Source organism: Ranitomeya variabilis, chromosome 6 (genome assembly GCF_051348905.1).
Source record: "Ranitomeya variabilis isolate aRanVar5 chromosome 6, aRanVar5.hap1, whole genome shotgun sequence".
NCBI classification, from domain to species: domain Eukaryota; kingdom Metazoa; phylum Chordata; class Amphibia; order Anura; family Dendrobatidae; genus Ranitomeya; species Ranitomeya variabilis.
Genome location: NC_135237.1, coordinates 582889609 through 583009383, shown reverse-complemented (window position 1 = coordinate 583009383; position 119775 = coordinate 582889609). Strand labels below are relative to the sequence as shown.

At 54.0% G+C, this 119775-nt stretch overlaps 1 protein-coding gene across 4 annotated transcripts; it reads right to left on the bottom strand.

Moving 5' to 3' along the window:
- Window positions 1-9153: 9153 nt before the first annotated feature.
- SLC33A2 (solute carrier family 33 member 2) lies at window positions 9154-110412 on the bottom strand. Of its 4 annotated transcripts, none has more exons than XM_077271599.1 (5): window positions 109734-110412; window positions 37028-37175; window positions 33100-33206; window positions 25112-25221; window positions 9154-9672 (listed from the first exon to the last, which is right to left on the bottom strand). In XM_077271599.1, the coding sequence occupies exons 1-5, from the start codon at window positions 110410-110412 to the stop codon at window positions 9586-9588; spliced, it is 1131 nt and encodes a 376-aa protein (XP_077127714.1). In that variant the 3' UTR covers window positions 9154-9585. The 4 variants fall into 4 exon arrangements, 3 of the variants coding, with proteins under 3 accessions (XP_077127714.1, XP_077127715.1, XP_077127713.1); XM_077271600.1 differs by having other exon boundaries at window positions 9638-9770; XM_077271598.1 differs by lacking the exon at window positions 9154-9672 and adding an exon at window positions 11326-15393.
- Window positions 110413-119775: the final 9363 nt, after the last annotated feature.

Sequence of the window (119775 nt, the reverse complement as noted above, 5' to 3'; positions counted from 1 at the left end):
ACAAGTGGTACTGTGTGAGTGCTGCCTTTGGGCTCCCTCTGGTGGCCCTTTGTGTCTTTCTGCAGGTCTGAGGCTGGATCAGCTGTCTCGTTATCTGTTAGCTGGTTTCCTATTTAGCTCACCTGGACTATTAGTTGTGGCCTGCTGTCAATGTATTCAGTGCTATTTTGGAGCTCTCCTGCAGTCCTTCGTTTTCAGTCTCTCCAAGAGAAGCTAAGTTTTCTGTTTGGTTTTTTTTTGCTCATCAGTGTTCAATATGTTTTTTTGGTTATTTACTTGTCCTTGTCCAGCTTGCTAATATGTGATTTCCTTGCTTGCTGGTAGCTCTAGGGGGCTGAGTTTCTCCCCTCACACCGTTAGTTGGTGTGGGGGTTCTTGTATTCTCAGCGTGGATATTTTGGTAGGGTTTTTTACTGACCGCACAGTTCCCTGTCTGTCTTCTGCTATCTAGTATTAGCGGGCCTCATTTGCTGAATCTGTTTTCATTTCTACGTTTTGTATTTTCCCCTTACCTCACCGTTATTATTTGTTGGGGGCTTCCTATATCTTTGGGGTCATTTCTCTGAGGCAAGTGAGGTCTTACTTTCTCTATAGGGGTAGCAAGTTTCTCAGGCTGCGTCGAGACGTCCAGGAATTTAGGCACGTTCACCGGCTACCTTTAGTGTGTTGGTTAGGATCAGGTTTGCGGTCAGTCCAGTTACCACCTCCCTAGAGCTCGTGTCTATGTTCATAAACTTAGCTAGTCCGTTTTGTGATCCTCAGCCACTAGGATCATAACAGTACAGCAGGCCAAAAAAGTGTTTAATGCATCGCAGAAGTGGGATAAGAGAAGCCCTGAGTACAATTTTTTTTTTTTTTTCCTCTCCCTTTACTGCAGTGTCCAGCTTCTCTCATCCCCTTAATCTCTGGGTGGTTTTGTGTTCAGCTGCAGACATGGATATTCAGAGTCTGACTTCTAGTGTGGATCATCTTGCTGCAAGGGTGCAAAGCATTCAGGATTTTGTTGTTCACAGTCCTATGTCAGAGCCAAAAGTACCTATTCCTGAGTTGTTTTCTAGAGATAGATCTAGGTTTCTGAATTTTAAGAATAATTGTAAATTATTTTTTTCTTTGAGACCTCGTTCCTCTGGTGATTCCGCTCAGCAAGTTAGAATTGTTATCTCCCTGTTACGTGGCGACCCTCAAGATTGGGCTTTCTCCCTGGCGCCAGGAGATCCTGCATTGCTGAATGTGGATGCGTTTTTTCTGGCGCTTGGACTGCTTTATGAGGAACCTAATCTTGAGAACCAGGCAGAAAAGGCCTTGCTGGCTCTTTCTCAGGGCCAGGATGAAGCTGAGGTGTATTGTCAAAAATTTCGGAAATGGTCGGTGCTTACTCAATGGAATGAGTGTGCCCTGGCTGCAAATTTCAGAGAAGGTCTTTCTGAAGCCATTAAGAATGTTATGGTGGGGTTCCCCACGCCTGCAAGTCTGAATGACTCAATGGCTTTGGCCATTCAGATTGATCGGCGTTTGCGGGAGCGCAAATCTGCGCACCATCTGGCGGTGTTTTCTGAACAGAGACCTGAGTCTGTGCAATGTGACCGAATTCTGACCAGAATTGAGCGGCAAAATCATAGACGTCAAAATGGGTTGTGCTTTTACTGTGGTGATTCTACTCATGTTATCTCAGCATGCTCTAAACGCTTAAAAAAAAATCGCTAAATCTGTCACCGTTGGTACTATACAGCCTAAATTCATTTTGTCTGTTACTTTAATTTGTTCTTTGTCATCCTACTCGGTTATGGCTTTTGTGGATTCAGGTGCTGCCCTGAACCTGATGGATTTGTCATTTGCCAGGCGCTGTGGTTTTGTTCTGGAGCCTTTGGAATTCCCTATTCCACTGAGGGGAATTGATGCTACACCATTGGCTGAGAATAAGCCTCAGTATTGGACTCAAGTGACCATGTGCATGACTCCCGTACATCAGGAGGTGATTCGCTTTCTTGTGCTGCATAATTTGCATGATGTTGTCGTTTTGGGTCTGCCATGGCTGCAGGCCCATAATCCAGTTCTGGATTGGAAAGCTATGTCTGTTTCAAGTTGGGGTTGCCAGGGGATTCATGGCGATGCTCCTTTGGTGTCAATTGCTTCTTCCACTCCTTCTGAGGTCCCTGAGTTTTTGTCGGACTACCAGGATGTATTTGATGAGCCCAGATCCGGTGCCCTGCCTCCTCACAGGGATTGTGATTGTGCTATAAATTTGATTCCTGGTAGTAAGTTCCCTAAGGGACGACTTTTTAATTTGTCTGTACCAGAACATGCCGCGATGCGGAGTTATATAAAGGAGTCTTTAGAGAAGGGACATATTCGCCCGTCCTCCTCCCCTCTTGGTGCGGGGTTCTTTTTTGTGGCCAAGAAGGATGGTTCTCTGAGACCTTGTATAGATTATCGTCTTCTAAATAAAATCACGGTGAAATTTCAGTATCCTTTGCCATTATTATCTGATCTGTTTGCTCGGATTAAGGGGTCCAGTTGGTTCACCAAGATAGATCTTCGTGGTGCGTATAACCTTGTGCGTATTAAGCAGGGGGATGAATGGAAAACAGCATTTAATACGCCCGAAGGCCATTTTGAGTACTTGGTGATGCCTTTTGGACTCTCTAATGCTCCTTCTGTGTTCCAGTCCTTCATGCATGACATCTTCCGAGAATATCTGGACAAATTTATGATTGTGTATCTGGATGACATTTTGGTCTTTTCTGAGGACTGGGAGTCCCATGTGAAGCAGGTCAGGATGGTATTTCAGGTCCTGCGTGCTAATGCCTTATTTGTGAAGGGCTCAAAATGTCTCTTCGGAGTACAGAAGGTTTCCTTTTTGGGTTTTATTTTTTCTCCTTCTACTATTGAGATGGACCCAGTCAAGGTCCAGGCTATTCATGACTGGACTCAGCCTACGTCTGTTAAGAGTCTTCAGAAGTTCTTGGGTTTTGCTAATTTTTACCGTCGCTTCATTGCTAATTTTTCTGGTGTGGTTAAACCCTTGACGGATTTGACCAAGAAGGGTTCCGATGTGACTAATTGGTCTCCTGCGGCCGTGGAAGCCTTTCGGGAGCTGAAGCGCCGGATTTCTTCGGCTCCAGTTTTGTGTCAGCCTGATGTCTCTCTTCCTTTTCAGGTCGAGGTTGATGCTTCTGAGATTGGAGCAGGGGCTGTTTTGTCGCAGAGAAGCTCTGATTGCTCTGTGATGAAACCTTGTGCTTTCTTTTCAAGAAAGTTCTCGTCTGCCGAGCGGAATTATGATGTTGGTAATCGGGAGTTGTTGGCTATGAAGTGGGCATTTGAGGAGTGGCGACATTGGCTTGAGGGTGCTAAGCATCGTGTGGTGGTCTTGACTGATCACAAAAATCTGATTTATCTCGAGTCTGCCAAGCGGCTGAATCCTAGACAGGCTCGTTGGTCGTTGTTTTTCTCCCGTTTCGATTTCGTGGTCTCGTACCTGCCTGGTTCGAAGAACGTGAAGGCTGATGCTCTTTCTAGGAGTTTTGTGCCTGACTCTCCGGGAGTTTCAGAGCCGGCTGGTATCCTCAGAGAGGGAGTGATTTTGTCTGCCATTTCCCCAGATTTACGACGAGTGCTGCAGAAATTTCAGGCGGATAGACCTGACCGTTGCCCACCAGAGAGACTGTTTGTCCCAGATAGATGGACCAGCAGAGTTATTTCCGAGGTTCATTCTTCGGTGTTGGCAGGCCATCCTGGGATTTTTGGTACCAGAGATTTGGTGGCTAGGTCCTTCTGGTGGCCTTCCTTGTCGCGGGATGTGCGTTCCCTTGTGCAGTCCTGTGGGATTTGTGCTCGGGCTAAGCCTTGCTGTTCTCGTGCCAGCGGTTTGCTTTTGCCTTTGCCTGTCCCGAAGAGGCCTTGGACGCACATTTCCATGGATTTTATTTCGGATCTTCCAGTCTCTCAGAGAATGTCTGTCATCTGGGTGGTGTGTGATCGTTTTTCCAAAATGGTCCATTTGGTGCCCTTGCCTAAGTTGCCTTCCTCCTCCGATTTTGGTTCCTCTATTTTTTCAGAATGTGGTTCGCTTGCACGGCATCCCTGAAAATATTGTGTCTGACAGAGGATCCCAGTTTGTGTCCAGATTTTGGCGCATCTTTTGTGCTTGATGGGCATTGATTTGTCTTTTTCGTCGGCTTTCCATCCTCAGACGAATGGCCAAACCGAGCAAACTAATCAGACCTTGGAAACTTATTTAAGATGTTTTGTTTCTGCTGATCAGGATGATTGGGTGACTTTTTTGCCACTGGCCGAGTTTGCCCTTAATAATCGGGCTAGTTCTGCTACTTTGGTTTCGCCGTTTTTCTGCAATTCTGGTTTTCATCCTCGTTTTTCCTCGGGTCAGGTTTAGCCTTCTGACTGTCCTGGGGTGGATTCTGTGGTGGATAGGTTGCATCAGATTTGGAACCATGTGGTGGACAATTTGAAGTTGTCACAGGAGAAGGCTCAGCGCTTTGCCAACCGCCGTCGCGGTGTGGGTCCCCGACTTCGTGTTGGGGATTTGGTATGGCTGTCTTCTCGGTATGTTCCTATGAAGGTCTCCTCTCCTAAATTCAAGCCTCGCTTCATCGGTCCTTATAAGATTTTGGAAATCCTTAACCCGGTGTCATTTCGTTTGGACCTCCCAGCGTCGTTTCCCATTCATAACGTGTTCCATAGGTCTTTGTTGCGGAGGTATGTGGTGCCTGTGGTTCCTTCTGTTGAGCCCCCTGCCCCGGTGCTGGTTGAGGGCGAATTGGAGTACGTGGTGAAGATCTTGGATTCTCGTATTTCTAGACGGAGGCTTCAGTATTTGGTTAAGTGGAAGGGCTATGGTCAGGAGGATAATTCCTGGGTTGTTGCCTCTGATGTTCATGTGGCCGATTTGGTTCATGCCTTCCATGTGGCTCATCCTGATCGCCCTGGGGGTTTTGATGAGGGTTCGGTGACCCCTCCTCAAGGGGGGGGTACTGTTGCGAACTCTGTTTTTGGGCTCCCTCTTGTGGTCACAAGTGGTACTGTGTGAGTGCTGTCTTTGGGCTCCCTCTTGTGGCTCTTTGTGTCATTCTGCAGGACTGAGGCTGGATCAGCTGTCTCGTTATCTGTTAGATGGTTTCCTATTTAGCTCACCTGGACTTTCAGTGTTTGCCTGCTGTCGATGTATTCAGTGCTATTTTGATCTCTCCTGAATTCCTTCGCTATCAGTCTCTCCAAGAGAAGCTAAGTTTTCTGTTTGGTTATTTTTTGCTCATCAGTGTTCAATATGTTTTTTTGGTTATTTACTTGTCCTTGTCCAGCTTGCTAATATGTGATTTCCTTGCTTGCTGGTAGCTCTAGGGGGCTGAGTTTCTCCCCTCACACCGTTAGTTGGTGTGGGGGTTCTTGAATTCTCAGCGTGGATATTTTGTATGGGGTTTTTTACTGACCGCACAGTTCCCTGCCTGTCTTCTGCTATCTAGTATTAGTGGGCCTCATTTGCTGAATCTGTTTTCATTTCTACGTTTTGTATTTTCCCCTTACCTCACCGTTATTATTTGTTGGGGGCTTCCTATATCTTTGGGGTCATTTCTCTGAGGCAAGTGAGGTCTTATTTTCTCTATAGGGGTAGCAAGTTTCTCAGGCTGCGTCGAGACGTCCAGGAATTTAGGCACGTTTACCGGCTACCTTTAGTGTGTTGGTTAGGATCAGGTTGCGGTCAGTCCAGTTACCACCTCCCTAGAGCTTGTTCTATGTTCAGTAACTTAGCTAGTCCATTCTGTGATCCTCAGCCACTAAGGATCATAACACGGGGGACACTGAGGGGGGATCAGGGACACTGAGGGGGGAATCGAGGACACTGGGGGCGGATCGGGGGACACTGAGGGGGGATCGGGGGACACTGAGGGGGGGATTGGAGGACACTGGGGGATCGGGGACACTGAGGGGGGGATCGAGGACACTGGGGGGATCGGGGGACACGGGATCGGGGACACTGAGGGGGGATCGGAGGACACGGGGGATCAGGGACACTGAGGGGGGATCGGGGACACTGAGGGGGGATCGTGGGACACTGAGGGGGATCGTGGGACACTGATGGGGGATCGGGGACACTGAGGGGGTATCGAGGACACTAAGGGGGGATCGGGGACACTGAGGGGCGAATGGTGACACTGAGGGGGGATCGGAGGACACTGGTGGGATCGGGGACACTGAGGGGAGATCGGGGACATTGAGGGGGGATCGGAGGACACGGGGGGATTGGGGACACTGAGGGGGGATCGGGGACACTGGGGGAGGATCGGGGACACTGAGGGGCGATCGGGGACACTGAGGGGCGATCGGGGACACTGAGGGGCGATCGGGACACTGAGGGGGGATCGGAGGACACTGGTGGGATCGGGGACACTGGTGGGAGATCGGGGACATTGAGGGGGGATCGGAGGACACTGGGGGGGATTGGGGACACTGAGGGGGGATCGGGGACACTGGGGGGATCGGGGGACACTTAGGGGGGATCAGGAAACACTGAGGGGGGATCAGAGGACACCGAGGGGGGATCGGAGGACACCGAGGGGGGATCGGGGGACACCGAGGGGGGATCGGGGGACACTGAGGGGGGATCGGGGGACACTGAGGGGGGATCGGGGCACACTGAGGGGGGATCGGGGGACACTGAGGGGGGATCGGGGGACACTGAGGGGGATAGGGGACACTGAGGGAGGGATCGGAGGACACTGGGAGGATCAGGGACACGGGGATCGGGGACACTGGGGGAGGATCGTTGGACACGGGGGATCGGGGGACACTGGGGGGATCGGGGACACTAAGGGGGGATCGGGGACACTGAGGGGGGGATCGGAGGACACTGGGGGGGATTGGAGGACACGGGGGATTGGGGACACTGAGGGGGGATTGGGGACACTGAGGGGGGGATCGGAGGACACTGGGGGGGATTGGAGGACACGGGGGATTGGGGACACTGAGGGGGGATCGGAGGACACTGGGGGGGATCGGAGGACACGGGGGATCGGGGACACTGAGGGGGGATCGGAGGACACGGGGGATCGGGGACACTGAGGGGGCATTGCGGACACTGGGGGGATCGGAGGACACTGGGGGGATCGGGGACACTGAGGGGGGAACAGGGGACACTGAGGAGGGATCGGGGGACACTGAGGGGGGATCGGGGACACTGAGGGGGGATCGGGGACACTGAGGGGGATCGGGGACACTAAGGGGGATCAGGGACACTGGGGGGGATCGGGGACACTAAGGGGATTGGGGACACTGAGGGGGGATCGGAGGACACGGGGGATCGGGGACACTGAGGGGGCATTTCGGACACTGGGGGATCGGAGGACACGGGGGATCGGGGACACAGGGGGATCGGGGACACAGGGGGATCGGGGGACACTGAGGGGGGATAGGGGACACTAAGGGGGATCAGGGACACTGGGGGGTCAGGGACACTGAGGGGGATCGGGGACACTAGGGGGATCGGGGACACTGGGGGGATCGGGGAGACTGAGGGGGGATCGGGGACACTGAGGGGGGATCGGGGGACACAGGGGGGATCGGGGACACATTGGGGGGGATCGGGGACACTGAGGGGGGATCGGGGACACTGGGGGCATTTCGGACACTGGGGGGATCGGGGACACTGAGGGGAACGGGGGACACTGAGGGGGGATCGGGGGACACTGAGGGGGGATCGGGGACACTGAGGGGGGATAGGGGACACTGGGGGGGTCGGGGACACTGAGGGGGATCGGGGACACTGAGGGGGATCGGGGACACTGAGGGGGGATCGGGGGACACTGGGGGGGATCGGGGACACTAAGGGGATTGGGGACACTGAGGGGGATCGGAGGACACGGGGGATCGGGGACACTGAGGGGGCATTTCGGACACTGGGGGATCGGAGGACACGGGGGATCGGGGACACAGGGGGATCGGGGGACACTGAGGGGGGATAGGGGACACTAAGGGGGATCAGGGACACTGGGGGGTCAGGGACACTGGGGGATCGGGGACACTGGGGGGATCGGGGACACTGAGGGGGGATCGGGGACACTGAGGGGGGATCGGGGGACACGGGGGATCGGGGACACATTGGGGGGGATCGGGGACACTGAGGGGGGATCGGGGACACTGGGGGCATTTCGGACACTGGGGGGATCGGGGACACTGAGGGGGGAACGGGGGACACTGAGGGGGGATCGGGGGACACTGAGGGGGGATCGGGGACACTGAGGGGGGATAGGGGACACTGGGGGGGTCGGGGACACTGAGGGGGATCGGGGACACTGGGGGGATCGGGGACACTGAGGGGGGATCGGGGGACACTGAGGGGGGATCGGGGACACTGAGGGGGGATCGGGGACACTGAGGAGGCATTTCGGACACTGGGGGGATCGGAGGACACTGGGGGGATCGGGGACACTGAGGGGGGATCGGGGGACACTGAGGGGGGATCGGGGGACACTGAGGGGGGATAGGGGACACTAAGGGGGATCAGGGACACTGGGGGGATCGGGGGACACTGGGGGGGATCGGGGGACACTGAGGGGGGATCGGGGGACACTGAGGGGGGATCGGGGACACTGAGGGGGGATAGGGGACACTGGGGGGGTGGGGGACACGGAGGGGGGATCGGGGGACACTGAGGGGAGATCAGGAACCCTATAAATCTCTGATGTGCGATCACATCAGAGGAGAGAGAAATTATATGGCAAATCGGACTTTTTCTGTGGTCACCATTATATGGTTAATAGCGGCGGTTGAAGCCCCGGGGTTTGTAAATACCGACCCGAATCATGGTCTCTGCTGCCCCCAGTAGCCAAGACCCTGGAGATATTCTGACTCTGGGGGGCGCTATACACTTTTTCCTCAGCGCTGTTAATTAACGGTGCTGTGGTTTCAGTATCCTTAACTACCGTCGTTAAAAGGCATATCAGCGGTCGTAAAAGGGTTAAGAAGAAAGAGGTTGTAAAGATATCTGAGATTCCAGGCTGGGAGCAGGCTCCCGACCGTGTGTCGGCCAATGAGTGGTCACAAGGTGTCGGACTGAGTGGATCATGGGATAAGTGTATGGAAGAGGCTGAGGTGGTGAAGGGACTGGATGCAGGAGAGGTTGTTACCTGCTTACAGGAAGCAGCAGGAAGAACGGGCTCAGCTGTGGCCACAAATGCATTAGAACAGGGACAGTGGCCCGATGCCCGAACAGGCCGCTTATGGGTAAATGTGATGGGCACCAACATGCTGCAGAACAGGCGGCCATGCGAGAAGCACAGGACAAATATAAACAGACGAGGGAACTGAATAAGAAAAAGGGAGCTGTGGCCATAGCTGGGGTCAGTGGGATCCCGACCAATGGGATGGGGATGTGCCGGGTTCCACCGATTCAGACCCTGATCAGGATGAGTACTTCACTGAGGAGATTGACCCCCCACTAACCTTAGTGAAAGCGCACCCCAGATATCGCAGGCCGATCATAGATCCCACTGCAGGCGCACAACAGAGGTGTGATGGAGGATTACACTCAGCAACAACTTCATGATCTTCATCATCGTTCTTCTCAAAAAGTCACTGAATCACTGTGGGAGATCGGGGTCCATGGAGTACGAGCGGATGCGGTAGATGGCCCCAAGTTTGTGCACCCGAGTCATGAACCTGCAGTGAAGGAAGCAGATTCAGTCGCCACGTTGGACTTGCTGGATGTCGTGGCTTTGGCATTGGAGCATAAATAGCCATCTGCAGCAGATCGGCCCCTAATGAGAAGCCATGGAGGATAAAGGAAGAGGTCATGAACAATGCGATTTCTGCAGGGATCTATGGCTACATGGCAGTCCTTGTTAGTCTGTCAGAAATCCCACCATCAGGCCTGCTCCCCCTGCTCGTAAGCCCGTAATGATGACCCTGTTGGTAAACTACACTGGGAAGTCTATCTCCAACACCCTAGAGGCAATTGGAAGACTTGAGAGATTGGGGTCCCAGGAATAGGGGTCATTTCGTTTCCGGAGAGCAGCATAGAGAGTTTAAAAACAATAATAATGACTCCCACATATCGCGCAAGGATTTGTTTATTGCCTTGTGGAAAGATGGGGGTCCTAAAGAGGAAATTGAAGGGATTGGTACTGATGAAATGTGGAAATGATACCAAAAGTGAGGGCTTCATAAGAAATCTGGAAGTTCACAAAATAAAAAGGTGACCATGGAAGATCCTGGATCCCCCCAGCGTGGGCGTAGTAGGGCACGGAGGTAGTGAGGGCCCACTCCCTCTTCATCCCCAGTGGAACCCACCGCCCCGGGGATTGAGGATCTTTATGCTGAAGTAAAATCTCTGTTGCAGGAGGTTAAAAAGTGACAGGGGCTGACCTGTTCTCCCACAGAGGTTCCCCAGAGGGAGACATGAGTGACCGACTTCCTGGCCAAGCCCTCCATGTGGATAGACGCCCTGATTAACGACCAAACTTACATGAGGTCATCTATCCACATGGAGGGCTTGCCATTATTATTGTCTCTACGCTGCTCTCCGGAAACAAAATGACCACTATTCCTGAAACAGGACAAGAAAAGTGGGAACATGTTCCAGCAGACAGGTGCGATCTCAGAGAATAATAAGTATGTTCTTTCTTTTACTGTCTAGTTCCAATTTGGAGATGGTGGCTGACCGGTGTTACAGGCATGGTCCTTTAGGTCTTTGTCATTCCCAACATTTGTATCAACAAAGAGAAGACATACTAGTCAGAGACAATATGGCATTGTGGAAAATTAAACAGAACCTATGGAGTTGTTTGGCATAATTGATGAACTTGAGCCATTTTTGTATTACAATGACTGCTACCGCTACCAATATACTAGAAACTTGTAGCTGTCACGATTCCCGGGGAGGATACCCTTATCATCCCCACCACTCACACCAATTTGTCACAAACCGGGGTTGTTTGGTTGCCCCTGGTTCTTTTTTCAGGGATTTATCTATATCCCACTTCCGGTTTGGAACTTGCAGCTCTCTGGCGCCCCCCTTACCCTCAGGTCAGACTAGGTACTGCACCTAGGATAATTAGTCAACAGAAAGGCTGCCTTACTTTGTACTGGCTATTGGGCACGCTGCAACGAGGTCGATATAACTACTCCCACTCAGGCGGGAACAATAATTATCAACGCCGTCCGTCGCTACAAAGCCTCCCAAATGCACAGGACAAATCCGCTGCCACCAGCTCTGATTTCTTAATTAATAACGGGTCCGGAGCCAACCCACATTAGTAGCGTAATTCACTTCAGAGGACATGACCGTACGTTATAGAGCAAGGAGAGACAAGCTAGTAATTTTATAGTTTACTCCAAAAAAAAGGTAGGCAGTGTTTACAAAGTATAAAAAGAGGTTATAAAGACAATTATCGTATGTACAATATAATTACAAATAAAATGGGATTAAAGTTGATAAAACACATTTTGTTATGTCATATCATTTCATGGCTGACCATGTGCTGTGGGGGAAGGACGAGCATATATCCAGATGCTTCACCCTTGTCTCTCAGCAGGACCCTGGACCAAAGACACGTGAAGAGACTGCTTCACTCACTTATTTCCTAGCCTAAAACCAAGCCACTCCCCCTGTGGTGACCTCACTCAGAGACTGGATACTCCCGTCTTAGCAGTATGAAAAACCATCATCCCACATATCTTGGTGTAGGAACCTCGTAGAAAGACGACACCCGTGTCGTTATGCTCAGCATGCCATAGAGATTTGTTTAAGTATAGGCATGGGGTAGCTGGGTGACTCAGTTCTGTAGTAATCCGTTTCTCAATTGTCCTGGTTCTGGAACCTAGAAAACTCACTGGCTGATAGTTCTCCTGAAGCCCATGTCAAAAATGTATTTGTCCCACTTCGATCATTAATCAGTGCTATGATATTTACATTAGCAAAGACAAAGAAACCTGGGTTTTTTCCATGTGCTTCTACTTGTACTTTCACTTTGAAGCCATAAAAATTCCTCAGCGGAGTTGGCAGCTAGTTTTACATTACCACCATATACCAGGGGGAGGGAGAAGGAGTGGCTTAGAATTCCAGCCTTATGTTGGCAGGCAGAGGAAACTGCAGCTGAGAGCCCTGTATGTGTAATGGAAGTCATAAGGACTCCTTCCTATTTCCTGACAGTAGCTATACCGACCCCGTAACGACTGTGGACAAAATTGATAGGGTGGGTTTGTCCAAGATAAGGAGATTGAATAAGAAGATGTGATCCAGAATTATACATACAATCCATATTATGCCTGTATAAACTGTACTGAGAGGATTTTCTTACTGAAGACATAACTATAAAGACTCACAATATTGCATCTGCTGAGTTATGTTATCAAATGACTTGTAGTCAAAATAAAATATGTAAATGTCAGCAAATAATTATAGAAGGTAAAAAAAAGGACAATGAAGATAATATCGTGCGGTTCACGGGAGGGAAAAACCATGAAGTGTAAGGCTATGTGCACACATTCAGGTTTTTCGCGTTTTTTTTGCGATAAAAACTCATTAAAAATGCATACATTATGCATCCTATCATTTAGAATGCATTCTGCATGTTTTGGGAACATGGTGCGTTTTTTTTCTGCGAAAAAAACGCATCGCGGTAAAAAAAAGAAGCATGTTCATTAATTTTACGGATTTTCTGCGTTTTTCCCGCTGTTCTATGCATTGGGAAAAAATGCACAAAAAACGCACACAAAAAAACGAGTCAAAAATGCAAAAAAAACCGCATGCGGATTTCTGGCAGAAATGTCCGTTTTTTTGTCAGGAAAATTTCTGCAAGAAATCCTGACGTGTGCACATACCCTAACAAAACAGTAATTCCTCCCTCACATACACAACATGTAAAATTGCCCAAGGGGTGGATGGGTATACCACTTATATATTCCAGCTAGTAGAACAGGGGGGCCATGTGTTACTTCTAGATTAGGCCTAATGATGTATCGTTTCCATCCCATAAAGCTAAACGTCCAAAAAGGGGAAAATTAGCTGAAAATTGTAATTCTAATATTAGAATCAGAAATTCGAGGGTTATCCCTTACGATTGTAGCCGCATGTGCTGCCAAGGCTGTAGGAAGATGATCTCCTCGTGTGGCTAGATCAATAAATACTACAGTAGAGCCTTAGAAGATATATTATTAGATATATAAAGTTACCAAAAAGCTTTCTTACAGAATAGAGCAACTATAGGTTATTTGTTATTAATTCACCACCATGGATGTCAAGAATTTGAAGGTATGTACTGTTTTAACTTGTCAGATCATAGCCAGGATTTGCAGTCTCAGACCGGTTACATGATGACGTTGATCACATCACACAAAGTAATGGGAAATGGTGGGACTGGTTATTTTCCTGGTTGCCCGTTTTTGGTTATTTATGCTATATTTTCGGAGTAATTTTTGCTATAACCTGTGCTTGTATTGCTTTATGCTGCTGTATACAATGTATTCCTTCTCGCATATCAATGTGCCGTTCATCTGCTGAAGCTATTCCCTTGGGATATGGAATTGCATATAAATGATATATGGTTTCCAGATGGCCAAGGGTGGATGGTAGTACTAAGATGTTAATGGCCATCAGGAATCCATATTGGAGGCCTGTCTTTAAGGAACCTTTAAGATATTAGGCAGTAACAGTTCCGCCTAGGTTAGCCTTGTATTTTCTGTAACTACCCCAACACCTGGACTGCACAGCTCCTTTATCAATCTTTAGTGGGAAAGCGTATCTTTATAGCAATTACTGCATAGTTTCACTATCCATGTTTAGTGAGAAATGTCGTGTTTATAGTATGGTAAAACATTTGGTACCAGGAGAACCTTTGGCATGTTTTATCCGGTGATGTATTTGTTCGATGTTGATTGACATCTGAAGCGCTGGCCACTCAGACAGAGGGATACTATATCTGACAAATAGAACTTGGTAGGGCTTGTGTAATACTTGGATACGCAAGCATTTGTTTCTAAACAAGATATAAGTTGGGGAAGACTTCAGCTAAGACACAAGCCCTGTTAACCTGTGGATTAAAAAAGGGACGCCCGTGACGCCACAGTGTGGATCCCAGGAATTTCTGTCTTCGCTGTTCTGCTTCTCACAGCTGAAGTTCCCGGACAGATGATGTGCTACTCCTGGTGAACATTTTCTTCCTGTGTAGTGTGCTATGTAAGTACTTTACCTTTCTGAATTATATAATGCAAAAGTGTACGTAATATCACACTATTTCCTATTTTCTGTAATCATTTAATTATAATAAATTGAATCGCCTTCTTTAAAGCCGTATCCGACCCCTTTGAATACTTGGCAAAACGTCATCACAGGTAGAGATCTGGTGGTGACTTCATCACAGATAGAGGACTGGTGGTGACGTCATCATAGGTAGAGGACTGGTGGTGATGTCGTCACAGGTAGAGGACTGGTGGTGATGTCATCACAGGTAGAGGACTGGTGGTGATGTCATCACAGGTAGAGGACTGGTGGTGATGTCATCACAGGTAGAGGACTGGTGGTGATGTCATCACAGGTAGAGGACTGGTGGTGATGTCATCACAGGTAGAGGACTGGTGGTGATGTCATCACAGGTAGAGGACTGGTGGTGATGTCATCCCAGGTAGAGGACTGGTGGTGATGTCATCACAGGTAGAGGACTGGTGGTGATGTCATCACAGGTAGAGGACTGGTGGTGATGTCATCCCAGGTAGAGGACTGGTGGTGATGTCATCACAGGTAGAGATCTGGTGGTGACTTCATCACAGATAGAGGACTGGTGGTGACGTCATCACAGGTAGAGGACTGGTGGTGATGTCATCACAGGTAGAGGACTGGTGGTGATGTCATCCCAGGTAGAGATCTGGTGGTGATGTCATCCCAGGTAGAGATCTGGTGGTGATGTCATTACAGGTGGAGATCTGGTGGTGATGTCATTACAGGTGGAGATCTGGTGGTGATGTCATCACAGGTAGAGGACTGGTGGTGATGTGATTACAGGTGGAGATTGGTGGTGATGTCATCACAGCTAGCGATCTGGTGGTGATGTCATTACAGGTAGAGATCTGGTGGTGATGTCATCACAGGTAGACCTGGTGATGTCATTACAGGTAGAGATCTGGTGGTGATGGCATTACAGGTAGAGATCTGGTGGTGGTATCATCTAGCTATTCACAGGAGGGTCTGTGAGGTCATCACAAGTAGAGGGCTCAGTGTAGGTTGGGTGGGAGTCTCTGGAGGTGCAGGAGTGGCAGGAAGGAGAGAACAATAAACAGAGAGAAGGATGCAGAGACACCAAGAGAGTCCACCAGGAGTCCTGAGACCGCACTGAAAACCACTTTACCAAGAACCTCCAGAGAAGACAGAAGACTGTAGTGACTGGCCTGCAGACGAGAAGATCGTGAGCAAAGTATGGTGTAACAATGTAATGCCTATATTACTGCCGTCACCCCGCTATACTGCAGTGTTGCAATATTACTGCCTTCACCCCCGTACAAGATCCCTGATCTCTCATGTCCTCCCTAAGTGTAAGATCTCTGATCTCTCATGTCCTCCCCTGTATGGGATTCTTGATCTCCCATGTCCTTCCTGTATAAAATTTCTGATCTCTCATATCCTCTTCTTTATGGGATCCTGAATCTCTTGTGTCCTCCCCTGTATAACATCCCTGATTTCTCATGTCAGCCCCTGTATAACATCCCTGATTTCTCATGTCAGCCCCTGTATGGGATCCCTGATTTCTCATGTCAGCCCCTGTATGGGATCCCTGATTTCTCGTGTCCGCTCCTGTATGGGATCCCTGATTTCTCGTGTCCGCTCCTGTATGGGATCCCTGATTTCTCGTGTCTGCTCCTGTATGGGATCCCTGATTTCTCGTGTCCTCCCCTGTATGGGATCCCTGATTTCTCATGTCAGCCCCTGTATGGGATCCCTGATGTCATGATGGTATGAAATATCATAAGTTTAGTTCTCTTGCTAGCATGCTGTGGGCTAAGCCCCCCTCCTTGGAGTGATTCAGCAACAGCTCGTAGCTGCAAGTTCCTGACTTTCCTTCTCAGAGAGTGTGGGGGTTATGAGAGCCAAGGTATTTACGACCGGCATTTCCTGCCGTGTAAGCTCTTGTCCAGCTATAACTGGACCAGGGTGGATAAAAATCAATGTTTTTTTAAAAAAATCAAAAAAATCGGATTTTTTTGATTTAAATCGGATTTTTTTGATTTAAATCGGATTTTTTTCAATAAACTGCTTTTTGAGGAAAATATTTTACCATCCAAAGGTTCTTCCATCATGAGATAAAGCTGAGTTGTTTAACTCAGTAGAATAAAGGCTGTATATGTGTAACATTCACAATGCCATGCTCTTCCAGAGGTTTCTGTAGGATGCTGACTATCCAACAAGTTTGGGCATGTCAACTGAATGGAAAAAGAAACTAAACCAAAAGTGAAACCAAGCTAGAAGTGTGGAATTAAAGGGGCAGTATGAACAAAATGTGGAGGCTATTAATAGTTTATACAATTAAGACATGCTGCTTTTAAACACCTACCTATTGCCATATAGTAAAACAAAAAAGATTTTTACTTACTTTGGGGTCCCCCCCTCACCCTGGCGTTAGATCGTTGCCCCTAGTTTCGTCCGTGTAACTATGGGTGCACATGCGCACTGCTCTCACTTCTCATTTTAATCGTGATTTATATTAAAAAAAACCTTTTGATTTAAATCAGTGATTTAAATCATGATTAAAATCATGATTTAAATCGATCCGATTTAAATAGAAAAAAATCTTTTGATTTAAATCGTGATTTAAATCATGATTTAAATCGGCGTGATTTAAATCAATCCACCCTGAACTGGACTAGAAACTTCTAGAATCCATGAAAGTTCTTTGTTTGTTTTTTGTAAGATATTACGCAAACCGTTTAAGTTAAGACCACGAAAACATATATTTGTAATCTCCATCGAAGGATCTACCCATCACTCTAAACATGAGCTTTTAACTCCATCAGGTGAAGAAGTAGGGATTTCTCTGTAAATATACATCCCAAATAGGACATATTTGATCTCACTAGAATGCCAGCGATAACACGAGATGAATGTTGGGTATGGTACGATTATGACATGTTCTGTAGCGAAGTTACGGGCATCAGATATATTTAATGCCCAGTTAGTGAAACCGAAAAGTAGGAGGGTTTGGAAAAGCCAGCCCTTTCTGTGAGGTCACAGGCTGTAGGTTTTAAGTGCTGGCCGGCGTCCAAGAGAGAGATTTGAGTTTTTACCTGAAAAGCCCAGAGTGCACGCCCTGATGCACTGGGATAGATGGAAAGTTCCCCTAGCCTGTTGCCTGCAATGCTTTGAACAACTGTAAGTGTTATTTCTCATGTTATTCCGTTTTTTTTATAATCACCTTGTACATATTTTGCAATTGTCTCATTTGTAACATCTTTGTAAAATATTTTGATAAAGCACTGCCTACATTTTGTGGGGTATATTATTTCATGCCAGTTCTTTCTCCATGCTCTAAAAACGTACCCTAAGTCTTCTGAAGGGAATTTACGCTACAGTTTTGGGTTAGCTTCGGACCCGTTTAATCGAAGCTGGTGGCAGTAATACCGTGTACTGTGCAGGCCTTTGGGTGTCACTGTAGCGACTGCGGCTTGATAATTATTGTTCCTGCCTGAGCGGGAGTAGTATCGCATCGCTGCAGCGTGCCCAATAGCCAGTACAAAGCAGGCAGCCTTTCTGGCGACTAATTACCCTAGGTGCAGTACCTAATCTGACCTGACATAAAAGGGGGGTGCCAGAGAGCTGCAAGGATTAAGTGGAACTGTAAGCGGGATACACAAAAATCCCTGCAGTTCGTGGTATATTGAAGAGCAGTGGGATACCTAAAATAAGCCCCTGCTGTAAACTAAGAGGTCAATAGCCTTGTGTGTGTTTTTTTATCACATTGTAGCAGTGGAGGGATAACTAAGATAAGCCCCCCTGCACATGTGATAGCCGTCTGTTGGTCTAAAGTCACCTCAATCCGTGACATATTGGTGGCAGTGGTCAGGAATCGCTGGGGATTTTGTGACAAACTGCTGGCTGTGGATAAGGGATCGTGAAAATTGGTGGCAAGGCGGTGGGATATTAGAGCATTAGTGATTTGGTTTGAGCAATCATTCCTCTTACTAAAAACTTGCAGAAGGTTCTTGCGAGGACTGCGCAAATAAGTTTGGAGAACGAACTCAGTGTTTATTAGACTTGAGACAATTGTGTACTGGTAATTATCCCCTCCCTTTCTCTTCGTTTTTCTATCCTATCTTTTATTTGGCAACCATGGCCACAAAAGGAGAAGCCTGATACACCCAGCAGAAGAAGGACACTCTTGCTGGGATATGCACGTACCATGGCCTGAACCATGACAGTTACAGTGATGTGGTGCATGGACTGGGGACCCACTTTGACCAGTGGACCCAAGGACTGTCAGTGACCACCTTTGCACAGCTGTGAGACCTGATGATCAAAGACCAGTTTTTCCATCTTTGCCTAGCTGAGGTGCGACAGTTCGTGATGGACAGAGAACCCAAAGATGTGACGAAAGCAGCGCAGATTACCGATGCCTATGAGGCCAACCGTAGATCGGAAGTGCGGAAGCCAGTGACCACCAGCTGGAGAGGGGGTAAGCCTGCATCCAACGCCAGTACCCCTGCCAGCCAACACACCAGAGGTCCTGTCCCCGTGGCCAACAGCAGCAGACCTACCACCGAACTTCGCCAGTGTTACCACTGCAGGCAGCCTGGTCATATCAGTACCTTCTGTTCAAACAAGCAGAAGAACCTCCCAGCCAAGGCCCCAGGGCCTAATGCAGCAGTTCTTTTGGTGGGTGGTGTGGTTGGGAGGGTGTGTGACAACGTACAGCACGTCACCGTGGGAGGTCATGTTGCTACAGGCCTCAAGACACCGGGGCTGAACGAACCCTCATCCGACCCGAACTGGCAGCCCCTGAAGAAATCATTCCGGGGAAAACCCTAACTGTCACTGGGACATCAGCTGTACCTTGCCAATGGCCCGGGTTTATATTGATTGGGGTGCTGGGAGCGGGGTGAAGGAAGTGGGGCTGTCTGATAATTTACCCACTGATGTTTTGTTGGGGACTGATTTGGGGAGGTTGGTTGCATACTACGTCATTGACACCCCTCCCCAACCTACTAATGAGGGTAACGTTAACCCTGATGATGATGATGATGATGATGGGAAATCGCATGTGTTACCTGACCATGCTTTATCTTGTAATGATGCATCTGATAACCATTTTTTCCCTAGGATTGATGGTGAAAATGTTGTACCTGTGCCAACTGAACCTGATAATGATGTTTCTGTGAAAGTTGATGTGTCCATAGGTACAGGAGTGCTCAGCCACGTCGCTCTGCGGAGTGAGACGGAACCCCTAGCAGGGGCAAGTGTCTGTGCTACCGGAAATGGGGAGATACATGGGAACCGCGAGGAAGGTAACTGGCCCATAAGTAGCAATGCTCCTGAGGTAATGGGGGTGGATGGGGAGGTAGAGCCCATAGCAGCTTCGGCTGATGGGTCTGTAGAAACCCCCGGGGAGACAGCCTACGTAGCTGCTGTCACCCGCAGTCAGAGTGCCCGGAACACAGATAACTGTCTGCCTCCCGGACCCTCCCCAGTCATCAGTTGACTGAACCAGAGGTGGACCCAGAGCAGGTCCCAGAGGGCTCCTGTGGGGAAGGGACCCTGACGTCGCTTCTGGCTTCCCCTAGCCAGGAGTTTCAGGCCGCTCTGCACACAGATGCGAGCCTAGAGAGTTTGAGACAACTCGCCGGGAGGCGCTTCTCCAAGACTGATAAGGAGAAGGTGTTCTGGGAAGGAGGAAGGTTGTACCAGGAGACAGTACCCGGAAAATCGCAAAACTAAGGCCCGGCTGTCTCAACACTTCTATTGGCCTAAGATGTGGTCAGATGTGTCAAACTACTGCCGCTCCTGTGTCACCTGTCAGAGTGGGGAAGGCGGGGCCTGCTCTTAAGGCTCCCCTGATCCCTTTGCCAGTGATAGAGGAGCCTTTCCAGAGGATTGCGGTGGACATTGTGGGCCCACTGGCCGTCTCCAGCAGCTCTGGAAAGCGATATATCCTTACTGTGGTAGACTACGCTACCCGGTACCCAGAGGCAGTAGCTCTGTCGTCAACTAGGGCAGATAAGGTGGCGGATGCCCTGTTGGCCATCTTTTCACGTGTAGGATTTCCCAGGGAAATGCTTACTGATCAAGGGACCCAATTTATGTCTCACCTAATGGAGGCTCTCTGTAAGAAAATGCAGGTGAAGCACCTGGTATCGAGTGCATATCACCCACAGACCAATGGCTTGTGTGAACGCTTCAATGGTACCCTCAAACAGATGCTACGCATGCTGGATGAGACACAAGGGCGCGACTGGGAGCGGTACCTCCCACACCTGCTATTCGCTTACCGAGAGGTTCCGCAGGCCTCGACGGGGTTCTCCCCCTTCGAGCTCCTGTACGGCAGGTGAGTCCGGGGACCCCTTGGGTTGGTAAGAGAATCCTGGGAAGAGGAGCCGAACCCTTCTGAAGTGTCCATAGTGGAGTATGTCATGCGCTTCCGTGACAAGATGCAGACCTTGACGCAGTTGGTGCATGACAACATGACGCAGGCTCAGGCTGATCAGAAGCACTGGTACAACCAGAACGCCCGGGAGCGGACCTACCACGTGGGTCAAAAGGTGTGGGTGCTGGTCCCCGTACCAACGGATAAGCTTCAGGCAGCCTGGGAGGGCCCGTATGTCATCCACCAACAGCTCAACCCGGTCACCTACGTGGTCACGCTTGACCACGCTCGGGGAAGGCGAAAGGCCTTTCACGTCAACATGATGAAGGCTCATCACAAACGTGAACCTTTCGTCCTACCGGTCTGCAGCTTGCCCGAAGACGGGGAGGAAGACACCCTCCTGGACATGCTGGCCCAAGCCAAGGCCGGTGGGTCCATCGAGGACATGGAGGTAAGCGCCTCGCTAGATGAACTACAGCGGTTGCAGTTGCAAACCACACTGGAACCCTTCCGGGTCGTGTTCTCCAACCGGCCTGGAAGGACTGAGTTAGCCGTCCACGAGGTGGACACCGGGAATCACGCCCCACTACGGCAAAAACCCTATCGAATCTCTGACCAGGTGCAGCAGATTATGCGCCAGGAGATCGATGATGTTACAGCTGGGGGTGATTCGACGGTCAAAGAGCGCGTGGGCCTCACCTGTAGTTCTCGTGCCAAAGAAGGACCGGACCACCCGGTTCTGCGTGGACTACAGGGGGCTCAACGCCATTAGAGCCTCTGACGCGCACCCAATGCCGCGCATTGAGGAGCTGCTTGAGAAGTTAGCTGGCGCAAAATACCTGACAATAATGGATCTAAGTCGCGGATACTGGCAGATTCCCCTGAGCCCCGAGGCACAGGAGAAGTCCGCCTTTATCACACCCTTTGGACTGTACGAGTCCACGGTCATGCCCTTCGGCATGAAGAATGCCCCTGCCACTTTCCAGCGGATGGTCAACCGCCTGCTTCAGGGACTGGAGAAGTACGCAGTGGCGTACTTGGATGACATTGCCATGTTCAGTCCCTCCTGGGGGGAACACCTGCAGCATCTCGAGGAGGTGCTCAGGTGAATTCACCGAGCAGGACTGACTATCAAGCCGGGAAAGTGCCAGATGGGCATGAGGGAGGTCCACTACCTGGGGCACCGGGTAGGCGGAGGCACCCTGAAGACAGAGCCTGAGAAAGTGGGCGCGATCGTGAACTTGCCCACTCATGGGACCAAGAAACAGGTGATGTCCTTCCTGGGCACTGCAGGGTACTATAGGCGCTTTGTGCAGCACTATAGTAGCCTGGCAAAACCTTTGACGGACCTCACATCGTCAACTGGACAGATGGCTGTGAGGGGGCCTTCCAGGCGTTGAAAACCGCACTGTGCAACGCCCCAGTGTTGAAAGCAGTCGACCGGTCCTGGTACAGACTGATGCCAGCGAGTTTGGCCTCGGTGCTGTGCTCAGCCAGGTTGACTCGGAGGACCAAGAGCACCCCGTGTTGTACCTGAGCCGGAAACTTTTGCCGAGGGAAGTGGCCTACTCCACCATTGAGAAGGAGTACCTGGCCATAGTCTGGGCCCTGCAGCGCTTGCAGCCCTACTTGTACGGTCACACCTTCACTGTGGTGACCGACCACAACCCTCTGCGCTGCCTAAGCACCATGTGTGGAACCAACGGCAGGTTGCTACGCTGGAGCCTTGCCTTTCAGCAATTTGACTTCACCATTGAACACAAAGCGGGCAGGGAGCATGGGAATGCAGATGGACTGTCCCGCCAGGGTGAACCTACTGAGGTGCGCATGGAGGCATACCGTGGGGTTCTACCTCCCTAGCGCACTCCAAAGGGGGGAGGTGTCACGATGGTATGAAATATCATAAGTTTAGTTCTCTTGCTAGCATGCTGTGGGCTAAGCCCCCCTCCTTGGAGTGATTCAGCAACAGCTCGTAGCTGCAAGTTCCTGACTTTCCTTCTCAGAGAGTGTGGGGGTTATGAGAGCCAAGGTATTTACGACCGGCATTTCCTGCCGTGTAAGCTCTTGTCCAGCTATAACTGGACTAGAAACCTCTAGAATCCATGAAAGTTCTTTGTTTGGTTTTTGTAAGATATTACGCAAACCATTTAAGTTAAGACCACGAAAACATATATTTGTAATCTCCATCGAAGGATCTACCCATCACTCTAAACATGAGCTTTTAACTCCATCAGGTGAAGAAGTAGGGATTTCTCTGTAAATATACATCCCAAATAGGACATATTTGATCTCACTAGAATGCCAGCGATAACACGAGATGAATGCTGGGTATGGTACGATTATGACATGTTCTGTAGCGAAGTTACAGGCATCAGATATATTTAATGCCCAGTTAGTGAAACCGAAGAGTAGGAGGGTTTGGAAAAGCTAGCCCTTTCTGTGAGGTCACAGGCTGTAGGTTTTAAGTGCTGGCCGGCGTCCAAGAGAGGGAGATTCGAGTTTTTACCTGAAGAGCCCAGAGTGCACGCCCTGATGCACTGGGATAGATGGAAAGTTCCCCTAGCCTGTTGCCTGCAATGCTTTGAACAACTGTAAGTGTTATTTCTCATGTTATTCCCTGTTTTTTTTTATAATTACCTTGTACATATTTGCAATTGTCTCATTTGTAACATCTTTGTAAAATATTTTGATAAAGCACTGCCTACATTTTGTGGGGTCTATTATTTCATGCCAGTTCTTTCTCCATGCTCTAAAAACGTACCCTAAGTCTTCTGAAGGGAATTTACGCTACTGTTTTGGGTTAGCTTCGGACCCGTTTAATCGAAGCTGGTGGCAGTAATACCGTGTACTGTGCAGGCCTTTGGGTGTCACTGTAGCGACTGCGGCTTGATAATTATTGTTCCTGCCTGAGCGGGAGTAGTATCGCGTCGCTGCAGCGTGCCCAATAGCCAGTACATAGCAGGCAGCCTTTCTGGCGACTACCCTAGGTGCAGTACCTAATCTGACCTGACAGTAAAGGGGGCGCCAGAGAGCTGCAAGGTTTAAGCGGAACTGTAAGCGGGATATACACAAATCCCTGCAGTTCATGGTATATTGACGAGCAGTGGGATACCTAAAATAAGCCCCTGCTGTAAACTAAGAGGTCAATAGCCTTGTGTGTGTTTTTTTATCACATTGTAGCAGTGGAGGGATAACTAAGATAAGCCCCCTGCACATGTGATAGCCGTCTGCTGGTCTAAAGTCACCCCAATCTGTGACATATTGGTGGCAGTGGTCAGGAATCCCTGGGGATTTTGTGACAAACTGCTGGCTGCGGATAAGGGATCGTGACACCTGATTTCTCATGTCCGTTCCTGTATGGGATCCCTGATTTCTCGTGTCCACCCCTGTATGGGATCCCTGATTTATCGTGTCCTCCCCTGTATGGGATCCCTGATTTCTCGTGTCCTCCCCTGTATGGGATCCCTGATTTCTCGTGTCCTCCCCTGTATGGGATCCCTGATTTCTCGTGTCCGCCCCTGTATGGGATCCCTGATTTCTCGTGTCCGCCCCTGTATGGGATCCCTGATTTCTCGTGTCCGCCCCTGTATGGGATCCCTGATTTCTCGTGTCCTCCCCTGTATGGGATCCCTGATTTCTCATGTCCGCCCCCATATGAGATCCCTGATTTCTCATGTCCGCCCCTGTATAGGATCCCTGACTTCTCATGTCCACCCCTGTATAACATCCATGATCTCTCGTCCTCCTCTGTTTGGGATCCCTGATTTCTCATGTCCGCCCCTGTATGGGATCCCTGATTTCTCGTGTCCGCCCCTGTATGGGATCCCTTATTTCTCGTGTCCGCCCCTGTATGGGATCCCTGATTTCTCATGTCCGCCCCCATGAGATCCCTGATTTCTCATGTCCGCCCCTGTATAGGATCCCTGATTGCTCATGCCCACCCCTGTATAACATCCCTGATCTCTCGTCCTCCTCTGTATGGGATCCCTGATTTCTCATGTCCTCCCCTGTATGAGATCCCTGATTTCTCATGTCCACCCCTGTATAACATCCCTGATCTCTTGTCCTCCTCTGTATGGGATCCCTGATTTTTCATGTCTGCCCCTGTATAGGATCCCTGATTTCTCGTGTCCTCCGCTGTATAACATCCCTGATCTCTCGTCCTCCTCTGTATGGGATCCCTGATTTTTCATGTCTGCCCCTGTATAGGATCCCTGATTTCTCATGTCCTCCTCTGTATGGGATCCTTGATTTCTCATGTCTGCCCCGTATGAGATCCCTGATTTCTCATGTCTGCCCCTGTATAGGATCCCTGATTTCTCGTGTCCTCCGCTGTATAACATCCCTGATCTCTCGTCCTCCTCTGTATGGGATCCCTGATTTCTCATGTCCGCCCCTGTATGGGATCCCTGATTTCTCATGTCCACCCCTGTATAACATCCCTGATCTCTCGTCCTCCTCTGTATGGGATCCCTGATTTCTCATGTCCTCCCCCGTATGGGATCCCTGATCTCTCATCCTCCCGTGCAGATCCGTACCTGTACGTTCTTGTGAGCGGCCCGGGTGCAGTGCATCATTAGGGTGAAGGTTGCAGTAGTAATCACACCAGCCAGGAAGTTTTGCAGCAGCAGAGTGAGGAGCAGACAATCTGAGGAACACGGAGGTGAAAACGACCAGTGTCAGAGCTCGTGTACATGGTGGAACGTGTGCGGTCACTAGTGGAGCCGTACGCAGCACAATGAGGCCCTGTTCACACTACGTTTCTGCCACGTGAGTGTGGCTCCCTGAAGATTGGTGTCCGAGTCCCTGGAAAATGCAATTGAAATCTATGTGATCCAGATCAGAGCATGGGCACCCAGTAGTATTACACAGGTAATGATCAGCATAAATGAGTACACCTCCCGTGAAAACCAACAGTTAACCAATGTCTCACTGAATACAACAAGTTCCACATTCTGACAGTTCTCGGTTTCATCCTGATAGTGAGATTATGATATAAACTCTCATTACAAAAGCTTCAGTTTACTCAAATTAGTTGATGCAAAAATGAGTACAGCCCCCTATCAATAATTCCTCCTGTGGTATTGTGTGTGGTCTCCAGGATGTGAGGAGGCACCGAGTCTTCTAGGCCTGGAAGGACCAAGGAGGCGACATTACAGCGACCATCTTTCTCCAGATCTAGAGCCTGGATGCCGGATGGAGAGTGGTGACAACTCGTCTCCAGAACTCCCCATAGGGGTTCGGTTGTCAGGAGACACTTGGCCACTGAGTCACCATCACCTGTCCTACAGCAATGCAGCTGAAGTGAGATTTGTAAAAGCGGCATCTTCTCTGTCACTTTAATGCAGCACATCTGTGGCTTTTTGATATCATCAATGATATGTCGCTCCCGACACCAGCAGCTCGTGTCTCCCCCCCCCACACCAGTTCATGTCCCCCCCGACACCAGCAGCTCATGTTTCCCCCCCGACAGCAGCAGCTCGTGTCCCCCCCCCCCGACACCAGTTCATGTCCTCCCCGACACCAGCAGCTCAAGTGTCCCCCCCGATAGCAGCAGCTCATGTGTCCCCCCCGACACCAGCAGCTCATGTGTCCCCCCGACACGAGCAGCTCATGTGTCCCCCCGACACCAGCAGCTCATGTGTCCCCAACACCAGCTCATGTGCCTCCCCCGACACCAGCAGCTCATGTGTCCCCCCACCAGCAGCTCATGTGTCCCCCCCGACACCAGCAGCTCATGTGTCCCCCCTGACACCAGCAGCTCATGTGCCTCCCCCCACCCCCCCGCTCATGTGTCCCCCCCCAGCAGCTCATGTGCCTCCCCCTCACCAGCAGCTCATGTGCCTCCCCCCGACACCAGCAGCTCATGTGCCTCCCCCCGACACCAGCAGCTCATGTGTCCCCCCCTCAACAGCAGCTCATGTGCCTCCCCCTCACCAGGTCTCACCAGAGGCACCCGACATCTAGAAAAATTAATTTAGAAAACTACATGGTGCTTACAGCGAAATGTGGTGGTCATGTTCTTATGTGGGGGCACATGAGCTGCCGGTGCCTGTATAAATACAGTCTAAGTTCAGAGGAGAGCTGCCAGGATGGTGAGCGGACTGCGAAGTATGTCCTACGAGGAATGGTTAAAGGATCTGGGAATGTTTAGCTGCAAAAAAAAGAAGGCGGAGAAGAGACTTAATCGCTGTTGTGAGGCATTGAGGGTGATCATAGTCAAGGGTCGGTATGTGTCCCCCAGGATGCTTTTAGAGACATACTAAAACCACTGGAGCGCACTATGATTACAAGGCAGAGGAAAAGGGGGTGTGGATTTGGTCAAAGTAGGTGACCAAGTCAGATTTTAGGAAAACCCCACATGGGCTTTTATTTTTGGAAGGATTTGCAGGTTGGGTAGTGGGGCGAATCCCTCCCTCTACTTTGGGTTTTGGCAGTGGCTTTGTGTCCAATTCCCATTTATACTCTCAGTTTTGTCTTGGGCGAGTTAGTTTTTGTTTTGCAAGCTGCAGAGCAGGAGGCTCTGTGCAATGCAGGCCTGTGTGAGGTTAATGCAGAGCAACGTTTCTGACGCACCCAAGAGATACGGCGGGGCAGTTGTCCACAGGAACAGGGCTGGATACGAATTGTTTTGAGGACATGGCTGCAGACCGGAGTATATCACTTACCTGTTTTTGTGGGTTTTCTGGAATAAAGACATTTTATGTTGAACTTTCTGTGGTTCCTGCCTATCTGTCGCACAGTGTGAAGACCGCTGCACTACACTGTCTACAAATATCTGAAGGGCTGTCACAGTGTAGAGGAATCATCATTCTCATTTGCACATGGAAATACGAGAAGCAATGGGATGAAACTGAATGGGAGAAGATACAGATTAGATATTAGAAAAAAGTTTTTGACACTGAGGGAGATCAATGAGTGGAACAGGCGGGTAAGTGGTGGTGAGTTCTCCTTCAATGGAAGTCTTCTCACAGAGGCTAGACAGACATCTGTCTTAGACGGTTTAGTGACTCCTGCATTGAGAAGAGGGCTGGACACGATGACTCTGGAGGTACCTTCCAACTCTAACATACTAGGATTCTATGAAAGGACTGGTGATTGATAATGATTTATCAATTGCTGGTTGTTTAGTGCCGACCGTGTAAGGAGGAAGACCAGGCTGCGGGTACCTGCGTCATGCCGGGTCCGGAATGGTCGAGGCTGCATCCAGTGTTGCCGGGGGGAAAGAATGGGGACATGATAGGTCCATGACCTGGGTAGATGGGGCATGGCTAAGCCAGGCCGTGTACAGGAAACACGGGAAAGAGCGGTCAGTTTCCCGCCAGCAGTGACAGCGGAGGAAGTTGTGCGGCGTGTTCCGCAGCGAGAGGGGCAGCGCGTAGTCGTGCCCCGGCAGAACTAGAGTGGATGCTCCTTTGAGGCAGGGTGTGTGCAGTGCTCTGTGCCCCCGGCTAGACGGAGTCCAGTGCTCGCACAGAGGAGCGGGTGCAAGATGCAGAGGTGCGTTCATCATCACTGACAGACGTGCAGCAGCACACGTGGTGGACAGAGACGCCTGCAGAGCTCCCCACTTCTTTTGCACAGATTTACGGACTAGGGGCTCAGCGGGCAAAACCGATGACCACCCGTTGCGGCCAGCAGCTGGACCGCGATTTGCTAGACTTCGCTTGAGGACACCACGCCGGCCGTTGCCGGTACCGCAACTCCCATCGGACTATATGTGGATGAGGACCAGAGAAGACTACAATAAGTGCCTATCAGACTGTTGCATTAACCCTTTACTCCCCTTGTTGATAGTGATCAGTAAACAAACTCCCTGCGAGGAGGTCATTGTTATCCAATTAGATAATATTGTTAGGCTGGGTTTACATTACGTTACTGGCGTCCGTTAGACGGACTACGTTACACCGCGGCATAATGCAGTGTAACACAGTCCGTTAACGCCGCCATTGAGTCCAATGTCGGACACATCGGGCGTGCGCTAGCGATGTGCCATCATTGAGTGACGGACTCTGGGACGCGGGCTGCAGCGTTTCCGGGTCCGTCACCGCTAGCGCAGATAGAGCATCTGCTAGCTCTATCTGCGCTAGCATGTCGGCACTTGTGTTAACAGCAGCCCGTTACCGTTATATGTTGAACGGGCTGCTGTTAACGCAATGTGAACCTGGCCTTATACAGCGTTGTTCTTCAATCCCTGCACTACTGCATTCCTGCACCTACTTACATTAGAATACCCCAATACAGTATCCTATACATTATGCTATACAGTCACAGCAGTACCCCTATAGATACCCCATACAACATCCTATGCAGTACCCTAGGCCCTGTAGTTGGTACAGAAGCACAATGCCCCAGCTGGCTTTGGCACGAACACTATGGGACTTCTGGACTCTTCCATAAATCCCAGATTCAGTATCCACTTCACTTTTTTCGAGATCACCTCTCACCGGGCATCTGGGATCCGATAGGGCTTCAGGTTGACTTAAACCTGATGTGACGCTAGTCACTTCTCACGGCTACGCTGTGAGTCCGAGTGGTCAGGGGGTCCAAAGTCAGAAGCCAGGAGGGTACGTCATAAACAGAAGGAAGAGACAAAAGTGTAGTCAGGTAACGTTCCAAGGTCAGAAACCAGGAGGGTAACGGATCAGAACTGAAAGGGTTAAACAAGCAGATGGTCAGAACACAGTCAGGCAACAGATCAAGCAGAAGTCAAGGTACAGGGAGCACAATGCACAAACCTCACAAGATGAATGTAGGTCTGGCAGTGGTCTGGGAGAAGCTTCTCAGTAAGGTAGGCATGGAATTACCCGGGATAGTGAACACCTGAGACAGCCGACACCTCCCAGTCACAGATTGGCTAGTCGGGCTGTCAATAAACACACCGACAACTCAGCACGCCCCTGAACCAGACTGGACGGTCATGCTGTCAATCAAAGTACTGACAGCTCCAGCACGCCCCTGTACCAGATTGGACGGCCAAACTATCAGTAACTGCATCCCAGACACCGAGGGGTGGAACCGTGACACATGAGGCTCCGTGAGAACCTCATGCTCTATGACCTTAAATCTGATAATTCAGAAAAGAGGTTTCTATTTCAGTGCAACTACTCCCAGCACAGTTTCTTTTGGGGGCATGACAAAGTCTCAGCCACCTCGATATCTTCCATGTTGACTTCTGACTTGGCCAGCAAACGAGCTGACAAAGCTTGATTAGGTTATAAGGTGCACTATGTCCCGGAACACAGCGAAGTACTTCCGGGACATAGTGCGCCGGCGCATGCGAACTAATGCTTTTCAGCTTTGCCCTCAGTTGGGCAAACCATACTGCGCATGCGCAAGACAAGATTGCCTTGCGCACGCGTGTTCTACGGAGGAAAGCAAATCAACTTCAAGACAATATTGAGGCCAGCGTGCGTCCAGCGGGAAAGGAAGGAGTGAATAAAAGACCCGAAAACACCGCCCATCGGACCGAAAAAAGGGCCCGCCAAATTCAGGTGACAGGTTCCCTTTAACATGGTAAGGTTTCCTTTGCCGTGGTTGGTGTTCTTTGTAGTTGACTTCACCAATCTTCTCCACTTCTGCAAGGGGACTGACAGTTGGCCAGAAAGTAGCTTACCTCCTGCATTCCATCTGGGTCACATGCTCCATCATGCTTCTGTAGGGTGTGGGCTATGCTTCCAAAAACTTTTTTGCCACGTCCAGGAGTCCACGGGGGCTGTCTGCCATACAGCAGTTTAAATCAGGAGAAGCTTGTAGAAATAGGCTGATGGAGAACAACAGATAGGGAAGTACACAATCTCAGACCCGGCTGTACTTCTCTACCACCATCTTCAACATTGCCTAGTGGGCATGGCCAAAAGGGCCACGGCCTCTCTCAATACAAGTGTTTACTGGAAGGGAGCATGTATGTACTCATAGATACCCTCCAGTCCTGATTCAGAAACCGGTGAATCCCCGCAGCACACAGTGTGTGCGCTGGGGGTATTCATAAGTTTGCAGTCACACAGAGTAACTGCAGACTTATCGGTTTGGACCGGACAACCCCTTTAAGTCATAAAAGGCTTTTTGTAGTCTCGAGTCAAATATGGTGCCAGCACCTCAGCCTACTGTTCCGTAGGTAATTTCTCCCAGTCCAGCACCCCCGAATCACTGTTATGACACCATCACATGTAGTAATCTTTGCAACACGTCTCTTACCATCTTTCTCACCCGTGTCTCTTCACTTCGATTTGGAAGGGATGTGGTTTCCCTGACCAGGAGCATCTTTGCCAAGAGAGTCATCTGCTGCTGCTGTACTTGTTGCACTAAGGCTACTTTCACACTAGCGTTTTCAATACGTTGCAATGCGTCGCTTTGGCAAAAAAACGCATCCTGCAAAAGTGCTTGCAGGATGCGTTTTTTTCCCCATTGACTAACATTAGCGACGCATTGACACACGTCGCAACTGTCGTGCGACGGTTGCACCGTGTTGTGGCGGACCGTCGGCTGCAAAAAACGTTACATGTAACGTTTTTTGCTGCCGATGGTCCGCTTTTTCCGACCACGCATGCGCGGCCGGAACTCCGCCCCCACCTCCCCGCACCTCACAATGGGGCAACGGATGCGCTGGAAAAATGCATCCGCGGCCCCCGTTGTGCGGCGTATACAACGCTAGCGTCGGTAACCTCGGCCCGACGCTCTGCGACGGGCCGAGTACGAAGCTAGTGTGAAAGTAGCCTTACAGTTTATTAATCTTCTGCTGCGCTTGCTGTTGCATGTTGGCCTGGACAGCTGCTTGATTAGCTCCTCCATGGGTTCAGACCATGCTTTACCAGCCGAGGCTGCCTTCACCCAGAACATACAGTCTTTCCAGCAATTACCTGTGCTCCTTGGTATTCATTGCCCGTATTCTCCACCAGTTGTAGGAATTCAGTCATTTTTTACATAAGCACTGTTCACAAAAGCTTGCGGTATCTTTGTCCAAACCAGCAGATTCGTAAAAGTTTATAAGTCTTCACCAAAAGCAAATGTACAGCCTCTTCCAGCACAAAACAGAAACAGTCCATGCAGAAATTTAGCTCCACCGTTTAAGGTACCTTCACACTAAGCGACTTTGCAGCGATAACGATAGCGATCCGTGACGTTGCAGCATCCTGGCTAGCGATCTCGTTGTGTTTGACACGCAGCAGCGATCAGGATCCTGCTGTGATATCGCTGGTCGTTGCTGAAAGTCCAGAACTTTATTTGGTCGTCAGATCGTCGTGTTTGACAGCAAAAGCAACGATGCCAGCAATGTTTTACAATGGTAACCAGGGTAAATATCGGGTTACTAAGCACAGGGCCGCGCTTAGTAACCCGATATTTACCCTGGTTACCATTGTAAAAGTAAAAAAAACACAGTACATACTCACCCTCTGATGTCTGTCACGTCCCCCGGCGTCCGCGCTGCTGCTCAGAGCTTCCTGCACTGAATGTGTCAGTGCCGGCCGGAAAGCAAAGCACAGCGGTGACGTCACCGCTGTGCTCTGCTGCCGGCGCTTACACAGTGCAGGGAAGAGGACGCCGGGGGACGCGACTGACACGGCAATGTAAGTATGTAGTGTTTGGTTTTTTTTACTTTTACAATGGTAACCAGGGTAAATATCGGATTACTAAGCGCGGCCCTGCGCTTAGTAACCCGATGTTTACCCTGGTTACCCGGGGCCTTCGGCATCGTTGGTCGCTGGAGAGCTGTCTGTGTGACAGCTCTCCAGCGACCACACAGCGACGCTGCAGCGATCGGCATCGTTGTCGATATCGCTGCAGCGTCGCTTAATGTGACGGTACCTTAAGATATCACAGGGCTTAGTCTGATGAGGAGTGACCAGCACAACAGGTCTTTCCACTTCTCCACACAGACCTGTATGTTGCAGTTCTGCTGTCCTTTTACACCAGGTGCACCTCCTGGATCTGAGGATGGGCACAACCAGTCCCAACCAACTCTTCCAGTCGTTCCAAAATCTAGGCCCATTAAAAACACCTCTCAGAACTATACGTGCTGTGCCTGCCTCTTCAGGTTTCACATCATCATGCCTAGGCACCTCGGTGACACATGCCCTCCATCCAGGACCTGTCCAGCTGCTTTCTTACAATATATAATGTAGTGATAATCGAGGCGGTGTACTCATCTATGCTGTGCACTGTGTGTAGTCACTCTTAAGGCCTGATTACACTGATGTACTCACATAACTGTACTCAGAGCCCGATTATATTGTTGTACTTGCATATCTGCAATCACTATTGCATAGAGTGGAGCATTATTATTCGGTGGTGGCCGGATCAGGACAGTCCGAGCATCTCTGGCACCTGAATGCTGGCATCCTGGCCGCCTCTTGTCACCACCTGATGTGGTGGAGCCTTGTACAAGTCAGGGGCGATGCTGGAGCACGACGTGTGATCACGGTCAGATCATGTGCGCGTGATCTGCATGTGTGATCACAGTCATGGCTTCTCTCATCGCATGATGGGGACTTCAGGACTTATTTACATGGATGATCTTGTGACTCACCTTTTACAACACTGGAGTCCTCACCCAAGGAAGCGAGGAGTAAAGTCTGAAGAACAAGACAGGAGAGCCGGAGTATGAACAGCATCCTAAGCAGCGCAGGCACCGACCTGAGAATGAGAAGAGATGAAAACATTCCAAAATACAGATTCAAAAACATAGAAAAATATTCTCAGCCAGAAGCATTGCTATGCCTACTTCTCCATCAGTAATATTGAAAGAATCAAGATAGTGGACAAATATACCATACCACCAAAAGATGAGTACAAAGTACTCACAGACCACTATGACACCGACAATATAAAATCAATAAAGTTTATTGAAAATACGTCTAAAAGATGTTTTAGACGTATTTTCAATAAACTTTATTGATTTTATATTGTCAGTGTCATAGTGGTCTGTGAATACTTTGTACTCATCTTTTGGTGGTATAGAGATGAAAACATTGCAGCCTGCTCCACCCAGAGATGTCATCTCCACACGGCAAAGGTTGCTCCACCAACGCAGACCCCGGCGTATGTGTGATAATTCACCGTGTTGTTTCACTCGGCTGAGGGATCTGGTGGGTCACACTGCCGTTGTAGTTACGGATCGGCAGGACGCCATAAATGTATGCGTAACAATCTTTTGCTTTTCTGATCTTGGCTTATATCATGCGGCTTACCCCTCCGGAGCTGGAGTGCAAAGTCTTACATCTACCCCCTCCAGAGCTGGAGTCCCAAGTCTTACCTCTACCCCCTCCAGAGCTGGAGTCCCAAGTCTTACCTCTACCCCCTCCGGAGCTAGACCCAAGTCTTACCTCTACCCCCTCCGGAGCTGGAGTCCCAAGTCTTACCTCTACCCCCTCCAGAGCTGGAGTCCCAAGTCTTACCTCTACCCCCTCCAGAGCTGGAGTCCCAAGTCTTACCTCTACCCCCTCCGGAGCTAGACCCAAGTCTTACCTCTACCCCCTCCGGAGCTGGAGTCCCAAGTCTTACCTCTACTCCCTCCGGAGCTGGAGTCCCAAGTCTTCCCTCTACCCCCTCCGGAGCTGGAGTCCCAAGTCTTACCTCTACCCCCTCCGGGGCTGGAGTCCCAAGTCTTACCTCTACCCCTCTCCGGAGCTGGAGTCCCAAGTCTTAGCTCTACCCCCTCCGGAGCTGGAGTCCCAAGTCTTCCCTCTACCCCCTCCGGAGCTGGAGTCCCAAGTCTTCCCTCTACCCCCTCCGGAGCTGGAGTCCCAAGTCTTACCTCTACCCCCTTCGGAGCTGGAGTCCCAAGTCTTACCTCTACTCCCTCCGGAGCTGGAGTCCCAAGTCCTACCTCTACCCCCTCCGGAGCTGGAGTCCCAAGTCTTCCCTCTACCCCCTCCGGAGCTGGAGTCCCAAGTCTTCCCTCTACCCCCTCCAGAGCTGGAGTCCCAAGTCTTCCCTCTACCCCCTCCAGAGCTGGAGTCCCAAGTCTTACCTCTACCCCCTCCGGGGCTGGAGTCCCAAGTCTTACCTCTACCCCCTCCGGAGCTGGAGTCCCAAGTCTTAGCTCTACCCCCTCCGGAGCTGGAGTCCCAAGTCTTACCTCTACTCCCTCCGGAGCTGGAGTCCCAAGTCCTACCTCTACCCCCTCCGGAGCTGGAGTCCCAAGTCTTCCCTCTACCCCCTCCGGAGCTGGAGTCCCAAGTCTTCCCTCTACCCCCTCCAGAGCTGGAGTCCCAAGTCTTACCTCTACCCCCTCCGGAGCTGGAGTCCCAAGTCTTCCCTCTACCCCCTCCAGAGCTGGAGTCCCAAGTCTTACCTCTACCCCCTCCGGAGCTGGAGTCCCAAGTCTTACCTCTACCCCCTCCGGAGCTGGAGTCCCAAGTCTTCCCTCTACCCCCTCCGGAGCTGGAGTCCCAAGTCTTCCCTCTACCCCCTCCAGAGCTGGAGTCCCAAGTCTTCCCTCTACCCCCTCCGGAGCTGGAGTCCCAAGTCTTCCCTCTACCCCCTCCGGAGCTGGAGTCCCAAGTCTTCCCTCTACCCCCTCCGGAGCTGGAGTCCCAAGTCTTACCTCTACCCCCTCCGGAGCTGGAGTCCCAAGTCTTACCTCTACCCCCTCCGGAGCTGGAGTCCCAAGTCTTACCTCTACTCCCTCCGGAGCTGGAGTCCCAAGTCTTCCCTCTACCCCCTCCGGAGCTGGAGTCCCAAGTCTTACCTCTACCCCCTCTGGGGCTGGAGTCCCAAGTCTTACCTCTACCCCCTCCGGAGCTGGAGTGCAAAGTCTTACATCTACCCCCTCCAGAGCTGGAGTCCCAAGTCTTACCTCTACCCCCTCCAGAGCTGGAGTCCCAAGTCTTACCTCTACCCCCTCCGGAGCTGGAGTCACAAGTCTTACCTCTACCCCCTCCGGAGCTGGAGTCCCAAGTCTTCCCTCTACCCCCTCCAGAGCTGGAGTCCCAAGTCTTACCTCTACCCCCTCCGGAGCTGGAGTCCCAAGTCTTACCTCTACCCCCTCCGGAGCTGGAGTCCCAAGTCTTACCTCTACTCCCTCCGGAGCTGGAGTCCCAAGTCTTACCTCTACCCCCTCCGGAGCTGGAGTCCCAAGTCTTACCTCTACCCCCTCCGGAGCTGGAGTCCCAAGTCTTACCTCTACCCCCTCCGGAGCTGGAGTCCCAAGTCTTACCTCTACCCCCTCCGGAGCTGGAGTCCCAAGTCTTACCTCTACCCCCTCCGGAGCTGGAGTCCCAAGTCTTACCTCTACCCCCTCCGGAGCTGGAGTCCCAAGTCTTACCTCTACTCCCTCCGGAGCTGGAGTCCCAAGTCTTCCCTCTACCCCCTCCGGAGCTGGAGTCCCAAGTCTTACCTCTACCCCCTCCGGGGCTGGAGTCCTAAGTCTTACCTCTACCCCCTCCGGAGCTGGAGTGCAAAGTCTTACATCTACCCCCTCCAGAGCTGGAGTCCCAAGTCTTACCTCTACCCCCTCCGGAGCTGGAGTCCCAAGTCTTCCCTCTACCCCCTCCGGAGCTGGAGTCCCAAGTCTTACCTCTACCCCCTCCGGGTCTGGAGTCCCAAGTCTTACCTCTACCCCCTCCAGAGCTGGAGTCCCAAGTCTTACCTCTACCCCCTCCGGAGCTGGAGTCCCAAGTCTTACCTCTACTCCCTCCGGAGCTGGAGTCCCAAGTCTTCCCTCTACCCCCTCCGGAGCTGGAGTCCCAAGTCTTACCTCTACCCCCTCCGGGGCTGGAGTCCCAAGTCTTACCTCTACCCCCTCTGGAGCTGGAGTCCCAAGTCTTAGCTCTACCCCCTCCGGAGCTGGAGTCCCAAGTCTTCCCTCTACCCCCTCCGGAGCTGGAGTCCCAAGTCTTCCCTCTACCCCCTCCGGAGCTGGAGTCCCAAGTCCTACCTCTACCCCCTTCGGAGCTGGAGTCCCAAGTCTTACCTCTACTCCCTCCGGAGCTGGAGTCCCAAGTCCTACCTCTACCCCCTCTGGAGCTGGAGTCCCAAGTCTTACCTCTACCCCCTCCGGAGCTGGAGTCCCAAGTCTTCCCTCTACCCCCTCCAGAGCTGGAGTCCCAAGTCTTACCTCTACCCCCTCCGGAGCTGGAGTCCCAAGTCTTGCCTCTACCCCCTCCGGAGCTGGAGTCCCAAGTCTTACCTCTACCCCCTCTGGAGCTGGAGTCCCAAGTCTTACCTGTACTCCCTCCGGAGCTGGAGTCCCAAGTCCTACCTCTACCCCCTCCGGAGCTGGAGTCCCAAGTCTTCCCTCTACCCCCTCCGGAGCTGGAGTCCCAAGTCTTCCCTCTACCCCCTCCGGAGCTGGAGTCCCAAGTCTTATCAATGTCGTGCAGCAGAGAGGGATCAGCACATGACAGAGGACAGTGTCTAGATACCGCTAGATCAGCACTACACCGGGTTACTGAATAAAAGCACTTATCCTAGAGGGTCATATGCCATCTAACCCTAAGGTCTCAGCCACTTACCTGCCCTTCCTCAGGATAGCACCACCACCAGCAGATCCAGCAATGGAAAACCCCAAGGACAGAATCCCGCTCCAAAATCCCAACTCAGCTGGAGAGACGCCCTGATCCAAGAGTAACAGGGGGACCATGGAGAGGGAGCCCTGCTCACCTGCAAGAAGAGCAACCTGCATGTCTGAGGGTCACACAAGGACAACTCCCATCATGTCACCTCTGATGTCCGAGCAGAAGCTATACACCGTGGAGAGGAGGCGAGGGGCCAGATACTATACACCAGGGAATGAGGGGCTGTATGCTATATACCAGAGTATAGTGGGGACAGGTTATACACCAATGTGCGGGGGTCAGCGGAGGCTATACACTGGGGAGAGGAGGCGAGGGGCCAGATACTATACACCAGGAATGGGGGGCTGTATGCTATATACCAGGGTATAGGGGGGACAGGATATACACCAATGTGCGGGGGTGACAGCGGAGGCTATACACTGGGGAGAGGAGGCGAGGGGCCAGATACTATACACCAGGAATGGGGGGCTGTATGCTATATACCAGGGTATAGGGGGGACAGGATATACACCAATGTGCGGGGGTCAGCGGAGGCTATACACTGGGGAGAGGAGGCGAGGGGCCAGATACTATACACCAGGAATGGGGGGCTGTATGCTATATACCAGGGTATAGGGGGGGACAGGATATACACCAATGTGCAGGGGTCAGCGGAGGCTATACACTGGAGAGAGGAGGCGAGGGGCCAGATACTATACACCAGGAATGGGGGGCTGTATGCTATATACCAGGGTATAGGGGGGACAGGATATACACCAATGTGCGGGGGTCAGCGGAGGCTATACACTGGGGAGAGGAGGCGAGGGGCCAGATACTATACACCAGGGAATGGGGGGCTGTATGCTATATACCAGGGTATAGGGGGGACAGGATATACACCAATGTGCGGGGGTCAGCGGAGGCTATACACTGGGGAGAGGAGGCGAGGGGCCAGATACTATACACCAGGAATGGGGGGCTATGTGCTATATACCAGGGTATAGGGGGGACAGGTTATACACCAATGTGCGGGGGTCAGTGGAGGCTATACACTGGGGAGAGGGGGCGAGGGGCCAGATACTATACACCAGGAATGGGGGGCTGTATGCTATATACCAGAGTATAGTGGGGACAGGTTATACACCAATGTGCGGGGGTCAGCGGAGGCTATACACTGGGGAGAGGAGGCGAGGGGCCAGATACTATACACCAGGAATGGGGGGCTGTATGCTATATACCAGGGTATAGGGGGGACAGGTTATACACCAATGTGCGGGGGTCAGTGGAGGCTATACACTGGGGAGAGGGGGCGAGGGGCCAGATACTATACACCAGGAATGGGGGGCTGTATGCTATATACCAGGGTATAGGGGGGACAGGTTATACACCAATGTGCGGGGGTCAGCGGAGGCTATACACTGGGGAGAGGAGGCGAGGGGCCAGATAATATACACCAGGGAATGAGGGGCTATGTGCTATATACCAGGGTATAGGGGGGGACAGGTTATACACCAATGTGCGGGGGTCAGCGGAGGCTATACACTGGGGAGAGGAGGCGAGGGGCCAGATACTATACACCAGGGAATGAGGGGCTATGTGCTATATACCAGAGTATAGGGGGGACAGGTTATACACCAATGTGCGGGGGTCAGCGGAGGCTATACACTGGGGAGAGGAGGCGAGGGGCCAGATACTATACACCAGGAATGGGGGGCTGTATGCTATATACCAGGGTATAGGGGGGACAGGTTATACACCAATGTGCGGGGGTCAGCGGAGGCTATACACTGGGGAGAGGAGGCGAGGGGCCAGATACTATACACCAGGAATGGGGGGCTGTATGCTATATACCAGGGTATAGTGGGGACAGGTTATACACCAATGTGCGGGGGTCAGCGGAGGCTATACACTGGGGAGAGGAGGCGAGGGGCCAGATACTATACACCAGGAATGGGGGGCTGTATGCTATATACCAGGGTATAGTGGGGACAGGTTATACACCAATGTGCGGGGGTCAGCGGAGGCTATACACTGGGGAGAGGAGGCGAGGGGCCAGATACTATACACCAGGAATGGGGGGCTGTATGCTATATACCAGGGTATAGGGGGGACAGGATATACACCAATGTGCGGGGGTCAGCGGAGGCTATACACTGGGGAGAGGAGGCGAGGGGCCAGACACTATACACCAGGAATGGGGGGCTGTATGCTATATACCAGGGTATAGTGGGGACAGGATATACACCAATGTGCGGGGGTCAGCGGAGGCTATACACTGGGGAGAGGAGGCGAGGGGCCAGATACTATACACCAGGAATGGGGGGCTGTATGCTATATACCAGAGTATAGGGGGGACAGGATATACACCAATGTGCGGGGGTCAGCGGGGGCTATACACTGGGGAGAGGAGGCGAGGGGCCAGATACTATACACCAGGGAATGGGGGGCTGTATGCTATATACCAGGGTATAGTGGGGACAGGATATACACCAATGTGCGGGGGTCAGCGGAGGCTATACACTGGGGAGAGGAGGCGAGGGGCCAGATACTATACACCAGGGAATGGGGGGCTGTATACTATATACCAGAGTATAGGGGGGACAGGTTATACACCAATGTGCGGGGGTCAGCGGAGGCTATACACTGGGGAGAGGAGGCGAGGGGCCAGATACTATACACCAGGAATGGGGGGCTGTATGCTATATACCAGGGTATAAGGGGACAGGTTATACACCAATGTGCGGGGGTCAGCGGAGGCTATACACTGGGGAGAGGAGGCGAGGGGCCAGATACTATACACCAGGAATGGGGGGCTGTATGCTATATACCAGGGTATAGGGGGGACAGGATATACACCAATGTGCGGGGGTGACAGCGGAGGCTATACACTGGGGAGAGGAGGCGAGGGGCCAGATACTATACACCAGGAATGGGGGGCTGTATGCTATATACCAGGGTATAGGGGGGACAGGTTATACACCAATGTGCGGGGGTCAGCGGAGGCTATACACTGGGGAGAGGAGGCGAGGGGCCAGATACTATACACCAGGAATGGGGGGCTATGTGCTATATACCAGGGTATAGGGGGGACAGGTTATACACCAATGTGCGGGGGTCAGCGGGGGCTATACACTGGGGAGAGGAGGCGAGGGGCCAGATACTATACACCAGGGAATGGGGGGCTATGTGCTATATACCAGAGTATAGGGGGGACAGGTTATACACCAATGTGCGGGGGTGACAGCGGAGGCTATACACTGGGGAGAGGAGGCGAGGGGCCAGATACTATACACCAGGGAATGGGGGGCTGCATGCTATATACCAGAGTATAGGGGGGACAGGTTATACACCAATGTGCGGGGGTCAGCGGAGGCTATACACTGGGGAGAGGAGGCGAGGGGCCAGATACTATACACCAGGAATGGGGGGCTGTATGCTATATACCAGGGTATAGGGGGGACAGGTTATACACCAATGTGCGGGGGTCAGCGGAGGCTATACACTGGGGAGAGGAGGCGAGGGGCCAGATACTATACACCAGGAATGGGGGGCTATGTGCTATATACCAGGGTATAGGGGGGACAGGTTATACACCAATGTGCGGGGGTCAGCGGAGGCTATACACTGGGGAGAGGAGGCGAGGGGCCAGATACTATACACCAGGAATGGGGGGCTGTATGCTATATACCAGAGTATAGGGGGACAGGATATACACCAATGTGCGGGGGTCAGTGGAGGCTATACACTGGGGAGAGGAGGCGAGGGGCCAGATACTATACACCAGGAATGGGGGGCTGTATGCTATATACCAGGGTATAGGGGGGACAGGATATACACCAATGTGCGGGGGTCAGCGGGGGCTATACACTGGGGAGAGGAGGCGAGGGGCCAGATACTATACACCAGGGAATGGGGGGCTGTATGCTATATACCAGGGTATAGTGGGGACAGGATATACACCAATGTGCGGGGGTCAGTGGAGGCTATACACTGGGGAGAGGGGGCGAGGGGCCAGATACTATACACCAGGAATGGGGGGCTGTATGCTATATACCAGGGTATAGGGGGGACAGGTTATACACCAATGTGCGGGGGTCAGCGGGGGCTATACACTGGGGAGAGGAGGCGAGGGGCCAGATACTATACACCAGGGAATGGGGGGCTGTATGCTATATACCAGGGTATAGGGGGGACAGGTTATACACCAATGTGCGGGGGTCAGCGGGGGCTATACACTGGGGAGAGGGGGCGAGGGGCCAGATACTATACACCAGGAATGGGGGGCTGTATGCTATATACCAGGGTATAGTGGGGACAGGTTATACACCAATGTGCGGGGGTCAGCGGGGGCTATACACTGGGGAGAGGAGGCGAGGGGCCAGATACTATACACCAGGAATGGGGGGCTGTATGCTATATACCAGGGTATAGGGGGGACAGGATATACACCAATGTGCGGGGGTCAGCGGAGGCTATACACTGGGGAGAGGAGGCGAGGGGCCAGATACTATACACCAGGAATGGGGGGCTGTATGCTATATACCAGGGTATAGTGGGGACAGGATATACACCAATGTGCGGGGGTCAGCGGAGGCTATACACTGGGGAGAGGAGGCGAGGGGCCAGATACTATACACCAGGAATGGGGGGCTATGTGCTATATACCAGGGTATACGGGGACAGGATATACACCAATGTGCGGGGGTCAGCGGAGGCTATACACTGGGGAGAGGGGGCGAGGGGCCAGATACTATACACCAGGAATGGGGGGCTGTATGCTATATACCAGGGTATAGGGGGGACAGGATATACACCAATGTGCGGGGGTCAGCGGAGGCTATACACTGGGGAGAGGAGGCGAGGGGCCTGATACTATACACCAGGAATGGGGGGCTGTATGCTATATACCAGGGTATAAGGGGACAGGTTATACACCAATGTGCGGGGGTGACAGCGGAGGCTATACACTGGGGAGAGGAGGCGAGGGGCCAGATACTATACACCAGGGAATGAGGGGCTGCATGCTATATACCAGGGTATAGGGGGGACAGGATATACACCAATGTGCGGGGGTCAGCGGAGGCTATACACTGGGGAGAGGAGGCGAGGGGCCTGATACTATACACCAGGGAATGAGGGGCTGTATGCTATATACCAGGGTATAGGGGGACAGGATATACACCAATGTGCGGGGGTCAGCGGGGGCTATACACTGGGGAGAGGAGGCGAGGGGCCAGATACTATACACCAGGAATGGGGGGCTGTATGCTATATACCAGGGTATAGTGGGGACAGGATATACACCAATGTGCGGGGGTCAGCGGAGGCTATACACTGGGGGGAGGAGGCGAGGGGCCAGATACTATACACCAGGAATGGGGGGCTGCATGCTATATACCAGGGTATAGTGGGGACAGGATATACACCAATGTGCGGGGGTCAGCGGAGGCTATACACTGGGGGGAGGAGGCGAGGGGCCAGATACTATACACCAGGAATGGGGGGCTGTATGCTATATACCAGGGTATAGGGGGGACAGGTTATACACCAATGTGCGGGGTGACAGCGGGGGCTATACACTGGGGAGAGGAGGCGAGGGGCCAGATACTATACACCAGGGAATGAGGGGCTGTATGCTATATACCAGGGTATAGTGGGGACAGGATATACACCAATGTGCGGGGGTCAGCGGAGGCTATACACTGGGGGGAGGAGGCGAGGGGCCAGATACTATACACCAGGAATGGGGGGCTGCATGCTATATACCAGGGTATAGTGGGGACAGGATATACACCAATGTGCGGGGGTCAGCGGAGGCTATACACTGGGGGGAGGAGGCGAGGGGCCAGATACTATACACCAGGAATGGGGGGCTGTATGCTATATACCAGGGTATAGGGGGGACAGGTTATACACCAATGTGCGGGGGTCAGCGGAGGCTATACACTGGGGAGAGGAGGCGAGGGGCCAGATACTATACACCAGGAATGGGGGGCTATGTGCTATATACCAGAGTATAGGGGGGACAGGATATACACCAATGTGCGGGGGTCAGCGGGGGCTATACACTGGGGAGAGGAGGCGAGGGGCCAGATACTATACACCAGGAATGGGGGGCTGTATGCTATATACCAGGGTATAGGGGGGGACAGGTTATACACCAATGTGCGGGGGTCAGCGGAGGCTATACACTGGGGAGAGGAGGCGAGGGGCCAGATACTATACACCAGGGAATGGGGGGCTGTATGCTATATACCAGGGTATAGGGGGGACAGGTTATACACCAATGTGCGGGGGTGACAGCGGAGGCTATACACTGGGGAGAGGAGGCGAGGGGCCAGATACTATACACCAGGAATGGGGGGCTGTATGCTATATACCAGGGTATAGGGGGGACAGGTTATACACCAATGTGCGGGGGTCAGCGGAGGCTATACACTGGGGAGAGGAGGCGAGGGGCCAGATACTATACACCAGGGAATGGGGGGCTGTATGCTATATACCAGGGTATAGTGGGGACAGGATATACACCAATGTGCGGGGGTCAGCGGAGGCTATACACTGGGGGGAGGAGGCGAGGGGCCAGATACTATACACCAGGAATGGGGGGCTGTATGCTATATACCAGGGTATAGGGGGGACAGGTTATACACCAATGTGCGGGGTGACAGCGGGGGCTATACACTGGGGAGAGGAGGCGAGGGGCCAGATACTATACACCAGGGAATGAGGGGCTGTATGCTATATACCAGGGTATAGTGGGGACAGGATATACACCAATGTGCGGGGGTCAGCGGAGGCTATACACTGGGGAGAGGAGGCGAGGGGCCAGATACTATACACCAGGAATGGGGGGCTGCATGCTATATACCAGGGTATAGTGGGGACAGGATATACACCAATGTGCGGGGGTCAGCGGAGGCTATACACTGGGGGGAGGAGGCGAGGGGCCAGATACTATACACCAGGAATGGGGGGCTGTATGCTATATACCAGGGTATAGGGGGGACAGGTTATACACCAATGTGCGGGGGTCAGCGGAGGCTATACACTGGGGAGAGGAGGCGAGGGGCCAGATACTATACACCAGGAATGGGGGGCTATGTGCTATATACCAGAGTATAGGGGGGACAGGATATACACCAATGTGCGGGGGTCAGCGGGGGCTATACACTGGGGAGAGGAGGCGAGGGGCCAGATACTATACACCAGGAATGGGGGGCTGTATGCTATATACCAGGGTATAGGGGGGACAGGTTATACACCAATGTGCGGGGGTCAGCGGAGGCTATACACTGGGGAGAGGAGGCGAGGGGCCAGATACTATACACCAGGAATGGGGGGCTGTATGCTATATACCAGGGTATAGGGGGGACAGGTTATACACCAATGTGCGGGGGTCAGCGGAGGCTATACACTGGGGAGAGGGGGCGAGGGGCCAGATACTATACACCAGGAATGGGGGGCTGTATGCTATATACCAGGGTATAGGGGGGACAGGTTATACACCAATGTGCGGAGGTCAGCGGAGGCTATACACTGGGGAGAGGAGGCGAGGGGCCAGATACTATACACTAGGAATGGGGGGCTGTATGCTATATACCAGGGTATAGGGGGGGACAGGATATACACCAATGTGCGGGGGTCAGCGGAGGCTATACACTGGGGAGAGGAGGCGAGGGGCCAGATACTATACACCAGGGAATGGGGGGCTGTATGCTATATACCAGGGTATAGGGGGGACAGGATATACACCAATGTGCGGGGGTCAGCGGGGGCTATACACTGGGGAGAGGAGGCGAGGGGCCAGATACTATACACCAGGAATGGGGGGCTGTATGCTATATACCAGGGTATAGGGGGGACAGGTTATACACCAATGTGCGGGGGTCAGCGGAGGCTATACACTGGGGAGAGGAGGCGAGGGGCCAGATACTATACACCAGGGAATGGGGGGCTGTATGCTATATACCAGGGTATAGGGGGGGACAGGATATACACCAATGTGCGGGGGTCAGTGGAGGCTATACACTGGGGAGAGGAGGCGAGGGGCCAGATACTATACACCAGGGAATGGGGGGCTGTATGCTATATACCAGGGTATAGGGGGGACAGGTTATACACCAATGTGCGGGGGTCAGCGGGGGCTATACACTGGGGAGAGGAGGCGAGGGGCCAGATACTATACACCAGGAATGGGGGGCTGTATGCTATATACCAGGGTATAGTGGGGACAGGTTATACACCAATGTGCGGGGGTCAGCGGAGGCTATACACTGGGGAGAGGAGGCGAGGGGCCAGATACTATACACCAGGAATGAGGGGCTGTGTGCTATATACCAGGGTATAGGGGGGACAGGTTATGCACCAATGTGCGGGGGTGACAGCGGAGGCTATACACTGGGGAGAGGAGGCGAGGGGCCAGATACTATACACCAGGAATGGGGGGCTGTATGCTATATACCAGGGTATAGGGGGGACAGGTTATACACCAATGTGCGGGGGTCAGCGGGGGCTATACACTGGGGAGAGGAGGCGAGGGGCCAGATACTATACACCAGGGAATGGGGGGCTGTATGCTATATACCAGGGTATAGGGGGGACAGGTTATACACCAATGTGCGGGGGTCAGCGGAGGCTATACACTGGGGAGAGGAGGCGAGGGGCCAGATACTATACACCAGGGAATGGGGGGCTGTATGCTATATACCAGGGTATAGGGGGACAGGTTATACACCAATGTGCGGGGGTCAGCGGAGGCTATACACTGGGGAGAGGAGGCGAGGGGCCAGATACTATACACCAGGAATGGGGGGCTGTATGCTATATACCAGGGTATAGGGGGGACAGGTTATACACCAATGTGCAGGGGTCAGCGGAGGGTATACACTGGGGAGAGGAGGCGAGGGGCCAGATACTATACACCAGGAATGGGGGGCTGTATGCTATATACCAGGGTATAGGGGGGACAGGTTATACACCAATGTGCGGGGGTCAGTGGAGGCTATACACTGGGGAGAGGAGGCGAGGGGCCAGATACTATACACCAGGGAATGGGGGGCTGTATGCTATATACCAGAGTATAGTGGGGACAGGTTATACACCAATGTGCGGGGGTCAGCGGAGGCTATACACTGGGGAGAGGAGGCGAGGGGCCAGATACTATACACCAGGGAATGGGGGGCTGTATGCTATATACCAGGGTATAGGGGGGACAGGATATACACCAATGTGCGGGGGTCAGCGGAGGCTATACACTGGGGAGAGGAGGCGAGGGGCCAGATACTATACACCAGGAATGGGGGGCTGTATGCTATATACCAGGGTATAGGGGGGACAGGTTATACACCAATGTGCGGGGGTCAGCGGAGGCTATACACTGGGGAGAGGAGGCGAGGGGCCAGATACTATACACCAGGAATGGGGGGCTGTATGCTATATACCAGGGTATAGGGGGGACAGGTTATACACCAATGTGCGGGGGTCAGCGGGGGCTATACACTGGGGAGAGGAGGCGAGGGGCCAGATACTATACACCAGGAATGGGGGGCTGTATGCTATATACCAGGGTATAGGGGGGACAGGTTATACACCAATGTGCGGGGGTCAGCGGGGGCTATACACTGGGGAGAGGAGGCGAGGGGCCAGATACTATACACCAGGAATGGGGGGCTGTATGCTATATACCAGGGTATAGGGGGGACAGGTTATACACCAATGTGCGGGGGTCAGCGGAGGCTATACACTGGGGAGAGGAGGCGAGGGGCCAGATACTATACACCAGGGATGGGGGGCTGCATGCTATATACCAGGGTATAGGGGGGACAGGTTATACACCAATGTGCGGGGGTCAGCGGAGGCTATACACTGGGGAGAGGAGGCGAGGGGCCAGACACTATACACCAGGAATGGGGGGCTGTATGCTATATACCAGGGTATAGGGGGGACAGGTTATACACCAATGTGCGGGGGTCAGTGGAGGCTATACACTGGGGAGAGGAGGCGAGGGGCCAGATACTATACACCAGGAATGGGGGGCTGTATGCTATATACCAGGGTATAGGGGGGACAGGTTATACACCAATGTGCGGGGGTCAGCGGAGGCTATACACTGGGGAGAGGAGGCGAGGGGCCAGATACTATACACCAGGGAATGGGGGGCTGTATGCTATATACCAGGGTATACGGGGACAGGATATACACCAATGTGCGGGGGTCAGCGGAGGCTATACACTGGGGAGAGGAGGCGAGGGGCCAGATACTATACACCAGGAATGGGGGGCTGTATGCTATATACCAGGGTATAGGGGGGACAGGTTATACACCAATGTGCGGGGGTCAGCGGAGGCTATACACTGGGGAGAGGAGGCGAGGGGCCAGATACTATACACCAGGGAATGGGGGGCTGTATGCTATATACCAGGGTATAGGGGGACAGGATATACACCAATGTGCGGGGGTCAGCAGAGGCTATACCCTGGGGAGAGGAGGCGAGGGGCCAGACACTATACACCAGGAATGGGGGGCTGTATGCTATATACCAGGGTATAGGGGGGACAGGTTATACACCAATGTGCGGGGGTGACAGCGGAGGCTATACACTGGGGAGAGGAGGCGAGGGGCCAGATACTATACACCAGGAATGGGGGGCTGTATGCTATATACCAGGGTATAGGGGGACAGGATATACACCAATGTGCGGGGGTCAGCGGGGGCTATACACTGGGGAGAGGAGGCGAGGGGCCAGATACTATACACCAGGGAATGGGGGGCTGTATGCTATATACCAGAGTATAGTGGGGACAGGATATACACCAATGTGCGGGGGTCAGCGGGGGCTATACACTGGGGAGAGGAGGCGAGGGGCCAGATACTATACACCAGGAATGGGGGGCTATGTGCTATATACCAGGGTATAGGGGGGACAGGATATACACCAATGTGCGGGGGTCAGCGGAGGCTATACACTGGGGAGAGGAGGCGAGGGGCCAGATACTATACACCAGGAATGGGGGGCTGTATGCTATATACCAGAGTATAGTGGGGACAGGATATACACCAATGTGCGGGGGTCAGCGGAGGCTATACACTGGGGAGAGGAGGCGAGGGGCCAGATACTATACACCAGGAATGGGGGGCTATGTGCTATATACCAGGGTATAGTGGGGACAGGATATACACCAATGTGCGGGGGTCAGCGGAGGCTATACACTGGGGAGAGGAGGCGAGGGGCCAGATACTATACACCAGGAATGGGGGGCTGTATGCTATATACCAGGGTATAGGGGGGACAGGATATACACCAATGTGCGGGGGTCAGCGGAGGCTATACACTGGGGAGAGGAGGCGAGGGGCCAGATACTATACACCAGGGAATGAGGGGCTATGTGCTATATACCAGGGTATAGTGGGGACAGGTTATACACCAATGTGCGGGGGTCAGCGGGGGTTATACACTGGGGAGAGGAGGCGAGGGGCCAGATACTATACACCAGGAATGGGGGGCTGTATGCTATATACCAGGGTATAGGGGGGACAGGTTATACACCAATGTGCGGGGGTCAGCGGGGGCTATACACTGGGGAGAGGAGGCGAGGGGCCAGATACTATACACCAGGAATGGGGGGCTGTATGCTATATACCAGGGTATAGGGGGGACAGGTTATACACCAATGTGCGGGGGTCAGCGGGGGCTATACACTGGGGAGAGGAGGCGAGGGGCCAGATACTATACACCAGGAATGGGGGGCTGTATGCTATATACCAGGGTATAGGGGGGACAGGATATACACCAATGTGCAGGGGTCAGCGGAGGCTATACACTGGGGAGAGGAGGCGAGGGGCCAGATACTATACACCAGGAATGGGGGGCTGTATGCTATATACCAGGGTATAGAGGGGACAGGTTATACACCAATGTGCGGGGGTCAGCGGGGGCTATACACTGGGGAGAGGAGGCGAGGGGCCAGATACTATACACCAGGGAATGGGGGGCTGTATGCTATATACCAGGGTATAGGGGGGACAGGATATACACCAATGTGCGGGGGTCAGCGGAGGCTATACACTGGGGAGAGGAGGCGAGGGGCCAGATACTATACACCAGGAATGGGGGGCTGTATGCTATATACCAGGGTATAGGGGGACAGGTTATACACCAATGTGCGGGGGTCAGCGGGGGCTATACACTGGGGAGAGGAGGCGAGGGGCCAGATACTATACACCAGGGAATGGGGGGCTGTATGCTATATACCAGGGTATAGGGGGGACAGGTTATACACCAATGTGCGGGGGTCAGCGGAGGCTATACACTGGGGAGAGGAGGCGAGGGGCCAGATACTATACACCAGGGAATGGGGGGCTGTATGCTATATACCAGGGTATAGGGGGGACAGGTTATACACCAATGTGCGGGGGTGACAGCGGAGGCTATATACTGGGGAGAGGAGGCGAGGGGCCAGATACTATACACCAGGAATGGGGGGCTGTATGCTATATACCAGGGTATAGGGGGGACAGGATATACACCAATGTGCGGGGGTCAGCGGAGGCTATACACTGGGGAGAGGAGGCGAGGGGCCAGATACTATACACCAGGAATGGGGGGCTGTGTGCCATATACCAGGGTATAGGGGGGACAGGATATACACCAATGTGCGGGGGTCAGCAGAGGCTATACACTGGGGAGAGGAGGCGAGGGGCCAGATACTATACACCAGGGAATGGGGGGCTGTATGCTATATACCAGGGTATAGGGGGGACAGGTTATACACCAATGTGCGGGGGTCAGTGGAGGCTATACACTGGGGAGAGGGGGCGAGGGGCCAGATACTATACACCAGGAATGGGGGGCTATGTGCTATATACCAGGGTATAGGGGGGGACAGGATATACACCAATGTGCGGGGGTGACAGCGGAGGCTATACACTGGGGAGAGGAGGCGAGGGGCCAGATACTATACACCAGGGAATGGGGGGCTGTATGCTATATACCAGAGTATAGTGGGGACAGGTTATACACCAATGTGCGGGGGTCAGCGGAGGCTATACACTGGGGAGAGGAGGCGAGGGGCCAGATACTATACACCAGGAATGGGGGGCTGTATGCTATATACCAGGGTATAGGGGGGACAGGTTATACACCAATGTGCGGGGGTCAGCGGAGGCTATACACTGGGGAGAGGAGGCGAGGGGCCAGATACTATACACCAGGGAATGGGGGGCTGTATGCTATATACCAGAGTATAGGGGGACAGGTTATACACCAATGTGCGGGGGTCAGCGGGGGCTATACACTGGGGAGAGGAGGCGAGGGGCCAGATACTATACACCAGGAATGGGGGGCTGTATGCTATATACCAGGGTATAGGGGGGACAGGTTATACACCAATGTGCGGGGGTCAGTGGAGGCTATACACTGGGGAGAGGGGGCGAGGGGCCAGATACTATACACCAGGAATGGGGGGCTGTATGCTATATACCAGGGTATAGGGGGGACAGGTTATACACCAATGTGCGGGGGTCAGCGGAGGCTATACACTGGGGAGAGGAGGCGAGGGGCCAGATACTATACACCAGGAATGGGGGGCTGTATACTATATACCAGAGTATAGGGGGGACAGGTTATACACCAATGTGCGGGGGTCAGCGGAGGCTATACACTGGGGAGAGGAGGCGAGGGGCCAGATACTATACACCAGGAATGGGGGGCTGTATGCTATATACCAGGGTATAGGGGGGACAGGTTATACACCAATGTGCGGGGGTCAGCGGAGGCTATACACTGGGGAGAGGGGGCGAGGGGCCAGATACTATACACCAGGAATGGGGGGCTGTATGCTATATACCAGGGTATAGTGGGGACAGGTTATACACCAATGTGCGGGGGTCAGCGGAGGCTATACACTGGGGAGAGGAGGCGAGGGGCCAGATAATATACACCAGGGAATGAGGGGCTATGTGCTATATACCAGGGTATAGGGGGGGACAGGTTATACACCAATGTGCGGGGGTCAGCGGAGGCTATACACTGGGGAGAGGAGGCGAAAGGCCAGATACTATACACCAGGGAATGAGGGGCTATGTGCTATATACCAGAGTATAGGGGGGACAGGTTATACACCAATGTGCGGGGGTCAGCGGAGGCTATACACTGGGGAGAGGAGGCGAGGGGCCAGATACTATACACCAGGAATGGGGGGCTGTATGCTATATACCAGGGTATAGGGGGGACAGGTTATACACCAATGTGCGGGGGTCAGCGGAGGCTATACACTGGGGAGAGGAGGCGAGGGGCCAGATACTATACACCAGGGAATGGGGGGCTGTATGCTATATACCAGGGTATAGTGGGGACAGGATATACACCAATGTGCGGGGGTCAGCGGGGGCTATACACTGGGGAGAGGAGGCGAGGGGCCAGATACTATACACCAGGAATGGGGGGCTGTATGCTATATACCAGGGTATAGGGGGGACAGGATATACACCAATGTGCGGGGGTCAGCGGGGGCTATACACTGGGGAGAGGAGGCGAGGGGCCAGATACTATACACCAGGAATGGGGGGCTGTATGCTATATACCAGGGTATAGTGGGGACAGGTTATACACCAATGTGCGGGGGTCAGCGGAGGCTATACACTGGGGAGAGGAGGCGAGGGGCCAGATACTATACACCAGGAATGGGGGGCTGTATGCTATATACCAGGGTATAGTGGGGACAGGTTATACACCAATGTGCGGGGGTCAGCGGAGGCTATACACTGGGGAGAGGAGGCGAGGGGCCAGATACTATACACCAGGAATGGGGGGCTGTATGCTATATACCAGGGTATAGGGGGGACAGGTTATACACCAATGTGCGGGGGTCAGCGGGGGCTATACACTGGGGAGAGGAGGCGAGGGGCCAGATACTATACACCAGGAATGGGGGGCTGTATGCTATATACCAGGGTATAGGGGGGACAGGATATACACCAATGTGCGGGGGTCAGCGGAGGCTATACACTGGGGAGAGGAGGCGAGGGGCCAGATACTATACACCAGGGAATGGGGGGCTATGTGCTATATACCAGGGTATAGGGGGGACAGGATATACACCAATGTGCGGGGGTCAGCGGAGGCTATACACTGGGGAGAGGAGGCGAGGGGCCAGATACTATACACCAGGAATGGGGGGCTGTATGCTATATACCAGGGTATAGTGGGGACAGGTTATACACCAATGTGCGGGGGTCAGCGGAGGCTATACACTGGGGAGAGGGGGCGAGGGGCCAGATACTATACACCAGGGAATGGGGGGCTATGTGCTATATACCAGGGTATAGGGGGGACAGGATATACACCAATGTGCGGGGGTCAGCGGAGGCTATACACTGGGGAGAGGAGGCGAGGGGCCAGATACTATACACCAGGAATGGGGGGCTGTATGCTATATACCAGGGTATAGGGGGGACAGGATATACACCAATGTGCGGGGGTCAGCGGAGGCTATACACTGGGGAGAGGAGGCGAGGGGCCAGATACTATACACCAGGAATGGGGGGCTGTATGCTATATACCAGAGTATAGGGGGGACAGGATATACACCAATGTGCGGGGGTCAGCGGAGGCTATACACTGGGGAGAGGAGGCGAGGGGCCAGATACTATACACCAGGAATGGGGGGCTATGTGCTATATACCAGGGTATAGTGGGGACAGGTTATACACCAATGTGCGGGGGTCAGCGGGAGCTATACACTGGGGAGAGGAGGCGAGGGGCCAGATACTATACACCAGGGAATGGGGGGCTGTATGCTATATACCAGGGTATAGGGGGGGACAGGATATACACCAATGTGCGGGGGTCAGCGGAGGCTATACACTGGGGAGAGGAGGCGAGGGGCCAGATACTATACACCAGGAATGGGGGGCTGTATGCTATATACCAGGGTATAGGGGGGGACAGGATATACACCAATGTGCGGGGGTCAGCGGAGGCTATACACTGGGGAGAGGAGGCGAGGGGCCAGATACTATACACCAGGAATGGGGGGCTGTATGCTATATACCAGGGTATAAGGGGACAGGTTATACACCAATGTGCGGGGGTGACAGCGGGGGCTATACACTGGGGAGAGGAGGCGAGGGGCCAGATACTATACACCAGGGAATGGGGGGCTGTATGCTATATACCAGGGTATAGGGGGGACAGGTTATACACCAATGTGCGGGGGTGACAGCGGAGGCTATACACTGGGGAGAGGAGGCGAGGGGCCAGATACTATACACCAGGGAATGGGGGGCTGTATGCTATATACCAGGGTATAGTGGGGACAGGATATACACCAATGTGCGGGGGTCAGCGGGGGCTATACACTGGGGAGAGGAGGCGAGGGGCCAGATACTATACACCAGGAATGGGGGGCTGTATGCTATATACCAGGGTATAGGGGGGACAGGATATACACCAATGTGCGGGGGTCAGCGGGGGCTATACACTGGGGAGAGGAGGCGAGGGGCCAGATACTATACACCAGGAATGGGGGGCTGTATGCTATATACCAGGGTATAGGGGGGACAGGTTATACACCAATGTGCGGGGGTCAGCGGAGGCTATACACTGGGGAGAGGAGGCGAGGGGCCAGATACTATACACCAGGAATGGGGGGCTGTATGCTATATACCAGGGTATAGGGGGGACAGGATATACACCAATGTGCGGGGGTCAGTGGAGGCTATACACTGGGGGGGAGGAGGCGAGGGGCCAGATACTATACACCAGGGAATGGGGGGCTGTATGCTATATACCAGGGTATAGGGGGACAGGTTATACACCAATGTGCGGGGGTCAGCGGAGGCTATACACTGGGGAGAGGAGGCGAGGGGCCAGATACTATACACCAGGAATGGGGGGCTGTATACTATATACCAGAGTATAGGGGGGACAGGTTATACACCAATGTGCGGGGGTCAGCGGAGGCTATACACTGGGGGGAGGAGGCGAGGGGCCAGATACTATACACCAGGAATGGGGGGCTGTATGCTATATACCAGGGTATAGGGGGGACAGGTTATACACCAATGTGCGGGGGTCAGCGGAGGCTATACACTGGGGAGAGGAGGCGAGGGGCCAGATACTATACACCAGGGAATGGGGGGCTGTATGCTATATACCAGGGTATAGGGGGGACAGGATATACACCAATGTGCGGGGGTCAGTGGAGGCTATACACTGGGGAGAGGAGGCGAGGGGCCAGATACTATACACCAGGAATGGGGGGCTGTATGCTATATACCAGGGTATAGTGAGGACAGGTTATACACCAATGTGCGGGGGTCAGCGGAGGCTATACACTGGGGAGAGGAGGCGAGGGGCCAGATACTATACACCAGGAATGGGGGGCTGTATGCTATATACCAGGGTATACGGGGACAGGTTATACACCAATGTGCGGGGGTCAGCGGAGGCTATACACTGGGGAGAGGGGGCGAGGGGCCAGATACTATACACCAGGAATGGGGGGCTGTATGCTATATACCAGGGTATAGGGGGACAGGTTATACACCAATGTGCGGGGGTCAGCGGGGGCTATACACTGGGGAGAGGAGGCGAGGGGCCAGATACTATACACCAGGGAATGGGGGCTGTATGCTATATACCAGGGTATAGGGGGGACAGGTTATACACCAATGTGCGGGGGTCAGCGGGGGCTATACACTGGGGAGAGGAGGCGAGGGGCCAGATACTATACACCAGGGAATGGGGGGCTGTATGCTATATACCAGGGTATAGGGGGACAGGATATACACCAATGTGCGGGGGTCAGCGGAGGCTATACACTGGGGAGAGGAGGCGAGGGGCCAGATACTATACACCAGGAATGGGGGGCTGTATGCTATATACCAGGGTATAGGGGGGACAGGATATACACCAATGTGCGGGGGTCAGCGGAGGCTATACACTGGGGAGAGGAGGCGAGGGGCCAGATACTATACACCAGGAATGGGGGGCTGTATGCTATATACCAGGGTATAGGGGGGACAGGTTATACACCAATGTGCGGGGGTCAGCGGGGGCTATACACTGGGGAGAGGAGGCGAGGGGCCAGATACTATACACCAGGGAATGGGGGGCTGTATGCTATATACCAGGGTATAGGGGGACAGGATATACACCAATGTGCGGGGGTCAGCGGAGGCTATACACTGGGGAGAGGAGGCGAGGGGCCAGATACTATACACCAGGGAATGGGGGCTGTATTCTATATACCAGGGTATAGGGGGGACAGGATATACACCAATGTGCGGGGGTCAGCAGAGGCTATACACTGGGGAGAGGAGGCGAGGGGCCAGATACTATACACCAGGGAATGGGGGCTGTATTCTATATACCAGGGTATAGGGGGGGACAGGTTATACACCAATGTGCGGGGGTCAGCAGAGGCTATACACTGGGGAGAGGAGGCGAGGGGCCAGATACTATACACCAGGAATGGGGGGCTGTATGCTATATACCAGGGTATAGGGGGGGACAGGTTATACACCAATGTGCGGGGGTCAGCGGAGGCTATACACTGGGGAGAGGAGGCGAGGGGCCAGATACTATACACCAGGAATGGGGGGCTGTATGCTATATACCAGGGTATAGGGGGGACAGGATATACACCAATGTGCGGGGGTCAGCGGGGGCTATACACTGGGGAGAGGAGGCGAGGGGCCAGATACTATACACCAGGAATGGGGGGCTGTATGCTATATACCAGGGTATAGGGGGGACAGGTTATACACCAATGTGCGGGGGTCAGCGGAGGCTATACACTGGGGAGAGGAGGCGAGGGGCCAGATACTATACACCAGGGAATGGGGGGCTGTATGCTATATACCAGGGTATAGGGGGACAGGTTATACACCAATGTGCGGGGGTCAGCGGAGGCTATACACTGGGGAGAGGAGGCGAGGGGCCAGATACTATACACCAGGAATGGGGGGCTGTATGCTATATACCAGGGTATAGGGGGGGACAGGATATACACCAATGTGCGGGGGTCAGCGGAGGCTATACACTGGGGAGAGGAGGCGAGGGGCCAGATACTATACACCAGGAATGGGGGGCTATGTGCTATATACCAGAGTATAGGGGGGACAGGTTATACACCAATGTGCGGGGGTCAGCGGGGGCTATACACTGGGGAGAGGAGGCGAGGGGCCAGATACTATACACCAGGAATGGGGGGCTGTATGCTATATACCAGGGTATAGGGGGGGACAGGATATACACCAATGTGCGGGGGTCAGCAGAGGCTATACACTGGGGAGAGGAGGCGAGGGGCCAGATACTATACACCAGGAATGGGGGGCTGTATGCTATATACCAGGGTATAGGGGGGGACAGGTTATACACCAATGTGCGGGGGTCAGCGGAGGCTATACACTGGGGAGAGGAGGCGAGGGGCCAGATACTATACACCAGGGAATGGGGGGCTGTATGCTATATACCAGGGTATAGGGGGGACAGGTTATACACCAATGTGCGGGGGTGACAGCGGAGGCTATACACTGGGGAGAGGAGGCGAGGGGCCAGATACTATACACCAGGAATGGGGGGCTATGTGCTATATACCAGGGTATAGGGGGGACAGGATATACACCAATGTGCGGGGGTCAGCGGAGGCTATACACTGGGGAGAGGAGGCGAGGGGCCAGATACTATACACCAGGAATGGGGGGCTGTATGCTATATACCAGGGTATAGGGGGGACAGGTTATACACCAATGTGCGGGGGTCAGCGGGGGCTATACACTGGGGAGAGGAGGCGAGGGGCCAGATACTATACACCAGGGAATGGGGGGCTGTATGCTATATACCAGGGTATAGGGGGGACAGGTTATACACCAATGTGCGGGGGTCAGCGGAGGCTATACACTGGGGAGAGGAGGCGAGGGGCCAGATACTATACACCAGGAATGGGGGGCTGTATGCTATATACCAGGGTATAAGGGGACAGGTTATACACCAATGTGCGGGGGTCAGCGGGGGCTATACACTGGGGAGAGGAGGCGAGGGGCCAGATACTATACACCAGGAATGGGGGGCTGTATGCTATATACCAGGGTATAGGGGGGACAGGTTATACACCAATGTGCGGGGGTGACAGCGGAGGCTATACACTGGGGAGAGGAGGCGAGGGGCCAGATACTATACACCAGGGAATGGGGGGCTGTATTCTATATACCAGAGTATAGGGGGGACAGGATATACACCAATGTGCGGGGGTCAGTGGAGGCTATACACTGGGGAGAGGAGGCGAGGGGCCAGATACTATACACCAGGGAATGGGGGGCTGTATGCTATATACCAGGGTATAGGGGGGACAGGATATACACCAATGTGCGGGGGTCAGCGGAGGCTATACACTGGGGAGAGGAGGCGAGGGGCCAGATACTATACACCAGGAATGGGGGGCTGTATGCTATATACCAGGGTATAGGGGGGACAGGTTATACACCAATGTGCGGGGGTCAGCGGAGGCTATACACTGGGGAGAGGAGGCGAGGGGCCAGATACTATACACCAGGGAATGGGGGGCTGTATGCTATATACCAGAGTATAGGGGGACAGGATATACACCAATGTGCGGGGGTGACAGCGGAGGCTATACACTGGGGAGAGGAGGCGAGGGGCCAGATACTATACACCAGGGAATGGGGGGCTGTATGCTATATACCAGGGTATAGGGGGGACAGGATATACACCAATGTGCGGGGGTGACAGTGGAGGCTATACACTGGGGAGAGGAGGCGAGGGGCCAGATACTATACACCAGGGAATGGGGGGCTGTATGCTATATACCAGAGTATAGGGGGACAGGATATACACCAATGTGCGGGGGTCAGCGGGGGCTATACACTGGGGAGAGGAGGCGAGGGGCCAGATACTATACACCAGGGAATGGGGGGCTGTATGCTATATACCAGGGTATAGGGGGACAGGATATACACCAATGTGCGGGGGTCAGTGGAGGCTATACACTGGGGAGAGGAGGCGAGGGGCCAGATACTATACACCAGGAATGGGGGGCTGTATGCTATATACCAGGGTATAGGGGGGACAGGTTATACACCAATGTGCGGGGGTCAGTGGAGGCTATACACTGGGGAGAGGAGGCGAGGGGCCAGATACTATACACCAGGGAATGGGGGGCTGTATGCTATATACCAGGGTATAGGGGGGGACAGGTTATACACCAATGTGCGGGGGTCAGCGGAGGCTATACACTGGGGAGAGGAGGCGAGGGGCCAGATACTATACACCAGGGAATGGGGGGCTGTATGCTATATACCAGGGTATAGGGGGGGACAGGATATACACCAATGTGCGGGGGTCAGTGGAGGCTATACACTGGGGAGAGGAGGCGAGGGGCCAGATACTATACACCAGGAATGGGGGGCTGTATGCTATATACCAGGGTATAGTGGGGACAGGTTATACACCAATGTGCGGGGGCAGTGGAGGCTATACACTGGGGAGAGGAGGCGAGGGGCCAGATACTATACACCAGGAATGAGGGGCTGTATGCTATATACCAGGGTATACGGGGACAGGATATACACCGATGTGCGGGGGTGACAGCGGAGGCTATACACTGGGGAGAGGAGGCGAGGGGCCAGATACTATACACCAGGGAATGGGGGGCTGTATGCTATATACCAGGGTATAGGGGGGACAGGATATACACCAATGTGCGGGGGTCAGCGGAGGCTATACACTGGGGAGAGGAGGCGAGGGGCCAGATACTATACACCAGGAATGAGGGGCTGTATGCTATATACCAGGGTATAGGGGGGACAGGATATACACCAATGTGCGGGGGTCAGCGGAGGCTATACACTGGGGAGAGGAGGCGAGGGGCCAGATACTATACACCAGGAATGGGGGGCTGTATGCTATATACCAGGGTATAGGGGGGACAGGTTATACACCAATGTGCGGGGGTCAGCGGAGGCTATACACTGGGGAGAGGAGGCGAGGGGCCAGATACTATACACCAGGAATGGGGGGCTGCATGCTATATACCAGGGTATAGGGGGGACAGGATATACACCAATGTGCGGGGGTCAGCGGAGGCTATACACTGGGGAGAGGAGGCGAGGGGCCAGATACTATACACCAGGGAATGGGGGGCTGTATGCTATATACCAGGGTATAGGGGGGACAGGATATACACCAATGTGCGGGGGTCAGCGGAGGCTATACACTGGGGAGAGGAGGCGAGGGGCCAGATACTATACACCAGGAATGGGGGGCTGTATGCTATATACCAGGGTATAGGGGGGACAGGATATACACCAATGTGCGGGGGTCAGCGGGGGCTATACACTGGGGAGAGGAGGCGAGGGGCCAGATACTATACACCAGGGAATGGGGGGCTGTATGCTATATACCAGAGTATAGGGGGGACAGGTTATACACCAATGTGCGGGGGTCAGCGGAGGCTATACACTGGGGAGAGGAGGCGAGGGGCCAGATACTATACACCAGGAATGGGGGGCTGCATGCTATATACCAGGGTATAGTGGGGACAGGATATACACCAATGTGCGGGGGTCAGCGGGGGTTATACACTGGGGAGAGGAGGCGAGGGGCCAGATACTATACACCAGGAATGGGGGGCTGTATGCTATATACCAGGGTATAGGGGGACAGGATATACACCAATGTGCGGGGGTCAGCGGAGGCTATACACTGGGGAGAGGAGGCGAGGGGCCAGATACTATACACCAGGAATGGGGGGCTATGTGCTATATACCAGGGTATAGTGGGGACAGGATATACACCAATGTGCGGAGGTCAGCGGAGGCTATACACTGGGGAGAGGAGGCGAGGGGCCAGATACTATACACCAGGAATGGGGGGCTGTATGCTATATACCAGAGTATAGTGGGGACAGGTTATACACCAATGTGCGGGGGTCAGCGGAGGCTATACACTGGGGAGAGGAGGCGAGGGGCCAGATACTATACACCAGGAATGGGGGGCTGTATGCTATATACCAGGGTATAGAGGGACAGGATATACACCAATGTGCGGGGGTCAGCGGGGGTTATACACTGGGGAGAGGAGGCGAGGGGCCAGATACTATACACCAGGAATGGGGGGCTGTATGCTATATACCAGGGTATAGGGGGGACAGGATATACACCAATGTGCGGGGGTGACAGTGGAGGCTATACACTGGGGAGAGGAGGCGAGGGGCCAGATACTATACACCAGGAATGGGGGGCTGTATGCTATATACCAGGGTATAGTGGGGACAGGTTATACACCAATGTGCGGGGGTCAGCGGAGGCTATACACTGGGGAGAGGAGGCGAGGGGCCAGATACTATACACCAGGAATGGGGGGCTGTATGCTATATACCAGGGTATAGGGGGGACAGGATATACACCAATGTGCGGGGGTGACAGCGGGGGCTATACACTGGGGAGAGGAGGCGAGGGGCCAGATACTATACACCAGGAATGGGGGGCTGTATGCTATATACCAGGGTATAGTGGGGACAGGATATACACCAATGTGCGGGGGTCAGCGGAGGCTATACACTGGGGAGAGGAGGCGAGGGGCCAGATACTATACACCAGGAATGGGGGGCTGTATGCTATATACTAGGGTATACGGGGACAGGTTATACACCAATGTGCGGGGGTGACAGCGGAGGCTATACACTGGGGAGAGGAGGCGAGGGGCCAGATACTATACACCAGGAATGGGGGGCTGCATGCTATATACCAGGGTATAGTGGGGACAGGTTATACACCAATGTGCGGGGGTCAGCGGAGGCTATACACTGGGGAGAGGAGGCGAGGGGCCAGATACTATACACCAGGGAATGGGGGGCTGTATGCTATATACCAGAGTATAGGGGGGACAGGTTATACACCAATGTGCGGGGGTCAGCGGGGGCTATACACTGGGGAGAGGAGGCGAGGGGCCAGATAATATACACCAGGAATGGGGGGCTGCATGCTATATACCAGGGTATAGTGGGGACAGGTTATACACCAATGTGCGGGGGTCAGCGGAGGCTATACACTGGGGAGAGGGGGCGAGGGGCCAGATACTATACACCAGGGAATGAGGGGCTATGTGCTATATACCAGGGTATAGGGGGGACAGGTTATACACCAATGTGCGGGGGTCAGCGGAGGCTATACACTGGGGAGAGGAGGCGAGGGGCCAGATACTATACACCAGGAATGGGGGGCTGTATGCTATATACCAGGGTATAGGGGGGACAGGTTATACACCAATGTGCGGGGGTCAGTGGAGGCTATACACTGGGGAGAGGGGGCGAGGGGCCAGATACTATACACCAGGGAATGGGGGGCTGTATGCTATATACCAGGGTATAGGGGGGGACAGGTTATACACCAATGTGCGGGGGTCAGCGGAGGCTATACACTGGGGAGAGGAGGCGAGGGGCCAGATACTATACACCAGGGAATGGGGGGCTATGTGCTATATACCAGGGTATAGGGGGACAGGATATACACCAATGTGCGGGGGTCAGCGGGGGCTATACACTGGGGAGAGGAGGCGAGGGGCCAGATACTATACACCAGGAATGGGGGGCTGTATTCTATATACCAGAGTATAGGGGGGACAGGTTATACACCAATGTGCGGGGGTGACAGCGGAGGCTATACACTGGGGAGAGGAGGCGAGGGGCCAGATACTATACACCAGGAATGGGGGGCTGTATGCTATATACCAGGGTATAGGGGGGACAGGATATACACCAATGTGCGGGGGTCAGCGGAGGCTATACACTGGGGAGAGGAGGCGAGGGGCCAGATACTATACACCAGGAATGAGGGGCTGTATGCTATATACCAGGGTATAGTGGGGACAGGATATACACCAATGTGCGGGGGTCAGCAGAGGCTATACACTGGGGAGAGGAGGCGAGGGGCCAGATACTATACACCAGGGAATGAGGGGCTATGTGCTATATACCAGAGTATAGGGGGGACAGGATATACACCAATGTGCGGGGGTCAGCGGAGGCTATACACTGGGGAGAGGGGGCGAGGGGCCAGATACTATACACCAGGGATGGGGGGCTGTATTCTATATACCAGAGTATAGGGGGACAGGATATACACCAATGTGCGGGGGTCAGCGGGGGCTATACACTGGGGAGAGGAGGCGAGGGGCCAGATACTATACACCAGGGAATGGGGGGCTGTATGCTATATACCAGGGTATAGTGGGGACAGGATATACACCAATGTGCGGGGGTCAGCGGAGGCTATACACTGGGGAGAGGAGGCGAGGGGCCAGATACTATACACCAGGAATGGGGGGCTGTATGCTATATACCAGAGTATAGGGGGACAGGATATACACCAATGTGCGGGGGTCAGCGGAGGCTATACACTGGGGAGAGGAGGCGAGGGGCCAGATACTATACACCAGGGAATGAGGGGCTATGTGCTATATACCAGGGTATAGGGGGGACAGGATATACACCAATGTGCGGGGGTCAGCGGAGGCTATACACTGGGGAGAGGAGGCGAGGGGCCAGATACTATACACCAGGAATGGGGGGCTATGTGCTATATACCAGAGTATAGGGGGGACAGGTTATACACCAATGTGCGGGGGTCAGTGGAGGCTATACACTGGGGAGAGGGGGCGAGGGGCCAGATACTATACACCAGGGAATGGGGGGCTGTATGCTATATACCAGAGTATAGGGGGGACAGGATATACACCAATGTGCGGGGGTGACAGCGGGGGCTATACACTGGGGAGAGGAGGCGAGGGGCCAGATACTATACACCAGGAATGGGGGGCTGTATGCTATATACCAGGGTATAGGGGGGGACAGGTTATACACCAATGTGCGGGGGTCAGCGGGGGCTATACACTGGGGAGAGGAGGCAAGGGGCCAGATACTATACACCAGGAATGGGGGGCTGTATGCTATATACCAGGGTATAGGGGGGGACAGGTTATACACCAATGTGCGGGGGTCAGCGGGGGCTATACACTGGGGAGAGGAGGCGAGGGGCCAGATACTATACACCAGGAATGGGGGGCTGTATGCTATATACCAGGGTATAGGGGGGGACAGGTTATACACCAATGTGCGGGGGTCAGCGGAGGCTATACACTGGGGAGAGGAGGCGAGGGGCCAGATACTATACACCAGGAATGGGGGGCTGTATGCTATATACCAGGGTATAGGGGGGACAGGTTATACACCAATGTGCGGGGGTCAGCGGGGGCTATACACTGGGGAGAGGAGGCGAGGGGCCAGATACTATACACCAGGAATGGGGGGCTGTATGCTATATACCAGGGTATAGGGGGGGACAGGTTATACACCAATGTGCGGGGGTCAGCGGAGGCTATACACTGGGGAGAGGAGGCGAGGGGCCAGATACTATACACCAGGAATGGGGGGCTGTATGCTATATACCAGGGTATAGGGGGGACAGGATATACACCAATGTGCGGGGGTCAGCGGAGGCTATACACTGGGGAGAGGAGGCGAGGGGCCAGATACTATACACCAGGAATGGGGGGCTATGTGCTATATACCAGGGTATAGTGGGGACAGGTTATACACCAATGTGCGGGGGTCAGCGGAGGCTATACACTGGGGAGAGGAGGCGAGGGGCCAGATACTATACACCAGGAATGGGGGGCTGTATGCTATATACCAGGGTATAGTGGGGACAGGATATACACCAATGTGCGGGGGTCAGCGGAGGCTATACACTGGGGAGAGGAGGCGAGGGGCCAGATACTATACACCAGGAATGGGGGGCTGTATGCTATATACCAGGGTATAGTGGGGACAGGATATACACCAATGTGCGGGGGTCAGCGGAGGCTATACACTGGGGAGAGGAGGCGAGGGGCCAGATACTATACACCAGGGAATGGGGGGCTGTATGCTATATACCAGGGTATAGTGGGGACAGGATATACACCAATGTGCGGGGGTCAGCGGAGGCTATACACTGGGGAGAGGAGGCGAGGGGCCAGATACTATACACCAGGAATGGGGGGCTGTATGCTATATACCAGGGTATAGGGGGGACAGGATATACACCAATGTGCGGGGGTCAGCGGAGGCTATACACTGGGGAGAGGGGGCGAGGGGCCAGATACTATACACCAGGAATGGGGGGCTGTATGCTATATACCAGGGTATAGTGGGACAGGTTATACACCAATGTGCGGGGGTCAGCGGAGGCTATACACTGGGGAGAGGAGGCGAGGGGCCAGATACTATACACCAGGAATGGGGGGCTGTATGCTATATACCAGAGTATAGGGGGGACAGGTTATACACCAATGTGCGGGGGTCAGCGGAGGCTATACACTGGGGAGAGGAGGCGAGGGGCCAGATACTATACACCAGGAATGGGGGGCTGTATGCTATATACCAGGGTATAAGGGGACAGGATATACACCAATGTGCGGGGGTCAGCGGGGGCTATACACTGGGGAGAGGAGGCGAGGGGCCAGATACTATACACCAGGGAATGGGGGGCTGTATGCTATATACCAGAGTATAGGGGGGACAGGTTATACACCAATGTGCGGGGGTCAGCGTAGGCTATATACTGGGGAGAGGAGGCGAGGGGCCAGATACTATACACCAGGAATGGGGGGCTGTATGCTATATACCAGGGTATAGTGGGGACAGGATATACACCAATGTGCGGGGGTGACAGCGGAGGCTATACACTGGGGAGAGGAGGCGAGGGGCCAGATACTATACACCAGGAATGGGGGGCTGTATGCTATATACCAGAGTATAGGGGGGACAGGTTATACACCAATGTGCGGGGGTCAGCGGAGGCTATACACTGGGGAGAGGAGGCGAGGGGCCAGATACTATACACCAGGGAATGAGGGGCTATGTGCTATATACCAGGGTATACGGGGACAGGATATACACCAATGTGCGGGGGTCAGCGGAGGCTATACACTGGGGAGAGGAGGCGAGGGGCCAGATACTATACACCAGGGAATGGGGGGCTGTACGCTATATACCAGGGTATAGGGGGGACAGGTTATACACCAATGTGCGGGGGTCAGCGGAGGCTATACACTGGGGAGAGGAGGCGAGGGGCCAGATACTATACACCAGGAATGGGGGGCTGTACGCTATATACCAGGGTATAGGGGGGACAGGTTATACACCAATGTGCGGGGGTCAGCGGGGGCTATACACTGGGGAGAGGAGGCGAGGGGCCAGATACTATACACCAGGAATGGGGGGCTGTATGCTATATACCAGGGTATAGGGGGGACAGGTTATACACCAATGTGCGGGGGTCAGCGGGGGCTATACACTGGGGAGAGGAGGCGAGGGGCCAGATACTATACACCAGGAATGGGGGGCTGTATGCTATATACCAGAGTATAGGGGGGACAGGTTATACACCAATGTGCGGGGGTCAGCGGGGGCTATACACTGGGGAGAGGAGGCGAGGGGCCAGATACTATACACCAGGAATGGGGGGCTGTATGCTATATACCAGGGTATAGGGGGGACAGGTTATACACCAATGTGCGGGGGTCAGCGGAGGCTATACACTGGGGAGAGGAGGCGAGGGGCCAGATACTATACACCAGGAATGGGGGGCTGTATGCTATATACCAGGGTATAAGGGGACAGGTTATACACCAATGTGCGGGGGTCAGCGGAGGCTATACACTGGGGAGAGGAGGCGAGGGGCCAGATACTATACACCAGGGAATGGGGGGCTGTATGCTATATACCAGGGTATAGGGGGGACAGGATATACACCAATGTGCGGGGGTGACAGCGGAGGCTATACACTGGGGAGAGGAGGCGAGGGGCCAGATACTATACACCAGGAATGGGGGGCTGTATGCTATATACCAGGGAATAGGGGGGACAGGTTATACACCGATGTGCGGGGGTCAGCGGAGGCTATACACTGGGGAGAGGAGGCGAGGGGCCAGATACTATACACCAGGGAATGGGGGGCTGTATGCTATATACCAGGGTATAGGGGGGACAGGATATACACCAATGTGCGGGGGTCAGCGGGGGCTATACACTGGGGAGAGGAGGCGAGGGGCCAGATACTATACACCAGGAATGGGGGGCTATGTGCTATATACCAGGGTATAGGGGGGACAGGTTATACACCAATGTGCGGGGGTCAGCGGGGGCTATACACTGGGGAGAGGAGGCGAGGGGCCAGATGCTATACACCAGGGAATGGGGGGCTGTATGCTATATACCAGAGTATAGGGGGGACAGGTTATACACCAATGTGCGGGGGTCAGCGGAGGCTATACACTGGGGAGAGGAGGCGAGGGGCCAGATACTATACACCAGGGAATGGGGGGCTGTATGCTATATACCAGGGTATAGTGGGGACAGGATATACACCAATGTGCGGGGGTCAGCGGAGGCTATACACTGGGGAGAGGAGGCGAGGGGCCAGATACTATACACCAGGGAATGGGGGGCTGTATGCTATATACCAGGGTATAGGGGGGACAGGATATACACCAATGTGCGGGGGTGACAGCGGAGGCTATACACTGGGGAGAGGAGGCGAGGGGCCAGATACTATACACCAGGAATGGGGGGCTGTATGCTATATACCAGGGTATAGGGGGGACAGGATATACACCAATGTGCGGGGGTGACAGCGGAGGCTATACACTGGGGAGAGGAGGCGAGGGGCCAGATACTATACACCAGGAATGGGGGGCTGTATGCTATATACCAGGGTATAGGGGGGACAGGATATACACCAATGTGCGGGGGTGACAGCGGAGGCTATACACTGGGGAGAGGAGGCGAGGGGCCAGATACTATACACCAGGAATGGGGGGCTGTATGCTATATACCAGAGTATAGGGGGGACAGGTTATACACCAATGTGCGGGGGTCAGCGGAGGCTATACACTGGGGAGAGGAGGCGAGGGGCCAGATACTATACACCAGGAATGGGGGGCTGTATGCTATATACCAGGGTATAGGGGGACAGGATATACACCAATGTGCGGGGGTCAGCGGAGGCTATACACTGGGGAGAGGAGGCGAGGGGCCAGATACTATACACCAGGAATGGGGGGCTGTATGCTATATACCAGGGTATAGGGGGGACAGGTTATACACCAATGTGCGGGGGTGACAGCGGGGGCTATACACTGGGGAGAGGAGGCGAGGGGCCAGATACTATACACCAGGAATGGGGGGCTGTATGCTATATACCAGGGTATAGGGGGGACAGGTTATACACCAATGTGCGGGGGTCAGCGGAGGCTATACACTGGGGAGAGGGGGCGAGGGGCCAGATACTATACACCAGGAATGGGGGGCTGTATGCTATATACCAGAGTATAGGGGGACAGGATATACACCAATGTGCGGGGGTCAGTGGAGGCTATACACTGGGGAGAGGAGGCGAGGGGCCAGATACTATACACCAGGAATGGGGGGCTGTATGCTATATACCAGGGTATAGGGGGGACAGGATATACACCAATGTGCGGGGGTCAGCGGGGGCTATACACTGGGGAGAGGAGGCGAGGGGCCAGATACTATACACCAGGGAATGGGGGGCTGTATGCTATATACCAGGGTATAGTGGGGACAGGATATACACCAATGTGCGGGGGTCAGCGGAGGCTATACACTGGGGAGAGGAGGCGAGGGGCCAGATACTATACACCAGGAATGGGGGGCTGTATGCTATATACCAGAGTATAGTGGGGACAGGTTATACACCAATGTGCGGGGGTCAGCGGAGGCTATACACTGGGGAGAGGAGGCGAGGGGCCTGATACTATACACCAGGAATGGGGGGCTGTATGCTATATACCAGGGTATAGGGGGGACAGGATATACACCAATGTGCGGGGGTCAGCGGGGGCTATACACTGGGGAGAGGAGGCGAGGGGCCAGATACTATACACCAGGGAATGGGGGGCTGTATGCTATATACCAGGGTATAGTGGGGACAGGATATACACCAATGTGCGGGGGTCAGCGGAGGCTATACACTGGGGAGAGGAGGCGAGGGGCCAGATACTATACACCAGGAATGGGGGGCTGTATGCTATATACCAGAGTATAGTGGGGACAGGTTATACACCAATGTGCGGGGGTCAGCGGAGGCTATACACTGGGGAGAGGAGGCGAGGGGCCTGATACTATACACCAGGAATGGGGGGCTGTATGCTATATACCAGGGTATAGGGGGGACAGGATATACACCAATGTGCGGGGGTCAGCGGGGGCTATACACTGGGGAGAGGAGGCGAGGGGCCAGATACTATACACCAGGGAATGGGGGGCTGTATGCTATATACCAGGGTATAGTGGGGACAGGTTATACACCAATGTGCGGGGGTCAGCGGAGGCTATACACTGGGGAGAGGAGGCGAGGGGCCAGATACTATACACCAGGAATGGGGGGCTGTATGCTATATACCAGGGTATAGTGGGGACAGGATATACACCAATGTGCGGGGGTCAGCGGAGGCTATACACTGGGGAGAGGAGGCGAGGGGCCAGATACTATACACCAGGAATGGGGGGCTATGTGCTATATACCAGGGTATACGGGGACAGGATATACACCAATGTGCGGGGGTCAGCGGAGGCTATACACTGGGGAGAGGGGGCGAGGGGCCAGATACTATACACCAGGAATGGGGGGCTGTATGCTATATACCAGGGTATAGGGGGGACAGGATATACACCAATGTGCGGGGGTCAGCGGAGGCTATACACTGGGGAGAGGAGGCGAGGGGCCAGATACTATACACCAGGAATGGGGGGCTGTATGCTATATACCAGGGTATAGGGGGGACAGGTTATACACCAATGTGCGGGGGTCAGCGGGGGCTATACACTGGGGAGAGGAGGCGAGGGGCCAGATACTATACACCAGGAATGGGGGGCTGTATGCTATATACCAGGGTATAGGGGGGGACAGGATATACACCAATGTGCGGGGGTCAGCGGAGGCTATACACTGGGAAGAGGAGGCGAGGGGCCTGATACTATACACCAGGGAATGAGGGGCTGTATGCTATATACCAGGGTATACGGGGACAGGATATACACCAATGTGCGGGGGTCAGCGGGGGCTATACACTGGGGAGAGGAGGCGAGGGGCCAGATACTATACACCAGGGAATGAGGGGCTGTATGCTATATACCAGGGTATAGGGGGACAGGATATACACCAATGTGCGGGGGTCAGCGGAGGCTATACACTGGGGAGAGGAGGCGAGGGGCCAGATACTATACACCAGGAATGGGGGGCTGTATGCTATATACCAGGGTATAGGGGGGACAGGTTATACACCAATGTGCGGGGGTCAGCGGAGGCTATACACTGGGGAGAGGAGGCGAGGGGCCAGATACTATACACTAGGAATGGGGGGCTATGTGCTATATACCAGGGTATAGTGGGGACAGGTTATACACCAATGTGCGGGGGTCAGCGGAGGCTATACACTGGGGAGAGGAGGCGAGGGGCCAGATACTATACACCAGGAATGGGGGGCTGTATGCTATATACCAGGGTATAGGGGGGACAGGTTATACACCAATGTGCGGGGGTCAGCGGAGGCTATACACTGGGGGGAGGAGGCGAGGGGCCAGATACTATACACCAGGAATGGGGGGCTGTATGCTATATACCAGGGTATAGGGGGGACAGGTTATACACCAATGTGCGGGGGTCAGCGGAGGCTATACACTGGGGAGAGGAGGCGAGGGGCCAGATACTATACACCAGGAATGGGGGGCTGTATGCTATATACCAGGGTATAGGGGGGACAGGTTATACACCAATGTGCGGGGGTCAGCGGAGGCTATACACTGGGGAGAGGAGGCGAGGGGCCAGATACTATACACCAGGAATGGGGGGCTGTATGCTATATACCAGGGTATAGGGGGACAGGTTATACACCAATGTGCGGGGTGACAGCGGGGGCTATACACTGGGGAGAGGAGGCGAGGGGCCAGATACTATACACCAGGAATGGGGGGCTGTATGCTATATACCAGGGTATAGGGGGGACAGGTTATACACCAATGTGCGGGGGTCAGCGGAGGCTATACACTGGGGAGAGGAGGCGAGGGGCCAGACACTATACACCAGGAATGGGGGGCTGTATGCTATATACCAGGGTATAGGGGGGACAGGTTATACACCAATGTGCGGGGGTCAGTGGAGGCTATACACTGGGGAGAGGAGGCGAGGGGCCAGATACTATACACCAGGAATGGGGGGCTGTATGCTATATATCAGGGTATAGGGGGGACAGGATATACACCAATGTGCGGGGGTCAGCGGAGGCTATACACTGGGGAGAGGAGGCGAGGGGCCAGATACTATACACCAGGGAATGGGGGGCTGTACGCTATATACCAGGGTATAGGGGGGACAGGTTATACACCAATGTGCGGGGGTCAGCGGAGGCTATACACTGGGGAGAGGGGGCGAGGGGCCAGATACTATACACCAGGGAATGGGGGGCTGTATGCTATATACCAGGGTATAGGGGGGGACAGGTTATACACCAATGTGCGGGGGTCAGCGGAGGCTATACACTGGGGAGAGGAGGCGAGGGGCCAGACACTATACACCAGGAATGGGGGGCTGTATGCTATATACCAGGGTATAGGGGGGGACAGGATATACACCAATGTGCGGGGGTCAGCGGGGGCTATACACTGGGGAGAGGAGGCGAGGGGCCAGATACTATACACCAGGAATGGGGGGCTGTATGCTATATACCAGGGTATAGGGGGGACAGGATATACACCAATGTGCGGGGGTGACAGCGGAGGCTATACACTGGGGAGAGGAGGCGAGGGGCCAGATACTATACACCAGGGAATGGGGGGCTGTATGCTATATACCAGGGTATAGTGGGGACAGGATATACACCAATGTGCGGGGGTCAGCGGAGGCTATACACTGGGGAGAGGAGGCGAGGGGCCAGATACTATACACCAGGAATGGGGGGCTGTATGCTATATACCAGAGTATAGTGGGGACAGGTTATACACCAATGTGCGGGGGTCAGCGGAGGCTATACACTGGGGAGAGGAGGCGAGGGGCCTGATACTATACACCAGGAATGGGGGGCTGTATGCTATATACCAGGGTATAGGGGGGACAGGATATACACCAATGTGCGGGGGTCAGCGGGGGCTATACACTGGGGAGAGGAGGCGAGGGGCCAGATACTATACACCAGGGAATGGGGGGCTGTATGCTATATACCAGGGTATAGTGGGGACAGGTTATACACCAATGTGCGGGGGTCAGCGGAGGCTATACACTGGGGAGAGGAGGCGAGGGGCCAGATACTATACACCAGGAATGGGGGGCTGTATGCTATATACCAGGGTATAGTGGGGACAGGATATACACCAATGTGCGGGGGTCAGCGGAGGCTATACACTGGGGAGAGGAGGCGAGGGGCCAGATACTATACACCAGGAATGGGGGGCTATGTGCTATATACCAGGGTATACGGGGACAGGATATACACCAATGTGCGGGGGTCAGCGGAGGCTATACACTGGGGAGAGGGGGCGAGGGGCCAGATACTATACACCAGGAATGGGGGGCTGTATGCTATATACCAGGGTATAGGGGGGACAGGATATACACCAATGTGCGGGGGTCAGCGGAGGCTATACACTGGGGAGAGGAGGCGAGGGGCCAGATACTATACACCAGGAATGGGGGGCTGTATGCTATATACCAGGGTATAGGGGGGACAGGTTATACACCAATGTGCGGGGGTCAGCGGGGGCTATACACTGGGGAGAGGAGGCGAGGGGCCAGATACTATACACCAGGAATGGGGGGCTGTATGCTATATACCAGGGTATAGGGGGGGACAGGATATACACCAATGTGCGGGGGTCAGCGGAGGCTATACACTGGGAAGAGGAGGCGAGGGGCCTGATACTATACACCAGGGAATGAGGGGCTGTATGCTATATACCAGGGTATACGGGGACAGGATATACACCAATGTGCGGGGGTCAGCGGGGGCTATACACTGGGGAGAGGAGGCGAGGGGCCAGATACTATACACCAGGGAATGAGGGGCTGTATGCTATATACCAGGGTATAGGGGGACAGGATATACACCAATGTGCGGGGGTCAGCGGAGGCTATACACTGGGGAGAGGAGGCGAGGGGCCAGATACTATACACCAGGAATGGGGGGCTGTATGCTATATACCAGGGTATAGGGGGGACAGGTTATACACCAATGTGCGGGGGTCAGCGGAGGCTATACACTGGGGAGAGGAGGCGAGGGGCCAGATACTATACACTAGGAATGGGGGGCTATGTGCTATATACCAGGGTATAGTGGGGACAGGTTATACACCAATGTGCGGGGGTCAGCGGAGGCTATACACTGGGGAGAGGAGGCGAGGGGCCAGATACTATACACCAGGAATGGGGGGCTGTATGCTATATACCAGGGTATAGGGGGGACAGGTTATACACCAATGTGCGGGGGTCAGCGGAGGCTATACACTGGGGGGAGGAGGCGAGGGGCCAGATACTATACACCAGGAATGGGGGGCTGTATGCTATATACCAGGGTATAGGGGGGACAGGTTATACACCAATGTGCGGGGGTCAGCGGAGGCTATACACTGGGGAGAGGAGGCGAGGGGCCAGATACTATACACCAGGAATGGGGGGCTGTATGCTATATACCAGGGTATAGGGGGGACAGGTTATACACCAATGTGCGGGGGTCAGCGGAGGCTATACACTGGGGAGAGGAGGCGAGGGGCCAGATACTATACACCAGGAATGGGGGGCTGTATGCTATATACCAGGGTATAGGGGGGACAGGTTATACACCAATGTGCGGGGTGACAGCGGGGGCTATACACTGGGGAGAGGAGGCGAGGGGCCAGATACTATACACCAGGAATGGGGGGCTGTATGCTATATACCAGGGTATAGGGGGGACAGGTTATACACCAATGTGCGGGGGTCAGCGGAGGCTATACACTGGGGAGAGGAGGCGAGGGGCCAGACACTATACACCAGGAATGGGGGGCTGTATGCTATATACCAGGGTATAGGGGGGACAGGTTATACACCAATGTGCGGGGGTCAGTGGAGGCTATACACTGGGGAGAGGAGGCGAGGGGCCAGATACTATACACCAGGAATGGGGGGCTGTATGCTATATATCAGGGTATAGGGGGGACAGGATATACACCAATGTGCGGGGGTCAGCGGAGGCTATACACTGGGGAGAGGAGGCGAGGGGCCAGATACTATACACCAGGGAATGGGGGGCTGTACGCTATATACCAGGGTATAGGGGGGACAGGTTATACACCAATGTGCGGGGGTCAGCGGAGGCTATACACTGGGGAGAGGGGGCGAGGGGCCAGATACTATACACCAGGGAATGGGGGGCTGTATGCTATATACCAGGGTATAGGGGGGGACAGGTTATACACCAATGTGCGGGGGTCAGCGGAGGCTATACACTGGGGAGAGGAGGCGAGGGGCCAGACACTATACACCAGGAATGGGGGGCTGTATGCTATATACCAGGGTATAGGGGGGGACAGGATATACACCAATGTGCGGGGGTCAGCGGGGGCTATACACTGGGGAGAGGAGGCGAGGGGCCAGATACTATACACCAGGAATGGGGGGCTGTATGCTATATACCAGGGTATAGGGGGGACAGGTTATACACCAATGTGCGGGGGTCAGCGGAGGCTATACACTGGAGAGAGGAGGCGAGGGGCCAGATACTATACACCAGGAATGGGGGGCTGTATGCTATATACCAGGGTATAGGGGGGACAGGTTATACACCAATGTGCGGGGGTCAGCGGGGGCTATACACTGGGGAGAGGAGGCGAGGGGCCAGATACTATACACCAGGAATGGGGGGCTGTATGCTATATACCAGAGTATAGGGGGGACAGGATATACACCAATGTGCGGGGGTCAGCGGAGGCTATACACTGGGGAGAGGAGGCGAGGGGCCAGATACTATACACCAGGGAATGGGGGGCTGTATGCTATATACCAGGGTATAGGGGGGACAGGTTATACACCAATGTGCGGGGGTCAGCGGAGGCTATACACTGGGGAGAGGAGGCGAGGGGCCAGATACTATACACCAGGGAATGGGGGGCTGTATGCTATATACCAGGGTATAGGGGGGACAGGTTATACACCAATGTGCGGGGGTCAGTGGAGGCTATACACTGGGGAGAGGGGGCGAGGGGCCAGATACTATACACCAGGGAATGGGGGGCTGTATGCTATATACCAGAGTATAGAGGGGACAGGTTATACACCAATGTGCGGGGGTGACAGCGGGGGCTATACACTGGGGAGAGGAGGCGAGGGGCCAGATACTATACACCAGGGAATGGGGGGCTGTATGCTATATACCAGGGTATAGGGGGGACAGGATATACACCAATGTGCGGGGGTCAGCGGAGGCTATACACTGGGGAGAGGAGGCGAGGGGCCAGATACTATACACTAGGAATGGGGGGCTGTATGCTATATACCAGAGTATAGGGGGGACAGGATATACACCAATGTGCGGGGGTCAGCGGGGGCTATACACTGGGGAGAGGAGGCGAGGGGCCAGATACTATACACCAGGGAATGGGGGGCTGTATGCTATATACCAGGGTATAGGGGGGACAGGATATACACCAATGTGCGGGGGTCAGCGGAGGCTATACACTGGGGAGAGGAGGCGAGGGGCCAGATACTATACACCAGGGAATGGGGGGCTGTATGCTATATACCAGGGTATAGGGGGGACAGGTTATACACCAATGTGCGGGGGTCAGCGGAGGCTATACACTGGGGAGAGGAGGCGAGGGGCCAGATACTATACACCAGGGAATGGGGGGCTGTATGCTATATACCAGGGTATAGGGGGGACAGGTTATACACCAATGTGCGGGGGTCAGTGGAGGCTATACACTGGGGAGAGGGGGCGAGGGGCCAGATACTATACACCAGGAATGGGGGGCTGTATGCTATATACCAGGGTATAGGGGGGACAGGTTATACACCAATGTGCGGGGGTCAGTGGAGGCTATACACTGGGGAGAGGAGGCGAGGGGCCAGATACTATACACCAGGAATGGGGGGCTGTATGCTATATACCAGGGTATAGGGGGGACAGGTTATACACCAATGTGCGGGGGTCAGTGGAGGCTATACACTGGGGAGAGGGGGCGAGGGGCCAGATACTATACACCAGGAATGGGGGGCTGTATGCTATATACCAGGGTATAGGGGGGACAGGTTATACACCAATGTGCGGGGGTCAGCGGAGGCTATACACTGGGGAGAGGAGGCGAGGGGCCAGATACTATACACCAGGGAATGGGGGGCTGTATGCTATATACCAGGGTATAGTGGGGACAGGATATACACCAATGTGCGGGGGTCAGCGGAGGCTATACACTGGGGAGAGGAGGCGAGGGGCCAGATACTATACACCAGGGAATGGGGGGCTGTATGCTATATACCAGGGAATAGGGGGGACAGGTTATACACCAATGTGCGGGGGTCAGTGGAGGCTATACACTGGGGAGAGGGGGCGAGGGGCCAGATACTATACACCAGGAATGGGGGGCTGTATGCTATATACCAGGGTATAGGGGGGACAGGATATACACCAATGTGCGGGGGTCAGCGGAGGCTATACACTGGGGAGAGGAGGCGAGGGGCCAGATACTATACACCAGGAATGGGGGGCTGTATGCTATATACCAGGGTATAGGGGGGACAGGTTATACACCAATGTGCGGGGGTCAGTGGAGGCTATACACTGGGGAGAGGGGGCGAGGGGCCAGATACTATACACCAGGGAATGGGGGGCTGTATGCTATATACCAGGGTATAGTGGGGACAGGATATACACCAATGTGCGGGGGTCAGCGGAGGCTATACACTGGGGAGAGGAGGCGAGGGGCCAGATACTATACACCAGGGAATGGGGGGCTGTATGCTATATACCAGGGTATAGGGGGACAGGATATACACCAATGTGCGGGGGTCAGCGGAGGCTATACACTGGGGAGAGGAGGCGAGGGGCCAGATACTATACACCAGGGAATGGGGGGCTGTATGCTATATACCAGGGTATAGGGGGGACAGGTTATACACCAATGTGCGGGGGTGACAGCGGAGGCTATACACTGGGGAGAGGAGGCGAGGGGCCAGATACTATACACCAGGGAATGGGGGGCTGTATGCTATATACCAGGGTATAGTGGGGACAGGTTATACACCAATGTGCGGGGGTCAGCGGAGGCTATACACTGGGGAGAGGAGGCGAGGGGCCAGATACTATACACCAGGAATGGGGGGCTGTATGCTATATACCAGGGTATAGGGGGGACAGGATATACACCAATGTGCGGGGGTCAGCGGGGGCTATACACTGGGGAGAGGAGGCGAGGGGCCAGATACTATACACCAGGGAATGGGGGGCTGTATGCTATATACCAGGGTATAGGGGGGACAGGATATACACCAATGTGCGGGGGTCAGCGGGGGCTATACACTGGGGAGAGGAGGCGAGGGGCCAGATACTATACACCAGGAATGGGGGGCTGTATGCTATATACCAGGGTATAGGGGGGGACAGGTTATACACCAATGTGCGGGGGTCAGCGGAGGCTATACACTGGGGAGAGGAGGCGAGGGGCCAGATACTATACACCAGGAATGGGGGCTGTATGCTATATACCAGAGTATAGGGGGGACAGGATATACACCAATGTGCGGGGGTCAGCGGAGGCTATACACTGGGGAGAGGGGGCGAGGGGCCAGATACTATACACCAGGGAATAGGGGGCTGTATGCTATATACCAGGGTATAGGGGGGACAGGTTATACACCAATGTGCGGGGGTCAGCGGAGGCAATACACTGGGGAGAGGAGGCGAGGGGCCAGATACTATACACTAGGAATGGGGGGCTATGTGCTATATACCAGGGTATACGGGGACAGGATATACACCAATGTGCGGGGGTCAGCGGAGGCTATACACTGGGGAGAGGAGGCGAGGGGCCAGATACTATACACCAGGAATGGGGGGCTGTATGCTATATACCGGGGTATAGTGGGGACAGGATATACACCAATGTGCGGGGGTCAGCGGGGGCTATACACTGGGGAGAGGAGGCGAGGGGCCAGATACTATACACCAGGAATGGGGGGCTGTATGCTATATACCAGAGTATAGGGGGGACAGGTTATACACCAATGTGCGGGGGTCAGCGGAGGCTATACACTGGGGAGAGGGGGCGAGGGGCCAGATACTATACACCAGGAATGGGGGGCTATGTGCTATATACCAGGGTATAGGGGGGACAGGTTATACACCAATGTGCGGGGGTCAGCGGGGGCTATACACTGGGGAGAGGGGGCGAGGGGCCAGATACTATACACCAGGGAATGGGGGGCTGTATGCTATATACCAGGGTATAGGGGGGACAGGATATACACCAATGTGCGGGGGTCAGCGGGGGCTATACACTGGGGAGAGGAGGCGAGGGGCCAGATACTATACACCAGGAATGGGGGGCTGTATGCTATATACCAGGGTATAGGGGGGGACAGGTTATACACCAATGTGCGGGGGTGACAGCGGAGGCTATACACTGGGGAGAGGAGGCGAGGGGCCAGATACTATACACCAGGAATGGGGGGCTGTGTGCCATATACCAGGGTATAGGGGGGACAGGTTATACACCAATGTGCGGGGGTCAGTGGAGGCTATACACTGGGGAGAGGAGGCGAGGGGCCAGATACTATACACCAGGAATGGGGGGCTGTATGCTATATACCAGGGTATAGGGGGGACAGGTTATACACCAATGTGCGGGGGTCAGTGGAGGCTATACACTGGGGAGAGGAGGCGAGGGGCCAGATACTATACACCAGGAATGGGGGGCTATGTGCTATATACCAGGGTATAGGGGGGACAGGATATACACCAATGTGCGGGGGTGACAGCGGAGGCTATACACTGGGGAGAGGAGGCGAGGGGCCAGATACTATACACCAGGAATGGGGGGCTGTATGCTATATACCAGGGTATAGGGGGGACAGGATATACACCAATGTGCGGGGGTGACAGCGGAGGCTATACACTGGGGAGAGGAGGCGAGGGGCCAGATACTATACACCAGGAATGGGGGGCTGTATGCTATATACCAGGGTATAGGGGGGACAGGATATACACCAATGTGCGGGGGTGACAGCGGAGGCTATACACTGGGGAGAGGAGGCGAGGGGCCAGATACTATACACCAGGAATGGGGGGCTGTATGCTATATACCAGAGTATAGGGGGGACAGGTTATACACCAATGTGCGGGGGTCAGCGGAGGCTATACACTGGGGAGAGGAGGCGAGGGGCCAGATACTATACACCAGGAATGGGGGGCTGTATGCTATATACCAGGGTATAGGGGGACAGGATATACACCAATGTGCGGGGGTCAGCGGAGGCTATACACTGGGGAGAGGAGGCGAGGGGCCAGATACTATACACCAGGAATGGGGGGCTGTATGCTATATACCAGGGTATAGGGGGGACAGGTTATACACCAATGTGCGGGGGTGACAGCGGGGGCTATACACTGGGGAGAGGAGGCGAGGGGCCAGATACTATACACCAGGAATGGGGGGCTGTATGCTATATACCAGGGTATAGGGGGGACAGGTTATACACCAATGTGCGGGGGTCAGCGGAGGCTATACACTGGGGAGAGGGGGCGAGGGGCCAGATACTATACACCAGGAATGGGGGGCTGTATGCTATATACCAGAGTATAGGGGGACAGGATATACACCAATGTGCGGGGGTCAGTGGAGGCTATACACTGGGGAGAGGAGGCGAGGGGCCAGATACTATACACCAGGAATGGGGGGCTGTATGCTATATACCAGGGTATAGGGGGGACAGGATATACACCAATGTGCGGGGGTCAGCGGGGGCTATACACTGGGGAGAGGAGGCGAGGGGCCAGATACTATACACCAGGGAATGGGGGGCTGTATGCTATATACCAGGGTATAGGGGGGACAGGTTATACACCAATGTGCGGGGGTCAGCGGAGGCTATACACTGGGGAGAGGAGGCGAGGGGCCTGATACTATACACCAGGAATGGGGGGCTGTATGCTATATACCAGGGTATAGGGGGGACAGGATATACACCAATGTGCGGGGGTCAGCGGGGGCTATACACTGGGGAGAGGAGGCGAGGGGCCAGATACTATACACCAGGGAATGGGGGGCTGTATGCTATATACCAGGGTATAGTGGGGACAGGTTATACACCAATGTGCGGGGGTCAGCGGAGGCTATACACTGGGGAGAGGAGGCGAGGGGCCAGATACTATACACCAGGAATGGGGGGCTGTATGCTATATACCAGGGTATAGTGGGGACAGGATATACACCAATGTGCGGGGGTCAGCGGAGGCTATACACTGGGGAGAGGAGGCGAGGGGCCAGATACTATACACCAGGAATGGGGGGCTATGTGCTATATACCAGGGTATACGGGGACAGGATATACACCAATGTGCGGGGGTCAGCGGAGGCTATACACTGGGGAGAGGGGGCGAGGGGCCAGATACTATACACCAGGAATGGGGGGCTGTATGCTATATACCAGGGTATAGGGGGGACAGGATATACACCAATGTGCGGGGGTCAGCGGAGGCTATACACTGGGGAGAGGAGGCGAGGGGCCAGATACTATACACCAGGAATGGGGGGCTGTATGCTATATACCAGGGTATAGGGGGGACAGGTTATACACCAATGTGCGGGGGTCAGCGGGGGCTATACACTGGGGAGAGGAGGCGAGGGGCCAGATACTATACACCAGGAATGGGGGGCTGTATGCTATATACCAGGGTATAGGGGGGGACAGGATATACACCAATGTGCGGGGGTCAGCGGAGGCTATACACTGGGAAGAGGAGGCGAGGGGCCTGATACTATACACCAGGGAATGAGGGGCTGTATGCTATATACCAGGGTATACGGGGACAGGATATACACCAATGTGCGGGGGTCAGCGGGGGCTATACACTGGGGAGAGGAGGCGAGGGGCCAGATACTATACACCAGGGAATGAGGGGCTGTATGCTATATACCAGGGTATAGGGGGACAGGATATACACCAATGTGCGGGGGTCAGCGGAGGCTATACACTGGGGGGAGGAGGCGAGGGGCCAGATACTATACACCAGGAATGGGGGGCTGTATGCTATATACCAGGGTATAGGGGGGACAGGTTATACACCAATGTGCGGGGGTCAGCGGAGGCTATACACTGGGGAGAGGAGGCGAGGGGCCAGATACTATACACCAGGAATGGGGGGCTGTATGCTATATACCAGGGTATAGGGGGGACAGGTTATACACCAATGTGCGGGGGTCAGCGGAGGCTATACACTGGGGAGAGGAGGCGAGGGGCCAGATACTATACACCAGGAATGGGGGGCTGTATGCTATATACCAGGGTATAGGGGGGACAGGTTATACACCAATGTGCGGGGTGACAGCGGGGGCTATACACTGGGGAGAGGAGGCGAGGGGCCAGATACTATACACCAGGAATGGGGGGCTGTATGCTATATACCAGGGTATAGGGGGGACAGGTTATACACCAATGTGCGGGGGTCAGCGGAGGCTATACACTGGGGAGAGGAGGCGAGGGGCCAGACACTATACACCAGGAATGGGGGGCTGTATGCTATATACCAGGGTATAGGGGGGACAGGTTATACACCAATGTGCGGGGGTCAGTGGAGGCTATACACTGGGGAGAGGAGGCGAGGGGCCAGATACTATACACCAGGAATGGGGGGCTGTATGCTATATATCAGGGTATAGGGGGGACAGGATATACACCAATGTGCGGGGGTCAGCGGAGGCTATACACTGGGGAGAGGAGGCGAGGGGCCAGATACTATACACCAGGGAATGGGGGGCTGTACGCTATATACCAGGGTATAGGGGGGACAGGTTATACACCAATGTGCGGGGGTCAGCGGAGGCTATACACTGGGGAGAGGGGGCGAGGGGCCAGATACTATACACCAGGGAATGGGGGGCTGTATGCTATATACCAGGGTATAGGGGGGGACAGGTTATACACCAATGTGCGGGGGTCAGCGGAGGCTATACACTGGGGAGAGGAGGCGAGGGGCCAGACACTATACACCAGGAATGGGGGGCTGTATGCTATATACCAGGGTATAGGGGGGGACAGGATATACACCAATGTGCGGGGGTCAGCGGGGGCTATACACTGGGGAGAGGAGGCGAGGGGCCAGATACTATACACCAGGAATGGGGGGCTGTATGCTATATACCAGGGTATAGGGGGGACAGGTTATACACCAATGTGCGGGGGTCAGCGGAGGCTATACACTGGAGAGAGGAGGCGAGGGGCCAGATACTATACACCAGGAATGGGGGGCTGTATGCTATATACCAGGGTATAGGGGGGACAGGTTATACACCAATGTGCGGGGGTCAGCGGGGGCTATACACTGGGGAGAGGAGGCGAGGGGCCAGATACTATACACCAGGAATGGGGGGCTGTATGCTATATACCAGAGTATAGGGGGGACAGGATATACACCAATGTGCGGGGGTCAGCGGAGGCTATACACTGGGGAGAGGAGGCGAGGGGCCAGATACTATACACCAGGGAATGGGGGGCTGTATGCTATATACCAGGGTATAGGGGGGACAGGTTATACACCAATGTGCGGGGGTCAGCGGAGGCTATACACTGGGGAGAGGAGGCGAGGGGCCAGATACTATACACCAGGGAATGGGGGGCTGTATGCTATATACCAGGGTATAGGGGGGACAGGTTATACACCAATGTGCGGGGGTCAGTGGAGGCTATACACTGGGGAGAGGGGGCGAGGGGCCAGATACTATACACCAGGAATGGGGGGCTGTATGCTATATACCAGAGTATAGAGGGGACAGGTTATACACCAATGTGCGGGGGTGACAGCGGGGGCTATACACTGGGGAGAGGAGGCGAGGGGCCAGATACTATACACCAGGGAATGGGGGGCTGTATGCTATATACCAGGGTATAGGGGGGACAGGATATACACCAATGTGCGGGGGTCAGCGGAGGCTATACACTGGGGAGAGGAGGCGAGGGGCCAGATACTATACACTAGGAATGGGGGGCTGTATGCTATATACCAGAGTATAGGGGGGACAGGATATACACCAATGTGCGGGGGTCAGCGGGGGCTATACACTGGGGAGAGGAGGCGAGGGGCCAGATACTATACACCAGGGAATGGGGGGCTGTATGCTATATACCAGGGTATAGGGGGGACAGGATATACACCAATGTGCGGGGGTCAGCGGAGGCTATACACTGGGGAGAGGAGGCGAGGGGCCAGATACTATACACCAGGGAATGGGGGGCTGTATGCTATATACCAGGGTATAGGGGGGACAGGTTATACACCAATGTGCGGGGGTCAGCGGAGGCTATACACTGGGGAGAGGAGGCGAGGGGCCAGATACTATACACCAGGGAATGGGGGGCTGTATGCTATATACCAGGGTATAGGGGGGACAGGTTATACACCAATGTGCGGGGGTCAGTGGAGGCTATACACTGGGGAGAGGGGGCGAGGGGCCAGATACTATACACCAGGAATGGGGGGCTGTATGCTATATACCAGGGTATAGGGGGGACAGGTTATACACCAATGTGCGGGGGTCAGTGGAGGCTATACACTGGGGAGAGGAGGCGAGGGGCCAGATACTATACACCAGGAATGGGGGGCTGTATGCTATATACCAGGGTATAGGGGGGACAGGTTATACACCAATGTGCGGGGGTCAGTGGAGGCTATACACTGGGGAGAGGGGGCGAGGGGCCAGATACTATACACCAGGAATGGGGGGCTGTATGCTATATACCAGGGTATAGGGGGGACAGGTTATACACCAATGTGCGGGGGTCAGCGGAGGCTATACACTGGGGAGAGGAGGCGAGGGGCCAGATACTATACACCAGGGAATGGGGGGCTGTATGCTATATACCAGGGTATAGTGGGGACAGGATATACACCAATGTGCGGGGGTCAGCGGAGGCTATACACTGGGGAGAGGAGGCGAGGGGCCAGATACTATACACCAGGGAATGGGGGGCTGTATGCTATATACCAGGGAATAGGGGGGACAGGTTATACACCAATGTGCGGGGGTCAGTGGAGGCTATACACTGGGGAGAGGGGGCGAGGGGCCAGATACTATACACCAGGAATGGGGGGCTGTATGCTATATACCAGGGTATAGGGGGGACAGGTTATACACCAATGTGCGGGGGTCAGCGGAGGCTATACACTGGGGAGAGGAGGCGAGGGGCCAGATACTATACACCAGGAATGGGGGGCTGTATGCTATATACCAGGGTATAGGGGGGACAGGTTATACACCAATGTGCGGGGGTCAGTGGAGGCTATACACTGGGGAGAGGGGGCGAGGGGCCAGATACTATACACCAGGGAATGGGGGGCTGTATGCTATATACCAGGGTATAGTGGGGACAGGATATACACCAATGTGCGGGGGTCAGCGGAGGCTATACACTGGGGAGAGGAGGCGAGGGGCCAGATACTATACACCAGGGAATGGGGGGCTGTATGCTATATACCAGGGTATAGGGGGACAGGATATACACCAATGTGCGGGGGTCAGCGGAGGCTATACACTGGGGAGAGGAGGCGAGGGGCCAGATACTATACACCAGGGAATGGGGGGCTGTATGCTATATACCAGGGTATAGGGGGGACAGGTTATACACCAATGTGCGGGGGTGACAGCGGAGGCTATACACTGGGGAGAGGAGGCGAGGGGCCAGATACTATACACCAGGGAATGGGGGGCTGTATGCTATATACCAGGGTATAGTGGGGACAGGTTATACACCAATGTGCGGGGGTCAGCGGAGGCTATACACTGGGGAGAGGAGGCGAGGGGCCAGATACTATACACCAGGAATGGGGGGCTGTATGCTATATACCAGGGTATAGGGGGGACAGGATATACACCAATGTGCGGGGGTCAGCGGAGGCTATACACTGGGGAGAGGAGGCGAGGGGCCAGATACTATACACCAGGAATGGGGGGCTGTATGCTATATACCAGAGTATAGTGGGGACAGGATATACACCAATGTGCGGGGGTCAGCGGGGGCTATACACTGGGGAGAGGGGGCGAGGGGCCAGATACTATACACCAGGGAATGGGGGGCTGTATGCTATATACCAGGGTATAGGGGGGACAGGATATACACCAATGTGCGGGGGTCAGCGGGGGCTATACACTGGGGAGAGGAGGCGAGGGGCCAGATACTATACACCAGGAATGGGGGGCTGTATGCTATATACCAGGGTATAGGGGGGGACAGGTTATACACCAATGTGCGGGGGTCAGCGGAGGCTATACACTGGGGAGAGGAGGCGAGGGGCCAGATACTATACACCAGGAATGGGGGCTGTATGCTATATACCAGAGTATAGGGGGGACAGGATATACACCAATGTGCGGGGGTCAGCGGAGGCTATACACTGGGGAGAGGGGGCGAGGGGCCAGATACTATACACCAGGGAATAGGGGGCTGTATGCTATATACCAGGGTATAGGGGGGACAGGTTATACACCAATGTGCGGGGGTCAGCGGAGGCAATACACTGGGGAGAGGAGGCGAGGGGCCAGATACTATACACTAGGAATGGGGGGCTATGTGCTATATACCAGGGTATACGGGGACAGGATATACACCAATGTGCGGGGGTCAGCGGAGGCTATACACTGGGGAGAGGAGGCGAGGGGCCAGATACTATACACCAGGAATGGGGGGCTGTATGCTATATACCGGGGTATAGTGGGGACAGGATATACACCAATGTGCGGGGGTCAGCGGGGGCTATACACTGGGGAGAGGAGGCGAGGGGCCAGATACTATACACCAGGAATGGGGGGCTGTATGCTATATACCAGAGTATAGGGGGGACAGGTTATACACCAATGTGCGGGGGTCAGCGGAGGCTATACACTGGGGAGAGGGGGCGAGGGGCCAGATACTATACACCAGGAATGGGGGGCTATGTGCTATATACCAGGGTATAGGGGGGACAGGTTATACACCAATGTGCGGGGGTCAGCGGGGGCTATACACTGGGGAGAGGGGGCGAGGGGCCAGATACTATACACCAGGGAATGGGGGGCTGTATGCTATATACCAGGGTATAGGGGGGACAGGATATACACCAATGTGCGGGGGTCAGCGGGGGCTATACACTGGGGAGAGGAGGCGAGGGGCCAGATACTATACACCAGGAATGGGGGGCTGTATGCTATATACCAGGGTATAGGGGGGGACAGGTTATACACCAATGTGCGGGGGTGACAGCGGAGGCTATACACTGGGGAGAGGAGGCGAGGGGCCAGATACTATACACCAGGAATGGGGGGCTGTGTGCCATATACCAGGGTATAGGGGGGACAGGTTATACACCAATGTGCGGGGGTCAGTGGAGGCTATACACTGGGGAGAGGAGGCGAGGGGCCAGATACTATACACCAGGAATGGGGGGCTGTATGCTATATACCAGGGTATAGGGGGGACAGGTTATACACCAATGTGCGGGGGTCAGTGGAGGCTATACACTGGGGAGAGGAGGCGAGGGGCCAGATACTATACACCAGGAATGGGGGGCTATGTGCTATATACCAGGGTATAGGGGGGACAGGATATACACCAATGTGCGGGGGTGACAGCGGAGGCTATACACTGGGGAGAGGAGGCGAGGGGCCAGATACTATACACCAGGAATGGGGGGCTGTATGCTATATACCAGGGTATAGGGGGGACAGGATATACACCAATGTGCGGGGGTGACAGCGGAGGCTATACACTGGGGAGAGGAGGCGAGGGGCCAGATACTATACACCAGGAATGGGGGGCTGTATGCTATATACCAGGGTATAGGGGGGACAGGATATACACCAATGTGCGGGGGTGACAGCGGAGGCTATACACTGGGGAGAGGAGGCGAGGGGCCAGATACTATACACCAGGAATGGGGGGCTGTATGCTATATACCAGAGTATAGGGGGGACAGGTTATACACCAATGTGCGGGGGTCAGCGGAGGCTATACACTGGGGAGAGGAGGCGAGGGGCCAGATACTATACACCAGGAATGGGGGGCTGTATGCTATATACCAGGGTATAGGGGGACAGGATATACACCAATGTGCGGGGGTCAGCGGAGGCTATACACTGGGGAGAGGAGGCGAGGGGCCAGATACTATACACCAGGAATGGGGGGCTGTATGCTATATACCAGGGTATAGGGGGGACAGGTTATACACCAATGTGCGGGGGTGACAGCGGGGGCTATACACTGGGGAGAGGAGGCGAGGGGCCAGATACTATACACCAGGAATGGGGGGCTGTATGCTATATACCAGGGTATAGGGGGGACAGGTTATACACCAATGTGCGGGGGTCAGCGGAGGCTATACACTGGGGAGAGGGGGCGAGGGGCCAGATACTATACACCAGGAATGGGGGGCTGTATGCTATATACCAGAGTATAGGGGGACAGGATATACACCAATGTGCGGGGGTCAGTGGAGGCTATACACTGGGGAGAGGAGGCGAGGGGCCAGATACTATACACCAGGAATGGGGGGCTGTATGCTATATACCAGGGTATAGGGGGGACAGGATATACACCAATGTGCGGGGGTCAGCGGGGGCTATACACTGGGGAGAGGAGGCGAGGGGCCAGATACTATACACCAGGGAATGGGGGGCTGTATGCTATATACCAGGGTATAGTGGGGACAGGATATACACCAATGTGCGGGGGTCAGCGGAGGCTATACACTGGGGAGAGGAGGCGAGGGGCCAGATACTATACACCAGGAATGGGGGGCTGTATGCTATATACCAGAGTATAGTGGGGACAGGTTATACACCAATGTGCGGGGGTCAGCGGAGGCTATACACTGGGGAGAGGAGGCGAGGGGCCTGATACTATACACCAGGAATGGGGGGCTGTATGCTATATACCAGGGTATAGGGGGGACAGGATATACACCAATGTGCGGGGGTCAGCGGGGGCTATACACTGGGGAGAGGAGGCGAGGGGCCAGATACTATACACCAGGGAATGGGGGGCTGTATGCTATATACCAGGGTATAGTGGGGACAGGTTATACACCAATGTGCGGGGGTCAGCGGAGGCTATACACTGGGGAGAGGAGGCGAGGGGCCAGATACTATACACCAGGAATGGGGGGCTGTATGCTATATACCAGGGTATAGTGGGGACAGGATATACACCAATGTGCGGGGGTCAGCGGAGGCTATACACTGGGGAGAGGAGGCGAGGGGCCAGATACTATACACCAGGAATGGGGGGCTATGTGCTATATACCAGGGTATACGGGGACAGGATATACACCAATGTGCGGGGGTCAGCGGAGGCTATACACTGGGGAGAGGGGGCGAGGGGCCAGATACTATACACCAGGAATGGGGGGCTGTATGCTATATACCAGGGTATAGGGGGGACAGGATATACACCAATGTGCGGGGGTCAGCGGAGGCTATACACTGGGGAGAGGAGGCGAGGGGCCAGATACTATACACCAGGAATGGGGGGCTGTATGCTATATACCAGGGTATAGGGGGGACAGGTTATACACCAATGTGCGGGGGTCAGCGGGGGCTATACACTGGGGAGAGGAGGCGAGGGGCCAGATACTATACACCAGGAATGGGGGGCTGTATGCTATATACCAGGGTATAGGGGGGGACAGGATATACACCAATGTGCGGGGGTCAGCGGAGGCTATACACTGGGAAGAGGAGGCGAGGGGCCTGATACTATACACCAGGGAATGAGGGGCTGTATGCTATATACCAGGGTATACGGGGACAGGATATACACCAATGTGCGGGGGTCAGCGGGGGCTATACACTGGGGAGAGGAGGCGAGGGGCCAGATACTATACACCAGGGAATGAGGGGCTGTATGCTATATACCAGGGTATAGGGGGACAGGATATACACCAATGTGCGGGGGTCAGCGGAGGCTATACACTGGGGAGAGGAGGCGAGGGGCCAGATACTATACACCAGGAATGGGGGGCTGTATGCTATATACCAGGGTATAGGGGGGACAGGTTATACACCAATGTGCGGGGGTCAGCGGAGGCTATACACTGGGGAGAGGAGGCGAGGGGCCAGATACTATACACCAGGAATGGGGGGCTGTATGCTATATACCAGGGTATAGGGGGGACAGGTTATACACCAATGTGCGGGGGTCAGCGGAGGCTATACACTGGGGGGAGGAGGCGAGGGGCCAGATACTATACACCAGGAATGGGGGGCTGTATGCTATATACCAGGGTATAGGGGGGACAGGTTATACACCAATGTGCGGGGGTCAGCGGAGGCTATACACTGGGGAGAGGAGGCGAGGGGCCAGATACTATACACCAGGAATGGGGGGCTGTATGCTATATACCAGGGTATAGGGGGGACAGGTTATACACCAATGTGCGGGGGTCAGCGGAGGCTATACACTGGGGAGAGGAGGCGAGGGGCCAGATACTATACACCAGGAATGGGGGGCTGTATGCTATATACCAGGGTATAGGGGGGACAGGTTATACACCAATGTGCGGGGTGACAGCGGGGGCTATACACTGGGGAGAGGAGGCGAGGGGCCAGATACTATACACCAGGAATGGGGGGCTGTATGCTATATACCAGGGTATAGGGGGGACAGGTTATACACCAATGTGCGGGGGTCAGCGGAGGCTATACACTGGGGAGAGGAGGCGAGGGGCCAGACACTATACACCAGGAATGGGGGGCTGTATGCTATATACCAGGGTATAGGGGGGACAGGTTATACACCAATGTGCGGGGGTCAGTGGAGGCTATACACTGGGGAGAGGAGGCGAGGGGCCAGATACTATACACCAGGAATGGGGGGCTGTATGCTATATATCAGGGTATAGGGGGGACAGGATATACACCAATGTGCGGGGGTCAGCGGAGGCTATACACTGGGGAGAGGAGGCGAGGGGCCAGATACTATACACCAGGGAATGGGGGGCTGTACGCTATATACCAGGGTATAGGGGGGACAGGTTATACACCAATGTGCGGGGGTCAGCGGAGGCTATACACTGGGGAGAGGGGGCGAGGGGCCAGATACTATACACCAGGGAATGGGGGGCTGTATGCTATATACCAGGGTATAGGGGGGGACAGGTTATACACCAATGTGCGGGGGTCAGCGGAGGCTATACACTGGGGAGAGGAGGCGAGGGGCCAGACACTATACACCAGGAATGGGGGGCTGTATGCTATATACCAGGGTATAGGGGGGGACAGGATATACACCAATGTGCGGGGGTCAGCGGGGGCTATACACTGGGGAGAGGAGGCGAGGGGCCAGATACTATACACCAGGAATGGGGGGCTGTATGCTATATACCAGGGTATAGGGGGGACAGGTTATACACCAATGTGCGGGGGTCAGCGGAGGCTATACACTGGAGAGAGGAGGCGAGGGGCCAGATACTATACACCAGGAATGGGGGGCTGTATGCTATATACCAGAGTATAGGGGGGACAGGATATACACCAATGTGCGGGGGTCAGCGGAGGCTATACACTGGGGAGAGGAGGCGAGGGGCCAGATACTATACACCAGGGAATGGGGGGCTGTATGCTATATACCAGGGTATAGGGGGGACAGGTTATACACCAATGTGCGGGGGTCAGCGGAGGCTATACACTGGGGAGAGGAGGCGAGGGGCCAGATACTATACACCAGGGAATGGGGGGCTGTATGCTATATACCAGGGTATAGGGGGGACAGGTTATACACCAATGTGCGGGGGTCAGTGGAGGCTATACACTGGGGAGAGGGGGCGAGGGGCCAGATACTATACACCAGGAATGGGGGGCTGTATGCTATATACCAGAGTATAGAGGGGACAGGTTATACACCAATGTGCGGGGGTGACAGCGGGGGCTATACACTGGGGAGAGGAGGCGAGGGGCCAGATACTATACACCAGGGAATGGGGGGCTGTATGCTATATACCAGGGTATAGGGGGGACAGGATATACACCAATGTGCGGGGGTCAGCGGAGGCTATACACTGGGGAGAGGAGGCGAGGGGCCAGATACTATACACTAGGAATGGGGGGCTGTATGCTATATACCAGAGTATAGGGGGGACAGGATATACACCAATGTGCGGGGGTCAGCGGGGGCTATACACTGGGGAGAGGAGGCGAGGGGCCAGATACTATACACCAGGAATGGGGGGCTATGTGCTATATACCAGAGTATAGGGGGGACAGGTTATACACCAATGTGCGGGGGTCAGTGGAGGCTATACACTGGGGAGAGGGGGCGAGGGGCCAGATACTATACACCAGGAATGGGGGGCTGTATGCTATATACCAGGGTATAGGGGGGACAGGTTATACACCAATGTGCGGGGGTCAGCGGAGGCTATACACTGGGGAGAGGAGGCGAGGGGCCAGATACTATACACCAGGGAATGGGGGGCTGTATGCTATATACCAGGGTATAGTGGGGACAGGATATACACCAATGTGCGGGGGTCAGCGGAGGCTATACACTGGGGAGAGGAGGCGAGGGGCCAGATACTATACACCAGGGAATGGGGGGCTGTATGCTATATACCAGGGAATAGGGGGGACAGGTTATACACCAATGTGCGGGGGTCAGTGGAGGCTATACACTGGGGAGAGGGGGCGAGGGGCCAGATACTATACACCAGGAATGGGGGGCTGTATGCTATATACCAGGGTATAGGGGGGACAGGTTATACACCAATGTGCGGGGGTCAGCGGAGGCTATACACTGGGGAGAGGAGGCGAGGGGCCAGATACTATACACCAGGAATGGGGGGCTGTATGCTATATACCAGGGTATAGGGGGGACAGGTTATACACCAATGTGCGGGGGTCAGTGGAGGCTATACACTGGGGAGAGGGGGCGAGGGGCCAGATACTATACACCAGGGAATGGGGGGCTGTATGCTATATACCAGGGTATAGTGGGGACAGGATATACACCAATGTGCGGGGGTCAGCGGAGGCTATACACTGGGGAGAGGAGGCGAGGGGCCAGATACTATACACCAGGGAATGGGGGGCTGTATGCTATATACCAGGGTATAGGGGGACAGGATATACACCAATGTGCGGGGGTCAGCGGAGGCTATACACTGGGGAGAGGAGGCGAGGGGCCAGATACTATACACCAGGGAATGGGGGGCTGTATGCTATATACCAGGGTATAGGGGGGACAGGTTATACACCAATGTGCGGGGGTGACAGCGGAGGCTATACACTGGGGAGAGGAGGCGAGGGGCCAGATACTATACACCAGGGAATGGGGGGCTGTATGCTATATACCAGGGTATAGTGGGGACAGGTTATACACCAATGTGCGGGGGTCAGCGGAGGCTATACACTGGGGAGAGGAGGCGAGGGGCCAGATACTATACACCAGGAATGGGGGGCTGTATGCTATATACCAGGGTATAGGGGGGACAGGATATACACCAATGTGCGGGGGTCAGCGGGGGCTATACACTGGGGAGAGGGGGCGAGGGGCCAGATACTATACACCAGGGAATGGGGGGCTGTATGCTATATACCAGGGTATAGGGGGGACAGGATATACACCAATGTGCGGGGGTCAGCGGGGGCTATACACTGGGGAGAGGAGGCGAGGGGCCAGATACTATACACCAGGAATGGGGGGCTGTATGCTATATACCAGGGTATAGGGGGGGACAGGTTATACACCAATGTGCGGGGGTCAGCGGAGGCTATACACTGGGGAGAGGAGGCGAGGGGCCAGATACTATACACCAGGAATGGGGGCTGTATGCTATATACCAGAGTATAGGGGGGACAGGATATACACCAATGTGCGGGGGTCAGCGGAGGCTATACACTGGGGAGAGGGGGCGAGGGGCCAGATACTATACACCAGGGAATAGGGGGCTGTATGCTATATACCAGGGTATAGGGGGGACAGGTTATACACCAATGTGCGGGGGTCAGCGGAGGCAATACACTGGGGAGAGGAGGCGAGGGGCCAGATACTATACACTAGGAATGGGGGGCTATGTGCTATATACCAGGGTATACGGGGACAGGATATACACCAATGTGCGGGGGTCAGCGGAGGCTATACACTGGGGAGAGGAGGCGAGGGGCCAGATACTATACACCAGGAATGGGGGGCTGTATGCTATATACCGGGGTATAGTGGGGACAGGATATACACCAATGTGCGGGGGTCAGCGGGGGCTATACACTGGGGAGAGGAGGCGAGGGGCCAGATACTATACACCAGGAATGGGGGGCTGTATGCTATATACCAGAGTATAGGGGGGACAGGTTATACACCAATGTGCGGGGGTCAGCGGAGGCTATACACTGGGGAGAGGGGGCGAGGGGCCAGATACTATACACCAGGAATGGGGGGCTATGTGCTATATACCAGGGTATAGGGGGGACAGGTTATACACCAATGTGCGGGGGTCAGCGGGGGCTATACACTGGGGAGAGGGGGCGAGGGGCCAGATACTATACACCAGGGAATGGGGGGCTGTATGCTATATACCAGGGTATAGGGGGGACAGGATATACACCAATGTGCGGGGGTCAGCGGGGGCTATACACTGGGGAGAGGAGGCGAGGGGCCAGATACTATACACCAGGAATGGGGGGCTGTATGCTATATACCAGGGTATAGGGGGGGACAGGTTATACACCAATGTGCGGGGGTGACAGCGGAGGCTATACACTGGGGAGAGGAGGCGAGGGGCCAGATACTATACACCAGGAATGGGGGGCTGTGTGCCATATACCAGGGTATAGGGGGGACAGGTTATACACCAATGTGCGGGGGTCAGTGGAGGCTATACACTGGGGAGAGGAGGCGAGGGGCCAGATACTATACACCAGGAATGGGGGGCTGTATGCTATATACCAGGGTATAGGGGGGACAGGTTATACACCAATGTGCGGGGGTCAGTGGAGGCTATACACTGGGGAGAGGAGGCGAGGGGCCAGATACTATACACCAGGAATGGGGGGCTATGTGCTATATACCAGGGTATAGGGGGGACAGGATATACACCAATGTGCGGGGGTGACAGCGGGGGCTATACACTGGGGAGAGGAGGCGAGGGGCCAGATACTATACACCAGGGAATGGGGGGCTGTATGCTATATACCAGGGTATAGGGGGGACAGGTTATACACCAATGTGCGGGGGTGACAGCGGAGGCTATACACTGGGGAGAGGGAGCGAGGGGCCAGATACTATACACCAGGAATGGGGGGCTGTATGCTATATACCAGGGTATAGGGGGGACAGGTTATACACCAATGTGCGGGGGTCAGTGGAGGCTATACACTGGGGAGAGGAGGCGAGGGGCCAGATACTATACACCAGGAATGGGGGGCTGTATGCTATATACCAGGGTATAGGGGGGACAGGTTATACACCAATGTGCGGGGGTGACAGCGGAGGCTATACACTGGGGAGAGGAGGCGAGGGGCCAGATACTATACACCAGGGAATGGGGGGCTGTATGCTATATACCAGGGTATAGTGGGGACAGGATATACACCAATGTGCGGGGGTGACAGCGGAGGCTATACACTGGGGAGAGGAGGCGAGGGGCCAGATACTATACACCAGGGAATGAGGGGCTATGTGCTATATACCAGGGTATAGGGGGGACAGGTTATACACCAATGTGCGGGGGTCAGTGGAGGCTATACACTGGGGAGAGGAGGCGAGGGGCCAGATACTATACACCAGGGAATGGGGGGCTATGTGCTATATACCAGGGTATAGGGGGGACAGGTTATACACCAATGTGCGGGGGTGACAGCGGAGGCTATACACTGGGGAGAGGAGGCGAGGGGCCAGATACTATACACCAGGGAATGGGGGGCTGTATGCTATATACCAGGGTATAGTGGGGACAGGATATACACCAATGTGCGGGGGTCAGCGGAGGCTATACACTGGGGAGAGGAGGCGAGGGGCCAGATACTATACACCAGGAATGGGGGGCTGTATGCTATATACCAGGGTATAGGGGGGACAGGTTATACACCAATGTGCGGGGGTCAGCGGAGGCTATACACTGGGGAGAGGAGGCGAGGGGCCAGATACTATACACCAGGAATGGGGGGCTGTATGCTATATACCAGGGTATAGTGGGGACAGGATATACACCAATGTGCGGGGGTCAGCGGAGGCTATACACTGGGGAGAGGAGGCGAGGGGCCAGATACTATACACCAGGAATGGGGGGCTGTATGTTATATACCAGGGTATAGGGGGACAGGTTATACACCAATGTGCGGGGGTCAGCGGAGGCTATACACTGGGGAGAGGAGGCGAGGGGCCAGATACTATACACCAGGGAATGGGGGGCTGTATGCTATATACCAGGGTATAGGGGGACAGGATATACACCAATGTGCGGGGGTCAGCGGAGGCTATACACTGGGGAGAGGAGGCGAGGGGCCAGATACTATACACCAGGAATGGGGGGCTGTATGCTATATACCAGGGTATAGGGGGGACAGGTTATACACCAATGTGCGGGGGTGACAGCGGAGGCTATACACTGGGGAGAGGAGGCGAGGGGCCAGATACTATACACCAGGGAATGGGGGGCTGTATGCTATATACCAGGGTATAGTGGGGACAGGATATACACCAATGTGCGGGGGTCAGCGGAGGCTATACACTGGGGAGAGGAGGCGAGGGGCCAGATACTATACACCAGGAATGGGGGGCTGTATGCTATATACCAGGGTATAGGGGGGACAGGATATACACCAATGTGCGGGGGTCAGCGGGGGCTATACACTGGGGAGAGGAGGCGAGGGGCCAGATACTATACACCAGGGAATGAGGGGCTATGTGCTATATACCAGGGTATAGGGGGGACAGGTTATACACCAATGTGCGGGGGTCAGCGGAGGCTATACACTGGGGAGAGGAGGCGAGGGGCCAGATACTATACACCAGGAATGGGGGGCTGTATGCTATATACCAGGGTATAGGGGGGACAGGATATACACCAATGTGCGGGGGTCAGCGGAGGCTATACACTGGGGAGAGGAGGCGAGGGGCCAGATACTATACACCAGGAATGGGGGGCTATGTGCTATATACCAGGGTATAGGGGGGACAGGTTATACACCAATGTGCGGGGGTCAGCGGAGGCTATACACTGGGGAGAGGAGGCGAGGGGCCAGATACTATACACCAGGAATGGGGGGCTATGTGCTATATACCAGGGTATAGGGGGGACAGGTTATACACCAATGTGCGGGGGTCAGCGGAGGCTATACACTGGGGAGAGGAGGCGAGGGGCCAGATACTATACACCAGGGAATGGGGGGCTGTATGCTATATACCAGGGTATAGGGGGGACAGGTTATACACCAATGTGCGGGGGTCAGCGGAGGCTATACACTGGGGAGAGGAGGCGAGGGGCCAGATACTATACACCAGGAATGGGGGGCTGTATGCTATATACCAGGGTATAGGGGGGACAGGATATACACCAATGTGCGGGGGTCAGTGGAGGCTATACACTGGGGAGAGGAGGCGAGGGGCCAGATACTATACACCAGGGAATGGGGGGCTGTATGCTATATACCAGGGTATAGGGGGGACAGGTTATACACCAATGTGCGGGGGTCAGCGGGGGCTATACACTGGGGAGAGGAGGCGAGGGGCCAGATACTATACACCAGGAATGGGGGGCTATGTGCTATATACCAGGGTATAGGGGGGACAGGTTATACACCAATGTGCGGGGGTCAGCGGAGGCTATACACTGGGGAGAGGAGGCGAGGGGCCAGATACTATACACCAGGAATGGGGGGCTGTATGCTATATACCAGGGTATAGTGGGGACAGGATATACACCAATGTGCGGGGGTCAGCGGGGGCTATACACTGGGGAGAGGAGGCGAGGGGCCAGATACTATACACCAGGAATGGGGGGCTGTATGCTATATACCAGGGTATAGGGGGGACAGGTTATACACCAATGTGCGGGGGTCAGCGGAGGCTATACACTGGGGAGAGGAGGCGAGGGGCCAGATACTATACACCAGGGAATGAGGGGCTATGTGCTATATACCAGGGTATAGTGGGGACAGGTTATACACCAATGTGCGGGGGTCAGCGGGGGCTATACACTGGGGAGAGGAGGCGAGGGGCCAGATACTATACACCAGGGAATGGGGGGCTGTATGCTATATACCAGGGTATACGGGGACAGGATATACACCAATGTGCGGGGGTCAGCGGAGGCTATACACTGGGGAGAGGAGGCGAGGGGCCAGATACTATACACCAGGGAATGGGGGGCTGTATGCTATATACCAGGGTATAGGGGGGACAGGATATACACCAATGTGCGGGGGTCAGCGGAGGCTATACACTGGGGAGAGGAGGCGAGGGGCCAGATACTATACACCAGGAATGGGGGGCTGTATGCTATATACCAGGGTATAAGGGGACAGGATATACACCAATGTGCGGGGGTGACAGCGGAGGCTATACACTGGGGAGAGGAGGCGAGGGGCCAGATACTATACACCAGGAATGGGGGGCTGTATGCTATATACCAGGGTATAGGGGGGGACAGGATATACACCAATGTGCGGGGGTCAATGGAGGCTATACACTGGGGAGAGGAGGCGAGGGGCCAGATACTATACACCAGGAATGAGGGGCTGTATGCTATATACCAGGGTATAGGGGGGACAGGTTATACACCAATGTGCGGGGGTCAGCGGAGGCTATACACTGGGGAGAGGAGGCGAGGGGCCAGATACTATACACCAGGAATGGGGGGCTGTATGCTATATACCAGGGTATAAGGGGACAGGTTATACACCAATGTGCGGGGGTCAGCGGAGGCTATACACTGGGGAGAGGGGGCGAGGGGCCAGATACTATACACCAGGAATGGGGGGCTGTGTGCTATATACCAGGGTATAGGGGGGGACAGGTTATACACCAATGTGCAGGGGTCAGCGGAGGCTATACACTGGGGAGAGGAGGCGAGGGGCCAGATACTATACACCAGGAATGGGGGGCTGTATGCTATATACCAGGGTATAGGGGGGACAGGTTATACACCAATGTGCGGGGGTCAGCGGAGGCTATACACTGGGGAGAGGAGGCGAGGGGCCAGATACTATACACCAGGAATGGGGGGCTGTATGCTATATACCAGGGTATAGGGGGGACAGGATATACACCAATGTGCGGGGGTCAGCGGAGGCTATACACTGGGGAGAGGAGGCGAGGGGCCAGATACTATACACCAGGAATGGGGGGCTGTATGCTATATACCAGGGTATAGGGGGGACAGGATATACACCAATGTGCGGGGGTCAGTGGAGGCTATACACTGGGGAGAGGAGGCGAGGGGCCAGATACTATACACTAGGAATGGGGGGCTGTATGCTATATACCAGGGTATAGGGGGGGACAGGATATACACCAATGTGCGGGGGTCAGCGGAGGCTATACACTGGGGAGAGGAGGCGAGGGGCCAGATACTATACACCAGGAATGGGGGGCTGTGTGCTATATACCAGGGTATAGGGGGGACAGGTTATACACCAATGTGCGGGGGTCAGCGGGGGCTATACACTGGGGAGAGGAGGCGAGGGGCCAGATACTATACACCAGGAATGGGGGGCTGTATGCTATATACCAGGGTATAGGGGGGGACAGGTTATACACCAATGTGCGGGGGTCAGCGGAGGCTATACACTGGGGAGAGGAGGCGAGGGGCCAGATACTATACACCAGGGAATGGGGGGCTGTATGCTATATACCAGGGTATAGGGGGGACAGGATATACACCAATGTGCGGGGGTCAGTGGAGGCTATACACTGGGGAGAGGAGGCGAGGGGCCAGATACTATACACCAGGGAATGGGGGGCTGTATGCTATATACCAGGGTATAGGGGGGACAGGTTATACACCAATGTGCGGGGGTCAGCGGGGGCTATACACTGGGGAGAGGAGGCGAGGGGCCAGATACTATACACCAGGGAATGGGGGGCTGTATACTATATACCAGAGTATAGGGGGGACAGGTTATACACCAATGTGCGGGGGTCAGCGGAGGCTATACACTGGGGAGAGGAGGCGAGGGGCCAGATACTATACACCAGGAATGGGGGGCTGTATGCTATATACCAGGGTATAAGGGGACAGGTTATACACCAATGTGCGGGGGTCAGTGGAGGCTATACACTGGGGAGAGGAGGCGAGGGGCCAGATACTATACACCAGGAATGGGGGGCTGTGTGCTATATACCAGGGTATAGGGGGGACAGGTTATACACCAATGTGCGGGGGTCAGCGGAGGCTATACACTGGGGAGAGGAGGCGAGGGGCCAGATACTATACACCAGGAATGGGGGGCTGTATGCTATATACCAGGGTATAGGGGGGACAGGTTATACACCAATGTGCGGGGGTCAGCGGAGGCTATACACTGGGGAGAGGAGGCGAGGGGCCAGATACTATACACCAGGGAATGGGGGGCTGTATGCTATATACCAGGGTATAGGGGGGACAGGATATACACCAATGTGCGGGGGTCAGCGGAGGCTATACACTGGGGAGAGGAGGCGAGGGGCCAGATACTATACACCAGGAATGGGGGGCTGTATGCTATATACCAGAGTATAGGGGGACAGGTTATACACCAATGTGCGGGGGTCAGCGGAGGCTATACACTGGGGAGAGGAGGCGAGGGGCCAGATACTATACACCAGGGAATGGGGGGCTGTATGCTATATACCAGGGTATAGGGGGGACAGGATATACACCAATGTGCGGGGGTCAGCGGAGGCTATACACTGGGGAGAGGAGGCGAGGGGCCAGATACTATACACCAGGGAATGGGGGGCTGTATGCTATATACCAGGGTATAGTGGGGACAGGATATACACCAATGTGCGGGGGTCAGTGGAGGCTATACACTGGGGAGAGGAGGCGAGGGGCCAGATACTATACACCAGGGAATGGGGGGCTGTATGCTATATACCAGGGTATAGTGGGGACAGGATATACACCAATGTGCGGGGGTCAGTGGAGGCTATACACTGGGGAGAGGAGGCGAGGGGCCAGATACTATACACCAGGAATGGGGGGCTGTATGCTATATACCAGGGTATAAGGGGACAGGTTATACACCAATGTGCGGGGGTCAGCGGGGGCTATACACTGGGGAGAGGAGGCGAGGGGCCAGATACTATACACCAGGAATGGGGGGCTGTATGCTATATACCAGGGTATAGTGGGGACAGGTTATACACCAATGTGCGGGGGTCAGCGGGGGCTATACACTGGGGAGAGGAGGCGAGGGGCCAGATACTATACACCAGGAATGGGGGGCTGTATGCTATATACCAGGGTATAGGGGGGACAGGTTATACACCAATGTGCGGGGGTCAGCGGAGGCTATACACTGGGGAGAGGAGGCGAGGGGCCAGATACTATACACCAGGGAATGGGGGGCTGTATGCTATATACCAGGGTATAGGGGGGACAGGATATACACCAATGTGCGGGGGTCAGCGGAGGCTATACACTGGGGAGAGGAGGCGAGGGGCCAGATACTATATACCAGGAATGGGGGGCTGTATGCTATATACCAGAGTATAGGGGGACAGGTTATACACCAATGTGCGGGGGTCAGCGGAGGCTATACACTGGGGAGAGGAGGCGAGGGGCCAGATACTATACACCAGGGAATGGGGGGCTGTATGCTATATACCAGGGTATAGGGGGGACAGGATATACACCAATGTGCGGGGGTCAGCGGAGGCTATACACTGGGGAGAGGAGGCGAGGGGCCAGATACTATACACCAGGGAATGGGGGGCTGTATGCTATATACCAGGGTATAGTGGGGACAGGATATACACCAATGTGCGGGGGTCAGTGGAGGCTATACACTGGGGAGAGGAGGCGAGGGGCCAGATACTATACACCAGGGAATGGGGGGCTGTATGCTATATACCAGGGTATAAGGGGACAGGTTATACACCAATGTGCGGGGGTCAGCGGAGGCTATACACTGGGGAGAGGAGGCGAGGGGCCAGATACTATACACCAGGGAATGGGGGGCTGTATGCTATATACCAGGGTATAGGGGGGACAGGTTATACACCAATGTGCGGGGGTCAGCGGGGGCTATACACTGGGGAGAGGAGGCGAGGGGCCAGATACTATACACCAGGAATGGGGGGCTGTATGCTATATACCAGGGTATAGGGGGGACAGGATATACACCAATGTGCGGGGGTGACAGCGGGGGCTATACACTGGGGAGAGGAGGCGAGGGGCCAGATACTATACACCAGGAATGGGGGGCTGTATGCTATATACCAGGGTATAGGGGGGACAGGTTATACACCAATGTGCGGGGGTCAGTGGAGGCTATACACTGGGGAGAGGAGGCGAGGGGCCAGATACTATACACCAGGAATGGGGGGCTGTATGCTATATACCAGGGTATAGGGGGGACAGGTTATACACCAATGTGCGGGGGTGACAGCGGAGGCTATACACTGGGGAGAGGAGGCGAGGGGCCAGATACTATACACCAGGAATGGGGGGCTGTATGCTATATACCAGGGTATAGGGGGACAGGATATACACCAATGTGCGGGGGTCAGCAGAGGCTATACCCTGGGGAGAGGGGGCGAGGGGCCAGATACTATACACCAGGGAATGGGGGGCTGTATGCTATATACCAGGGTATAGGGGGGACAGGTTATACACCAATGTGCGGGGGTGACAGCGGAGGCTATACACTGGAGAGAGGAGGCGAGGGGCCAGATACTATACACCAGGAATGGGGGGCTGTATGCTGTATACCAGGGTATAGGGGGGACAGGATATACACCAATGTGCGGGGGTGACAGCGGAGGCTATACACTGGGGAGAGGAGGCGAGGGGCCAGATACTATACACCAGGGAATGGGGGGCTATGTGCTATATACCAGGGTATAGTGGGGACAGGATATACACCAATGTGCGGGGGTCAGCGGAGGCTATACACTGGGGAGAGGAGGCGAGGGGCCAGATACTATACACCAGGGAATGGGGGGCTGTATGCTATATACCAGAGTATAGGGGGGACAGGTTATACACCAATGTGCGGGGGTCAGCAGAGGCTATACACTGGGGAGAGGAGGCGAGGGGCCAGATACTATACACCAGGGAATGGGGGGCTGTATTCTATATACCAGGGTATAGTGGGGACAGGTTATACACCAATGTGCGGGGGTCAGCGGAGGCTATACACTGGGGAGAGGGGGCGAGGGGCCAGATACTATACACCAGGAATGGGGGGCTGTATGCTATATACCAGGGTATAGGGGGGACAGGTTATACACCAATGTGCGGGGGTCAGCGGAGGCTATACACTGGGGAGAGGAGGCGAGGGGCCAGATACTATACACCAGGAATGGGGGGCTGTATGCTATATACCAGGGTATAGGGGGGACAGGATATACACCAATGTGCGGGGGTCAGCGGAGGCTATACACTGGAGAAAGGAGGCGAGGGGCCAGATACTATACACCAGGAATGGGGGGCTGTATGCTATATACCAGGGTATAGGGGGGACAGGATATACACCAATGTGCGGGGGTCAGCGGGGGCTATACACTGGGGAGAGGAGGCGAGGGGCCAGATACTATACACCAGGAATGGGGGGCTGTATGCTATATACCAGGGTATAGGGGGGACAGATTATACACCAATGTGCGGGGGTCAGCGGAGGCTATACACTGGGGAGAGGGGGCGAGGGGCCAGATACTATACACCAGGGAATGGGGGGCTGTATGCTATATACCAGGGTATAGGGGGGACAGGATATACACCAATGTGCGGGGGTCAGCGGAGGCTATACACTGGGGAGAGGGGGCGAGGGGCCAGATACTATACACCAGGAATGGGGGGCTGCATGCTATATACCAGGGTATAGGGGGGGACAGGTTATACACCAATGTGCGGGGGTCAGCGGGGGCTATACACTGGGGAGAGGAGGCGAGGGGCCAGATACTATACACCAGGGAATGGGGGGCTATGTGCTATATACCAGGGTATAGTGGGGACAGGTTATACACCAATGTGCGGGGGTCAGCGGAGGCTATACACTGGAGAGAGGAGGCGAGGGGCCAGATACTATACACCAGGAATGGGGGGCTGTATGCTATATACCAGGGTATAGTGGGGACAGGATATACACCAATGTGCGGGGGTCAGCGGGGGCTATACACTGGGGAGAGGAGGCGAGGGGCCAGATACTATACACCAGGGAATGGGGGGCTGTATGCTATATACCAGGGTATAGGGGGGACAGGTTATACACCAATGTGCGGGGGTCAGCGGAGGCTATACACTGGGGAGAGGAGGCGAGGGGCCAGATACTATACACCAGGGAATGGGGGGCTGTATGCTATATACCAGGGTATACGGGGACAGGATATACACCAATGTGCGGGGGTCAGCGGAGGCTATACACTGGGGAGAGGAGGCGAGGGGCCAGATACTATACACCAGGGAATGGGGGGCTGTATGCTATATACCAGAGTATAGGGGGGACAGGTTATACACCAATGTGCGGGGGTCAGCGGGGGCTATACACTGGGGAGAGGAGGCGAGGGGCCAGATACTATACACCAGGGAATGGGGGGCTGTATGCTATATACCAGGGTATAGGGGGGACAGGATATACACCAATGTGCGGGGGTGACAGCGGAGGCTATACACTGGGGAGAGGAGGCGAGGGGCCAGATACTATACACCAGGGAATGGGGGGCTGTATGCTATATACCAGGGTATAGGGGGGACAGGTTATACACCAATGTGCGGGGGTGACAGCGGGGGCTATACACTGGGGAGAGGAGGCGAGGGGCCAGATACTATACACCAGGAATGGGGGGCTGTGTGCTATATACCAGGGTATAGGGGGGACAGGTTATACACCAATGTGCGGGGGTCAGCGGAGGCTATACACTGGGGAGAGGAGGCGAGGGGCCAGATACTATACACCAGGAATGGGGGGCTGTATGCTATATACCAGGGTATAGGGGGGACAGGATATACACCAATGTGCGGGGGTCAGCGGAGGCTATACACTGGGGAGAGGAGGCGAGGGGCCAGATACTATACACCAGGAATGGGGGGCTGTATTCTATATACCAGGGTATAGGGGGGACAGGTTATACACCAATGTGCGGGGGTCAGCGGAGGCTATACACTGGGGAGAGGAGGCGAGGGGCCAGATACTATACACCAGGAATGGGGGGCTGTATGCTATATACCAGGGTATAGGGGGGACAGGTTATACACCAATGTGCGGGGGTCAGCGGAGGCTATACACTGGGGAGAGGAGGCGAGGGGCCAGATACTATACACCAGGAATGGGGGGCTATGTGCTATATACCAGGGTATAGGGGGGGACAGGTTATACACCAAAGTGCGGGGGTCAGCGGAGGCTATACACTGGGGAGAGGAGGCGAGGGGCCAGATACTATACACCAGGGAATGGGGGGCTGTATGCTATATACCAGGGTATAGGGGGGACAGGTTATACACCAATGTGCGGGGGTCAGCGGGGGCTATACACTGGGGAGAGGAGGCGAGGGGCCAGATACTATACACCAGGAATGGGGGGCTGTATGCTATATACCAGGGTATAGGGGGGACAGGTTATACACCAATGTGCGGGGGTGACAGCGGAGGCTATACACTGGGGAGAGGAGGCGAGGGGCCAGATACTATACACCAGGAATGGGGGGCTGTATGCTATATACCAGGGTATAGGGGGGACAGGTTATACACCAATGTGCGGGGGTGACAGCGGGGGCTATACACTGGGGAGAGGAGGCGAGGGGCCAGATAATATACACCAGGGAATGGGGGGCTGTATGCTATATACCAGGGTATACGGGGACAGGATATACACCAATGTGCGGGGGTCAACGGAGGCTATACACTGGGGAGAGGAGGCGAGGGGCCAGATACTATACACCAGGAATGGGGGGCTATGTGCTATATACCAGGGTATAGGGGGGACAGGTTATACACCAATGTGCGGGGGTCAGCGGGGGCTATACACTGGGGAGAGGAGGCGAGGGGCCAGATACTATACACCAGGAATGGGGGGCTGTATGCTATATACCAGGGTATAGGGGGGACAGGATATACACCAATGTGCGGGGGTCAGCGGAGGCTATACACTGGGGAGAGGAGGCGAGGGGCCAGATACTATACACCAGGAATGGGGGGCTGTATGCTATATACCAGGGTATAGTGGGGACAGGATATACACCAATGTGCGGGGGTCAGCGGGGGCTATACACTGGGGAGAGGAGGCGAGGGGCCAGATACTATACACCAGGAATGGGGGGCTGTATGCTATATACCAGGGTATAGGGGGGACAGGTTATACACCAATGTGCGGGGGTCAGCGGAGGCTATACACTGGGGAGAGGAGGCGAGGGGCCAGATACTATACACCAGGAATGGGGGGCTGTATGCTATATACCAGGGTATAGTGGGGACAGGATATACACCAATGTGCGGGGGTCAGCGGAGGCTATACACTGGGGGGAGGAGGCGAGGGGCCAGATACTATACACCAGGAATGGGGGGCTGTATGCTATATACCAGGGTATAGTGGGGACAGGATATACACCAATGTGCGGGGGTCAGCGGAGGCTATACACTGGGGAGAGGAGGCGAGGGGCCAGATACTATACACCAGGAATGGGGGGCTGTATGCTATGTACCAGGGTATAGGGGGGACAGGTTATACACCAATGTGCAGGGGTCAGCGGAGGCTATACACTGGAGAGAGGAGGCGAGGGGCCAGATACTATACACCAGGAATGGGGGGCTGTATGCTATATACCAGGGTATAGGGGGACAGGATATACACCAATGTGCGGGGGTCAGCGGAGGCTATACACTGGGGAGAGGAGGCGAGGGGCCAGATACTATACACCAGGGAATGGGGGGCTGTATGCTATATACCAGGGTATAGGGGGGACAGGTTATACACCAATGTGCAGGGGTCAGCGGAGGCTATACACTGGGGAGAGGAGGCGAGGGGCCAGATACTATACACCAGGAATGGGGGGCTGCATGCTATATACCAGAGTATAGGGGGACAGGATATACACCAATGTGCGGGGGTCAGCGGAGGCTATACACTGGGGAGAGGAGGCGAGGGGCCAGATACTATACACCAGGAATGGGGGGCTGTATGCTATATACCAGGGTATAGGGGGGACAGGATATACACCAATGTGCGGGGGTCAGCGGAGGCTATACACTGGGGAGAGGAGGCGAGGGGCCAGATACTATACACCAGGAATGGGGGGCTGTATGCTATATACCAGGGTATAGGGGGGACAGGATATACACCAATGTGCGGGGGTCAGAGGAGGCTATACACTCGGGAGAGGAGGCGAGGGGCCAGATACTATACACCAGGAATGGGGGGCTGTATGCTATATACCAGGGTATAGTGGGGACAGGTTATACACCAATGTGCGGGGGTCAGCGGAGGCTATACACTGGGGAGAGGAGGCGAGGGGCCAGATACTATACACCAGGAATGGGGGGCTGTATGCTATATACCAGGGTATAGGGGGGACAGGATATACACCAATGTGCGGGGGTCAGCGGAGGCTATACACTGGGGGGAGGAGGCGAGGGGCCAGATACTATACACCAGGGAATGGGGGGCTGTATGCTATATACCAGGGTATAGGGGGGACAGGTTATACACCAATGTGCGGGGTGACAGCGGGGGCTATACACTGGGGAGAGGAGGCGAGGGGCCAGATACTATACACCAGGAATGGGGGTCTGTATGCTATATACCAGAGTATAGTGGGGACAGGTTATACACCAATGTGCGGGGGTCAGCGGAGGCTATACACTGGGGGGGAGGAGGCGAGGGGCCAGATACTATATACCAGGGAATGGGGGGCTGTATGCTATATACCAGGGTATAGGGGGGGACAGGTTATACACCAATGTGCGGGGGTCAGCGGAGGCTATACACTGGGGGGAGGAGGCGAGGGGCCAGATACTATACACCAGGGAATGGGGGGCTGTATGCTATATACCAGGGTATAGGGGGGACAGGTTATACACCAATGTGCGGGGTGACAGCGGGGGCTATACACTGGGGAGAGGAGGCGAGGGGCCAGATACTATACACCAGGAATGGGGGTCTGTATGCTATATACCAGAGTATAGTGGGGACAGGTTATACACCAATGTGCGGGGGTCAGCGGAGGCTATACACTGGGGGGGAGGAGGCGAGGGGCCAGATACTATATACCAGGGAATGGGGGGCTGTATGCTATATACCAGGGTATAGGGGGACAGGATATACACCAATGTGCGGGGGTCAGCGGGGGCTATACACTGGGGAGAGGAGGCGAGGGGCCAGATACTATACACCAGGAATGGGGGGCTGTATGCTATATACCAGGGTATAGGGGGGACAGGATATACACCAATGTGCGGGGGTCAGCGGAGGCTATACACTGGGGAGAGGAGGCGAGGGGCCAGATACTATACACCAGGAATGGGGGTCTGTATGCTATATACCAGAGTATAGTGGGGACAGGTTATACACCAATGTGCGGGGGTCAGCGGAGGCTATACACTGGGGGGGAGGAGGCGAGGGGCCAGATACTATACACCAGGGAATGGGGGGCTATGTGCTATATACCAGGGTATACGGGGACAGGTTATACACCAATGTGCGGGGGTCAGCGGAGGCTATACACTGGGGAGAGGAGGCGAGGGGCCAGATACTATACACCAGGAATGGGGGGCTGTATGCTATATACCAGGGTATAGGGGGGACAGGATATACACCAATGTGCGGGGGTCAGCGGAGGCTATACACTGGGGAGAGGAGGCGAGGGGCCAGATACTATACACCAGGAATGGGGGGCTGTATGCTATATACCAGGGTATAGGGGGGACAGGTTATACACCAATGTGCGGGGGTCAGTGGAGGCTATACACTGGGGAGAGGAGGCGAGGGGCCAGATACTATACACCAGGAATGGGGGGCTGTATGCTATATACCAGGGTATAGTGGGGACAGGATATACACCAATGTGCGGGGGTCAGCGGGGGCTATACACTGGGGAGAGGAGGCGAGGGGCCAGATACTATACACCAGGAATGGGGGGCTGTATGCTATATACCAGAGTATAGGGGGACAGGATATACACCAATGTGCGGGGGTCAGTGGAGGCTATACACTGGGGAGAGGGGGCGAGGGGCCAGATACTATACACCAGGAATGGGGGGCTGTATGCTATATACCAGGGTATAGGGGGGACAGGTTATACACCAATGTGCGGGGGTCAGTGGAGGCTATACACTGGGGAGAGGAGGCGAGGGGCCAGATACTATACACCAGGGAATGGGGGGCTGTATGCTATATACCAGAGTATAGGGGGGACAGGTTATACACCAATGTGCGGGGGTCAGTGGAGGCTATACACTGGGGAGAGGAGGCGAGGGGCCAGATACTATACACCAGGAATGGGGGGCTGTATGCTATATACCAGGGTATAGTGGGGACAGGTTATACACCAATGTGCGGGGGTCAGCGGAGGCTATACACTGGGGAGAGGAGGCGAGGGGCCAGATACTATACACCAGGGAATGGGGGGCTGTATGCTATATACCAGGGTATAGGGGGGACAGGTTATACACCAATGTGCGGGGGTCAGCGGGGGCTATACACTGGGGAGAGGAGGCGAGGGGCCAGATACTATACACCAGGGAATGGGGGGCTGTATGCTATATACCAGAGTATAGGGGGGACAGGTTATACACCAATGTGCGGGGGTCAGCGGGGGCTATACACTGGGGGGAGGAGGCGAGGGGCCAGATACTATACACCAGGAATGGGGGGCTGTATGCTATATACCAGGGTATAGGGGGGACAGGATATACACCAATGTGCGGGGGTCAGTGGAGGCTATACACTGGGGAGAGGAGGCGAGGGGCCAGATACTATACACCAGGAATGGGGGGCTGTATGCTATATACCAGGGTATAGGGGGGGACAGGTTATACACCAATGTGCGGGGGTCAGTGGAGGCTATACACTGGGGAGAGGAGGCGAGGGGCCAGATACTATACACCAGGAATGGGGGGCTGTATGCTATATACCAGGGTATAGGGGGGACAGGTTATACACCAATGTGCGGGGGTCAGTGGAGGCTATACACTGGGGAGAGGAGGCGAGGGGCCAGATACTATACACCAGGAATGGGGGGCTGTATGCTATATACCAGGGTATAGTGGGGACAGGTTATACACCAATGTGCGGGGGTGACAGCGGAGGCTATACACTGGGGAGAGGAGGCGAGGGGCCAGATACTATACACCAGGGAATGGGGGGCTGTATGCTATATACCAGGGTATAGGGGGGACAGGTTATACACCAATGTGCGGGGGTCAGTGGAGGCTATACACTGGGGAGAGGAGGCGAGGGGCCAGATACTATACACCAGGAATGGGGGGCTGTATGCTATATACCAGGGTATAGTGGGGACAGGTTATACACCAATGTGCGGGGGTCAGCGGAGGCTATACACTGGGGAGAGGAGGCGAGGGGCCAGATACTATACACCAGGGAATGGGGGGCTATGTGCTATATACCAGGGTATAGGGGGACAGGATATACACCAATGTGCGGGGGTCAGCGGAGGCTATACACTGGGGAGAGGAGGCGAGGGGCCAGATACTATACACCAGGAATGGGGGGCTGTATGCTATATACCAGGGTATAGGGGGGACAGGTTATACACCAATGTGCGGGGGTCAGCGGAGGCTATACACTGGGGAGAGGAGGCGAGGGGCCAGATACTATACACCAGGAATGGGGGGCTGTGTGCTATATACCAGGGTATAGGGGGGACAGGTTATACACCAATGTGCGGGGGTCAGCGGAGGCTATACACTGGGGAGAGGAGGCGAGGGGCCAGATACTATACACCAGGAATGGGGGGCTGTGTGCTATATACCAGGGTATAGGGGGACAGGATATACACCAATGTGCGGGGGTCAGCGGAGGCTATACACTGGGGAGAGGAGGCGAGGGGCCAGATACTATACACCAGGAATGGGGGGCTGTATGCTATATACCAGGGTATAGGGGGGACAGGTTATACACCAATGTGCGGAGGTCCGAGCAGAGATTATAAATCACGGACAATGAGACTGAAGTAAAAAGAAGAGAGGGAACTTTTCCCAACATGTGTGGATTTTTGCAGCCCTCACCCAGCTTGTAGATCACCACATAGACCATGGTCCACACAGTCCCTGGAGCTTTGAAGACTCTGTCCATAACCTCCATCAGCCTCGGTTTAGACGACTTCTTCTGGTTTCCTTGATATCTGGAATCCCCTCCTTTTAGGGCTTTTGACCATTGCGCACAGAGCACCGCCATAAGGTACCCTCCTGAGAGAAGCAGGAAGACCCCTCTCCAGCCCAGACTATTGAGCACGGTGAGTGCGCCCCCTCCTGCCAGCACTGAGCCAAGCTTGTAGGCCACTACTTGGATGGAGTTACCCAGACCCAGCTGGTCCTGGTTCAGGACAGCTACGGTCACCGCATCTAGTGCCACGTCCTGCATGGAGGACAGTACATGCATGAGGAGGAGCAGCCAGGCCAGAGTGCTGAACGCACCCTGGAGGGGCAACACCGAGCACAGGGCACAACAAAGGCACAGACCCCCAGTACTTAGCACCAGCCAAGTCTGACGATGCCACATCCCATCCACCAGAGGCGACCAAAGAAATTTCAGGAGCCATGGCAGGTACAGTACCCTAGTGAGTCCGATGTGCGACAGTGACAGTCCCTGAGTGCGAAGCAGAACCGGGAGCAGACCAGACTGAAGACCATAGGGAAAGCCTTGTACCAGGTACAGGACACCCAGCGAGAGGTACAGACTGGACATGGTGTATAGTGGGGTGTGCAGAGCGGACGTGATAAATACAAAGGTGTACGGAGTAGATGTGGTACACAGCAGGATCTACCGAGCGGACATGGTATATGGCGGGTTGTACGGAGCAGAGGTGGAATATGGCGGGGTGTACGGGGCGGAGGTGGAATATGGCGGGGTGTACGGGGCGGAGGTGGAATATGGCGGGGTGTACGGAGTGAAGGTGGAATATGGCGGGGTGTACGGGACGGAGGTGGAATATGGCGGGGTGTACGGAGCAGAGGTGGAATATGGCGGGGTGTACGGGGCGGAGGTGGAATATGGCGGGGTGTACGGGACGGAGGTGGAATATGGCGGGGTGTACGGAGCGAAGGTGGAATATGGCGGGGGTGTACGGAGCGAAGGTGGAATATGGCGGGGTGTACGGGACGGAGGTGGAATATGGCGGGGTGTACGGAGCGAAGGTGGAATATGGCGGGGTGTAGAGAACGGAGGTGGAATATGGCGGGGTGTACGGGACGGAGGTGGAATATGTTGTGGTGTACGGAGCGAAGGTGGAATATGGCGGGGGTGTACGGAGCGAAGGTGGTATATGGCGGGGTGTAGAGAACGGAGGTGGAATATGGCGGGGTGTAGAGAACGGAGGTGGAATATGGCGGGGTGTACGGGACGGAGGTGGAATATGTTGTGGTGTAGAGAATGGAGGTGGTATACAGCGGGGTGTATGGAGCGGAGGTGGTATATTGCAGGGTGTACAGAGCGGAGGTGGTATATTGCACGGTGTACAGAGCGGAGGTGGTATATGGCAGGGTGTACAGGGCAGAGGTGGTATATGGAGGGGTGTACGGGACGAAGGTGGAATATGTTGTGGTGAGGAGAATGGAGGTGGTATACAGCGGGGTGTATGGAGCGGAGGTGGTATATTGCAGGGTGTACAGGGCAGAGGTGGTATATTGCAGGGTGTACAGAGCGGAGGTGGTATATAGCGGGGTTGTCAGCTATACAGCGATGCACACACGGCGTTGGTCATGGATCGGCAGGACACACAACGAATTCCCTCTGTTATTTCACATCTTGTAGATTACTGGAGACCTGGAGGAAAAGGGACAGAAACATCAAAACCATCACCGATATGCAGAGTGTATGTGCCATATAGGAAAACTAAAATCCAAGAGACATCTCCAAAGTAGAAGGACTGACTCTTCAACCACCATTGAACATGTCCAACTAATTATAGGTAGGCAGAGAGAAACTAAATTAAAACGGGAAATAAAGAGAAAGAGATGACTCTTCAACATCCTTGGAAGCAGAGACCCTCTGCAATGGCCAGGTAATTAAGACAGGAAGATCTACTCTTGGAACCAGATACCAAGCGAAAATTTGTTGACACAGAGGAGGAGTACTGCCTCCCCAGGCAGAGGATTCCGCACAACAAAGTCGCCGACCATCAGGTGCCAGTGACCAGATATGAATATTGGGGTTTGGATTGATCCAATAATTATGAAGGATACATATCTCAGCGTCGTAGCGAAGGTCCAAACAGAACGCATTCACTGATATCACTTCCAGGCCATTCTAACCCCCCCCCTCTAGCTTAATGACAGTCCAATAGATGGTGCTATCCAACTTTTGTTTGATCCCAAAGTAAAGGTAAAATCACGATAAAAAAAAATGACGACAATATCTACCACCTGGAACCTCCAGGGGAGAAGATCTCATGTAAGTTGTGAATCTCATAACATTCGGACAGACCCAGCAAATCCCACAATCAGCCCCATCAGAGTTCATCTAGGGGAGTGGCAGGGATTTAATTTCACAGGACTTTCTTAGTCCCACAAATTCCTAATATCACAGGCCAGGAAAGTCACAAGTACCACCCGCTGTGATCTTTGGAGCGAACAGCTCCCTGATGCCTCCTATCGTCCGGACAATTACACGACTGGCCGATGATTAACGGAGAAGACCGTAGCCTGTCCGCACCACTAGGCCGGTTATAGGCCACAGCGTACGGCCTATACATCAGCGGATTCCAAACACGTCTAATATGTGTATACACCCAGATACAGTCAACTCTGTAGTCTGGGGCTAACTCCATGATAGCCCCAGACTACTCACCGCCACTGTTGTGAATTCTGTTGTGGGTTCTGCTCTTGGGCTCCCTCCGGTGGTTATAAGTGGTAGTGCTGCTGTTTATCCTTCACAACAGTCATCAGGTGCGTCCACTTCGGACGGGGCTATTTAGTCTGGCTTCACCCTTTAGTGAGTGCCAGTTGTTCATTGTTCTGGAGGATTCACATCCCTTCCTGGTCGCTCCTGCTTGCAGTTCATTTCTTCAAGATAAGTCTGCTTGTTTTTCTGCCCACATGTTGTGGGCCTCATTGTTCAGTGCATTACATGTTTTTTCTTGTCCAGCTTAGTCTGTGTAAGGATTTATGCAGCCAAGCTGGAATCTCTGGAGAGGCAGATTTACCCTCTATGTCTTTAGTTAGATGTGGAGTTTTTTGTATTATCTGTGGTGGACATTTCTTAGTATTTTAATACTGACCGCATAGTTCTCTGTCCTATCTTTTCTATCTAGCTAGATTGGCCTCTTTTGCTAAATTCTGTTTTCAGCCTGTGTATGTTTTTTTCTCTCCTCTCACAGTCAATATTTGTGGGGGGCTGCCTATCCTTTGGGAATTTTCTCTGAGGCAAGATAGTTTTCCCTTTTCTATCTATAGGGTTAATTAGTCCTCCGGCTGTGTCGAGGTGTCTAGGATTGGTAGGTACATCCCACGGCTACTTCTAGTTGTGGTGTTAAGTCCAGGGTCTGCAGTCAGTACAGTTACCACATTCTCCAGAGTACGTCTCATGCCGCTCCTAGGCCACCGGATCATAACAGTACAACTGGCCAACAATGAGTTAACCGCATCTCAGAAGAAGGGAAGGAAAGTGCTGAGCCATTTTTTTTTCTGTAGTCTGTTGTGTGTTTTTTTCCCTCTTTACCTCTGGGTGGCTCAGGAGTTAGGCGTTGACATGGATGTTCAGGGACTTGCTTCTCGTGTGGATCAACTTGCTGCTAGAGTACAGGGTATTTCCGATTATATCGTGCAGACTCCTGTTTTAGACCCTAGAATTCCTACCCTGATCTGTTTTTTGGGGACAGGTCCAAATTTTTGAGCTTTAAAAATAATTGTAAACTGTTTTTTGCTCTGAAGCCCCGTTCCTCTGGTGATCCCATCCAGCAGGTAAAAATTGTCATATCTCTGTTGCGTGGCGACCCTCAGGATTGGGCATTTTCCCTGGAATCTGGGAATCCGGCCTTGCTTAATGTAGACACCTTTTTTCAGGCGCTTGGGTTATTGTATGATGAACCTAATTCTGTGGATCATGCGGAGAAAACCTTGTTGGCCCTGTGTCAGGGTCAAGAAGCGGCAGAATTATACTGCCAGAAATTTAGAAAATGGTCTGTGCTTACAAAATGGAATGAGGATGCTTTGGCGGCAATTTTCAGAAAGGGTCTTTCTGAATCTGTTAAAGATGTTATGGTGGGGTTCCCCACGCCTGCAGGTCTGAGTGATTCTATGTCTCTGGCCATTCAGATTGATCGGCGCTTGCGTGAGTGCAGAGTTGTGCACACTATGGCGTTGTCTTCCGAGCGGAGTCCTGAGCCTATGCAGTGTGATAGGATTGTGTCTAGAGCTGAACGCCAAGGATTCAGACGTCAGAATAGGTTGTGCTTTTGCTGCGGCGATTCTGCTCATGTTATTTCCGATTGTCCTAAGCGTGCCAAGAGAATCGCTAATTCCGTTACCATCAGTACTGTACAACCTAAATTTCTGTTATCTGTGACCCTGATCTGCTCATTATCGTCATTTTCTGTCAAGGCATTTGTGGATTCAGGCGCCGCTTTAAATTTAATGGACTTAGAATTTGCCAGACATTGTGGTTTTCCCTTACAGCCTTTGCAGAGTCCTATCCCTTTGAGGGGCATTGATGCTACACCATTGGCTAAAAATAAACCTCAGTTTTGGACACAGTTAACCATGTGCATGGCGCCAGCCCATCAGGAAGATTGTCGTTTTAATTTGCATGATGCTATTGTGCTGGGGTTTCCATGGTTACAGGTATGTTATGGACCTGGTGGTTAGGAGCACCCGAAATGACCTGATGAGTAAACTAGAAATCGGGACAAGCTCTGGGGAAGTGGGAACTCTGCTGACCGCAAACCCTACTCCTATCATACACACTAGAAATAGCCGTGGAGCGTACCTAACTCTCCCTAGACGCCTCTTCACAGCCTAAGAGCTAACTACCCCTAAAGATAGAAATAAAAGCCTTACCTTGCCTCAGAGAAATTTCCCAAAGGAAAAGGCAGCCCCCCACATATATTGACTGTGAGTTAAGAGGAAAGTCACAAACACAGGAATGAAACAGGTTTTAGCAAAGGAGGCCAGACTTCACTAAATAGTCAGAGGATAGAAAAGGGGACTATGCGGTCAGCACAAAAGACTACAAAAGCCACGCAGAGTATGCAAAAAGACCCCCACACCGACTCACGGTGTGGAGGTGCAACTCTGCACCCCCAGAGCTTCCAGCTAGCAAGGGAATATCATGATAGCAAGCTGGACTAGAATTTAGCAGTGCTAAGAAATATATTCAGGAAGCAGTAACAACAAATGAACTAGCAAGGACTTAGCTTCTGCTGGAGTAGACAGGTCCTCAGAGAAGTCCAAGAGAGATCTGAACCAATACTGAGACATTGACAGCTGGCATGAAGTAACGATCTGAGTGGAGTTAAATAGGGAAGCCAGCATAACAATAAACGAGGGCAGCTGAGAAAGCCAACCTCAGTGACCAGCAGTTCTGCTCAAAGCCACCAGAGGGAGTCCAAGAGCAGAATTAACCAAAGTACCATTCATGACCACAGGAGGGAGTCCGAGAACGGAATTCACAACAGTACCCCCCCCTTGAGGAGGGGTCACCGAACCCTCACCAGGGCCACGAGGCCGATCAGGACGAGCCAAATGAAAGGCACGAACTAAATCGGCAGCATGGACATCGGAGGCAACAACCCAGGAATTATCCTCCTGACCATAGCCCTTCCACTTAACCAGGTACTGAAGCTTCCGTCTCGAAATACGAGAATCCAAAATTTTTTCCACCACATACTCCAACTCCCCCTCAACCAACACCGAAGCAGGAGGATCAACGGAGGGAACCATAGGCGCCACGTACCTCCGCAACAACGACCTATGGAACACATTATGGATGGCAAAAGAAACTGGAAGGACCAAACGAAATGACACATTGTTGAGAATTTCAGAAATCTTATAAGGACCGATGAAACGAGGCTTAAACTTAGGAGAAGAAACCTTCATAGGAACATAACGAGAAGACAACCAAACCAAATCCCCAACACGAAGTCGGGGACCAACACAACGACGGCGGTTAGCGAAACGTTGAGCCTTCTCCTGGGACAACGTCAGATTGTCCACTACGTGAGTCCAAATTTGCTGCAACCTGTCCACCACAGAATCCACACCAGGACAGTCAGAAGGCTCAACCTGCCCTGAAGAAAAACGAGGATGAAAACCAGAATTGCAAAAAAAAGGCGAAACCAAAGTAGCCGAACTAGCCCGATTATTAAGGGCGAACTCAGCCAATGGCAAGAAGGTCATCCAATCATCCTGATCAGCAGAAACAAAGCATCTCAGATAGGTTTCCAAAGTCTGGTTGGTTCGTTCGGTTTGGCCATTTGTCTGAGGATGGAAAGCCGAAGAAAAAGACAAATCAATGCCCATCTTAGCACAAAAGGACCGCCAAAACCTAGAGACAAACTGGGAACCTCTGTCCGACACAATGTTCTCCGGAATGCCATGCAAACGAACCACATGCTGAAAAAATAATGGCACCAAATCAGAGGAGGAAGGTAATTTAGGTAAGGCTACCAAATGGACCATCTTAGAAAAGCGATCACAAACCACCCAGATGACAGACATCCTTTGAGAGACAGGAAGATCTGAAATAAAATCCATGGAAATATGCGTCCAAGGCCTTTTCGGGACCGGCAAGGGCAAAAGCAACCCACTGGCACGAGAACAGCAGGGCTTAGCCCGAGCACAAGTCCCACAGGATTGCACAAAAGAACGCACATCCCGTGACAAGGAAGGCCACCAAAAGGACCTAGCCACCAAATCTCTGGTACCAAAAATCCCAGGATGACCAGCCAACACCGAGCAATGAACCTCAGAAATAACTCTGCTAGTCCATCTATCAGGGACAAACAGTTTCTCCGGTGGACAACGGTCAGGTCTATCAGCCTGAAACTCCTGCAGCACCCGCCGCAAATCAGGGGAGATGGCAGACAGAATTACCGCCGGCTCAGAGACACCCGGAGAATCAGGCACAAAACTCCTAGAAAGGGCATCCGCCTTCACATTCTTAGAACCTGGAAGGTATGAGACAACAAAATCGAAACGAGAGAAAAACAGCGACAATCGAGCCTGTCTAGGATTCAACCGCTTGGCAGACTCGAGATAAGTCAAATTCTTGTGATCCGTCAAGACCACCACGCGGTGCTTGGCTCCCTCAAGCCAATGTCGCCACTCCTCGAATGCCCACTTCATAGCCAGCAGCTCCCGATTGCCAACATCATAATTACACTCAGCAGGCGAAAACTTTCTAGAAAAGAAGGCACAAGGCTTCATCACAGAGCCATCAGAACTTCTTTGAGACAAAACAGCCCCTGCTCCAATCTCAGAAGCATCAACCTCGACCTGAAAAGGGAGCGAAACATCTGGCTGACGCAACACAGGGGCCGAAGAAAAACGACGTTTCAGCTCCTGAAAAGCCTCAACGGCCGCAGAGGACCAATTCACCACATCAGCACCTTTCTTTGTCAAATCAGTCAAAGGTTTAATCACACTAGAAAAATTAGCGATGAAGCGACGGTAAAAATTAGCAAAGCCCAGGAATTTCTGAAGACTCTTCACAGATGTAGATTGAGTCCAATCATAAATGGCCTGAACTTTAACAGGATCCATCTCGATAGTAGAAGGGGAAAAAATGAAGCCCAAAAAGGAAACCTTCTGAACTCCGAAGAGACATTTAGACCCCTTCACAAACAAGGAATTAGCACGAAGGACCTGGAATACCATTCTGACCTGCTTCACATGAGACTCCCAATCATCCGAAAAGACCAAAATATCATCCAAATATACAATAATGAATCTATCCAAATACTTTCGGAAGATGTCATGCATAAAGGACTGAAACACAGATGGAGCATTAGAAAGCCCGAATGGCATCACCAGGTACTCAAAATGGCCCTCGGGCGTATTAAATGCTGTTTTCCATTCATCGCCCTGCTTAATACGCACAAGGTTATACGCCCCTCGAAGATCTATCTTGGTGAACCAACTAGCCCCCTTAATCCGAGCAAACAAATCAGACAGCAGAGGCAAAGGGTACTGAAATTTGACCGTGATTTTTTTGAGAAGGCGGTAATCTATACAGGGTCTCAGAGAACCATCCTTCTTGGCCACAAAAAAGAACCCTGCTCCCAACGGTGATGAAGGCGGGCGAATATGCCCTTTCTCCTAGGACGCCTTTATATAACTCCGCATAGCGGCGTGTTCTGGCACTGATAAATTGAAAAGTCGGCCCTTAGGAAACTTACTACCAGGAATCAAATTTATAGCACAATCACAATCCCTATGAGGGGGTAGGACACTGGATTTGGGCTCATCAAATACATCCTGGTAATCCGACAGAAACTCAGGGACTTCAGAAGGAGTGGAAGAAGAAATTGACACCAACGGAACATCGTCATGTACCCCTTGACAACCCCAACTAGACACTGACATTGATTTCCAATCCAATACTGGATTATGAACCTGTAGCCATGGCAAACCCAACACGACCACATCATGCAAATTATGCAACACCAAAAAGCGAATATCCTCCTGATGTGCAGGAGCCATGCACATGGTCAACTGAGTCCAGTACTGAGGTTTATTCTTGGCCAGAGGCGTAGCATCAATTCCCCTTAGTGGAATAGGATAGGATGGGGCAGCACGGTGGCGCAGTGGTTAGCACAGCAGCCTTGCAGCGCTGGAGTCCTGGGTTCTAATCCCACCTTGGACAACATCTGCAAAGAGTTTGTATGTTCTCTCTGTGTTTGCGTGGGTTTCCTCCGGGCACTCCGGTTTCCTCCCACACTCCAAAGACATACTGATAGGGAATTTAGATTGTGAGCCCCATCGGGGACAGCAATGACAATGATAATGTGTACAAACTGTAAAGCGCTGCGTAATATGTTAGCGCTATATAAAAATAAAGATTATTATTATTATTATTATTATTATTAGGATACTGCAAAGGCTCCAAGAAAAAAACCACAGCGCCTGGCAAACTCCAAGGCCATCAAATTCAGGGCAGCGACCGAATCTACAAATGCCATAACTGAGTAGGACGACAAAGAGCAAATCAGAGTAACAGACAAAAGAAATTTAGGCTGTACAGTACCAATGGCGACAGACCTAGCGAACCGCTTAGGACAATCAGAGATAGCATGAGTGGGGTCACCACAGTAAAAACACAGCCCATTCTGACGTCTGTGTTCCTGCCGTTCAGTTCTGGTCAAAGTTCTATCACATTGCATAAGCTCAGGCCTCTGCTCAGAGGACACCGCCAAATGGTGCACAACCTTGCGCTCGCGCAAACGCCGATCAATTTGAATGGCCAAGGACACACTCATTCCATTGAGTAAGCACAGACCATTTTCTAAACTTCTGACAATATACCTCCGCTTCATCCTGACCCTGACACAAAGCCAGCAAGATTTTCTCTGCCTGATCCACTGAATTCGGTTCGTCATAAAGCAATCCAAGCACCAGAAAAAACGCATCTACATTTAGCAATGCAGGATCTCCTGGCGCAAGGGAGAATGCCCAGTCTTGAGGGTCGCCACGCAACAAAGAAATAATAATTTTTACTTGCTGAATGGACTCACCAGAGGAGCGGGGTTTCAAAGCAAGAAACAGTCTACAATTATTTTTGAAATTCAGAAACTTAGATCTATCCCCAGAAAACAAGTCAGGAATTGGAATTCTAGGCTCTAACATCGGATTCTGAACTACATAATCTTGAATGCTTTGTACCCTTGCAGTGAGTTGATCCACACAAGAAGACAGACCTTGAATATCCATATCTACACCTGAGTCCTGAACCACCCAGAGGTTAAGGGGAAAAGAGAGACAAAACACACTGCAAAGAAAAAAAAATGGATTCAGAACTTCTCTTATCCCTCTTTTGAGATGCATTAACACTTTGCGGCCCAGCTGTACTGTTATGGACCTGGTGGTTAGGAGCACCCGAAATGACCTGATGAGTAAA

Bases quoted from the DNA above. Each gene is read 5' to 3' on its own strand.
- SLC33A2 (XM_077271598.1), bottom strand. From the start codon at position 110,412: ATGTCCAGTCTGTACCTCTCGCTGGGTGTCCTGTACCTGGTACAAGGC. The intron at 33,207-37,027 runs GTAAGTGGCTGA...TCTCATTCTCAG, and splicing joins GCTATCCTGAGGAAGGGCAG to GTCGGTGCCTGCGCTGCTTA. The intron at 25,222-33,099 runs GTGAGTCACAAG...CGTGTTCCTCAG, and splicing joins GGACTCCAGTGTTGTAAAAG to ATTGTCTGCTCCTCACTCTG.